Source organism: Phacochoerus africanus, chromosome 4 (assembly GCF_016906955.1).
Source record: "Phacochoerus africanus isolate WHEZ1 chromosome 4, ROS_Pafr_v1, whole genome shotgun sequence".
Lineage (NCBI taxonomy): Eukaryota > Metazoa > Chordata > Mammalia > Artiodactyla > Suidae > Phacochoerus > Phacochoerus africanus.
The window spans coordinates 81,915,350-82,059,528 of NC_062547.1; the positions used below are offsets into that span (position 1 = coordinate 81,915,350).

A 144,179-nucleotide genomic window follows, 5' to 3' on the forward strand; every position below is an offset into this window, starting at 1 on the left:
TCAGTTTAGAGGCTGCTGTAATCATTTAAGTAAGAGAGGTTTGAGAGAAGCATCATTTAATTAAGAGCGCAGAATTCTTTGAACTACTGACTCTGGAAAATTAAAAACCCATGGCCCTTACCTCTGAGCACTTTGAGGAGGCTGGAATTTAGTTATCCATAATGGCTGCTGAAAAATTGCAACAGTTTTCCTCTCCAACATACAGAAAATCATCTTGGCACCTAGGCGGCCAACACCCAGCCAAGCCAGGATTTCCTCTGCACTTTAGGTCTTTTGGCTCCTGGATTTTGGTCTCAATGTTCTCTATTATGTGGCAATAATATTACATGCCATTGTTTGTTTCAGTGTTTTAAAAGGCCAATCACCATGTTAATGAAACTCAGTCTTGGCTCCAGAATTAAATCTACCTTCTGTTTCTCCACCCTTCTGGGAAGTCCACATGGACCCTGATAATGGCTAACTTACAGACGATTGACTTTTATCAGGCCCCTTTAAAGCCTTTGACATATATTAATCCTATGAGGTGTGCCTCATCTCTACTTTACACATAAAGAAAAAAGACATCAAGAGACTTGCCCAAGGTTGCACCCTGTCAGAGGTAGGCTTCAAACCCTGGCTGTTTGACCTGGGTCTGTAGGCGCCAACTCTGTACCTGGCTGCCTCCCAGGTACAGATTTTCCCACTCTGCTTCCTCCCAGACCTGTATAAGCCTGGACAAATAATTTAATCTCTGAGAGCTTCAGTTTCCTCTTCTGTTAAGTCGAGATAAAAATAGCTACTAAGGAATGTTGCTGGGGATGTGTGGGACATGAGGTAACATATGAAGGTGTCTAAATGGTGCTGGCTCCTTTCCTGGTCTTCCTCATCTGGACCACTGGTTCCACATCTGCCCAGCTGCTTGGTGCGCTGTCGAATTCTTCCTTTCCTTCAGTATCCCATCCATCAGCAAATCATTTAAGCTCTTCCACCAAAATATATCTTAAATTAGTCTACTTCTTTCCCTCTCCTCTACATCCCATCTTGTATACATCATCCTCATCTTCAGCTGACTACTACAACAGCTTCTTAACTGGTGTCCCTGGTTTCCATTCTTGCTCCCCAAAGTGATTTTTAAAACATATATCCCATGTGGAGTTAGTAGATGCAAACTGCTGTATTTAGAATGGATAAGCAATGAGGTCCTACTGTATAGTGCAGGGAATTATATCCAATCTCTTGTGATAGAATATGATGGAGGATAATATGAGGAAAAGAATGTGTATATATATATGTGTATGTATATGGTATATATGTATGAGTGTGTATGTATGTGTGCGTGTGTATATATATGTCTGGGTCACTTTGCTGTACAGAAGAAATGTACATAACACTGTAAATCAACTATAATTTAAGGAATTAAAGGAATACCCCATACAGAAAAGAATGCAAATCGTGAAAACAAGTTTGATTAATTACCACAAAGTGATCACACCTGTGCAGCCAGTGCCCAGAGAATGAAACGGAATACTGCATGTCCCCTTCATGACACCCGAGTTATTATCACCTTACTCTTCCTCAAAGAGTTATTATCACCTTATTCTTCCACAGTTCTTACCTCTGACACTAAATTAGTGTTGCTGACTTATGGAACCATACAGAATGTATTTTTTTTTGTCTTTTGTTGTTGTTGTTATTGTTGTTGTTGCTATTTCTTGGGCCGCTCCCACGGCATATGGAGGTTCCCAGGCTAGGGGTTGAATCGGAGCTGTAGCCACCGGCCTACGGCCTACGCCAGAGCCACAGCAACTCGGGATCCGAGCCGCGTCTGCAACCTACACCACAGCTCAGGGCAACGCCGGATCGTTAACCCACTGAGCAAGGGCAGGGACCGAACCCGCACCCTCATGGTTCCTAGTCGGATTCGTTAACCACTGCGCCACGACAGGAACTCCCAGAATGTATTTTTTGTTTGGCCTCATTTCCTCAGTATTGTGTTTGTGAGATTCATTCATGCTGCCTTTGTCAGCAATGGGTTGCTTTTCATCGCTCTATTATTCTACTCTATGACTGTATCTCAATTTGTTTTTTTTTTGTTCGTTTGTTTGTTTGTTTGTTTTTGTCTTTTTGCCATTTTTTTGGGCCGCTCCCGCGGCATATGGAGGTTCCCAGGCTAGGGGTCGAATTGGAGCTGTAGCCACCAGCCTATGCCAGAGCCACAGCAATGTGGGATCCGAGCTGCGTCTGCAACCTACACCACAGCTCACGGCAACGCGGGATTGTTAACCCACTGAGCAAGGCCAGGGATTGAACCCGCAACCTCATGGTTCCTAGTCGGGTTCATTAACCACTGCGCCACGACAGGAACTCCTCAATTTGTTGATGAATTTTTGCCTTCAAACTTTGTATAAATCTTTTGTGCATATATATATATATGTAAGGGTTTTTGTATATAAAATCTTTTGTATTTTATATATATATGTGTGTGTGTGTGTATATATATATATATATATATATATATATATATATGTAAGGGTTTTTATTGTCCCATGAATGAAACAAATGCGTGAGGTGTACATATACTCAACTGTAGTAGTAGATATTTCCAAACAGTTCTCCAAAGCAGGGATACCAGTTTATACTCTTAGAAGCTGTGTATGAGAGTTCTCATTGCTCCATATCCTCACCAATACTTGGCATTGTAATCTGTTTTTACTTTTAGCCATTCTATGCATGTAGTTCTTTTAATTGGAATTTACCTGATGGCTAGTGAAGTACTTATCTACATGTTTAATAATTATTTAGAAAACTTCTTTTGTGAAGTGCTTGCTCATGTCTTTGCCAATTTTTATACTGTCATATCTGTTGTTTTCTTATTGATGTACTGGAATCCTTTATATATTCTAGATAGGAATCCTTTGAGACTAGATATATTGTTACTATCTTCTCCTAGTCTTTGGTTTTCTCTTTTGCTCTGTTGATGGTGTCTTTTGAAAAACAAAAGTTGCTAAATTTATTGTAGTTCAGTTTATCAATTTTTCCTGTACAAGTGCTTTTTGTCTTCTGTTTAAGAAATTTTTATCTATTCAAGGTCATGAAAACATTCTCCTTGTTGTCGTTTAGAATCTTTTTTTTTTTTTTGTCTTTTGTTGTTGTTATTGTTGTTGTTATTGTTGTTGTTGTTGCTATTTCTTGGGCCGCTCCCCGCGGCATATGGAGGTTCCCAGGCTAGGGGTTGAATCGGAGCTGTAGCCACCGGCCTACACCAGAGCCACAGCAACGCGGGATCCGAGCCGCGTCTGCAACCTACACCACAGCTCAGGGCAACGCCGGATCGTTAACCCACTGAGCAAGGGCAGGGACCGAACCCGCAACCTCATGGTTCCTAGTCAGATTCGTCAACCACTGCGCCACGACGGGAACTCCTAGAATCTTTATTATTTTACCTTTTTCTTCAAATTTACAATTCACATAGAATTGATTTTAATATGTGATGTGAAGTAGGGGTTAAGATTAATTTTATTTGACCATATGGCTACCCTATTGATACAGCACCATTTATTGAAAGAAAGACCAATTTCCCTTGCACTGTTCTGCATGCTCTCTTTGTTATAAATCAAGTATTCATATTTGTTTGGGCCCTATGTGGCTTTTAAAAATATGAAACAGGAGTTCCTGTCCTAACTCAGCAGAAACAAATCTGACGCGTATCCGTGAGGACCCAGTTTTGATCCCTGGCCTTGCTCAGTGGGTTAAGGATCCAGCATTGCCATGAGCTGGGCGTAGGTCGAAGACACAGCTTGGATCCCACATTGCTGTGGCTGTGGTGTAGGTTGGCTGCTACAGATCCGATTTGACCCCTAGCCTGCTAACCTCCATATGCTTCAGGTTGGCTCTAAGAAGACAAAAACATAAAAAATAAATAAAAATAAATAAAAATATGAAACAGATAAAGTTATTAGCCTCCTACCCCTCTAATAAATCTTCCTACTGAACTCAGAATAAAACACTAAGTTCCTCTCAAGGCCTTTAAAATTTCTCATGGTCTGTCCCAGCTATCTTTCAGATCCTATTGCTCCACCTCTCACCTTCTTGCTTCCTCCACACCAGCCACACAGTGTCTTTTCATTCCTCATGTGCACCTCTCATTCACAGCTCAGGGTCTCAGCTCTTTTCATTGTTGCTTACTTCTCAGCATTCAGGCCTTTGTACGAATGTCTTCTCTGGGAAGTTGTATCTGTCTACATTCTCCGAAATAGCCCCTTCTCATCATAAGTTACACTCTATTTGATTACCTTGTTTCATTTTTGAAAACACTTCTTACTCTTTGAGACATTTATTTGTTTTTAGTTTCTCTCATCAGAATGTAATCTCCATGAGAACAAGTCAGCTGTGTTTCTCTCTGAACCCACAGCGCTGGGAAAAGTGGCTCAATGAATGTTGGTTGACTCAATGAGAATGATACCTTCTCTGCTCTATTTTCCAGGCCATCCAGTTCTTACGTCTGTGTGGTGCAGAGCATCTCACAAGTTGTGGCACAGTGTGACACACTGACTAGGTAGGTTGAAAAATTCCACCATTATCAATTTCACACATGACTTGTTTTCCTGTTTTTATTGATGTTAAGATCCTAGCTGTCATTATTCCAACAAATCAATTTGTACTAATTGTTGAGGGAGAAAAGAAGGAAAAATGTTATTTCTTGAACACTTATTATACCTTACTCAATTCAAAACAGCCATTTGAAGGGAAATGTTATCACCCCCAGTTTACAGGTAAAGAAACAGCAACTCAGAGAAGCAAGAATGGTAAGTGCTCATAAAACAGTACAATCAGGTTGCATAAAAATTACTATGGAATTTATGGGCTATGGAAGTTCCAAGGCTAGGGGTCGAATGAAGCCAGTTCAAGTCCATATCAAGATATTCCACATGATTGGAGTTCCCATCATGGCTCAGTGGTTAGCGAATCCAACTAGGAACCATAAGGTTGAAGGTTCAATCCCTGGCCTCACTCAGTGGGTTAAGGATCCGGCGTTGCCGTGAGCTGTGGTGTGGGTTGCAGACAGGGCTCGGATCCCACATTGCTGTGGCTCTGGTGTAGGCCGGTGGCTACAGCTCCAATTGGACCCCTAGCCTGGGAACCTCCATATGCCGAGGGTGCGGCCCTAGAAAAGATGAAAAGACAAAAAAAAAAATATATATTCCACATGATTCATGGCACATGCAAGTAAGGAATTTAGCAGAAGCTTTAAATATTGGTTTTGGGGGAGTTCCTGTAGTGGCTCAGTGGTTAACGAACCCGACTAGTATTCATGAGGATGCAGGTTCAACCCCTGGCCTCACTCAGTGGGTTAAGGGTCCCATATTTCATGAGCTGTGGTGTAGGTTGCAGACGTGGCTTGGATCCCGCACTGCTGTGGCTGTGGTGTAGGCCGGCGGCTATAGTTCTGATTAGACTCCTAGCCTGGGAACCTCCATATGCTGCTGGTGTGGGCCTAGAAAGACAAAAAACAAATATATATATATATTGCTTTTGGGGAATAGAACTTATATTCTAGGCTTGGTCTAACCCCTCACCAAATTTGTGACATTGGGCAAGCCACATGAAACCAAATTTCCTCATACATAAGGTGAGAATAAAATCAAATCTGTTTTGTTTTGTTTTTTAAGATTATTGAGAGGATTAAATGGTAATATGCCTGTCAAGTGCCTGCATATAAAAAGAGCTCGGGGAGTTCCCATTGTGGCTCTGTGGAAATGAATCTAATATCCATGAAGACGCAGGTTCCATCCTTGGCCTTGGTGGGTTAAGATCCACATTGTCATGAGCTATGGTGCAGGGCACAGATGTGGCTCAGATCTGGTGTTGCTGTGGCTATGGTGTAGGCCATCAGCTACAGCTTCAGTTCGAACCCTGAGAACCTCCATATGCTGCAGGTGTGGCCCTAAAATAAAAGTAAATAAAAATTTTTAAAAAGACAAAATAAATAAATAAGAAAAAAGAGCTCAGTAAATGCTGTCTGCTTTTTTTTTTTTTTTTTTTTGCATTTTAGGGCTATGGAAGTTCCCAGGCTAGGGGTCGAATAGGAGCTACAGATGCCATCCTACACCACAGCCACAGCAACACAGGATCTGAGCTGCATCTGTGGCCTATACCATAGCTCCTGGCAATGCCAGATCCTTAGCCCACTGAGTGAGGCCAGGGATGGAATCCACATCCTCATGGATACCAGTTAATATTCGTTTCTGCTGCACCACAAAGGGAACTCCATGGCTGCTATTATTATTGTTGTTGTTTTGAATAGTAATTCAGTTGCTCTTTTAAGATGTTGCTGAGAAGTCACAATAGGAGATGAGATGCTTCACAGTAACTCATGTAGAACTTTATAGAATTGTACACAAAATCCTTCAAATTTTGACAGTGATCTTTTTCTGATGGGAAAGAACATTCTGAGCATGTCTCCACTTCTTTGTACAGAAAAATAGGCTCAGAGAGATCTTGACTTGTCCAAGGTCATAGAGTTTGGCTCCCAACCCAAACCCATTTGACTTTCAAGCTTTGGTACAATTCAAGTCACAAAGATCCCCTCCCCTGGCTTCTGAAATCACAGTCCCTCCCTTGGCCATTGTGTCTGCCACAAGGATAGAGAAAATCCAGAGATAATCCCTAAACCTCATTTGAGCTAATAATCACATCCATTTATCTCTCCACCAAGCTGCTTATTGTAGCAGTAGACAAGCAGTCCAGCTGATCAGGGTCAGCAACTTCTCTGGCACTGCCTGGTTGGGGGTAGAGAGGGTTCTAATGACTAGGTGGGAGGCATAGTCCTAACAGAGAGAATAGCAGATAAGCAGAGCCTGGCTCATTGTCTATGGGTGGCATCCAGGGACTAAGGACACCATTATTCGTATCTCTCTGGGGCAACTGAGAGGCAAGTCCTTTGTGAGTGTTTATCCAGTCTCATGGACCAGAGATGATGGGCTCTCCAAGCTTCAGTTTCCCTAACTGCAAAATGGAAGCAAAGATGCCTGTGTGGCAGGGTTCTTGTGAAAACTCAATGATATGTATAAACAGGTACTTGGTCCCTGATACAGGAGACAGAATTAGGTGGTACCATTAGAAATTATATTATAAAAGAATATTAATTAACATGGGGAAAAGTTCAAAATGAGTGCATAGAGTAAATGTTTTGTTAGGTATAAACTATATATAACATTTTTGTTGTATACAAATATGTATATATATATATAATACATATAATCTCTTTCTCTAGTAATATAGATATATAGACATATAGATATTTTAAATGCTGAAAAAAACATATGCTAAGATGGTACGAGTGTTCATTTTTTTCTTTACATCCCTTTATACTTTTCAGGGTGTGTGTGTGTGTGTGTGTGTGTGTACACACGTGTGTGTTGGAAGTGCAGGGAGAATGTTGGGGGAAGATAATGGTCTCTCTGATGGAGCTGAATTAACATAATGATAAAGACTCATTTCTGAGACTTGTATTGAGCTGTTGGTGAGAGGACTTTAGTAGTCTTTGGAGATACTGGCAGATATCCTATGACAAGAGAGGAGCCAGCTTTAGGATGAATCTACTGTTGTAGTGAGGAGAGCTAGAATGAAATTGGATTCTTGGTGCCATCGCTTGAGAGTCTGAGTCAAGCCTGACCTGAGCTAGGCCAACCTCTGCCCTTTTCAGTTTATATGAGGCAACACCTTTCCTTTATTGTTTAAACCAATTGGAGTTGGGTGTTCTGATACTTTCAACATAAAGAATAATGTGAGAAAAAGAATATATATATATGACTGGGTCACTTTGCTGTACAGTAGAAGCTGACAGAACACTGTAAATCAACTATAATGGAAAAATCAAAATCCAAAAAAAAAAAAAAGAAAAAGAATTCTAACCCCTATATAGTGGGTTCTGAGCCCCTGAAGTTTGATGAAAGAAGGTTGGACTAGATTTGGAATTTTCTTTTTTTCTTTTTTTTAACAATCGCATAAGGAAGCATTTATTTGAGGTTTAACATGAAATCACACAGGAGTTCCTGTCGTGGCTCAGTAGTTAACGAATCTGACTAGGAACCATGAGGTTGTGGGTTCAATCCCTGGCCTTGCTCAGTGGGTTAAGAATCTGGCGTTGCCGTGATCTGTGGTATATAGGTTGCAGATGCGGCTCAGATCCTGCGTTGCTGTGGCTGTGATGTACGCCTGGGGATACAGCTCTGATTAGACACCTAGCCTGGGAACCTCCATATGAGTGGCCCTAGAAAAGACAAAAAAAAATAATAGTAATAACATGAAATCATACAAATAAAATTTATATAAACACAAATCCACACTGAGTCATAACACAGATAGCAAAAGACAAAGTAAAAACCAAGGAAACTAATTGGCGGCTATATACAGTTGGACACAGTTGTGTCTTGTACACTAGAAAGTCTTTTACAAAATAATCATGGAAGACCAATCTTTAGCGTTGTTCTGCAAAATGGGTTACTCTAGCAATCTCCTCCACAGGACAGCGTTTTCTGGTGTATGCCTTGGGCTCTGCCCGAAAACGTGCGACCCCCAGAGATAGACGTGGTCAGGGTGGCACACGGCCTGCAATGAAGTTCTCGCTGTTTTCTCCAATGTCCCCCTTTAGTATGGCTGGTAATTATTTTGGTGATTGCCACCCCCTCGAGATGCCTTGCTGGAATTTTCTAATGTGAAGTCCCATCCACAAGCTTCCTGCCCCAAGACCCAGCCCCAAGGCAGTGTGAAGTTTGTCAACCTCAGTTTTCCTTGAGAATGTGTGGTTAACTACTACTGATTTGTCTTGGTGAAAAATCAGGCCAATCTGGCAGAAATGTCAGCATTGTGAACTGGCACTGGGGACTGGCTGGAACAGGTCTGGGTTATTTCCTGGAAGAGGATGGTAAAATCCAAGTATACATCTGCAATGAAGAGGAGAGCCGAGGACAGCACAGAGAAGAGGGTGAAGAAAGATGAAAGACCAGGGAGGTTCAGATAAACGGAAAAGCTGAGTCGGAGGCAGGGTACTGAGGTAGCGCAGGGCATGGTGGGGCTGTGGTGTCCCTGATGCCCTTTCTCAGTGGATGTGAAGCAGGGCTGGACATATGCTGTAGGATGGGCAGGCTGGCCTTGGGAGGGTATCCTGGAAGATTGGGAAACATCCTCTCCTTCTGGTGCTAAGGAAGAAGGAAGTCTGGCAGCCAAAGGATACAACAATAGCATGACATGGTCAAGGCACATCGAAGAGGATCTTTTCTTTCTTTCTTTCTTTTTTTTTTTTTTCCATGTCTTTTTAGGACCACACACATGACATATGGAGGTTCCCAGACTAGGGGTTGAACCAGAACCACAGCTGCCGGCCCACACCACCGCCACAGCAATGCCAGATCTGAGCTGCATCTGTGACCTACACCACAGCTCATGGCAACGCACTGAGCAAGGCCAGGAATTGAACCCATGTCGTCATGGATATTAGTCAGGTTCGTCACTGAATGGAAACTCCCAAGAAGATCCTGATTTTCTAAGAATAATTGGGGACCAGGAGAAAAATATCCCACTCCATAAAAATGACTTCAGGTAGGGAACCATTTTTGTAATATATGCAGGCTAACAGATTTGATTTGGACTTTGCCAAGAGTTTAAAAATAATAAAATTAATGATAGTGTGTAATTAACAAAGGTGGTAATTGAAACCCCGTGTTGATTTTAAGAACAGGCGAGAATTGCATCAAGTACTGAAGTTTATTTTTTTCAGTAAAATTGGACAGTTCATTACAACATTCTTTATTTTTCATTTGATTTTTGTAGCACATTTATCAAGAGACTCATTTCTGAACAAATATTCATGGATTAAAAAAATTTTCCCAAGAGTGTCTCAATACTTGATATCAAAATCATTCTCTTTTGAAGTGCCTTTGCATCCATTTGCACGGTGATCCAGTTACTTTTGCTTCACAACACACCACTTCAAGACAGTGGTTTGATAAGAAATGATCATCTACTTAGGTCACTAATCTGCAATCTGGGCAGGCTTTGTGGGGAAGGCTGGTCTCGTCTCCATGTGGCATCAATGGGGGACACTTGACTGGAGCTGGTGATGTCACCCTCGAGACAGCTAATTCACATGGCTGGCAAGTTGGTGTCGATGGTCATTTGGGGGCTCAGTTGGGATTGAGAACTGAGGGATATCTTTCCTCTTGACTTTGCCACAGGCTGGTCAGCCTTCCTCTTGTCTGGATTCCAAAAGTGAGCATCTCAAGAGAACTAGGCAGAAGCTGCATGGCTGTTTCTTTTCTTTTCTTTCTTTCTTTCTTTTTTTTTTTTTAAGATTTTCATTTTTTCTATTATGGTTGAGAGCAGTGACCACACCTATCTATCTCAGAACACAGAAAAAGGATTAGGACAGAGGCTGGACACTTTCAGGGGATCAGGCAAACAGAGGAGCCTTGGGCTCTCAGAAACCCTATCTGAGTGCAAAGAGCCCTATTCTAGGTATAGGATTGTTGTAGAAGAGGATACACGGGAGCAGTGGCTCATAGGAACACAAGTAGGATTTATTATGTGCCTGTGAGGATGACAGGGATGACAGTGATGTTAATAGTGATGACTGATAATGATGATGATGTTGATAAGGATGGCAAATAACCCCATTTGTTGAAATTTAACAGACTTCCTATACATATTTATCGATATCTATTATTTTGACATGTCCAGTATAATAGCATCCTGATTTTTCTATTGGATACCTCTTTCTTCATAATCAGTCCTTGTTAACTGTGTGGGGTTGAGCCAACCTGGAACTGGGGTTTCAAACACAGACACATCTACTTAAGCTTGGCCAATGGGAATATGGTACCTCCCTGGCCACAGTGATTGGTTGAGGAGTAGACATTTAACCTAAAGTATGCCAAGCAAAGCCCAATTAAAGCCAATCTTAAGACTACTGGTAGTAGTCACTTATGACGGAGCATGATGATGTGAGAAAAAAAAAAGTATACATGTATGTGTAACTGGGTCACCATGCTGTACAACAGAAAATTGACAGAACACTGTAAACCAGCTATAATGGAAAAAAATTAAAATCACTATATATATGTATATAAAAGACTACTGGTAAAGAAACACTATCTTTTTGCTGGTGAAAATAAGCCTAGGGTTGCTTTAAGGGAAAGTTTGTCTGAAAATAAAGGTTGTTTTGGAGGACAGTAGAAGAGAGAGAGAGAGATGGAGAGACAGAGAGACAAAGACACAGAGAAACTGAGAGGGAGAGGCAGACAGAGACATGGAAAGATTTCTGATGATGTCATTTGAGAACCTAGTTTCTCAGGTTAGATGGACTCTTAAACTTTTCAATTACACCTTGAACCAATATATACCATCTCATTTTTTCCCTCTTAAGCCAGAATTCAATGAATGTCTGTCATTTCCGATCAAAAGAGTTCTAATGGCATCTCTCTTACTCAGTACTTACAATAGCTCTATGAGGCAGACATTTATTATGCCTCTTTCACAGATAAGGAAACTGAAGCTTAGTGCCTGCCTCATTCTGCAGAGCTGGTAGAGAGCTGAATTTGCTGAAAATCAGGGCTTTTTCTGGCTCCAGGTTGAGTGAGATGCACATTCCATGCCCTGGACGAATTCCACATTCCTTCCCAGCACAGATTCCAGTTCTCTGTCCTCACTGTCTCAGAGTTGGACAGGTGCCGGGTCGGGGGCTGCAGGTAGTGGACCAGCTGCTGCCTGGGTCAGGAGCCCAGCATGTTCTCAAGGACACAGATGGGCTGGCAGCCTTGTGCATGGGCAGGGAGCCTGAGGCGGGGGTGGACACTGGTTCCTGGAGAAAAAGCTCATTCAAGACTCACTGATGCCCAGCACTGGGCTCTAAGCCCCCAGGGTGTAGGTTTGGCACAACTCCTCTCACTGTGCCCAGGGCCCAGCGTGCAGTGTCTGTTTAACTCTGCTCTTGAGAGCTCTTACGCAATTGGGGGGAACCCCCCTTGGTGATCACAACCGTCTGCTTAGATGTGTGCATGTGTAGTGGGGAGAAAGATGGCAAACACTGGAAGCTCATCCTAAATTGCCAGCACCCAGGGGAGCCCAGGAAAATCTTGTTGAACTGAGATGAAAAATGTCTTAAACTCCTTGGAGTCACTAGACCCACCACTCTGAAGCTGGTGGGGGGTGAAAACCAAGGCTAGTAGGTTACTCTCTAGTTGAGTTGCCACAAGTCTATATGCTCTGCCAGTCAAGTTGCTGTGGAGCAGGAATCAGTTGTACTTGTTACCTCAAAATAACTCATTTTTATGGAGAGCATCCAAAGCATTCAACTTAGCTTTCCTGGGAACAACCACTTTCTCTTTTCTGCACTCATATTTTATGAGTTCACATCATATTTAACTGCATAACTTACAATAAGGAGTTCAATACAAGTATAGGAAAGAAAGCTCTATTTCTATTCGAAGAACTAAGTCGAATGTGTTGGACACACTCCATCAAGGTCAGTTGCTAAAAAAGAAATCTGTCCAATTATGTGTGGATGAGAGACCTGTAAAGTAGTAGGAAAATATGCATAAAAATCCAGAAGGATTCTGCATTCAGGATGCTTTTTCTTATTTCATTTTGAGGGTGCCTAAAATGTAAATGGTAAATGTTAGACATATTATGGCTTCAGTTTTGTGGGGTTTTGGTGTTTTTTGTTTTGTTTTGTTTTTGGCCACAGCCACTGCATATAGAAGTTCCCAGGCTAGGGGTTGAATTGGAGCTGCAGCTGCCGGCCTACATCACGGCCACAACAACGTGGGATCCGAGTCACCTCTGTGACCTACACCACAGCTCACGGTAATGCCAGATCCTTAACCCACTGAGCGAGGCCAGGGGTGGAACCGGCGTCCTCATGGATACTAGTCAGTTTCATTACCGCTGAGCCACAATAGGAACTCCATGGCTACAGTTTATGGAGAAAAGAGAGGCAGATTTCCATCAACGGACCTATTCTTCAAGGTCTCCATCTAAATACTGTTCAGATACAGGCACATGTATATGCTAAGTTAGAATAAGATATTTAGGCAGAACTATGGTCTGAATATTTGAGTCCCCTTCAAATTCATATGTTGAAATACTAGTGTCCAATGTGATGGTATCAAAGGTGGGGCCTTTGGGCAGTGAGTAGGTCATGGGGATGGAGCCCTCAGAATGGGCTTAATGTTATAAAAGAGACCCCAGAGAGCTCCCCAGCCCCCTCCACCATGTGAGGACACAGCCAGAAGGTGCTGCTATGATCCAGGAAGGGAGCCTTCACTGAAACGTGACCATGCTGACACCATGATCTTGAACTTCCAGCCTCCAGATCTGTGAGAAATAAATTTCTGTTCTTATGGGCTCTCCAGTGGGAGGTATTTGATTATACCAACCTGAGTGAATTAAGACAGGCAGCATACATTTCATTTAAATTATTTCCTGTTTTAATGGACTTTTTGGATTAACCACTCAACTCTGATTAACCAGCCCCAAATCTGTGAATTCAGTTGTAATCACCATACGCAATGCGGAGTGGTGACACTTTTTTGTTCAGGTCGCTGAGAAGTTGGGAGGCCAGCTTATAGATCTAGAGGTAGGAGGATATATCTACAGAGACACAGAGATAGGAAAGTGGAAATAAAGACATAGGCGTAGGGAGATACATTCGCCGCCACCATCCTTCCACATCCAGCTTATGAGAATGCTCTGTGAAGTGTTTCCTGCTCCCTCCCTGGGCCTTAAAAGCATTCACTCTGTCATTTGTCCTCTGCTTCACTTTCTTTTTAAAAAAATTTTTTTAATTAAAAAAAAGTTAAAATATAGGTTTTGTTTTTTATTGTTAATTTTTTGTTTTCTTTGTGCTGTTATTTTGTTTTTACTTTTTGGCTATGCCTGCAGCATGCAGAAGTTCCTGGGCCAGGGATCAGAACTGCACCACAGCAGTGACTTGAGCTGCAGCGGTGACAACGCCTGATCCTTAACCCATTGGGCCACCATGGAACTCGCATGCTCTGCTTCATTTTGCATATTGTACGGTAACTGTTTCTTTTGTGTTTTAGACATTCAGAGATAAACTTGATGAAGTAGAAGGAACCCAGAATTTGAGAACAGAGAGATTTGTTTTTGAATTTATTTTTATTTTTTTGTCTTTTTAGGGCCACACCCATGGCAAATGGAGGTTCCTAGGCTAAGGGTGAATTGGAGCTGTAGCCACTGGCCTATGCCACAGCCACAGCAATACCAGATCCAAGCCACATCTGCGACCTACACCACAGCTCACAGCAATGCCAGATCCTTAACCCACTGAGCGAGACCAGGGATCGAACCTGTGTCCTCATGTATGCTAGTCAGATTTGTTTCCTCTGAGCCATGACAAGGAACTCCTGCTTTTGAATTTCAATTCTAACCTTTCTTGGCTGTGTGACCTGAGGTAATTAATACTCATGACCTCTCTGAACTGGAGCTGTGACCTCCAATAGTAGCACATACAAGGCGCCAAATAAATAAAAGGCAGTTGTTATCATTTTGATTTATTACCGGACATTCTCTCTTTTTTTATTTTGGAATTTTTAGGGCCACACTCTTGGCATATGGAGGTTCCCATTCGATCCCAAGCTAGGGGTCGAATCAGAGCTATAGGTGCCAGTCTACCTCACAGCCGCAGCAATGCAGGATCCAACCCATGTCTGCGATCTACACCACAGCTCATGGTAATGCTAGATCCTTAACCCACTGAACAAGGCCAGGGATTGAACCTGTGTCCTCATGGATACCAGTCAGATTCGTTTCCCCTGAACCCTGATGAGAACTCCACAGGAGTTTTGCACATTTCTGTTGAAGCATCACTCTCTCTGGCGATCCTCAAGGGCAGCACAGTGTACGATTCGCCTTTGCATTCTCAGTGCCCCTTGAGCAGAGTAAGATGCTCTGAGTCCCCTTGTACATCTTTGATGTTAATCATTTTTGAATCATCATCAGAGGGCTTAGGCTGCTTCCTTGAAAGTTTCAAAAGGGATGAAGGGAAGGAGAGAGGAATCAGAGCTGGGAGAAGGAAAGGGGAAAGGAAGATAAAGGCAGGACCCGGGGGCTTGGGCTGGCCTGTCCCAGCCCCCTCATGGTCTCATTAGCTCCCCGTGTCCAGGTAGAAGGACCCTGCTGTGGCAGGTGCCTGGGATGCCGGGGTAGGCTGATGGAGACGAAGCTGTTCTGTCAGCCAGAATGTCAGGTTCCGCCAGTCATTCAGGTCCCTCTGGCTGGGCATGAAGCTGGTGCCAGGAGCCCCAGGGGAGGCAACAACAGATGCACTGATGGGGGCAGGGGAGGGAATGATGGCATTTTCTGAGCCCTCGCTGTGTCTTTGGCACAGTACTGGGCACTTTTACACCTATCCTCATTTCCCGCTCGTGGCTACCCTGAGAAATAAGGCAGTAATCATACCGCCAAATTAAATCTGAAAAACTGAAGCCCAGAGAGGTTAGGTAAACCAACCAAGGTCACACAGCTAGAGAGAGGGTTTGAAACCAGAATCAGCCTGAAGCTGTGGACTAGGGTTTTGTTTTTTTTTTTTAAACAAACAGTCTTCCAGTCTATTTCACTTGGGCAGAGCTGACCAAGAACACAGGCTCCTGTGAATAAATGACCTTAGGATTCTTGTCATGGATCAGGTACCGACAGAGTCAGGAGCCTGCTGCAGAGGTCACGGCCCTGCCAGTACCTGGCTTTGTGACCTGGTCGAGCCATTTCATCCCCTTGAGCCTGACTTCCATCACTTGCAAAAAGGGACAATGATCCATATCCTGACTACCAAGGATGCATGTTGGGAAGATGGGAAATATTAGTAACAGTTATGGAGTGCATGTCCTGTGTCAGGCACTGTGACAAGCCCCTGTATGTATTATCCCATTTAAACCTCACACAACTCAGGTATAGAGGTGATCGTTAGCCCCAATTAAAAACATGGAAAATGAGGTTTTGAAATGTTATATAACCTTCTCTCTGATCACAAGAGTTGGAGCCAGGCTTGTGTTGCAGACCTCCTGCTGCAGAGCTTGAATACTCACCCTCTCTAAAATGTATATAAAAAAGGTTTTAGAATGTAAACGAAGAATAGAAATCTATTGCTGATTCAGGCTAAAATGTAGCAGGTCTTCTGCTTGTGCCTTCACCTCCAGCATTTCACCTACTCCTTAGCTGCCCCCAGCAGCCAGCATTCTGTGGCCCAGAGAGGCAAGTTCACCTGTCCAAGGTCACACAGCTAGAACTGGCAGAGCTGGGATGCAAATCAGGTGTGCCTGATCCCAGAACTCTAGAGATTGTAGATGATGACATTGGTTGACCAGGTCTTAGGGTGACTAGAATCCAGAAGAAGAATCCAAGGTGACGCTGTCACCTTCTGAGTGCCTGAGATGAGGTCACGTCCTCAGCAGTATTCCTGCGCTTCCACCGGGAGACATCCCTGTTGATGCTGCTGTTTTGTTTTCCTTTTAATATTTTCACTCATGTTTCAGCTCGGCTTTTCTGTCCCGAGGCGCTTTAATCACCAAGGGCCCTGTTCCAAACGTGCCATGCATAAATAATGCAGGAAATAAATAATGCCTGCTGCTCCCCCAACAGAGCTGAGCCTGGGGCCAGGTGTGGTGGGGGACATGGGGTGCTGGGAAGTGGCAGGGATTTCCTGGGGTTTGAGCCCTGCTTTGCCTCCGTCCTGCTGCATGACCTCTGACAGGCCCCTTAAGCTCTCTGTGTTTCAATTTCCTAATTTGCCAAATGAGGAGGAAAGGTTCTTGGCCGTCCTTACAGAGATGGCTAAATCAAACAGTTCTGCCGAAATGGTTGTGGAAAAGGGAGCAGGTGAGCCAGGCATTTTAGAGAGTAATGGTGATGGCTGTTCACTACCTGTGCAGTTTAATTATATGACCCCTCATCTCCCGCTCGTACCTTCCAGTGGGGAAGCACTAGGGGTCCTGGTTTACGGAGGCTCAGAGGGGAAGGGTCCAGCACAATACTCCAGAGCTGGGATCATGGGCCACGCCTGTGTCTCTAGAGCTGGAGCTGGGAGCAGGTGCCTAAGGCTGTTCTTCACAAGCCCAGCAGTTCCCTGGGGAGGAGATTTTTCCTTTGAGCAGAAACCCAAAGACCTGCAAAGCTCCTGCCTGCTTAAGAGATAAACAAGGTTTCGTCAGTTTGGAGTGGAAGGGGCCTGGTGCCTCTCTGGGCCCCACAGGTACAAACCAGATGTCCTCAGAGTGCAGAGGTGGGGGTGGGGGTGGTCCCAGAGGGAAGCATCTGAAGCCACACCCACTGTGCCAAGAGCAAGGGCCCCCCAGGGCCTGGGGGTCGGAGGCAGGCATGGGATAGGAGAGGCCCTGGGGGAGTATCCCTGTGGCAGTGTTGGACCTTGGAGTCATCCAGCCACATTTCCCTGTTATCAGACTTGCAGACTCTGGAGGCTGGTGGGATCAAATCCTGGCCTTGCCACTTCCCAACTGTGACCTTGAGCAAGTGACCTAACCCTTCCGAGCTTCTCTTTTCTCATGAAAACCTCTCTTGCCTTACGGGCTAGAGAGCCGGTGGAGGCTTGGAGCCATGCCTGACAAGTAGCGAGCATTCAAGGAATTTCAGTGGTTATTAATGTTTGCAAAAGTGGAGTCTGAACGTCCTGCCATCATACATGGATGCATCTGTCCACCCACCCATCTGTCTTTCCCTCTATTGGCAAGTGCATCCATCCATTCTTCATTCTTTCATCCATTTTTCCAGTGAGCTTTCCCTGAGCCTTGCCCATGTTCTAGTTCTTATCAGTGCTGACCACTGGGGTTCCGAGATTAGAAACAAAATCAAACAGAATGAAAGCACTCAGCCCCTGTGCCCCCTGGGAGCTCATATTAGAGTTGTGGGAATGGAGATGGGTATCAGATCAGGGCCCTGTGAAGAACAATATGAGGACAGCAGAAGTGGGCACAGTGAAAGGAGCATTTACTGCATGGGGGCCAGGTTGAGGCACTAACAAGAGATGGGGTAGCAAGAGGGAAGCCGTGACTACCCTCAGAGGATAGAGGACAAGAGGAAGGAGTCTTGCCAGAGCTGTGGTATTAGGAAGAGAACTCCAGGCAGGGCCATGGGAGTGGCCAGCAGGGAGGAAGCGGGAAACTCAACACCCACTTCACTCCTTCCCCCCTCCCACTCCGTCATTGCTGGTGCCTCACATTTGCTGAGCCAACCAGATTCAGAGGGTAGAGGAGCCCAGCTGAGGGCCAGGTGGAGAGCAGTGGAGGGGGAGGGGCAGTCAAGGTGGATTATCCACCAGGCAGGTATGGTGTGTGTATCTTGCATGGTGGGACCATTCTGTGGGATCCCAGCACAGGGCCCTTTTAAATGCTGATGGGAGGTGATGAGAGCTATCTGGAGGAAGGAATCTAGGGATGAGTAAGAGCTTTCCAGGCAGAGGAGAGGCAGACAGCATTCCTGACAGAGAGCTGCCTGAGCATGGGGGTTTGGGTGCAAAGCATGGAGAATGGAGGGCCTGGTGGAGAGTGTCAGCATGGGGGTGCATGTGCAAGAGGAGGGTGAGAAACAGAGGCTCCCTGGGGGCTGGGGGTGCTTGCTGGTGGTCCTAGAAAAGGGAGGGAAGGGGCTAGGATTAGCTCCAAGTCCCAAGGGCTACCCATGTCCCTTCCCCCCTCTAGAACTGCCTTTCCCAGCTAGAGCAATTTTTGAAAAATTAATTTTTAATGACACACGTGAGCCTTGAATATATTCTCCTTGTCAAAAATGAAAGCACTACGGATTCATCACTCCTACTGCACTGTCTGCCCCACAGCTGGGGTTTGCTGTGTGACTTCCAGTCTTTGTCTAGTAGCTTTCAACTAGGGCAATCATTTGGCAACGTCTAAAAACATTTTTGATTGTCACAACTGCATGTCGGTGCTACCGGCATCTAGTGGGTAAAGGCCAGGGATGCTGCTAAACATCCTGCAATGACAGGACAGCCTTACATGATGCAGAATTATCTAGCACAAAATGTCAGCAGCGCTGAGTTTGAGAAATTCAAGTCTAGGCTAGGAGTTCTCAACTTCTTTCATTATTGCCCTTTTAAAGAATCTCTCTCTTGGAGTTCCTGTTGTGGCTCAGTGGTTAATGAATCCGACTGGGAACCATGAGGTTGTGGGTTCGGTCCCTGGCCTTGGTCAGTGAGTTAAGGATCTGGCGGCATTGCTGTGAGCTGTGGTGTAGGTTGCAGATGCGGCTCGGATCCCACATTGCTGTGGCTCTAAGGTAGGCCAGTGGCTGTAGTTCCGATTAGACCCCTAGCCTGGGAACCTCCATATGCCATGGGAGCAGCCCTAGAAAAGGCAAAAAGACAAAAAAAAAAAAAAAAAGAATCTCTCTCTTGTTTTTTCCCAAACTTTTAAAAGTTTTTTGCCAAAGGCACAGCATGAGGAAGTTCCCAGGCCAGGGATCAGAACTGTACCACAACAGTGAACCGAGTCACAGGAGTGACCACACCAGGTCCTCAACTGCTAAGCCACCAGGGAACTCTGAAACATTTTTGGTTTTTGATACTTAACACATCTCCCCTCCCCATGAAATATTTTAATACTGTAGATATATTGTTTGTCTGCTATGTACTCTAGGTATAGCTGTGCTTTATACACAAGAAGAGTAAGACTTCTTAGCCTCCCCGAAATTAAGTATCGACCCCCTGGTTGTAATATTGCCATCACAAAGAATGCAGTGTGAGAGCATTTAGATAGCCACACTGTGTGTGTGCCTTTTAATATAGTACCATGCTATACAGAGTTCTGCAACCCAGCTTTTCAGGTCAGGGATAAGTTTTTTCTCTTTCCTTTTGGTTTTACACAATATTCTATTTTATGGAGCTGACATTATAGACAACCATTTTGCTTCTTAAGAAGATGTAGGCTGTTTCCATTTTTATTCTCCTGAATACAATATTTTCCATGCGGCAAACAATTACTTTTTAATTAAACTGTTTATTTTGAGGTAATTGTAGCTTGACATACACTTGTCAGGAATAATACAGAGAGAGCCTATGTGCCCTTTATCCAGTTTCCCCCATGGTAACATCTTGAAAAATTATAGTGAAATACAAAACCAGGATATTAGCATTCATACAGTAGAGATACAGAACCATTCTATCATCACAAGATGATTGATATATATACTATATTATTATATTATGATGTATGTTTGTATTATATATAAATTACATACTCTCAGAACTTCTCAAATATATATATACACACAAAAATACATATTTACATATATGGGTATGTATATATAAACATATATATGTACACACACACACACGCTCACACACTTCTTTTTGCAATATTTTCTTCTAGTGTTTAGCTTGTCTTTTCATCCTATTAACAGGATCTTTCACAGAGAAATATTTTTTTTTATTTTAATGAGATCCATTCAGTTTATAAATTTTTCCTTTTATGGATTCAACATTTGGCATCAAATTTAAGAAGTCTTTTCCTGGCTCTAGACCCTGAAGATTTTCTTCTATTATTTTTCCAGAAAGTTTTATAATTTTAACGTTTAAATCCATAATTCATTTTGAGTTAATTTTTATTTAAGATGTGAGGTTTAGGTTGAGTTTTGTTCCCCCTAGGGATGTCCAATTGCTTCTGTATCATTTGCTGAAATCCACCGAATTCCTTTTGAACTTCTATCAAAAGTCAGTTGAGTGTATCTACTTGGGTCTATTTCTGGGTTCTTTATTCTGCTCCATTGATCTATGTGTCTCTACCTCCACTAATACGATACAATCCTGATTACTATAATTACATAATAAGTCTTCAAATCAGGTAAAATGATTTCTTCCACCTTATTCTTCTTTTAAAAAATTGCATTAGTTATTTCAGTTCCTTTGCCTTTCCACATAAATTTTAGAATAATCGAAATTATATCCACAAAAAACTGCTTGACTTTTGATAGCAATTTTGTTAAACCTGTATATTAATTTGGGGAAACAATAACCTATTATGCTGAGTCTTCCAATCCATGGACAGAATAAATATTTCCATTTGTTTAGATCTTCTTTGATTTCTTTCATCAGCATTTTATATTTTTCAGTATGTAAATCTCATACACGTCTTTTTAGATTTGTACATATTCTCTCTTTTCTTGAGTGATTCTAAACATTATTGTGTTTTTAATTTTGGCATTCACATGTGTATGGCTAGTATATAAAAATGTAATTGATATTTGTATGTGTGTTTATCTTATATCCTGCAGCCTTACTGAACTTGCTTAGGTTTTGTTTTGGGTTTTTTGTTTGTTTGGTTTGTTGGTTTAAATTCCTTGGAATTTTTTACATGTAAAATCGTAATCATGTCATCTGCTAATACTGACAGATGACATGATTATGATTTTATTTATTACTTTCTAGCCTGGATGCCTTTTATTTCCTTATCTTGCCTTATTCCACTGGCTAAAGCTTGCAGCACTGTGTTGAGTAAGGAGAATGACAAGATCAGACAGTCTTGCCTTGTTTTTAATCTTACAGGGAGAACACACACTGGGCTTTCACCATTTAGTAGAATGTTAGCTGTTGAGTTTGTGTAGATGCTTTTATCAAGTTGAGGAAGTTTCCTCCATTCCTATTTTTCTGGGAGTTCTGAGCATGAATGACTGTTGAATTTCGTCAAATACTTTTTTTTTTTTGGCATCAATTGATGCATCCTGCAATATTTCTTCTTTAGGCTGTTAATAAGAGTCTCATTAATTGTTTTTAAAATATTGACCAGTATTTGGTTATAGTGTATAATTTGTTTCACATACTGCCAATTCTATTTGCTAATATTTTGTTAAGTTTTTTTGTGTGTCTATATGCATGAGGGATATTGGTAAGTAGTTTCTTTTTTTTCTTTTTGTATGTCTTTATCTGATTTTGTTATAAGGGTAATAGTAGTTTTGTAAAAAGAGTTAAGAAGTTTTTCCTCCGGAGTTCCCGCCTTGGTGTGGTGGAAACGAATCTGACTAGGAACCATGAGGTTGTGGGTTTGAGCACCGGCATCGTTTAGTGGGTTAAGGATCCAGCGTTGCCATGAGCTGTGGTGTGGGTCTCAGACATGGCTTGGATCTGGCATTGCTGTGGTTCTGGCATAGGCAGGCAGTAACAGTTCCGATTAGACCCCTAGCCTGGGAACCTCCATAGGCCACAGATGTGGCCCTAAAGAGACAAAAAGACAAAAAGACAAAAAAAAAAAAGTCTTTCCTCCTTTTCCGTTTTTTGGAAGAGATTGTGGAGAATTGATATTCATTCTTCTTTAAATGTTTAGCAGGAGATTGTCCAGTGATCCAGGCCTGGAGATTCTATTTTTGGAAGTTCTAAAAATAAATTAAGAATTTAATGTCCTTAATAGTTTTAGAGCTATTCAGGGGATCACTTAATATTTGGTGAGTTGGGGGAGGTGTGTGTTTTTCAAGGAATTGATCCATTTTATCAAAGTTGTCAATTAATGTGTGTAGAATTGTTGGAGTATTTTATCCCTTTGATGTCTGCAGGGTCTGTAGTAATATTCCTGGCTTCATTCATCATTGTCTCTTCTTCCTTTCCTTGATTGTGCCAGAGGTTTGTCAATTCTATTGATCTTTTCAGGGAACAAGCTCTTTCTATCATTGACTTTTCTCCATTGTTTTGTTATTTTTTGATTTCGTTTATTTATCCTCTTCTCTTTATTATTTCCTTTTCTCTGCGTATTTGAGTTTATTACTCTCCTTTTTCTAAGTTCTTGAGGTGGGAACTTTGAGTATTGATTTGAGACTTTTCTTCTTTCCTAAGGTATGCATTAGTGCTAGAAATTTCTCTCTTAGCACTGCCTATGTTATGTCATAAATTTTGATATACCCTATTTCCACTTTCACTCAGCTCAATGTAGTTTTTTTTTTAAAAAAATTTTAAGTTATAGTTGATTTACAATGTTGTGCCAATTTTTGCTATACAGCTTAGTGACTCACCCAGTCCTATATATGTATATACACATACATCCTTTTTTTCATATTATCTTCCATCATGTTCTATCCCAAGAGGTTGGATATAGTTCCCTGTGCTGTACAGTAGGATTTCATTGCTTATACATTCTAAATGTAATAGTTTGCATCTACTAACCCTAAACTCCCAATCCATCCCACTCCTTCCCCTTCCCCCTTGGCAACCAGAAGTCTGCTCTCTCTGAGTCTGTTTCTATTTTATATGTAGGTTCATTTGTCTTTTTTGCTATCCCTTGATTAATGAATTACTTGGAAGCATGTTGTTTGGTTTCCAAATACTTGGAGATTTTTCTATTATCTTTCTCTTATTGATTTCTTGTTTTACCTCATTGTGTTTGAAGAGCATATTCTGCGTGACTTCAATTGTTTTAAACCAGTTGAGATTGTTTTTGTTTGTTTGCTTTCTTTTGGTTTTTAATGGCCCCAGATATGGTCTACCTTAGTATATGTCCTATGCGCACTTGAAAAGAATGTGTATTTTGCTGTTGTTGAGTAGAGTGGTTCTATAAATGTCAATTAGATACTGTTTGTTGTTGTTAAGCTCTTTAATATCCTTGCTGATTTTCTCCCTAATTGTTATGTCTAATGATTTTCTCAATTATTGAGAGAGTGTGTTAAAGCCTCCAAATGAATATGCGGATTTGTATTTTTTTTTCCTTTTAGTTCTATCAGGTTTTGCTTCCTATATTTTGCAGCTCTGTTTTTTGGTGCGTATGCATTTAAAATTGCTGTATTCTTGGTGGACTGACTCTTTTATCATTACATAATATCCTTCTCTGTCTCTGGTGATTTTCTTTGTTCTGAAGCCACTTCAGCTGATATATTACTATCACTACTCCTGATTAATTTAGAAAACTCAGGAGGAGAAGGAATTGTACTGTTTTTACCCACATTTTTGCTTACCAATATTCTTTCTTTCTGATTTTTCAAGATTTATTCTTTTGTCATTTTCTATCTATGTAGAGAATTTCCATTAGCCATTTTTTAGGGTAGTTTTGCTGGTAATAATTTCTCTTAGTTTTCTTTTATCTGAGGATGTTGATTTTTCTTACATTCCTGAAGAATATTTTTGATGCATACAATTCTTTCCTTTCAGCACTTGAAAACTATTGTGCTACTTCTTTCTGGCATTCATGTTTTATGATGAGAAATATGCTGTCATTAAAATCATTTTTCCTCTATAGGTAAAGTGATATCTGAGGTTTCATTGCTGGGTCTTTGGGGTTTGCTCAGCTTCTTGAATCTGTGGGTTTATGTCTCTTCCAACTTTGGGAAACTTTAAGCCACTCATTTCTTCTAGTACCTTTTCAGCCCTGCCCTCTTTTTCTTCTTTTTCTGGGGCTCTGATGATATGAATGTTGAGTCTTTTTTATAGTCCCCTATGTCCCCAAGTTTCTGTTAAATTTTTTTCCAATCTATTTTCTCTCTGTTGTTCAGGAGGGCTAATTTCTATTGTTCTATTTTTGGGTTCTCTGTTCTCCAATTCTATTGCTGAACCCATTTGCTGAGTTTTAAATTTTCAGTTATTATATATTTCAGTTCTGAAATTTCCATTCATTTCTTTTTTATGCTTATCTGCCCCTTTGCTGAGACTATCTCTTCCTCTGCCCAACTTTCAATTTTTTTTGATTTGCTTCAGTCATATTCCTGATTGCTTGTTAAAGCATCTTTAGGGTGGCTGCTTGAAGATCCTTGTCATATAGCCCTAATATCTATGCCATATTAGTGTTAGCATCTCTTAATGCTTTTTATGACTCAATTTGAGATCATCCTAGTTCTTGGTATGATAAATGATTTGATTGAGGCCTAGACATTTTGGGAATTATTAGGCTCTGTATCTTACTTAAGCCTTCCAGTTTAGCTAGCTTCTTTTGAAACTTCTCTGGCAAGGGAAGTTGAATGCTATTCTGTTTTTGCCAGATAGGGACGGAAGTCCAGACTCTCCATCTGGCTCCCCTTGACACCCAAGGTGGTATGAACTCCTCATTACTGCTGGCTGGGTGAGGGAGTTCTAGTTCCCCATGTGACCCCCACTGACACCTATCTGGTAAAGAAGGAAGGGTGTGCCCTGTTACTGTTCCTCAGGTGGCCTCCATGACACCATGAATGGAGGGGGTTGCTCATTTCTTCTCCCTGCTTGGTTTTCTTTGACATCAGCTGGGGTTGATGGGATGGGGGCTTGGGGTGCCTCTTTATAGCCTGCTAAGGATGGAATTCTAGGCTCCCCACTTAGTCTTTTCTGGTATGGGTGAGGGTGAGACTCTGGTAGAGTAGAGTGTTTATTATCCAGAAGTTATCTGTTTTTCTAGGTTGCCCTTTCCCCAGTCTTTTGGCTAGAGAAAGCAGGCTTTTGTTGGGTCTTTTCTGTCTATGCCTGTTGGCATTTCTTGGTTTCTGGCTTTTTTGGCTCTAAGTCTGGGATGTATGAGGCAAAAACAAAACCAATGAAAGCAGAAAAACAAAACACCACGAGTTCCCGTCATGGCGCAGTGGTTAACGAATCCGATTAGGAACCATGAGGTTGAAGGTTCGATCTCTGGCCTTGCTCGGTGGGTTGAGGATCTGGCATTGCTGTGAGCTGTGGTGTAGGTTGCAGATGCAGCTCGGATCCGCATTGCTGTGGCTCTGCCGTAGGCCTGCAGCTATAGCTCCAATTCGACCCCTGGCCTGGGAACCTCCATATGTCTCGGGAGCGGCTCAAGATAAGGCAAAAAAAGACAAAAAAACAACAACAACAGAAAAACAAAACACCAAACCAAACAAAAATCCCAAGGGAATTCACCACCGTATTGTTGCTTGGATTCTGAAGTCCCTAGCCAGTTTACCTTCTTTTACCTTTCAGAGTCTTTTAATGTCTCTTTTATATATAGCATCCAGGGTTTTTAGTTGTAGTTAACAAAGGAATAGGGAAAGTGTATCTACTCCATCTTCTTGGAAGTGTGAGTCCTCTTCTGTTGATTTATTTCTTAACATTCCTCGTTATGCAGTCATAAGGATTTTTTTTTTTTTTTTTATGGCTGCACCTGTGGCATATGGAAGTTCCTGGGCTAGAAGTTGAATTGGAGCTGCAGCTGCCGGCCTACACCACAGCCCCAGCAATACCAGAACTGAGCCGCATCTATAACCTACACCACAGTGTATGGCAACGCTGGATCCTTAACCTACTGAATGAGGCCGGGGATCAAGGACATCCTCATGGACACCATGTCTGGTTCTTAACCTGCTGAACCACAATGGGAACTCCTGGATTTTTTAAGGGTAGCTACTGAAGGAGTTCCTGTCGTGGCTCAGTGGTTAATGAATCCAACTAGGAACCATGAGGTTGCAGGTTCGATCCCTGGCCTTGCTGAGTGGGTTAAAGATCCAGCGTTGCGTTGCCGTGAGCTCTGGTGTAGGTTGCAGACACGGCTCGGATCCCACGTTGCTGTAGCTCTGGTGTAGGCTGGCAGCTACAGCTCCAATTAGACCCCTAGCCTGGGAACCTCCATATGCCATGGGAGCGGCCCAAGGAAATGGCAAAAAGACAAAAAAATAAAAGGGTAGCTACTGAAAAGTGGAATTGCTTGGTCAGGGGATGTATTTGTTTTAAGTTTTGAATTATCCTCCCAGATGCTATGCTCATTCACACTCCCCCTGGCAGAGTATGTGGGTAACCCTTTCCCCCTTCCTCTTGCAATAACGCATCATTAACTTTAGACATTTTACCAACGTGCGTGAAAAAAATAACATCTCATTACTGTACTCTGCAATTTCTTTGATTCCTAGAGTGGGCATGTATCCTTTTCATAGACTTATTGACTGACTACATGGATTTTTACATTATAATAAAGGAGAGAGACAAAAAGCAAGCAAGCAAAGTAACCAGCTAATTTCAGAGAGTGATAAGTTTTATGAAGAAAATAAAACAAGGTAGTGGATAAGAGTCTGGGGTGGGGGGAGGAGAGGAGTCAAGAAATTCAGGCCTCATTAAGGAAAAATATATGACCGTGAGAGGTTGTAACACACAGCAGGCTTTATTGGGTGGAACTTCAATAGGGTTTCATGAGGCGGGGGAAGTCTCTCATAGGAGGAGCCTGCCCAGAGCCTCATGGCAAAGGGGTCACATACAGAAGGGATTCCTGGGGGAGGGGGGACATAGATGAGGGTTACAAGTCTAGGTGGTGTCACTCAGCATCACAGTGGGGAGCCCCTGGGTCAGAGACCTCTGAACAGCCATAGTAGCTTGGGGTCTTATAACCACCAGTTCTGCCTTATCAATGGCCAGCAGATGTGGGGTGTAGTTTTATGGAGTGTGAAAAGCAGGCAGGTCTTAAATAGCTAAAAACCTGCTTGCTAGTTTTCAAAAATAAGGAAATGGCAGTTCCTACTGTGGCTCATCAGGTTAAGAACCAGAATAGTATCCATGAGGATGTGGGTCAATCCATTGAGCTGACCTTGCTCAATGGATTAAGGATCTGGCATTGCCACAAGCCACAGTGTAGGATCCCACATTTCTATGGCTGTGGCATAGGCTGGTGGCTGTGGTATAGGCTGGCAGCTGTTGCTCTGATTCGACCTCTAGCCTGGGAACTTCCATGTGCCACAGGTGCGGCCCTAAAAAGAAAATAGATAAATAAATAAATAATAAAAAAAGTAATGAAATGCCTAAAAATGTGAGTTTGATGGGCTTTCAAGCTAGCAGATCTCAGCCCTCCATGAAGAAACAACCTAGGTGGCTAATATTCAGCGACTATCTTTGGCTCACTTACACAATGAAGTTCGGTTAGGATGAGAGGATTGCTTTAAGTGGGGCAGTCAGGGGAAGCCTCTCTGAAGAGGGACCTTTGAGCTGACACCTGAGGAATGAGAAGGAGGCAGCTCTGAGGAGATACAGAAGCCTTGTAAGTAGGAAAAGGCTTAGCATGTGTGTTTAAGAGACAGAACGAGGCCAGAGGGGCTGGAGCTGAATGAACAAAGATGGGTCCATGATCAATGAGATGAGGTGGGTGCTAGGAGATGCTGGTATGCCAATATGAGAAGTGGATTTCTATTTTAAGCCTAGTACAAAGCCATTGGAGGATTTTGATTAATATTTTAAGTATGTTCTATATTTGGACAAACTCAGGCTGTCATGTGGAGGGAGGAGAGGGGGGCCGGGAAAGTTGGGAGGCCAGTGAGGAGGCTCTAGATAGAGAAGATGGCAGCTTTTGCATTGGGAGGCGGCGTGGGGATGGAGCGAAGTGGGTGGATGGCAGGAGCTAGGGGAAACCAGCAGCTTTGCTGATAGATGGGATGTGGAGATGTGAGGAATGGAGATAATTAAGGATGATTCAGGGTGGGGGCTGGGATGCCATTTCCTGAGACAGAGCAGTCCAGAAGAGAAGCGAGACTAGAGGACATCAGGAGTTGTCACAGTGTGAGTTTCATCTTCCTTGCCATATGGGGGCTGGAGGGCAAGATGGTTCTTAGCCGGGCTGTTGGCTCTCCAGATGACCTATCCTTGTGTGTGGATTTAACTGGGGGGGTCTCCTCACTGTGTGCAGAAGACTCCAGAGGACTCTGTGGAGCCAACCCAGAAAATGAGATACCAGATTTTAAACTGTCATTTAATCAAGGAACAGAAATAAGTTCTGAATTAGCCTCTGCAGCCGGTGTATTGATTACATACAGTTCCATTTAAATGGCTTCTTCCTAAAGGCAGGGTGGTGGGGGGCGGGTGGGATGGTGGAGAGAGAAGGTAGTGGAAAGTGTCTCGCACTGTGCAGGGCATCCCCTCATCCCCCTCCTCCCAGCAAGCCCATTGTGTCCATTCGTCACCCTCATCTTACAGGTGAGGAAGCTAGGTCTTGGGAGGGGGAAAGACTTGACCAGGGTCTCACAGCCCTGAAAGCAGCAAAACCAGACCAGAATATTGCTCTTTGGTCTCCAGAGCCTCTTGCTTTATTTTGCCATCACTGTTGTGTGCCCACTATGTCTACACTCCTCCATTTTCTTTAAATTGGCTTAAATTAAAATCCAAACACCCCAACCTGGTTGACAGACCAGAAGGTCAATGTCAGGCTTCAGGGGAGCAGCTTTCTCCCCTGGTTTAAGGTAAAACCACATGTTCTTTGCCAAAGTTTCCAAAGGGTCCCCTCTGTCACCGGGCATCAGTGGTGCCCATTGGTCACCACGGAAATAGTTCCAGTCCCGGCTCCAGCAGAACTAGTGGTTCTGTTGTTTCTATGCTGCCCTTGAGATTCAGGAGCTTTGTCAAGGTGGGACCCCATCCAGGCTGGGGAAGCCTCTTCTATTCCCCTCTTGCCAACTTCAATAATATTCCCCCTGCCCTTCACTGAAGACCCAAGCAACCTTACCTTCCTGCCCTGCCTCAGCCTGCTTGCAAGTCAGGAAGCACAAAGTCACCAGTGTGTTTGAGATGCAGGAAGAGAAAAATCACAATAAGAGAAAAGCGCAAATGATTATCTCCATCAATTATCCTGGAACACTTCTTTTCAACTCCCTTGGGCTGGACCTGTCCCAGGTTGCGGGTGGAATGTGTTAAAACATGTCAGAGCAGCTCACATTGATAGGAAGCCATGGGGCTTATTTTTATTTTTTACCGTTTTATTATGGACATTTCAAATTTATACAGAAGCAGAAAAACAGTATAATAAACCCCTTATGTATTCATCACCCCGTTTTCAACATCTCCTGGCCGTTCTTCTTTACTATTGAACTCTACCCATGATCTCTCTTCCATATGATCTTGAGGCAAATCCTTTACCCATAAATATTTCAGTTTATGTCCTTAAGGTAGTAATTACATGTATATCTACTTATCCTGAAGTATAGTTGATTTACAATATTATATTAGTTTTAATTATATAAAATAAATGAGCAACAGAGTTATTTTATTTTTTAATTAAAGACTAGTTGATTTACAACATTGTGCCGATTTCCACCATACAGCAAAATGACCTGGTCATACATGTACATACTTTCTTTTTCTCATATTATCCTCCATTATGTTCTATCCCAAGAATTGGATATAGTTCTCTGTACTATGTAGTAGGATGTCATTGCTTATCCATTCTAAATGTCATAGCCTGCATATACCAACACCAAACTCCCAGTCCATCCCAGTCCCTCCCCCCATCAAATTACCAATGACATTCTTCACTGAACCAGAACAAAATATTTTAAAATTTGTATGGAAACACAAAAGACCATGAATAGCCAAAGCAGTATTGAAAAAGAAAAACAGGAGTTCCCGTCGTGGCGCAGTGGTTAACGAATCCGACTAGGAACCATGAGGTTGCGGGTTCGGTCCCTGCCCTTGCTCAGTGGGTTAACGATCCGGCGTTGCTGTGAGCTGTGGTGTAGGTTGCAGACTCGGCTCGGATCCCGCGTTGCTGTGGCTCTGGCGTAGGCCGGTGGCTACAGCTCCGATTCAACCCCTAGCCTGGGAACCTCCATATGCCGTGGGAGCGGCCCAAGAAATAGCAACAACAACAGCAACAATAACAACAACAAAAGACAAAAAAAAAAAAAAGAAAAAAAGAAAAACAGAACTGGAGGAATCAGGCTTCCTGGCTTTATTTATTTATTTTTTTCAAATTATTTCAATTTGGCCTTTTATTTTATTATTATTATTATTTTTTTTTTTTATTTTCCCACTGTACAGCAAGGGGGTCAGGTTATCCTTACATGTATACATTACAATTACATTTTTCCCCCAGCCTTTCTTCTGTTGCAACATGAGTATCTAGACAAAGTTCTCAATGCTATTCAGCAGGATCTCCTTGTAAATCTATTCTAAGTTGTGTCTGATAAGCCCAAGCTCCCGACCCCTCCCACTCTCTCCCCCTCCCATCAGGCAGCCATTAAGTCTCTTCTCCAAGTCCATGATTTTCTTTTCTAAGGAGATGTTCATTTGTGCTGGATATTAGATTCCAGTTATAAGTGATATCATATGGTATTTGTCTTTGTCTTTCTGGCTCATTTCACTCAGTATGAGATTCTCTAGTTCCATCCATGTTGCTGCAAATGGCATAATGTCATTCTTTTTTATGGCTGAGTAGTATTCCATTGTGTATATATACCACCTCTTCCGAATCCAATCATCTGTCGATGGACATTTGGGTTGTTTTCATGTCTTGGCTATTGTGAATAGTGCTGCAATGAACATGCGGGTGCACGTGTCTCTTTTAAGTAGAGTTTTGTCCGGATAGATGCCCAAGAGTGGGATTGCGGGGTCATATGGGAGTTCTATGTATAGATTTCTAAGGTATCTCCAAACTGTTCTCCATAGTGGCTGTACCAGTTTACATTCCCACCAACAGTGTAGGAGGTTTCCCTTTTCTCCACACCCCCTCCAGCACTTGTTATTTGTGGATTTATTAATGATGGCCATTCTGACTGGTGTGAGGTGATATCTCATGGTAGTTTTGATTTGCATTTCTCTTTTTTTTTTGTTGTTGTTGTTGTTGTTGCTATTTCTTGGGCCGCTCCCGCGGCATATGGAGGTTCCCAGGCTAGGGGTTGAATCGGAGCTGTAGCCACTGGCCTACGCCAGAGCCACAGCAACGCGGGATCCGAGCCGAGTCTGCAACCTACACCACAGCTCACAGCAATGCCGGATCGTTAACCCACTGAGCAAGGGCAGGGACCGAACCCGCAACCTCATGGTTCCTAGTCGGATTCGTTAACCACTGCCCCACGACGGGAACTCCTGCATTTCTCTTATAACCAGCGATGTTGAGCATTTTTTCATGTGCTTGTTGGCCATCTGTATATCTTCTTTGGAGAAATGTCTATTCAGGTCTTTTGCCCATTTTTCCATTGATTGATTGGCTTTTTTGCTGTTGGGTTGTATTAGTTGTTTATATATTCTAGAGATTAAGCCCTTGTCGGTTGCATCATTTGAAACTATTTTCTCCCATTCTGTAAGTTGTCTTTTTGTTTTCTTTTTGGTTTCCTTTGCTGTGCAAAAGCTTTTCAGTTTGATTAGGTCCCATGGGTTTATTTTTGCTCTAATTTCGATTGCTTTGGGAGATTGACCTGAGAAAATATTCATGATGTTGATGTCAGAGAGTGTTTTGCCTGTTTTCTTCTAGGAGTTTGATGGTGTCCTGTTGTATATTTAAGTCTTTCAGCCATTTTGAGTTTATTTTTGTGCATGGTGTGAGAGTGTGTTCTAGTTTCATTGCTTTGCATGCAGCTGTCCAGGTTTCCCAGCAATGCTTGCTGAATAGACTTTCTTTTTCCCATTTTATGTTCTTGCCTCCCTTGTCAAAGATTAATTGACCATAGGTGTCAGGGTTTATTTCCGGATTCTCTATTCTGTTCCATTGGTCTGTCTGTCTGTTTTGATACCAGTACCACACTGTTTTGATGACTGTGGCTTTGTAGTACTTCTTGAAGTCTGAGAGAGTTCTGCCTCCTGCTTGGTTTTTGTTTCTCAGGATTGCTTTGGCGATTCTGGGTCTTTTGTGGTTCCATATAAATGTTTGGATTGTTTGTTCTAGTTCTGTGAAAAATGTCCTGGGTAATTGGATAGGGATTGCATTGAATCTGTAGATTGCTTTGGGTAGTATGGCCATTTTTACAATATTGATTTTCCCAATCCAGGAACATGGAATATCTTTCCATTTCTTTACATCTTCTTTGATTTCTTTGATTACAGTTTTATAGTTCTCGGCATATAGGTCCTTTACCTCCTTGGTCAGGTGTATTCCGAGGTATTTGATTTTGTGAGGTGCAATTTTAAAAGGTATTATATCTTTGTATTCCTTTTCTAATATTTCATTGCTGGTATACAGAAATGCAACTGACTTCTGAATGTTAATCTTATATCCTGCTACTTTGCTGAATTTATGAATCAGTTCAAGTAGTTTTGGGGTTGAGTCCTTAGGGTTTTCTATGTATAGTATCATGTCATCTGCATACAGTGACAACTTTATCTCTTCTCTTCCTATATGGATGCCTTTTATTTCTTTGGTTTGTCTAATTGCTGTGGCTAGGACTTCCAAAACTATGTTGAAGAGCAGTGGTGAGAGTGGGCATCCCTGTCTTGTTCCAGATTTGAGTGAGAAGGCTTTCAGTTTTTCCCCATTGAGTATGCTTCCTGGCTTTAGACTATACTATAAAGCTACAGTAATCAAAACAGTATGATACTGGCATGAAAACAGAAATACAGATCAGTGGTCTGGATAGAAAACCCAGAAATAAACCCAGGCACATATGGTCAACTAATCTATGACAAAGAAGGCAGGAACAGGAGTTCCCATTGTGGCGCAGTGGTTAACAAATCCAACTAGGAACCATGAGGTTGCAGGTTTGGTCCCTGCCCTTGCTCAGTGGGTTAAGGATCTGGCATTGCTGTGAGCTGTGGTGTAGGTTGCAGACGCAGCTTGGATCCCGCATTGCTGTGGCTCTGGTGTAGGCCAGTGGCTAACGCTCCGATTCAACCCCTAGCCTGGGAACCTCCATATGCTGCGGGAGCAGCCCAAGAAATAGCAAAAAGATGGAAAAAAAAAAAAAAGAAGGCAGGAACATTCAGTGGAGGAAAGACATTCTATTCAGTTCTATTTTTAAAGTAAGGAAAACTTCCCAGCTGAAAGCCTTTGCTTATTTGAAAATGGAAGACCAGGATCTTCAGTGAGGGATGAGAGATTCTAAGCTCTTCCTGATGCTTCCACAGTGCAGGTCAATCAAGTCCTGTCCCCTCACTGCTTCCCTTTCCTCATCAGCAAAATGCAAAGGAGAGTCCCCACTTTACAGATGAGAAAACTGAGCCCCAGAAAAAGAACAGGATTTTTCCAAGGTTACCAGATTTGATAGTACTTGGGCTAGTTGGAAACAAGCAGGTCATTTAAGTGGGCTAATATTTTAGGTTCCTTCAAATCAGTATTTTCAAAATATTTGGTCAGCATTTATTTAGAGGCAAAGCTGGGTGCTACACAGAGAAGGGTGGAGAAAGGGAACTCTGGTGGCTGCCCCAGTCTGCCCTTCACTCTAGCAATTCCATTTCCCAACTTGCATAACCCACCCAGTAGGACCAAAATCCTACAGTTACCGTGCCTACACTCTTTTGAAGGCAGTTTAGCAACCATCTGCTATTCAATTTGCCCTGGGGGTCTCACTCTTACCCCAGCTTCTTCAGTGACTCCTCCCAATCCCATAGGGCACCCTCACTGAGATGAGTAGGGGTGATGCCAGTGACAGAAAACCCAACTCAATTATCTCAGCAAAAGCGGAAATGTGTTGGTCCATGCAAGTCCAATAGGTTCTCCTTCAGGATTGGTTGGATACAGGGGAAATCTGACCTCTTCCCCTTTCTGGCCTTGCTTTCACTGATGTTGTCTCCCTTCTCAGGCAGGCTCTGCCCTCTAGTACAAGATGATGGCCCGTGTCTTGCCCACATCATCTCCTTTCATCAGCCCAGCAGAAGGGAGAGGGAGGGAGAGGTCTCCTTCCTGGCTGTCATTGGCTCACTTTGGGTCATGTGCCTATGCCTGAGACAGTCACTGCGGCCCAGAATTGAGATATTTATTGGATTAGACTTGAGTTATATAGGTGGTGGGCCAGCATCTCTCAAACCCCAGCAGAGTGAGACTAGAGGAGTTTTTTGTTTCCAGAGGAGAATCAGTAGGCTGTTACTGAGGAAGAGGGTTGGATGCTAAGCAGCAAGTATCAGATTTCCACTCTCCAGTTATATTTCTAGGGATATTAAATGTCTCCTAGTTGAGTCCTGGGCAACCACCGGCTGCTTTTTCCCTTATTGCAGCATCGGCTGTGTCAGAGCTATAATCAGAGGTTGGGACTCTCAGCTCATGCTCTTCATGCTTCCAGTATCTGTCGGTGTGATCAACAGGCAAAATGCCCTGTGCATCCCTAAGCAGGGCCACCTAGAGCAGACCTGCCTCTCATCTTGTCCAAAAGCAACTCTTTGCCTCTTAGTCTGAGGAACAGGGAGCTGTTTCCTATTGGAACTGCCATCAGTTTTCTATGACCTTGAGCAGGCAGTTCACATCTCTGAGCCTCAGTTGTATATTTGAGAACACTGTCAAATGGAGCTAATGGTGATGCTCAACTCCCAGAGCTGTGAGAGGCCAAAATGAGCTTGTGATTTGTAAAGGAATGTAAGAATGGAAAGAATGATACTAACCATTACTCTTGCTACCTGCTTCTTCCTCCTGGGATTTTTTTTTTTTTGGTCTCAGCCTATCCTCTTCTCTTCCATTCCACCCGGGGGAGCAGCACTTGCTCGTGGCTTTGATTGAGATGAGTTTTGATGGCTTGGAAGCTTTCAGAGCCGCCCACTCTTCCTCCTCCCATCCTGCTGAGCTGACAATTTCGCATGACATCAATTCCTCTGACAGCCGTGTAAACAGATGGTGGTCCCCGCTGCCCGGGGTGCTGGGGAGCGATACCATGGTAACCTGCTAAACTGTGACAGGTGCCAGGACGGTGGGAAATCCAGGACCTTCAGACCCACATGCACATGGTACCAGTAGCAGGCCCTGGGTTGTGGGTTTGTCTCAGTCACAGGGAACCAGGGCTGGCCAGTGTGGTAGCTAGGTCGTGGGTTCAAGTATGGACCCTGCCCCTTCCTAGTCATATGACCATAGCTGAATTGCTCTCTCTTTTCTGGCCCAAGGGGGATAATTAACCTTACCCCTGAGTAACAAGAGTATGAACCTGAACATGCCTAACTCTGGGATGGGTACATTGCTGGTGCCCAACAAATGTTTGTTGAATGGATAAAAAAAAGGATGAAAGAGACCCAGAGTGTCAACTCCCTAGAAGCTGGTTGGTTTGAGAAAGAGAGCCCCTGGTAGGTTCTGGTTGGAAGAAGGCAAAGTACATGAATATCCAAGATCTGAGAGTACAGGAGCCTAAGACAGATTCTAAGAGCTACTGCAGCTCCTTCCCTGAATAGCTGGGACTCAATGCTTTGCAGATGGTGCAATGCTTTCCAAGTACCTCCTGAACAGGGAGGTGAGTTAGCACTCCCGGATGGCCAACTGGTGAGTGGGACTGGGAGGGTCTGGGTTTATGGATTCTTACCTTTTTCTAACTCTGCCTAATTACCTCAGTTTCCCAAATTGTCCTCTTCTCCCCATTGGGCTTGGAGCTCTGCTTTAAACCATGGACTATTCCAAGCTCAGAGAGGAGCAGTAACTTGACTAGGGCTACACAGCTAGCCATACAAACCAGGGAAGCCTGGGCAGCCTCCCTTGTTCTGCAGCCAAGCTTTGTTTGGAAGGGTCCTCCTCAGGCTCCCAACAGCCCTATAAACCCTGCTTGTTCATATGGCTGCCCCAGACCATCCCGATTTCCCCCTCTTTCTCATTGTTCTCTTCTTATTCTGCATTTCTCACAGCTGGATTTGCCCCCTGCCTGAACAGTTAAGCATCAAAATGAAGCAGAGCCCGAGCTCGCAGTCAGGCTTGCTCTGCCACTGACTAGCTAGCTGTGGCCTTGGGCAAGTGACTTCAACTTTGGAAGTCAGTTCCTTCACATATCAAAGGAGAAAGATGATTTTAATGGATGAATTAAGTTACGTAACATCTACATGGGAGAGTGTCTGGCACGTAGCAAACTTACAATAAATAGTAGTGATTTTCAATGTTAGGAAGACAAGTTCTCCCCTATGGAAAGGTTGCCTTCTGCCAATGGGGCTGACATCAAGTAGGATGCAGAGTGACTAACGCAGAGATGCGGGAGACAGTAGGACGTGGGTCAAGCGGTGTGACCTTAGACAAGATATTTGCCCTCTCTGAGCTTCTGCACATGGATCCAATGACCCCTCCCTGCAGAGTTGTTAGGAGTGAATGGGCACCCAGAGTGGACCCAGGCAGGGCAAGTGCTCAGCACATGCTAATACAAGGTCGGTTGTGATATGTTCTCCTGGAAAAAAGGTTGTTTTGAGTGAGTGCTCAGATCACCCAAGGCTGGGATTCCTCCTAGTGCATTCCTGGAAGGTGGCGGCATGGCCTCTACTTGCATACCTCTAGTGACAGGACATTCATTCCTGTCTAGTTGGACAGCTCTGTTAGAAGCTTATCTATGGAATTCAAATTTGCCTCTCTGTGGGCTTCCTCTCTGGGGTCTTTAGTTCTGCCCTGGGGGCCACCAAGACTAGCTTTCCCTCCACTCTCTTGGAGTGTGGCAGCCTTCTCCTCTGAGGCAATGAGAACCAGAATGGAGGAAGTAGCCCAAGCAGATGCCCCATGGCATCCCCTTTTCTCCCCTCCCCTCCCCCACGCCCCACTCCAAAAGCTTTCTGACCTTCTTGGCCAAGCTGGAAGAGTTGAGAACTGGCAGGCAAGTATGAGAGATTGCCTTTGGGCAGGCTGCATTGGCCATCTGTCCTGGCTGAATCCCAGGCCAGACCCATGGTGGAGACCAGAACACAGCAGGGCCCAGAGTGGAGACCAGAGTGTGTGGTGCCATCTCATGGGCCCAGGTGTGAGTCTAGCTCCCTCAGCTACTCCTGGGTTGGTAATTCCTGCCTCATAGGGTTCTTCTAAGAATTAAATGGTTGGAGATATTTTAATGTCTAACATGGTTTTGGGAATTCACTAATAATCATTTTTTTGGAACCCCTAATCAGTGAATGGGTTAATCTCCTCCAGAGAGAAGCTTCAAATGAACCAAGCTTTTAAACATTCATTACTCTCTCAGCTTTAAGGTTTTTTTTTTTTTTTTTCAAAAAAAAAAAAAATTTTATGCTGCTTTTAAATTTCGTCAGCTTGGGGCAAGCTGGCTGCCTTAATAACAGCACCAAGAAAATGTTGATAAAGTCCTGCCAATAACAGCTACTCCTTCAGCAGGGAGGCAGCATCCAAACAGTTTCTGGAGCCTTTGAGTCTTCTCTTTAGGCCTTAGAGTGAGATCAGACACCTCCAGCCCCTCTTCCACGGCGGTGTTATCTACCCCCAAGTCCTATGGCGCCCACCTTCCCGGCAGGAGACAGAGCGATTGAAAGGAAGGCAAGCAAAAACCCCAAAGACAGGAGGAAGTAGGTTAGAAACCCACCCTGCTTGTGTTCCAGGTGTTGGTAAAACAGTTTTTTCAAGTTTCATGGTTTTGGTAACACAGATACAATGTGCACACGAGCCCACTATTCACTTCAGCTCGGGATCCAAGCCACATCTGCTACAGCTTGTGGCAATGCCAGATCCTTAACTCACTGAGACCAGGGATCGAACCAGCATCCCCATGGATACTAGCTGGGTTCTTAACCTGCTGAGCCACAGCAGAACTCTTGTCTATTCATTTTCTTTGCCGTGAAGTCTGGCATTTCGATTGGTGACCCTGATGGCCAGCTGGGCCATTCTCTCCACGATGGCTTTGCGGTTCTTGGAAGAGATGTTGTGAGCAATCTCAGCACAGTAAGGTTTGTTGCACATCAGCAGCACTTCAAACTCCTTTACATTGTGTACCAGAAACTTCCGGCAGCCACTGGGCAGCATGTTTTGTTTTCTTGTTGCTCCCATAACCAATATTGGGCATCAAGATCTGGCCCTTGAACTATGCACTCTGTTGTCAGTGCCTCTGGGTTTCCCCCATTTCTACTTAATTTTGACATATTGGTCTGACTGGGGCCGGATGAACTTCTTGGTCCTCTTTTTGATGATCTTGGGCTTCAAGAGGGGTCTGAGAGTGGCCATGATGCCAGGCAGGAGATGGCTGCACCTCCGTGGGCAGCTGGTGTTGGTAAAACTTGAGGTTTAGACTCTTTACTTTCTCCAATTTTGTTTTCATTCCATCACACATTTATTATACCCACTGACAGGCATCATGGAAACAGGGAAGCACACAGATGGGAGAGCGAAGGATTTTCACTTCTTCCTTTTCATCCTGGTCCTGAACAAGTTATGGAATCCTGGACTTGGAAGAAAACTGAGGTGTTCCCCGGGCTGGCTGCCTAGGAGAGGGATACTATGGTTGGCATGTTTGTATCTCCCTCAAATGCAAATGTCTAAATCCTAATCCCCAAGGTGATAGCAGTGGGAGATTAGGAGCCTTTGGGAAGTGATTAGATCACGAGGGTGATGCTTTCAGGATTGGGATGAGTGCACTAGTAAGAGAGGTTCCAGAGAGCTCCCGAGCCCCTTCTGCCATGTGAGGACACTATGAGAAGCCCATGACCTGGAAAAGGGCCCTTGCTTGACCATGTTGGCACCTTGATCTCAGACTTTCAGCCTCAAGAACTGTGAGCAATCAATAAGCTGCTCAGTCTGTGTTACTTTGTTATAGCAGCTTCAGTGGACTAAGATCACTACAAGAAGGGTCTCTGGAAGGATGTGGGTATCCAGCCCCCCTCCTCACGCCCACCCCACACACTTCCCTGGTGGTAGAATGCATTACCTTGCAAAAGGGCACAGGAGAGGGGAAGGACCTCTGAAGCAAGAGCAAAGAAGTATGAATTCTAGTCCTGCCTGCACTGCTGAGTGGCTACAAGATTTGGACAAGGCACTTCTCCCTCTTTGGGTCTCAATTTACTCATGTGTCAAATCAAGGGATTGGACCAGCGGACAATAATAATAACCTAGAGGGCATCACTGCTTGGGTGCTTTGTGTGCACGAGATTCTGAGTTAAGGGCATGACATAAATCATCCATTTTCACTCTCCCAACAGCTCTTAAGGTTGTTTTTTTTTTTTTTAAAGAATCTGAGTGTCAATAAAAATCATATTAAATCTTATCTCTTTGTGTATCTGAAAATTATTCCAGCCACACTGTTATATATTTGCAGACATGAGCCTCTTGATAAAGAACAAGGAATTTCCAATTAGAAACATATCAGGGAGGATTAGGTGCTACTGTATGTAACAGAAATCCCAAAGTCACCGGAGCTTAAACACATGGGGTTTATTTTACTGTATCAAATAGGCAGGAAGGTAGAGTGTAGGGCTGATATGGAAGCTTCAGAAATTCATCAGGGACCCAGGTTCCTTCCATCTTTGTGCTCTGCTGCACAAGACTTCCATCCTCAAGGATAGCACGTGATCCAAGAAGACTCCTGGACCTCCCACTCTCACAGCCCCACTGGAGGCAGGAGGAAGAGGAAGAGAGGAAGGGCAGAAAGGAGTGTGCTTTGGCTGAATCAGCTTCTTTGAGGCAGTCTTCCTGGAATGCCTGCAATTCACTTTAGTTTGCACATCCTTGGACAGAACTTAGTTATGTGGTTGCACTTACCTGCACAAGAAGAGTGGGAAACATAGCCTTTTAACTGGACACATTGCTACCCTGAATAAATCTGGGTTCTGTTTGTAAGGCAGAAGAGGAAGGAACACTGGCTGGCAAATGGGAGACTCTGTTACAGATGCCTATGTACAAAGATTGTCTGTATAATCACAGACCAGAATGGTATAAATGGACCATTTGGCAGATGTACTAACATAGTGATTTGAACCTGGAATATAAAACGCCAATGTGTGGTTGTGTGAGAAACCCCAGCTCTAACTGGTTTAAACAAGAAGGACACTTATGAGGCCACATATTTTACTTCTAAGGGGAAGGTTAGCTTCGGGGTCGGTGGACTGGGCAATTCAGCAATATTGCCAAGCCTGGGGTCTGTCCACCCATCTGTTCTGCTGTTGGCTTCATCAGAAGCAGCTGGCTACACTGGTTCCAGGAATCACATCCAGAACCAATAATATCCAGGCAAAGATAAGAGAACATTATTTCCAGTGACTCTCTCCTGGGAGCTACGAAATGTTCACACAAGTCTCTTGTGCTTCAGTGCCAGCGTTGGATTATAATCTACCTCTGGACAAATCATTGACAAGGGTAATTAGGCTATGTCTGGAGCTGGGATCAGCTTTCCTGAAGCTCGTGATTACCTGGGGGATAGTAAATACCTGAACAAAATTGAGGTTCTGTTTACAGGAGCCAGAGGAAGAGGCACGCTGGTAGGCAGCCAGCAGTGTTCACTGCAGTTTAGAGACAAGTACATCATCTCTATTTTGTGGCAATGGGATAATGGCTCTGAGAGGTGAGGCAATTCTGGTTGTGCAACTAACGAGCATCACAGAGAGAGCCTGAACCAGGGAGGGTCATCCCAGATTTTTTTTTTAATGATTTTGATTTTTTTCCATCTTAGCTGGTTTACAGTGTTCTGTCAATTTTCTACTGTACAGCAAGGTGACCCAGTCACACCTACATATATTCATTCTTTTTTCTCACTCATCCCATATTTAACCTGCTTAGCATCACGTTCTGCAACCAGAGAAGAGAGGCTCTCAGAAGTCCCTCCCCCCTTTTTTTTTTTTGCTCTTTTAGGGCTGCACTCACAGCATATGGAAGTTTCCAGGCTAGGAGTTGAATCGGAGCTGCAGCTGCTTGCCTATGCTGCAGCCACAACAAAGTGGGATCTGAACCTCCTCTGCAACCTACACCACAGCTCATGGCAATGCCAGATCCTTAACCCACTGAGTGAGGCCAAGGATCGAACCCCTATCCTCATGGATACTAGCTGGATCTGTTTCAGCTGTGTCACAATGGGGACTCCTCTCAGAAGTCATCTCTATCCATGCTTTCCAAACCTCAACCATTTGTCCCCCACCTTTGTAATGTTTTTCTCGTATTTACTTGTACCTACACAATGATTTGCTCAATATTTTGATTTAAATAATACCCCCTTTCTAATTATTGTTCAAATAAACTCACCAGTTTTATATCAACAACTGCATTTTAAAAGGAAACAAACACACTGGCATAAATAGAAAATTAGTATTGCTTGCCAGAAATAGAAGGCAAATCATAAAAAGAAATACAATGAAAACAACACTCGTATCTATTCTAGAGATGCCTTACCTGATAGAGGTACTGAGCTCAAGGTCTGCTCTGTTTCTGTTTGAAGAATGGCCGGGAGTGAGGAAAGCGTTGAAGACTTACCAGCAACAAACAGAAGCTTTCTACTTGATGAAATAAAGACTTAAAGAGAATGGAAAACAGTAGTGCTTTCTTATGATGCAATTCAATGCCATGGAGGACTCCTCCACTTACTTGTGAAGTCATCCCACATGACAGTCTTTGAGAAACCTTAACTTAGATTGAAGCCTGATGGGTTAGTGACTGCCTCATTACACAAGAGATGCAACATCTCAGGGGTGTACAGCCACAGCCCTCATTCTCAGAGCTCTGTGGTTTAGCTGGTGCTCAGCCCATCCAGGCAGGAATTGATTAGGTGACTCTTCTTTCTAGTGGGGAACAGGGCTGGCAAACTTTTTCTGTAACAAGTAACAATTGAGACTCTATGGACCACACAGTCTTTGTTGCATTGACAAACTTTGTTTCTGCTGTAGTGGTGTGAAAGCAGCCCTGAATACAATGTAAAAGAAATGTGCCTTTCAGATGTGTGTATTAATAAAGCTTTATTTATGAACACTGACATTTGAATCTCACATAATTTTTGTATGTTACAAAATAGTGTTTTTCTTTTGATTTTTTTCCCCAACCATTTAAAAATGTAAAAGCATTCCTAGCTCTAGGGCCAAATAAAAAAAGTGACAGACTAGATTTGACCTGAAGTCTGTAGTTTGCTTGCCGCTGGTTTGAAACAAAAACTATCACTGCCTCTGCCAGGTTGACTTTCTGGGTGTGTGAACTGTGCAAATGCACAGGGCCATGAATATAGCAATCATTGATCTTGAATGATTATTGATACTTTTTGAATAAGAGACCCTGCCTTTTCATTTTGCAATGGAACCTGAAAATTTGTAGCCTGTTGTGGCTCTGCTCACAAGATGTGTGGAGGCATGGAGAATTATCCTCCAACAGTGGCCTGATTGGTTCGCACTCTTCCTGGTGATGTCAGAACTGCAAGAAGCTAAGTGGAAATGCCTAGGTCTGTTAGTGTCTAGGCCTGGAACAGGCTCCTGGTCACTTTTATCCACTTGTTTTGGCCAAAGCAAATCATATGGCCAAGCCCAAAGTCAAAGAAAGGGGAAATACACTATGTTCTTTTTTTTTTTTTTTTTTGTCTTTTTAGGGCTGTGCCCTCGTCGTAAAGAGGTTCCCAGGCTAGGCGTAGATTTGGAGCTGCAGCTGCCAGCCTACACCACAGCTGTGGCAATGCCAGGTATTAGATGCATCTGCAACCCACACCATAGCTCATGGCAATGTTGGATCCTTAACCCACTGAGTGAGGTTGGGGAGCAAACCTGAGTCCTCATTACCACTGAGCCATGATGGGAACTCCCTACGCCCTATTCTTTAAATGAGAGAGACTCATCACATGACAAAGGGCTTGGATGTAGGAAAAACTGAAGAATTGGGGCCAATAATACCATCTACCACCAACCCTAGACAAGTATGAATCATTCTGGCTGTTTGCAAACATCCAGTATAAAGAACTCATTACCCCGTCTTCTTGTCTATAAGTTGTATTTGTTCCCTGTTCCATCAGCCCAGGCAGAGGCAAGGACAAAAGATTGGTGTGTGTCCTGGGGTTGATTTCAGGGAGCAGTCATGCACAAATAGACTTTCTTCCCAGTCTATGGGAGCAGGGAGACAAACAGCTCAGGACTGATTTAGTTTGTGCAGAAACAAGGGACGGGAACTAGCTGGCATTTCAAATGTACAAGCCAGCATGCCAATCTCCTCCCACAAGCCTCAGCAAGCTCTCTTTCCTGGAAGAGTCCGCTTGGGAATCTTAGTACTTTGGATAGCACCTTCATGCTGAAAAACTGGAGAAGAAAAATGTCTGGCTCACATTCTACTTTGGGAATTCTTTCTAGGTTTTAAACACATTTGAATAAATAGAGTGAGTCCATAAATATATATATATCTGATTGTACCGCTGTCTTGCTTAAAGTCCTTTCCTGCTTCCCACAGCCCATGCTTGGCTTCACATCATGGCTCTCTATGACCTGGCCACCATCCGCCTACACAAAACTGCATTTCCTTCTATAACCTGCTGAGTGGGAGCATCTGGACACACCGACCATCTTCCACCTATAGGTCTTTGCACCCACTGTCACCACCCTAGAGGTCACCAGTGTGATAAACCATCTCAAATACCCTTAGACAAAAAAGGAAAAATGATTGGCTTGTGTAGTTGAATATCTCATGGTGCAGGGAGCTTCAGTCATGCTGAGAAGCTTAAATCATGCATGTAAAACTATGTTTTCCTCTATGTTGGCTTCATTTCGTAGGCAGGCACTCCCCTCACAGTGATCAGCAGCAACTCTGGGGGAGGGGGCGAGCGAGGGAAACAAAATTCTCTTTTCTAGACATTCCAGCAAAAGTCACAGGGCTGATTTTCATTGGCTGATTAGGATCATGTGTCCATTATTAAGCCAATGACTATGGGAGCTAGTATGTACTAACTGGCCAGTTGCAGAGCCTGTGTCAGTTCACACCTTCCCTGATTTCTGCATGCCCCTGGCTTTCCGCCCACATGGCCCTCAATTCCTGCCTCTGTGCTTGTCCCCTCAGATCAGCTACTGGTGTGCACACCTTGCATACCCTCCATCTCCACCAAAAAACCCCATCACACTTGTGATTTTATGAGTTTAATAGCTTGAGCAAGATCTGAGGGTTAAGAAAGAATCATATGGCTCATAGCAGAGCTTTCTGCTGTTAGGCTGGCTCCCCACTTGCCTCCTGCCCCTTTCCAAGAACACCTTTCTCCCAGTGTGGTGCTCCCCTTGACTCCCCCTCCTGCCCCTGCAAGGCACAGCCCTGCCAGTCCAGTCTGCACTTACCTATCATGCCTTCCTCCTTTCTTGATGGCCCCTCCTCTGAATTTTGATAAATAATTTACAGTGACAGTCCTAATAGTCTATTGAGTCTCTCTCCTCTCTGCAGGACCTAAGCTCCCTGAGGGCAGGGCCGAGTCCAGGTCATCTCTGTGCCTCCAATGCTTAAGACTGGGCATGGTACTGAATAGGCACTCCATGGAGGCTGAATTCCACAACCCCTTTCAGCCAAAGGCTGCATTAAAAAAAAAAAAATCAGAAAGAATTTCTTTGGCTCTGCAGGAAGCACGGGGAGTGTGGGTGAGTGATGATTTCAGCAGAAATGCCATGGGACGCATTGGGTTTTCAATTATTTATGGGACTAAGGAGACGTGTTCCCAGAGCACCGCGATACATTCTGAGGATGTCAGGGCAGAATGTGAGTGACTTTGTTCCTTAGAGTTCCTGCAACTCTACTCTGCAGATGCCAGGGAGGGGGACTGTTAGTGCTTTTCCTTTCTTTTTGCAGCAACAAAGAGCTACAAAGAGCTCAGTTCTGCTCCTGCCTGGCTACTGTTTCTCGTGTACTGGCAAGGGTGGTAAAATGAGAGTAGGACAGCCTCTGGAGACAGAGGGAGCTGCTCTGCCCTGGGTCACTCTGTGCTTCCCCCCTGCTTTGGACTGTCGTGTTCTCATCTGGGCAACAGAGACCAGCGTGTCTTCCCTTACAGAGGGCTGGGGCATTCAGGAAAGCTCAAAGCCCAGCACTGGCTGCAACCATAAATGTCCATTCGATGGTAGCCCTGTGCCCTGTCCTGGCTAAGCTGGGTCCAGCTTGAACGTGTGTGGCTCTGAGTTCTTTGAGTCTCCCACAGGTGCAGAGTTTCTGGATGGAAATTTGAAAACAATTTACAAAAGATTTGCCTTTCATTTACACCAGTGGATAGAGGTTGTATAATGATCTTCAAGGGCTTTCTTCTTGTTTATGGAGGGAAATGTCAAAGGGTTTTCAGGCCAGACTGTTAGTGCTTTTCTCAAGAGCAGAGAGAATTTGCCAGCTCCAAGGACAGGAGCTACATTGGTCCAGAAGGTCGTATGGGACATGCATAGGCTCTACACTCAGACACCTTTGAGCCTTCACCTTGTCCTTTGGAAATCCTGGAAGGGATTGGGGATAGTGGCGGCCTCTGGAGCCCTGTCGCCATTGGTGCTGGCCCTGATTTTTATCATGGACTTGGGAGACTTTCTAGGATGTTCCTATGATGCCCAACAGAGACTGGGATCATAGAGGCATCCTCAATTCTCATATGCCATAGCTTCTTAGTAAGTTATTGTTGAAGGCTCTGTTTAATGTGGAAATAGCCTTGGACTGGACTAGAGTGGAACTGGGTACGAATTATATGTGTGCTTGTCTATGTGTCCATTCCCTCTGAACATCGATTTCTTTTTACACAATTTTTAAGTAATTACAGTTGATTTACCCTGTTGTGCCAATTTCTGCTGTACAGCAAAGTGACCCACTCATACATACATACATACATGCATATATATATATATACACACATTCTTTTTCTTATATTATCTTCCATTACGTTCTATCCTAAGAGCCTGAATACAGTTCCCTGTGCTGTACAGTAAGCCCTCATTGCTTATCTGTTCTAAATGTAATAGTTTGCACATACCAACCGCAAACTCCCCATCCATCTCACTCCTTCTCCCCTTCCCCTTGGCAACTACAAGTCTGTTTTCTATGAACATCAATTCCTTCATTTGTGAAAGAGGGTAGAAAACCACCAACAGTGCTGTGTGTTTGAGGACAGAAAGCAATCACAGCTGGAGAAGCACCTAACACATGGTTAGGTCTCAAACCATGATGGTTTTGCCTTCTGAGTACCCTCCTGCCTTCTTCAGAAGTACAGACATCTCCATTTTTCCCCTTATGCTTCCCTAAATAAATGATTTTCTCCTTAAGTACTGCCTTCTAGATAAATAAAACTCTCGTATTTAATTTGATTGTTTTCCTGTTTGTTTAATTACTACCATTAAGATGTTAGTGCTTTCTTGTATTTTCATCATGGCAAATGTGATATTTTAGCTCCACTTTGGGTTACTGGATTTGTCAAGTTTCTGCTGTTGCTAGTATCTGAAATTTGAGTCAATGTGGCTTAAGGAAAAGGGGAGATTAACTTGGTGTCTGTAATGAAATATTTTAGAGGATTGTTTTAGCCGAAGACAAGGCTGCACCCAATCAGACAATGGCCCAGGATGCAGGGTCTGTTTCTTGGCTCCGTTCCCCTGTGTTGCCCTCATTCTTGGGGAGACCAGCATTTTGTTTCCATCCTCTTCTCGCAATAGAACCGCTGGAAAGAGTTTTCCTTTCCCGTGAAGAGTCACCAAGAATCTTGGGTCTTGGATCCAAAGCTGGCAGCTGGAGAACTGTGACATGCTGGCCAACCCTGCTAGGTCCTGTGCCTGCAGCTGGGGATGGGGACATGCAAGTCTCATGGGCCACGAGAGGCATGAGATGGGTCCCAGAGGGAAATCAGGTCAGGGCTCTGCTAGTCAAGGCAGCAGGGAGCAGCAGTAACGATTATTTTCACTACTATTTTACAAATGAAGAAATAATCTGTGCCTTTTAGCAGCTAATTCAACCACCCCTGATAAGCTTATTTCCTCCAAAAGGTGGAACCTCGGTAACAACTAGTTAACTTATAAAGCCCCTTTTTGGGGGACCAGCTTGCCTGTGTTGACCTCGGGGTCTGTCCAGGGCTCTCTGTGGGGCTGGTGACAGAGGTGCTCTGATGGGGCTGGGTACGGGGTTCTTAGCCTTGTCAAGGGGGGCGGGGTCCTTGACGATCTCGTGCAAAACCTCCGTTCTGCATCTTCATTTCCTTATCTGTGAAATGAAAGCCAATCCCTTCATCCTCCCAGAGGTGTTTGAAGGATTCGTTGAAGTGAGGAGCTCTTCACAAGCGTTCTGTGATGTGAACGCAGGGTGGACTCTGAACTGATGTGACCTTAGGCGAGTGGCAGAAGCTCCTTGAACTCTGCCCGTAGCAGGAGAAAATGATGATCCTGTGTCCAGGCTCAGGCAGGCATGAGCCGCTCAGTAAGCATTTGGAGATGGAGAGGAGAAAGAACTTTGTAAGCCGTAAATATCTACTGGGTGTCAGGTGTTTTCAGTGACACGCTCTCACAGTCACTAAGCTACATAGATGAGGAAATTGAGGCTCAGAGAGGCAAACTCACTCCTCTGAGATCACAGAGCTGAGGGGCAGAGCTAGGCTGCGAGCCTATGTCTTTACCACTGTGGCAGTCACTTCCCATGTACAGCCCTCACCTGTCGGACCTGGCGGAGAGCTCACCTCTCATGCAATACCTCGGGGACTCCCCAGCTGGGTAGGGCCTCTTCTCTGTCCCCCCACCTCCCATCTAGGTCCGCCTTCACAGCTCTTACTCCCTGGAGTTGTAACTGTCTATTTGTGTGTCTGTCTTCTCTCACTGGCCTGGGGGATCAGGCTTGATGTGCCTGAGAGCCCCTGGTCCCCCATGTACCACTAGGAGTGGAGATGAAGTAGTAAAAAGAGAGCTTCCGGTATCATGCCCAGATCTCCCTATTGGACCTTGAGCAGAGGTCCTGAACCTTGCCGAGCCTCAGCTTTTTCTTCTGTGAAATGGGAATAACAGGACCTTCTCAGCCGCATTGTCATCAGGATAGAAGGAGTATAACAGTAGTAACTCACATCATTTGAGGGCTTACTCATTCTATTTATTTCTTCCAACAATCTTTGAAGGCAGGCACTAGAATCATGCATATTTTATAGATGAGAAACAGATTGAGAGAGAAGAACTGATTTGCCCAGAGTTGCACAGCTGGACTCTACAGCATCCAATGGTGGGAATTCGATAAGGGGATCTATAATAATGACAAACATTCACAGAATAACTGAAACCACAGGCCCCTTGGTCCTTGCTAAATACCAAGCTCACCCAGGGACAGTTACTGGGGCTATGACTGGCTTGGGAGGAGAGTGTGGCTCCATCCACCAGAGTTGGGGTGGCTTCTGGAAGTAGGCTGGTTTGGGGCAGAATAGCTTCCCCCCGAGAAGCCACTGAACTCACGAAATCTGATGTTCTGATCTGGAGAAATTGCTGTACCCCCCACCTCCATCCCAAATTTTCATTGCATCTTCCTCTTAGCTACATCCTATTCCTTCCATGGGAAGAGCTGCAGCAGCCATGCACATTCTTTCAGGAGCAGCCTCTGACATTGCTGGAGCATCTGTAGCCTATGCTCCCGCCAAGGAAGGAAGGGTGGAGAGAAGCACAGCATGGGGTGGCTCAGCATTGAACAGGCTGCATTTAAACTCTGGCTCTGATATCCACCAACTGGGGTGACCTTGGTCTGGTCACATTTCCTCTCTGAAGGCAGGAGCAATCACCACTTTGTTTCAAAGGAAATAAAGTGTCAGTAAAAGCCCCTAGCACATGATACGTGCTCAGAAATGCTTTCTCCTTCTTCCTCCCACTCCCCTTTCTTCCTGAGACATTTACTGAGAGCCTGCCTGGAACCAGATGTAACAGAGGGAGGATAGGTTCTTTGGAATCCCCAAAGAGCTATAGCGTTTGGAGTTGGATACAAGGATCAGGGCTAATTCCAATATGAGGTCCCCTCTCCCATGCTCAGTTTCCTGATCTGGACATAATCATAGATCTCTTGCCAGGAAATGCACTGTCCTGGACTCCCTCAGCATGGAGCCCCCAGGTGAGCGACTATTTGACTCCTGGATGAGGATCTCTTAAGATTCAAGGAGGAATTCCCATCGTGGCTCAGTGGTAACGAATCTGACTAGTAGCCATGAGGATGCTGGCTTGATCCCTGGCCTTATTCAGTGGGTTAAAGATCTGGCATTGCTGTGAGCTGAGGTGTAGGTCACAGATGTGGCTCGGATCCCATGTCACTGTGGCTGTGGTGTAGGCTGGCAGCTGTAGCTCTGATTTCACCCCTAGCCTGGGAACCTCCATATGCCTTAGGTGTGGCCCTATAAAGACCAAAAAAAAAAAAAGATTCAAGGAAAGAAAGAGGTCTGTGGGTGGGGACTCTCCTTCTTGGCCTGGCTAAGGTTATGACTTAGCTGGGTGAGATTGGGAACCCTGGGGGTGCTGGGCCCTCATTTCCTGCTGTCAGAGCCAGGTGACATTCAGGGACTCATCAGGGAAGAGCTGGAGATATTTAGAGTAGGAGGGAGGGGACCATGGAAATATGGGGGGAGGCAGTAGTGGTGGAAAACTCAAGAGACTGTCCCAGTGCACAGCCAGTGAGGGCTGGGGCTGGGGCCAGCACTGGAAAGTGGAGGGGCATCAGGGAGAGGTGGCCAGTCAGGCTTTCCCTGAGGGCTGGAAGAAAAGTAAGTTTATGGAGCAGACTTGGACCCACTGTACAGCAAGAGGATGATTTTCCAGAGAAGTAGTAATCTCCCTGTTGTTGGAGGCATTCAAGTAGATATCCATAACTGTCAGGCAGAGACGTGGAGGGGCTAAGACATCAGGAACATCAAGGACCCTTCTTGATTCTCTGTTTAAAAGATGCCAGATGATCCTCTGTTGACTGACCTCGGCCTTGCAGAGAAGACCCCAGAGGGAGAAGCTTTGAGTTGGCTTAACAAGGACAAGGCACAGCAATCTTGGCAAAGTGTCAACAATGCTTCCCTTTCCCCTTCTCAAGGATGGCAGCTGTTGGCTCTCCTGCAGCTTAGCATCTGGTTCTCACAGATTCATGGAAGGTCATATTCTAGGAGGTAAGAGTAGCCAGAGAGCAGGTGGGCAGCTCCTTACCTAAGGGTGAAAGGACAGAGAAGGCCAAGGGGGCTCTGAGAAGGCACTTGGGTGAGGTGGCCCCCTGCAGAGATCAGGATCCTATGGGAAGTGTTCTAAGCAGGACCAGGTGAGCTGACAGTGTGGAGCATCAAGGGCAGCTTCCCTGGAAAGTTGCATGAAACGGTTTTGAAGGATGGGGAAGATTGAGGAAAAGGGGAGAGACTTTGCCTACAGCCCCCCGAGAGACCAGTGCTGGAGGCTGCATTTGTCAATATCCACTTGGTTGCCACCGCAAGAAATGAGATTAAAGCCAAATGGGATTTTGCTGTTGTTATTGTTCACGTAATTGAGAAGTTCATTGTTGGCTTCAGGCAGAGCTAGATGCAGATTCTCAGACAATGTTACGGTCTCCTTTATGACTCAAGCCTTCTTTCTCTATGTGTATTGTCTCAGAGGAGTTGGCCAAAGATGACAAGAAGCAGCCGATTATTCCCCAGTCACTCCAGAATAACTTACAAGTAAGGTCTCAGGTCCTGGCTTGGGTCACTCCCACCCCTGAACCAGGCATGGAAGGCTCTGGTTGGCATCAGCTGGCTCATGTGCCAACCTCTGGGTTAAGAATGTGCAAAAGTATTTTCATAAGGAAAGCTGAGGTTCGGTTACCAGATGAGGGAGCGTGGATGTAGGCAGGGCATGAATACATGTCTGTGGCGGGCTGGAGGTACTGATCCTGCAGACCAGCTTCTGAAACCTTTCCTTCTGACTCCTGCACACTCCTGGCTTCCTTGTCACTGCGCTTTGGCCCCCTGCACAGATGTTCCTTTTCTTGTCTGAGCATCCTCTTGGTGACCATGATGCCCCCCAGAGATGTCCACATCCTAATCCTTGGAACGTGTGATCTTCTATAGCACAAGGGACTATCTGGATGTGATTAAGTGAAGGATCTCGACATGAGAAGATCTCTTGGAATACCTGGGTGGGCTTTCTATAATCACCTAGTCAGGTAAGGGTGCTAATAAGGAAGGAAGGGAGCAGGAGAGGCCAAGGAGGGGATCTGAGGGCAGAAGCAGAGATGGGAGGGATGCAGCTGGAGGCTGAGGGTCACGAGCCAAGGGATGCAGGCTGCCTCTAGAAGCTGGAAAGGTGGGGAAACAGATTCTGCCCTGGAGCCTCCTTGAGGCCCATTTTGGACTTCCGACCCCCCAGAATGGTCAGTTAATGCACTTGTATTGTTTTAAGCCATTAAGCTCATGGGAATTTGTTACAGCAGCCACGGGGAATCAATATACCCCTTAGGACCTGGCATCCGACCTGAATCTCTTACTCCACACTGATTTCCTTCCATCCATCACCCAAAAGCAGAATCATCTCCCAGGAGCTCACCCAGAAAGGAAAGTTAGGATTCAGGTCTGTTCCTCTTGACCAGCCCCACCCCACACAGCAGGCTGAACCATGCTCTGGACTGTCCCTGTCATCCTCCTTTGGGACAACTGCCACCCTCCTGGCAGGACTCAGCTTAAATGTCATCTCCCCTGAGGGGTCTTCCCTGTGTTCCTTCAACATGCTATCAGCCCCCCTTCCCTGCACACTCCCCACCAGCTCAGATCACAGTGGGGTGTCATTGCACATTTTTATAGCCTCTAATGATCTTGAGCTCATTGAGGCCTTTGATGGCATCTGATTCATCAGTGTGTCACTGGTTCCCCTCACAGAGTCTGCACGTAGTAGGTGCTAAGTAAATATTTACTGAATGAGTGAATGACAGTAGATGCACCGCTAGGGATGTGGGGTAGGTCAGAGAGATGCCCCCCAAAAAATGAGGCTGGACTTGACTGCTGCCCACTTCCGGCAAAATCCACTCTCACCGTGGTTCTTACCTCCCCTGTAGTTAGATGGGACCATGGGCTGAGTTTTGAATTTTGGCCAATGAAATGCAGGCAGAAGCAATAGTCTCCCTTTGGGAGCTGAGGCTTTTAAGGAGCAGGTGTGGCCCTCCTCATTTTCTTTCCTTCCTAAAAATGGAAAGAGGAGTTCCCTTGTGGCTCAGCAGTTAACGAATCCGACTAGGAACCGTGAGGTTGTGGGTTCAATCCCTGGCCTCTCTCAGCGGGTTAAGGATCCGGCATTGCTGTGAGCTGTGGTGTGGGTCACAGACACGGCTCAGATCCAGTGTTGCTGTGGCTGTGGCATAGGCAGGCAGCTGTAGCTCCATTTGGACCCCTGGCCTGGGAAACTCCATGTGCTGCGGGCGTGGCCCTAAGAAGCAAAAAACAAACAAAAAACTAACTTGAAAGAGATGGAGACAAGGCTCTTGTTTTCAAGGGGATATTGTTTATAAGTGGAGCCCGCTCCCCCATAGTGATGAAGAGGAAACTCCTACTGACCAGGAATCCAGTTTCAGGGCTGGAATGTGAAGAAGAAACCAAATTCGGATGTGTAGAGCCCTTTTTTATTTGGATCTGTGTTTCAGTGGCTTGTATTACTCTAATTAATACATGAATGGGTACCTGGAAGTGAGGGTGTTGCCATAACAACAAGCCTGAAATCTATGGCCTGGCCTGGGGTTGGGCAGCGGGTGGGGAGGATGGAGAGATCACAGGCAGGAAGGCTGGGGACTTGTGTCCTGCAGAAGAGAACAAGATGAACTGATTTTTTTTTTTTTTTTTGCCACACCTTTGGCATGCAGAATTTTCTGAACCCGGTATTGAACCACACTACAGCAGTGACAATGCTGGATCCTTGACTTTTAGGCCACCAGGGAACTCCATGATGAACCGATGATATCACTGAGGCCCAGAGAAGCCAGGGGTCTGCCTGAGGTTGCACAGCAAATGGCAGGCAAGCTGCAATGAATTCCCAGGACTGTCTGTCCCAAGTTCCCACCCATCTCTCTCTCTTCCCATCCACTCCATCCTCCATGAGTCTTGCCAGCTCTCAGGTACTCTGAAGGAGGAATCTTGCTTCCTGCCTGCAAATCTCCAACTTGCCATGCTCCACGCTGCAGGGATGGACCCAGGGACATAAGAGGGAGTTCCAGGGGCCCGGACTCATTGTATTGGACTGTGCCATGGACTTTTGCTATTCTTTAGCCTCGCTACTCCTTTCTCCGGGGGATTTGCCTCTCCTGAGCTCTGTGTGGGGTCGTCCTGGGGCTGCCCAGCAAGATGCAGGCCAGGCTAGGCCAGGGGGTGGTCTTACCTCAGGGTGAGATGCCAAAGGCCCCTCATCCCGGTGGGGGCAGCCTGGCAGAGAGTAGAAGCCTTCTCCCCAGCTGCGCCCCTGCCCCAGAGCTCCTCTGGCATGGACTTGGGCTGAGCTCCATGCCCCCAGCACTCCCTTCATTTTTGTGAGCTACCTGACATCTTTCCAATAGACTCAGTTCCCTCAAGTCAGGGTTTAGGGCTTCCAGCCAAGCACTCTTGATGATGCAGATAGAAACTCTAGCGGAGAGCGGGAGAAAAAGTATTTCCCAGAGCCTTCCTCGGAGCAATGCAGGACACATTGGTGGAGCACCTGACTGTGTGCTGGCTCCTGTGCTGGCCGCTGGGGCTCCAGAGAGGCATCAGTCTCTTTTGCAGCCTGGGAAGCTCACTGTCCATGGGCAAGGGCAGGAGACAGTGGAGGGACAGGCACCCATGTCAGTGCTTGGCTGCGTCTCCTGCGTAATCAACTCCCAACTGCTAATTCAATTGGCACCCCGAAGGGTTTGCTTCTGTTTCTTCTCATTTCCCGTAAAAAAAATCAATAAACTGTTCATGATGTCTTTAATAGAGACTAAATCAGAGCTTTTTATAACCATATTATGGGGTTGGCATTTTCAACATTTTTTTCCCCTAAAGCTAAAGTTGGGTTAATGTGGCATCATTTGGGAGTCAGACAGCAGACTGAATCTATTGGTTAATGATGAATTAACCAATCATCAATCTGCGTTTGGCAGTTTATCATTTCTGGAGACTCCTGAGGGCATAGCAACAACCTTGCCGTTTAGAAGACCGAGGCTCAGGGAAAGGAAGGAATTTGCATAAATTCACACAGCCTGGATGGAAATGGCAGAGCTGGGGTTTGATCCTGGACCTGTCTGATGCTGTAGTCCTGGTTTTCTTGTTGAACAGTGCAGAGGAGTAGCTGGAACTCAGAGCCGCAGGGTGGTGGGGCTGGGCGGGCAGAGATGCTTCTGCAGGGAAGAAGCCTTAGGGAAGGGCAGTTACGGGTCCTGCTGGATGAACATCTGTGTTCCCGCACTGCCCCCTGGTGGCCTTCCCATGCCTGGTCTCCAGGGTCTGGGAGTATGGAGCTTGGGAATTTCAGGCTGGTTGCAGCTGTGGGTGGGTTCCAGGAGAACTTTCTGAAGGGGTCAGCCTGACTTTTGGATATGTTTAAGCCTTCTGGAACAGGTAACAGATGTTCATGGATTTACTTATTTTTGGGAAACCTGTTCTTCCATTAATTTATTCAACAGGTCTCCAGAGACACCTGTATGCCCCAGGCCAAAATGCAGATGATGGCACAGCCCTTGCCCTTGTGGGGGAAGGGTACCCCAGCCTAGTGGGAGGATAGGACTCTCAGAGCGATACCATGATACAACGCTATATGGGCATGGCGAAGCCATGCCCAGAGCATCCTGGGAGCCTAAACTGGGCAGGAATGGGGAGTGGAAGGAGGGGCCAGGGAAAGGCTGGTCAAGGAAGGTAGCAGGTGGGGTGAGCATTGTAGGGGAGCTGGGGTCGCATGGGTACAGAAGGGAGAGGCAAGTCAGCTGTGAGACTAATGGTCCAGAGCTTCGGTGGATTCTCCACTTTCCAGGGCTCTGGAATCCATGTTGCATTTATTTTGCGTTCTTTTCATTCAAGAGACCCACCCCAAATTGAGGAAGCTTTCAGGGTCCCCACCAAACCTAGAGGAGCCATGGTGGCAGCAGTGGCGGGGAGGGGGGAACACAGAGGATAAAGTGATGGGGCAGAGAGCCACAGGTCAGCCCAGTCAGGAAGTATGGATTCTGGAGTTCCTGTTGTGGCTCAGCAGGTTAAGAACACGACTAGAATCCACGAGGATGCAGGTTTGATGCCTGGCCTCTCTCAGTGGCTTAAGGATCTTGCATTGCTGTGGCTGTGGTGTAGGCAGGCAGCTGCAGTTCCAATTTGACCCCTAGCCTGGGAACTTCCATATGCTATGGGTGCAGCTATAAAAAGACAAAATAAACAAACAAACAAAAACCAGTGTGGATTCTGTTGTAAGGGCAATGAGGCCCCATTAACAGATTTGAATAGGAGAGTGGCCAGGCTACTCCTGAGTTGGAAAGTTCTCTTCAGAACTGGGAACTCTCCCAGTGCCTACCCCTGCCTCCCTCAGGCCCAGACAAGAGGGACCCCTGCCATGGTTCCCATGTGTTGAGAGACCCTGTCCTGCCCTCCAGTTGTGCTACCCCCCATGGGTGAGGAGTCGGGGCCCAGGAGGATGAGCCCCCCTGGAGCCCACTGCCAACCCCTCTGTCAGATCACCCCTGGAGAACTGCACCTGAGTCCAGGATCTGTGCAGGCCTTGGCCCAGCTCCAACCTCCCAAGGGTGTTGATGGTGTATGTAGGGCTTGGCCCAAGGATGGCTACCTTAAGGGTGTGAGCAGGAGTTGGAGGCGGCCCAGTGGAGGGCGGCAGGCAGTTGGAGCGGCTGTCAGGTAGGGGAGGATGGCCACCTCTGTGGCCTCTGTTCGTTGACCTTCATCCTCTCCACAATGATGTGTGAGCTCCTGCACTGTACCCTGCACGGAACTCATGCAGGGCCAGGCCAGGCTGGCCTTCCTGGGTCAGATGTGCCCTGCAGACCTGGGTGTTCCTGGTGGAAAGTGCCAAGAATGGGTCCTGAAGGTGAGTTGTGGCAGCCAGGCCGGGAATGTACACAGCAGGAGGGATATTCTGAGAGAAGCCAGGCAGGGGACAAGCTCCGGGCCAGACAGGGGAGGCAGAGTGCTGGAGCTGACCGTGCCTGGTGTAGATATCCATGGGGGAGGGAAGAGTAAGGGGGAGGGCAAGACGCAGATGCCAGCACAGAGCGCCCTCTGCTCATATTTGGTGCCTGTGTGTGTAGCACAAGAGCAGGTCAAGTGGCTTAAGAGTCTAGGGCTGGGACCAAAACCCAAGGGGAGAGGGCACTCGGAGGGCTGGGGAGCCTTCCCTGGGGGTGCCCTATCTCTGGCAATCTGATTTCTGGGACACAGGCCAGACCTCCCGATTCCTCAAGAATGGGATTCCCACCACGTCTGCAGCCCCCAGGAGGCCGAGGGAGTCTCCCCAAAGGCGGGGAGGAGGCGCTTTCACTGGCCCAGCCTGATAATTAGATCCTTCAATTGCAATTACTTTTGCAATTAGCTCAGCTGGTAATTGGAACTGGAGGTGGTAATTTCTGCCCTTCATGGAAGCTCCCTTGGAATGGGGCTTTGCTCATCTGTCCGGGGTACAGGGTGGGTCTCTGGGAGCTCTGGGCTCTGTGGTGGGAGCCTTGTACACTCAGCCCAGGGCTGGGCTCTAAGTGAAGCATCTAGCATCTGCTGGAGCTCCCGGGGTGGGACATTTTGGGCCCAGCAATGGGGTGCTTTGCATTCTCCCCTTGAGTATGGACTGGCCCACTAACTTGCTTCCAACCAATAGTCAAAAGTGATGTGTGACACTTCTGTGATAGGTGACAAAACGTTGACTTGCTGGCAGACTCTCTTTCTTGCCTCTGGCTTGCATGCTTTGATGAAATCACCTGCCAGGTAGGGGAGGCCCATGAGGCAAGGAAATGATCCATGGCTTGGGAGGGACAGGGCACAGCCCACTACCACGGAGTGAGCCTAGTCGGGCCTTCGGATGAGACCGTAGCCCCTGGGCTGACACACCTTAATCATAACCTCCTGAGACTGAAGCAGAAATCTCAGCCTGGCAGGTCCAGGATTCCTGACCCTAGAGACTAATAAGTGAGCTAATAAGTGCCTGCTATTTTAAGGTGCTCAGTTTGGGAATAATTTATTATAGAGCATTAGGTAACAAGGACACAGACAAACTATTAAAATTCAATACTTTCTATCCTTTGACCTTGACAAAGTATACCTAAAGACTCCCTGTGGAATTCCCCTTCATGGCTCAGGGGAAATGAATCCTACTAGGAACCATGAGGTTGCAGGTTTGATCCCTGGCCTCAATCAGTGGGTTAAGGATCCGGCATTGCCCTGAGCTGTGGTGTAGTTTGCAGATGTGGCCCGAATCCAGCATTGCTGTGGCTCTGGCATAGGCTGGCCGCTGTAGCTCTGATTTGACCCAATAGCCTGGGAACCTCCAAGTGCTGCGGATGCGGCCCTAAAAAGCAAAAAACAAAACAAAACAAAACAAAAAAAAAACCCCAAAAAAACCCTTCCCTGGAAGGTGAATTTTTGGACTCTTTGGAGTTTTGCACCAGAACAGGGTGGGAGGGGAGAGCTGGACTTTATTGTGAGGCCACCTTCCTTCTCTTCCCACCCAGGCTCCACTCCCTCCACCCCAGGTCTTGTTTGTACTCAAGCGTTAAAACTCCATACATATCCCCCTGCAAGTAGTCGCCCTGGGACCCCTCTGTAGAAGGGGCCTGGTCTGCCCTCTGGATGTTGGATCTGGCCGGAAGCCTGCACAGGCCCATCATTTGGCTGAGGAAATCCAGGGGTCAAATTCCCCCAGGCGTGCTTTACAAGGGGAGGGGACACGTCCTCTTGACCCCAGAGACTCCTGACCCCAGGGAGCTGCAGCTGGAGGGCCAAGGGAGGATTTTACAAGGCACAGGAATCACAGCAGGGGCCTCCCCTTGCCTGGAGTCCAGGGTGGTCTTGGAAGAGCCCCTTGTCCCACCTTCTCCAATGGGTCATGTGCCCCAGGGACTTAAAGCCATCCCGGAGAGACAGGAAGAGGTAGAGGGCATGAAAAAATACCAGTCAGGGGTGAGGGCTGGTGTCACACATCTGCTCCCTCCTCCCTGATTCAATACTCATTGGAGGGGTCCACTCTGTGCCAACTCTTGCCAGACCAAGGGTTTGAAGGACATGGCCCCTGTTTTCCTAGTGAATCAGGGAAGACATAGGTCGAAGCGGACCCAGCTCTTCTTCCCAAGGCTGCAGACAGGTCCTCAAAAAGCCGTGCTCAGCAGAGGTTTTGGTTCTCCAGACCCTCATTCAATTAGGATTCACTGAGTACCCATTCTGTGCCAGGAGCTGGGTATTAAGCAGGAAAGGATTTGTTCGCATAGGGGTTATTAGAAAGCTCACAGATTCGTGGCAGAACAGGCTGGCAGGAGCTGTGGCTGTGGCCGCCCACCGCTTTCTGCACAGAGCTTCTTTTTAAATGAAAGGTGCTTCCTGCCTTTGATGGGGAAAGTCTTAGTCACATGCCTGCACCTGAGGGGCGAAGAAGGCTGGCAAAGGCAGCTGTTTGCATTCTCCCTTGGGCAGGAGGAATTCACAATAAGGGAAGCCACCTGAAAAGGGAGCAGGTACCCACAGGTTTGGGCAACCATGATTGACAGCTGCCTGCCAGGGCAAGAAATAGACTGAATAGACGGAAGAACAAGTTTAGTGGGAGTAAACCCAGCAGCCTTAACTCAGCAGTGCACGAAAGTGACGCATTTACATTTTCTCCTAATAGCATGTCACTTTTGTTTTTGGAGACCCCTGGTTGGAAGAAGAAGGATGGATCTGATCTTGCCAAATAAAGGATTTCAATCCTTTCCAATTCTTTCCAAGTCGCGTTCTATTTAAACATTGGGTAAATATTTAAACAACCCCATGAGGGCTCCTATGGCAGTTTCTGCAGTTTATAACCTCCATCTCAGGCTTTCTGGCCCTTCTGGCCCTTCTCACTGCTTTAGTCACCCTCCCCCTGTCTAGCTTCTGCCTGCGTATTATTCCAGAATAAAAATAAGACTGCAAAATCAAAACTAATCAATGTTTATATTTAAACATATTCTGCAAGCAGGAATATTATGCCAGCTGGTGAACTGCAATTGAATTCAATACTAATAAAGTCATTTAAGGTAGGGTCCGAAAACATCTTCTGATAAAGTGCAGAATAAGTCCCCCGAGGTTAGCATTTTTTCATCATTCATCAAACTACAGGATTATCTTAGACCTAGACACCTTGACGACCTTTATTTGGTGACATGTGAAATAGTTATTTATTTTAAAATCGTGGGAGTTTTAAAGTAAATATTTACTGGGTACCAAATAAGTGCCAGGCACTGTGGGGACATTATCTCATTCTGTCGTGACCTGATCCTTACACTAATGGCCACTCCCATTTTACAGTTGGGGCAACTGAGGTGTAAACGAATAAATAACACGCCCTAAAGTTCCATTAGAACTTGATCAGCGGCGCAATTCAGACCTTTTGACTGAGAGAGGAGTGGGGTCCCTCGTGGTAAAAGCCTTGAGACCCACAGCTTGCATATTTGCTTTCTCCTCTTACCTTGGGTCAAAATAGAATTTGACTTTGTCAACAATGAAACAATGTGGGCCTGACCACAGTTTCAGGGAGGTGAGAACAAGAGCCTTCACTCCCGCCCCATGGCTCTAAGATGATCTTGGTGTGGTTCAATTCCTTGTGCTTGAAAAAGGCGGTAATGCTATTTGATAACCGCACTTGCTATCCATGTCAGATCAAAATGGATACTTCTGGATGATCAAAAATTGAAATGAGGATCTTTTTAAAAATAGTTGATGATGTGTGGGCATGAGGATATGAAATCCCTGTTGAGATCTCTTCTTTGCCCCTAAGGGATACCAGCAGTGAATGGATGACCCTCAAGACAGCTCAAAATCAGAACATTCCTGGTATTTCTTAGTGCCAGGTCATCACAGCCTGGGGCAAAGATTCCACGAAGCCAAATAGGTTGGATGGCTGTTGCCCCTAGGTAGTAAAAGGAGGCTCCTATTAGTACGATTTCCCATGAAGTTTGGTGGGTCATGCAGAGGCGAAGTGGATCTTGTTGCCAGGCTGGACGGCTGATGTGTATCATGACCCCAGCCTGCCCCAGACTCTGGCGCATGGCAAGTGACCACAGAGAAATGACACAGTATCCTGGAGATAAAGGAAGTCAGAGGGGGGCAGGAATGGTTCTTACCCTCTCCTGCCAGGTCCTGGGGAGCCCAGATGGGTTTGGCAGGTGGAGCCAGGTTTCCATAGCCCAATATCAATCTCATCTCAGAAATGGGGTGAGTGGGACTGCCTGTCCCTTTAAGAGATGGTCTCCAAGTACATAGCTATTTTTACTTTACTTTACAGTGGGTGAAATCAACACATGCCTTCCTTTCTGTCTTGAGGGATTCCTAACATCAGAAGCTGTGACCATGGAGAATATTCCATCTTAAAATAATTTCTGTATAATCATGAGTTGAGGTGAGCTGCAGTCAACAGGCTATACTTTATATAGATATTTTAAATGTTGTTTCTTGTAGATATTTCAGTAAGCATTTATTGATTCTTTAATTTACATTTTTATTTTCATATTTTGGAGGCTCTGAATTTATTTTCAGGTCCCCAGTATCTTTGTACGTCTTGGAAATTTTTGTCCTCACTGTGTCCAATCAACCGGATGACCCTGCCAGCAGCATTGCAGTGGCTGTGGTTAGAAACCCAACATTCTGTCAAAGTACAACGTTTAAAAGATTAAAAACATGACTCAAGAATTCCCGTTGTGGCTCAGTGGGTTAAGAACCTGACCTAGTATCCATGAGGATGCGGTTTCAATCCCCGGCCTCATTCAGTGGGTTAAGGATGGCTTAAGTGGGTTAAGCTGTAAGGTAGGGATGCAGCTGTGGTGTAGGTCACGGATGTGGCTCAGGTCCTATGTTGCTATGGCTGTGGCATAGACCTGCATCTGCAGCTCCAATTCAACCCCTAGCCTGGGAAATTCCATATGCTGCAGGTGCGGCCCTAAAAAGAAAAAAAAAAAAAAGACTCATACAAATGTATAGTCAACACACGACAGATTAATTTAAACCCATTAGTGAGGGGAAAAACAGAAGGTAAAGTTGGATCAAAGAAGTATCTGAGAGATAGCTGTAGATTTAGAAAGGAAGAATCTTGAAATAAGATTGCTAAGTTAAACACAAAATTAATTGGTGTTCCACCAAACAATAAACCAAAACCTTTGGCTTTACCTTTTCTGCTGGGCAGAAATCCTTTGCATTTCTCCTGAGCCAGAAGAAAATTATTTGCAACTTATCACTCTTATACAAGTTAATGTGTGACTTGCAGAATCTGGTCCCTAATCAATTGTAAATAGTAAATCAAACGAAGGGACATTCCTCTAGAGAATCAGATAATCCTGGCCAGGCCTGCTAAGTATACTCCTATGTGACCCTCAGAGGACATGCTGGTACCCTTTAGCCTTATTCCCAAGTTTTGAATAAAATCTCCAATAGAAAAGGGCTTTTCTGAGCAAATCTACCAGGATCAATGCTGGCCCTATCTGCTTGGGTACCCAGGCAGGTAAATAGTTTGGCATCCCTTCAAATCTAGGTCTTTCAATCTCTGTTTCACATTTATGCATCTGGGTCAGGGGAAAATTTATTTTGCTGTTCATAAGAACTATGAACAGAAATTTGCCTACTCCTTCCTGTCCCAGCAGAGTCAGTTCTGAAAATATGCTGCAAACATTTCCCATTTTGTGTGTGTGTGTGTGTGTGTGTGTGTACGGTTCCTTTCCTAGGTTGCCTTTGGGAAGTATCCAAATCAAATAACTTAGTGGGAGGTATAGTAAAGAGTTTTAATTTTAGGTAATAAGTTGTTTTTTTTTTATTGGTAAGCGCATGATTTTTATTGGTAAGCTGAAAAAATGACCACTGGGGTTTTGAATTTCAGCAGATATCACTGTAGACTCCAAGTGCTCTCTCACTGCAGGTGTATATGGCAAAATATCCAGAATTGACCAATCCATGGAGAACAGAAAGGCAATGAGTATTGTCAGAGCTAGGGGAGTGTCTGCCAGTGGGCATGGGGTTTCTTTTGGGGTGATGAAAACATTCTGGAATTAGTGGTGATGGTTGCACAACTTTGTGAATATACTAAAAATTACTGAATTGCATACTTTTTTTTTGGTCTTTTTTTTTGCTATTTCTTTGAGCTGCTCCCGCGGCATAAGGAGGTTCCCAGGCTAGGAGTCGAATCGGAGCTGTAGCCACCGGCCTACGCCAGAGCCACAGCAACGCGGGATCCGAGCCGCGTCTGCAACCTACACCACAGCTCATGGCAACGCCGGATCGTTAACCCACTGAGCAAGGGCAGGGACCGAACCCACAACCTCATGGTTCCTAGAGCAAGGGCAGGGACCGAATCCACAGCCTCATGGTTCCTAGTTGGATTCGTTAACCACTGCGCCACGACGGGAACTCCTGAATTGCATACTTTAAAATGCATGTGAATTATATCTCAATGAATGTATGTGAATCATTTTGTGGTATGTGAATTATATCATTTAAGAAAGTAAAAACCCAAAGAAAGGTCAGCACAGCAAGAGATTTTTTTTTTTAATCCAAAAGAGGGTGCCATTAATTTTGTTGCAAGTGTAGGGTCACTGCACATTTTGCCAGCTAAGAGAAAAAATGGCCCGGATATCTGAGTGGACACATTTGTGGCTTATTTCCACGATGTTTCAGAGCTCCCTACCCTGCCTGGCTGACTCAAACTATAATTCAGCTTGAGCTGAGCCTATCTTTAGTGACCTATTTCGGAGGACACAGTCTCCAAGAACAGAGACCACCCCCCCCATCTCCTCTTCTCACATGTAATATGAGTCTAAACTTTTTCAGGCTGTTTGAAACACCTGCTTAGATTCACCCAGTGCTTTAGCATTTGGTGCTGTGTGAGGCCTGATCTTCAACTTGGAAATTTCTATTACATTGTGTCTGGCATTGTGGGGCAGGCATTTTCTGGAGGGTGTAACCAGGAAGAAAATCTACCTGAAATAATTATGTCTCTGTGTATCCATTGGATGCTCTTACTCATTATATCTCTTAACGCTATCAAGTAGATTTTATGAACCCTGTGTAACCGAAATGACATCTGAGGCTCCCAGCCCCTTGTGATCTGGACAAGGTTGGTTTGATCCCACTCATTCATTCCCATCTAGGAGGTCCACAGCCTTCCCCAAGACTCTGGTAACTTCCCAAAGGGCTCAAGTTCTCAGATTCTCATGGTCTTCCCCTGCCTCTGGGTACCTACCTCCTCTAGGGCCCCTTCTGTCCTGAACCCAGATGTGAAACTCCACCCTCTTCTTAGATTTCCCCCAAAAGCCCCTCATCTGACATATGCATGAGGACAGTGGACTTTTCTGGAGATCTTTTTGTAGGAGGAGAGGTGGCGAAGGGTTTGCATCGCATCACAAAAATAACATGAACACTAGGCACTCCCTTTTCCTCGAAGTGTCATTTTGGGAATGTGCATGGTCCCTGTCTTGGTGGCTCTCGTCTCGTTCCTCTTTTCCCATCCCTCCTCCTCACCATCTGCCACTCCAGACTGTGCCTCAGGAACTCCAAATTCTTCTTCCATCATTATGCAGATAAATTCATTTTCAGACTCATCCAGGTGCACAACAGAAAAAAAAAGGGGGACCCAGTTAACAATGAAGGGGCCTTTTCTTTAAAAGGCCATTTAGGTTAGAATAGCGTAAAGGAAAATGTATGCAGCAGCATTTCATGGATGGGAAAATGAGTGTCAGAGAGGACTGTACCTGTCACTCTCAATGTCCTATTGGGCTCAGCCCACTAGGTCAGATATACCCCAAGGCCCTGGGAAAAAGACTTGGAGTAAACTCAGAATTCTCTTCATCCCTACATCTCTATGAGATGTTAGGTGTCCAGGTTAGCTCTGGTTTGGTCTCCCATCCTGGACTGAGCTCCCAGGGTGGTGAGGGAGTTCCCCAACTTTGGGGGAGGGGTAGCTTGCCAGGGCTTGGCATTTCAAAAGCTCAGAATTGACAGAGTAAGAAGGCGTAGCCATTCAGAGTGGGGTGGGTACATCTCATGGCTGGAACCTACTTCCACATGGGAGCACCAAGGGAACATGGCCTAGATCTGGCAAGGCTGTGAATGCCAAGCCAGGGGACCTGGTCTGTATCTATGAGTGATAGAAGCCATGCAGGTGTTTGAGCACAAGAGTGCTTAGAATGACTTGCCTTTTAGTAGTAGCCACTGTGGACATTTATTGAGCGTGGACTAATATCTAAGTTCTTTTATTGCATTGTTCTAAGTACCTTGCAAGTATGATTTCATTGACTCCCCCAACAACCCTGGGAGATGCTGTAATTATCCCCATCTTATGGATGGAGAAACTAGTGTGCAAGGAGGTAGAAAAAGCACAAGTGGATGGTGGGGAGCCAGGCCCCCCTAGTGTTGGTGGTGGGACCTAGAATGAGCCGCACCTCTCAGGAGTACTATTCAACAACACATATGCTCCAGATTCAGAGTTACACATACGCATACTAGACACACACACTCCAACAACAACAACACAACTTGCAGATGTGCATAAAGAAACACTGTTTCAGATGATCAGCATATTATTATTATTTTAATTGAAGTATAGCTGATTTTATAATGTGTTTGTTTCAGGTGTACAGCAAAGTGATTCAAATGAGCTTATTTACAAATCAGAAACAGACTCACAGACATAGAAAACAAATGGTTACCAAAGGGGAAAGTGGGGAGATAGATAAATTAGGAGGATGGAATTAACAGACACACACTATATAAACTAGATAAACAACAAGGACCTATTGTATTGTGCAAGGAAGTATATTCAGTATCTTATAATAACCTATAATGGAAAAGCATTTTTTTTTTGTCTTTTTGCTATTTCTTGGGCCGCTCCCGCGGCATATGGAGGTTCCCAGGCTAGGGGTCGAATCGGAGCTGTAGCCACTGGCCTACACCAGAGCCACAGCAACGCGGGATCCGAGCCGCATCTGCAACCTACACCACAGCTCACAGCAACGCCGGATCATTAACCCACTGAGCAAGGGCAGGGACCGAACCCGCAACCTCATGGTTCCTAGTCGGATTCGTTAACCACTGCGCCACGACGGGAACTCCTGGAAAAGCATTTTTAATTAATTAATTAATTTATTTATTTATTACAGCCAGAGGTGCAGCATATGGAAGTTCCCAGGGGCAAGGGGTCAAATTGGAGCTGCAACTGCCAGCCTACACCACAGCCACAGCAACACTGGATCCGAGCTGCAGCTTTAGGAAATGCCAGATCCTTAACCCACTGAACGAAGCCAGGGATCGAACCTGCATCCTCATGGGCACTGTGTCAAGTTCTTAACCTGTTGAGCCACAACAGGAACACCAGCATATTATTATCTAAAAAGCCAAAAATTAGGGAGTCCCTGTCGTGGTGCAACAGAAACGATAAACGAATCCGACTAGGAACCATGAGATTGCGTGTTTGATCCCTGGCCTTGCTCAGCAGGTTAAGGATCCAGCATTGCCGTGAGCTGTGGTGTAGGTCTCAGATGCGGCTCGGATCTGGCATTGCTGTGTCTGTGGTGTAGGCTGGCAGCTGTAGCTTCTATTTCACACCTAGCCTGGGGATTTCCATATGCTGCAGGTGTGGCCCTAAAAAGCAAATAAATAAATAAATAAAATAAAAATAAATAAAATAAAAAGCCGAAAAGTAGAAACGATTCAGATGGCCCCAGCTAGGGGAACAGCTAAATGGAATGTGGTTGAACCTTGAAGACAAATTATTAAATTCGGTTCCTGAGGTTCATCGGAACTGTTATGTTGAAAACCAAACAACACTGAGCCAAACACCATCCAGCACACTTGGTAGCAGTGATTGCCTTGCGAATCCCTAGAGGAAAAGGATGGGGGTGGTCCAAGGAACTCTGGCTTTCTCTGTAAGGTCACAATTCTGAAAAGAGGTGATTTCTGATGATCACTTAATCCTTAAAAGTGAATTTCATCATATGAATGATAAAATGGATTTTGGAGACAAGCAGGTCTGGGTTGGAATTCCAGTGGTATCACCTCCCTAGATTTTTCACTTTGGGCATCCTTGTCCCTCTTCAGACCCCAGGTGGTGGGGATGCTGTCCTTTACCTATACCCAGTGGAAAAACTGGACCAGTGCCAGTAGAGGGGCTGACGTAAAGTCTGGGTGCATGGAAGGGCTTGTGTATGTCAGCTGAAAGTGAAGGACAGGTTTATCTGGGAGTCACACAGCCCAGATGGCAGGTCCCTCTAGAGCCCTATTTCCTTGGGAATCCTGCCAGGCCCACCAGGGACATGAAAGCCCTGACAAAGCTCCAGGGAGTGAAGAGCGTGATCCAGCCAAGCCTGTGCCTTGTCTCACGTGGTGGCATCTCAGGGCATGAGAACAGGTTATTCTGTGTGACCCTGAGTGGGAAGGTTGGGGTCCTGGTGCCAACATCTGCAACGACCTCCAAAATAACAAAATCATGAGCCCCATAGGACTGCTGGCGGGGCGAAGGGGGCTTTTCTCAGTGGGCTCTTGGTAACCTTTGATGGCTCTTGAGTTATCCCTGGAATGCTTGGAATTTTGGTGAGGCTTGGGAATTGTGGTGGGAGAAGGGTGTCCTTGGCTGTCATTTCCTGCTTGAGTGACATGGAAAAAGCCCCCCAAAATGGAGAGTGAAGACAATAAACTCTCCCCACAAAGGTCCAGATGGATTCTGATCAGCCAAGCATGTGAACTGCAGCTGCCTAGCTGAGATGGGTGCCCAGCCCCCGATCCGGGCACCTGAGCACTTCCTACCACCCAGCAAGCTTCTAACCTGAGTTTAAACGCATCCCAATGTGCCCTGGGAACCTTCTCCTTACAAGTTCACGGCTGCCTTGGCCCACATCCTTACCTATGGCCCTCGTGTCCCATTCCTTCCCTGATTGCCTGGTAATGTTTCAGTATAAGCCCATCTCTCTTGGGGGCTGGGGTGGGCAGGGAAGGTCTGTTTCCGCTGGGTCCCCAGCCCACAGCCTGAAGTCTGCTGTAGAGTCTGGAGTGGCTCCTAATAAGATGTGGTTGTCAACCCTCCCCTGCAATGGAGCTGCTGCGCTCGCTCTGCTTCCACCCTCTGCCCCCTCAGTGGATGTCCCCAAGCTGGTCTCTGAATGATCTTTTCATAGCACAGACCTCGTCATTTCAGTGCCCTCTTGATGCCGTGCTCGCTGTGCTCCACGCAGACTCCCCCGCAGTGGCCCCTTCTAGCCCCCTGACTCGGGGGCCCTCTTCCCCCCCCCCCCTTGGCCTTTTGAGCAACTATGGTTTTGCTTCTCCCCTGCTTCCCAGCGGTGGGATCTAAAGCTGTTGGCATGGGATTCTGGAAATTGTGTTTCCAAGGCTTCCAGCCCCGGCTGGTGGCCTCTATAAAGTGCCCTTATATTCACCACATGCACGGTTATCATACAGGGGACACTTTCCTGGCCTTTTTATAGCATCTTCAGAGAACTGCTTGACATCATCTAATGACTCCATCAGTCCGCTACTTTCATCTTCCCCAAGGATCCCTTGACACGCTTTGTATTCTCTGTCCTGAAATACATGAGAAACCATTTCAGGCGGATCAGCTCCCTTAAGCTTTGATTGTGATGACTCACGATCTCTCCTCTGCCTCCTGTGGAAATTCACCAAGGTGTGTCTTGGTCCTTCTGCCTCTTCCTTCCACCCCAGGGGACACTGCTCACTGCTGACGCTGTGGTTATCAAACAATGATCTTGACCCTGGTCAGCTCCCTCCCTCTGTTTTCCCAAACCAAAGGGGGACTGTGGGTTTCATTTCTTGCACATAATCCACGATTTTTTTCCATTGGCCTGATTTTTTAAAGTTGTACCTAATGCACCCTCTCTCACGTGCGTTAAGTTGTCCATTTTTAAAGATTTCTTCGAGTTCCTATTGTGGCTCTACAGGTTAAGGACCCGGCATTGTCTCCGTGAGGATGTGGGTTTGATCCCTGGCCTCGCTCAGCGGGTTAAGGATCCGCGTTGCTGCAAGCTGCGGCATAGGTTACAGATGTGCTTGAATCCAGTGTAGGCCTGCAGCTAAAGCCCCAATTCGACCTCTAGCCTGGGAACTTCTATAGGCCACGGGTGAGGCCATTAAAAAAAAAAAGATTCCTTTTTCTCCCACCTAACAAAAGCATCTCTGAATCTGAAAATTTCAGAAATATTCCATTCCACACACACTGAGTGCTACCATGTACTTGGGTCACCAGGTGAGCAGGATAAAGGTCTGATCCTTCCTACCAGCACGTCCCTCATTTCTAATAATGTTTCAAGATGAGACGTCATTTTCAGGAAACTCTTTAACTTTTTTTTTTTTTTTTTTTGCTCTTTCTTGGGCCACTCCCACGGCATATGGAGGTTCCCAGGCTAGGGGTTGAATCCGAGCTGCAGCCACTGGCCTACGCCAGAGCCACAGCAATGCGGGATCCGAGCCGCGTCTGCAACCTACACCACAGCTCACGGCAACGCCGGATCATTAACCCACTGAGCAAGGGCAGGGACCGAACCTGCAACCTCATGGTTCCTAGTCAGATTCGTTAACCACTGCGCCACGACAGGAACTCCTCTTTTACTTTTCAAGGCAACTTTCTAGTTGGCCTTTACCCCAACGATTTTATCATGATTCTTTTTCTAAATCAAGACATACCGTATGATGAAATTTGGGGAGTATTTCCTCATCAGGAAGTTAAAAAATAAAACCACAAGGCAGCATCTGTCTTGATAGCTTTATTGGAACATGACGGTAACACAAAACATGGATTTGGGGTCCCACTCCAGATGCTTCTCCTCCAGGCAGCATGCGCCCCACTTCTGCAGCCAACAGGGGGCGCCAGGAGGGTGGGGGCAGCTCAGAGACCTGCAGTGGCAGAGGGCACATGGGCACCTGGACCTCAGACCTCACCAGCTGAGTCTGTGATCAATCAGACAGACAGACAGACAGACCAGTTTTATGCTCCATTTACTTGGCCATGACCCAGAGACTCAGACTCCTGGGAAAACTTCCAAGGAGGGGATTCTGGGATGTCCAGAAGGAATCCAGCCAAAAGACTGAGCATCTCTGGGGGCCATTGGGGCAAATCATGCCTTTAGGTATATTAGCAAATAAGCTACTTAAAGCACCTACTGTGTAGGCCAGTCTTCAACAAGGTTGGACACCAGTGGTCAACAAAACAGGCAGGACTCGACCTCCTGAGTGGGGGAGATGAACAGGGATCAGGGAACCACTCAGATGACTGTAAATGACAACCATGCCTGTGGCTTCCAAGGACAGTTCTGGAGGGTGGGGGTGGGAAGCCTGGACTAATAGGGTCAGGAAGTAATATTTCATCTGAGATCCTGTGGCTGAAAAGGCAAGAGAAGCTTCCCAAGTCATGGGAACAGTGCTGTGTGTCGTCTGGTAGCTGCAAGGAGCAGTGAGATGAACAAGCTCGAAGGAGAATTCCGGTGGAGTTGGGTGAAGAGATGGAGGGGAGCGTGAGGAGGAGGAGGTTGGAGGGGCCGGTCAGGGCTGACCCTGTGGGGTGGGCAGACTTCCTGTAAGATGGATTCTCCATGGTTTTGTGGTTCACACAGCTCCACTGTGGCTGCAGGGTGGAGAGTGGACTGGAGGGAGGCAAGTGGGGAATACGGGCACCTGTCATGAAGCCATTTCAATTGTCCTGATGGAGGGGATGGCAGTGGGATTGAGGGATGACAGGGCAGGTGGATAGAACCAAGTAAAGGGTGGTACACAGAGGAGTCAGGATTTGAGAGGATGGACTCTGAGGAGCTGGGAGAAGGTTGGTACCAAGATTGACCTCGGAAGCAATGGCAGAGCTTCTGTCTAAGAGGACCCTGGAAGAGGAGCAGGTGCGGGAAGAAGGGCAAGGTGCAGCTGTGGACAGGCAGCTGTGAAAGTTGGTCGAAAGCTCACAGAAGGAGCCTGGGATCCAGATGCAAAGCTGTGAGTAATCTCATTAGAGATAAGACTCCTGGTAACTTCTGATGAGACAGAGTGGACGAGGCCTCAGAGGGCTGGAAATTGCAGCCAGAGGAGAAGGCTCAGGACAGAGCCTTGGGGAGTGGCCACATCTGATGGCTGGGGAGAGGATGGCGAGCAGGAAGAGGGCTTGAAAGGTACCAGTGGACTGGGAGGGGAACGCCAGAAAGGAGCCTTGGAACCCAGGGAAGGGTGGATTCAGGAAGGGGCAGCAGCAGCGAGGAGAGCCCACGGACACCCTCATCTTTCTGGGGCTGTCACCTCCTCCACCTCCTTGGGTCTCTTCGACAAGCCTGTAAATAGGAAAGGGGAGCTTTCCCTCCACTGGACCGAGGAGTAAAGGGCCGCTCATAGGCATCCACTGCCACGCCCAGATCACACATCCATCCAGCAGGGGGCGCTGCAGGGCCAATTCACCTTTTCACACCTGTTGCGTCCCTCCCTGCCTCCAGCTGCCTCTCCTCATGGCCCCAAACACTTTCCCCAGCAAGTCTGCTCCACGCCACTCCTTCTTTATGGAAAGCACCAGAGAGGGTGAGTACTGCAGCATGAAGGGACCCCCCCACCCCCACCAGCCAGGCTCTGGGTCTGAGCCTCGCTAGCAGGAGGGTTGGCTGAGTCAAGGACATACCGTGGCCTCTCTAGAGAGGCAGTGTAGTGTCAAGAGCCTGGGCTGGAGGCCTGGATTTACACCCATCCTCCCGTTTGTCCATTCATCTGTTCCCTTCTTCCTTCAACAACTACTTCTCAAGTGCCTCCCACATTCCAGGCACACTTTCTAGATGAGGGGCCCCGGGCCGGCCTGGTTCTTCTCGAAGCCTCAGTCTCCAGCGCTGTGAAGGGAGGTAGGTGGTCCCTGCCGCACATTGTAAGGATTACATGAGCTCCTGTGAGTGAAGTACCTGGCGCATAGTAGGTCTTCATCAAAGGCTAATGTCCTTCCTTGTCCTTTCCTTCCCTCTCCCCTCTCTCCCTTCATTCTGCCGAACCCACAAGGGAGGGAGACGTGATCGCTTCGTGGCAACACTTTCTGCCAGGCTCAGAAGGCACGCGTGTTTCCACACATTCGCGTCCGTGTACACACCTGAGCTTGCATCCCTGAAAGTCCTCGGGTCTCTGCTCATGACTCAGGGCCAGCACCAGCGTGAGCTTTGAACCCATGAGATTCAGCGCAGCTGCAGGCACCCAGGGGAGTCAGGGCACAGACCAGGCTGCCCCACCCTAGGCGGGAGGACCCCAGGCTCAGGCTAGGTGGTTTGAGGGAGGGGGTGCTGCTGGACCCTTAGTGGCTCCAGGAGTCAAATCTTGGTGACCAAGAGCCAATATCTTCAGCGTCCAGAGGCTGGGTCTAGACAGCCTCGGAGGGCAGTGTCCTCACCGCTTCCTGGGGTGGTGTCTTTGGGGGCTCCTCGGCCAGCGGCTCCCCTGGCTGTTCCTCGGAGGGGCCTCCCACGTGTCTCTGGAGGAACCTAAGTGCCCAAAGGCTCTTGCAGCAGCTCAGAAGGTTGTTGGAGCACACGGTGCAGGACAGCGCTGGCTTCCTGGGGAGACACAAGCACAGGTTAGGGCTGAAGGGACCCCTGAGCAAGGCCCCTGGGGCCAGACCCAACCTCTGGCCTTTGCTTCTGTTAATCTTGGCCCTGGGAAGGGTGGGGTGGATTTTGGGGTTGGGGGGGACCTCCCACATGCAACAGGGACTTCTCGCCCCATCCAGGAGACTCACTTTCAAATCCCAACTGAGCTTCTAACATGCTGTGTATCCTCAGCCAAGTTACTTCATCCCTCTGAACCTTGAATGGAGGTAAAAATAACCACCTTTCCAGTTCTTGAAAGGATTAAGTGTCATAAAATAGGTGTAAAAGTATCCCATGCATTGCCTGGCTCATAGGAGGAGCCCAATTAATGTCTGCTCTTCCTGTGTGTTAAGGACATGCTTCCTGAGCACTGACATCATGTTTTGCATGAGTTGGGGGAAGGTTGGGAGAAGAAGACACAAAAATTTATTCAGCCTGCATTAAAATCAATTGTGAATATGTCTGTCTCTCTATTAGAATGCATGGTCCCTGAAGGCCAGGTTCTTGCCTTTCAGACCTACTATGTGGCTGGCACACTGTAGGTCCTCAGATGATATCTGTTGAGTCAATCTGATCGAAGCTCCCTGAAGGTGAGTTAGCCAAACACTTGGGAGGAAATTTTTTTTTTTTTTTTTTGTCTTTCTGCCATTTCTTGGGCCGCTCCTGCGGCATATGGGAGGTTCCCAGGCTAGGGGTCTAATCGGAGCTGTAGCTGCCAGCCTACGCCAGAGCCACAGCAACGTGGGATCCGAGCCGCATCTGCGACCTGCACCACAGCTCACGGCAACGCCGGATCGTTAACCCACTGAGCAAGGGCAGGGATCGAACCCGCAACCTCATGGTTCCTAGTCAGATTCGTTAACCACTGCGCCACGACGGGAACTCCCAGAAATTTTTTAATAAAATGTTTGATGTATGTTTTCAGAAAGATGAGGATTTCCTCCACTTCTGGGCCTACAAAATTCCTTTGCCCTGTTGCCTGCTAAGAAGTGGATGGCTGACCTGATTATTCCTTCTGCAACATTCAGTGAATAAGAATTCCTTTATGGAATATAAAAAAGAATGTGTGTGTACATATAACTGAATCACTTTGCCGTGCAGCAGAAACTAACACAGTCTTGTAAATCAGCTACACTTTGGTAAAGAAAGAATTCCTTTATCGCTTTTATTGCAAGACCCCTGAGGTCAGAGGGAAAGGCTCAGTGTCACGTGCCTGTGTTTTCAGCATCCAACATGCAGGTCTCTCTCTTTATCACAGAGATCGGGGCAGGCTCAGAGTTTTAATCAGACAATGGGATCTGGCCAAATTTGGATGGCATTATTTTGTGTCATTGCATTTATGTTCACAAGTACTTTCAATTTCCCACGAGTGACCCTGCATTTCCATTTATGGCGATGATATAAAGTTTTCTTATAAATATATTTCAACGAAAACCGTCAGGTGGGATAGAGATGCGGGTGCATATAATGCAGGTGAGAGGTTGACTATGGGCTGCACGGGGGAAGGGTACTTGCAAGTGACTATGGCTTTGATAGGGACAGAGTAAGAGTTTCACAGCTGAGAATCCACCAGGGGAAGAGAGAGAGAGACTTCCAGAGATTGCCATGAGCTAGACACCAACCGGAAAGTGCCCAGGACATCTGGCAGCTAAGCAACAGCCAGAACGTTTTGAAACTAAAGTGACTTCGGCCATTCCCACAGAAAAGGGGATCCAAGACCTGCCTTTGGCCTTGAGAAGTCTGTAAGATAATGGACCCTGGAAAAACTACATCCTTACATGGAGCCAAGACAGAAATATAGGGGAAAGAAACTAAGTGAAAGGGGATATTATACCAAAACCTGAGATGAATTACCGTATTTTCATATATGTCACCACCTTTTGGCTAATACACATATATGATTTACATAGCACCATGGCAGTCCCAGGAGTTCCCATTGTGGCTCAGTGGTTAACGAACCCAACTAGGAACAATGAGGTTTCGGGTTCCATCCCTGGCCTTGCTCAATGGGTTAAGGATCCGGCGTTGCCGGTGAGCTGTGGTGTAGGTGGCAGACGAGGCTCGGATCCCATGTTGCTGTGGCTGTGGTGTAGGCCAGCAGCTGCAGCTCCGATTAGACCCCTAGCCAGGGAACCTCCATATGCCATGGGTGCAGCCCTCAAAAGACAATAAATAAATAAATAAATAAATAGCACCCTGGCAGTCCCGTTAGACCATATAGGGTTACAGGAGGAAGTAACGATGTAAGCCTTGATGTCCACCCAAGAATGAGGAAGAAGGTGGCCTTCTTCCCTCCCCACTTTCTCTTTGGTTATAAAAATGTTGCCCTCTTTGTTCTTGGAGCTGCTCTCCTGGCCTGTGTCTCTCACAAGCTTCCTATGCTAATAACCTTACTCTTGGCCTGTCTCTGCCTCTCGCTGAATTCTTTCTGCCCCGAGACAAAAGAACCTGAGCTTCAGTAAGTCCTGAGACCAGGCGAACAGTTTCAATGAAAAGACAGTGGGTTTGAGTCCCCTCCCAAGTCAGGAATAGTGGGTTCAAGTCCCAATCTGAGGTGCAGCTGGGTTCGAGTCTCATCCCATCCAGAGGGGTGGGGTTTCAGTTTGGGGAGTGTCCTGGTGAGTTCCTGGCCAGGCCAGCTCCCTCTTGGCCCCAGTGCAGGAGAGGCTGAGCAAGGAGAAGTCTGCTTGGGGTCTCTGCAGCTCCAGGTCAGGACAAAATCTGGTTTCAGCTCTGTCTGAAGCCACAGGAGCTACCTAGTTTCTTGCTTCCCTGCCTGCGGTGGAGTGGTAGCATTCCTGGTCCAGTTTCAAGCTGGGAGCCGCTCCTCCCTTGGACCTGAGACCCACTGTGGGTCCTCTGGATGTCCCGGGAAGCTTGTGCCTGGCCTCAGCTCTAGCCATCATCTGGGAAGGCATTCTGGCCCCCAGAGGAATCAAGTTCACGTCTCCCTTCCTCATGGAGAGAGTGAGGAGCATCATGCTTCCCCTTAGAGTCCATCAGACAGGAGCTGTAGATTTAGATGCCTGACTTTGTGAACAAGGACACAGCCAACAGCTACGGCCAACACCCAAGCCTCCTTCAGTGCGTGGCACATTCCGGCTTAGCCAATGCAGGAGTCCTGGCTTGGCCGACGCTCCCCCTGTGGCTTTGGCCAGTCCCACCCTCCCCAGAATACCTGCCCTCACCTGGACCTCAAGGTCACATCCTTGGCACTTCAGAGGCTCTGGCCCTTCTCTGTGCCAACAGGGTACATATTTGACCAAGCAGGCGGGTATCTACCCTTGGATTAACACTCCAGACGGAGCCTGAACTCTGATAAATCAGTGAAATTATCGAAGACCAGCTAGCCCTAAGCTAGGAAATAACCACTTCTTCTAAAAGGCTTGCAATATTAATACAAAATCACTTAAAATATCATTGTGGAACTATCACATGTTCATAGTAAACAATTCAGAACGCAGAGACTAACAAAAAGAAGAAAAGAAACATCTCAAATAGCTCCTCTATTCGGACGTATCTTTTTGCCACATGGTTGATTCCATCATTAGATATTTTTAAATGAAATACCTCAAAGAGACTACATAAAAAACACGTATGCATGGGTTAACGAACCCAACTAGCATCCATAAGGATGCGGGATCGATGTCTGGCCTTGCTCAGTGGCTTAAGAATCCGGTGTTTCAGTGAGCTGTGGTATAGGTCGCAGATGCAGCTCGGATCCTGCATTGCTGTGGCTGTGGCGTAGGCCAGTAGCTACAGCCCCGATTCAACCCCTAGCCTGGGAACTTCCATATGCCGTGGGTGCGGCCCTACAAAGCAAAAAAACAAAAGCCAAAAAAACCCAAAACTACATAGGCATGGCTTTAAAATGCTAAAGAATATTAAAATGGATACCAGTGCAACCACCTCTCAGAAAGAGAATTAACTAGCAACCAACTTGTTTTAGCAAATAGGTATATATCCCTCAACAATGTATTGTTATTCTGTCTGCCTTACTCATATAAATGTGCTCAGGTTTTAGGATGTTGTCTGTAGCTACCTTTTTTCAGGTGGTATCTAACATTGTATTTTGGAGATTAACACGTGTTGATGCGGCCCCATAGTTCATTTTCACTGTCAGAAAATATTCCATTACGGGAAGACGCTCCCGTTTATTTATCCAGTAGCCTGTTGTGGGACATCTGCATTGTCCCTCATTTCTATCATCTCCCTTCTCATACTTGCTGCTGAATCTACAATCTGCTGGCCTCATCAAAAGAAAAGGGGAGAGTTGCATTTTTTTCTTTCCTGCGAAAGAGTTTCGGCAGGACTGGGCGGATCTGTTCCTTGAGTGTTTGGTAGAATTTCTCGGCAAAACCAAGTACTCCCAGAGTTTCATTCATTTCATTTATTTTTAATCGTTATAGGACCATTCAGATTTTCTATTTCTTCCCAAATCAGTTTTGCAAGTTCCCTTTTGCAAGGAATTTGCTTACTGCCTCTGAGTTTTCCCTCGTTTGGGGCATAAATTGATCACAGTGTTCTTAGTATCTCTCTTATAATCACTCAGAAGCTGTAAGCATATCTCTTTCATTCTTAATATTGCTTGTTTAGGGTGTTAAGGATTAATTTATCTTTGTAGTTCTGTCAATTTTACTTCGTCAATTTTACTTTTTGAAGCTAGTTTTATTTTGTCCATACAAGTTTAAGAGTTCTTATCCTTCTAGTGAATTGACTCTTTTTTCAAAAGATGGTGACCATCTTTATCTTTAGTAATACTTTTTGCTTATAATTCGTTTTGTCCGATTTTAATATAACCACCCAGATTTCATTTGGCTAGTATTTGCCTAGTATATCTTATTTTTCCTTCCTTATACTCTCAACATTTTTATTTCCTTAAGTCTATCTCTTGTAAAAGTATTTGTTTGGATTTTAAAATATCAAGTATGATGATCTTTTTTTTTTTTTTATAAAAATGGCTTACTTTGGAGTTCCCATCATGGCTCAGCAGTAATGAACTGGACTAGTATCCATGGGGATGTGGGTTCGATCCCTGGCCCCGCTCAGTGGGTTGAGATCCATCATTGCCGTGAGCTGTGGTGTAGGTCACAGATGTGGCTCAGATCCCACACTGCTGTGGCTGTGGCATAGGTCGGTGGCTACAGCTCCTATTCAAGCTAGACTGGGAACCTCCATATACTGTGGGTATGGCCCTAAAAAGATGGGGAAAAAAAAGAAAAAAGAAAAAGGCCTACCTAGCTTATTCCACTTACATGTACTATGATTATTGATGTATTTTGACTAATTTCTTCCATGTGATTCTGTTTTATATTTGTTCTAGCTTTTCTAAAATTTCCCTTTGTCTTTGTTGTTTTAAACTGCCTGTTTTTCTCCTTCTCCTTCCTCCTTACCATATGGAATTTCTATCCTCTTATAAAAAATTTGTACCATGTTTATTTCACTTAATAATCTCTAGTGGGAGTTCCCGTTGTGGCGCAGCAGAAACAAATCCAACTAGGAACCATGAGGTTGCGGGTTTGATCCCTGGCCTCACTCAGTGGGTTAAGGACCTGCCATTGCTGTAGGTCGCAGAAGCGGCTCTGATCTGGCGTTGCTGTGGCTGTGGTGTAGGCTGGCAGCAAGAGTTCCGATTAGACCCCTAGCCTGGGAACCTCCATATGTCTCGGGTGTGGCCGTAAAAGGACAAAAGACAAAAAAAAAAAAAAAAAAATCCTGTGGTCTGGAGCCCTTCCTCCCTTACTTACTTGCCATCCATCCCAAGTGTAAGTTGGGATAAGAGATTAGTGAATCTCGATTCCCACAATGTGCAGACTCTATTACATTACACACATCTAGAGATTCTAATAGATTTCCTATCCCTTGACTCCATTCCTGGCCCCATGGCCCATCTTTGTCCTGAGCCTTGACACTTGAAGATAGGAGATGTTAATGGGGCTCTAGAAGAGCACATGACACTGTGGCTGTTACCTAGGATGTGCTTCTTGCAGCATCTCATTTTCATCTTCCCATCACCAATTCCCTTTCTCTTGATGATGGGACCTTGATTCTTCCTTGAGATCCAAAGGTCCCCACTCTGTCCTTGTGGGGTGAGGTGATGCAATGGGATCGTCAGTGGCTCTGCAGCACCAGGACGTGGGTTCGATTCCCGGCCCAGCACCGTGTGTTAAAGGATCGAACCCGCGTCCTGGTGCTGCAGAGCCACTGATGATCCCATTTTACCACAGTGAGAAGTCTGATAATGACAAATTTATCATGATGTATAAGTGCTTGAATCCAGCATGGAGATACTCTTGATATCTTCATTTCTCTAAGCCAATTCCATACCTCCACCAAGCCCAGCATCTTTTAACTGGGTTTCTGCTATTGGCAGTTAACACTGTCCTAATATCATCCCTAAATAAATGTTCACTAAATCTCCATCTTTGCACACGAGGGTGCTATAATATGTCTAGCCACCAGGGGTCAGGACTCAATACAATGCTACTCTGTAAGAGAAGCCTTGCTCAGGCCCTCTCTGAACCTCGGTTTTCTCATCTGTGAAACGTGTTAATAATAGCAAGCTCACGAGACTACTGTAAGGACTACAGATAATGAAGGTCAGTGTCCTTTTCCATCCCTCTACTGCTTATAGTACAAATTGTCCCATAGAACTGCAACATGCACACATTAATCTATTTCTTATATCTGCACCTTTATCTTTGCTGTGCAACATCTACTTCTGTCTCAAGGCTCTGTTCAGGCATCACCTCCTCAGCGAAGCTGAGGTCTCCCAGGATTACTGATTCCCGCCTGGCTCCTAGAGCCCCTCTACTCAGGCACTCACCTCCCTGGGTTAACCATCGGTTTACCCATCTGTCTCCCAGACCAAAGGCAAGCACTGGAGCTTTCATCGCAACCCCCACTGTGCAAGTTTACAGCAGGTTTCTATCGTGTGTGCAAACTAACGAATGAAAAACCCAATAAATCTCAGTTTAGACAGTGATTCTCCTGTCTTCTGACTTCCCAAGTTCACAGATCAGCAGCATCAGAAGCACTTTCCCTGGCCGTGGGGCAGCCCTTACCCCCCTGTGGCGTGCCTCATGCTGGCTTTATATGTAACTTCCCACAGATACTAGCCTGGAAGAGCCCTGTGGGCAGGGGCCGTGGGACAGACAGGGAGGGGTGGTTACTGTTTCAGCTTCTGAGCACCAGCCCTGCATTAGGATGATTGGGACAAAATGTGAGATTTGGGACCTGGAGTCCTGCGTTCAAGTTTGAGGCTTCCTCACCCCGGTGCTGTCGGGGCTCAGACAACCCCACCTCCTTGCTGAAGCCCATCTCTATCTCCGCGTCTGTAAAATGGGCATGAACCCAGGGGAAGGGCTGTGGAAGCCAGGAAAGGAGATGGGAGACATGAAATGTTTAGTAATTCTGGAAGATTCTCCTTCTCTCCCTCCTCCTTTGTTCCCCATAATGGATACAGCCATTAGCTGCTCTGCCCCAAGGGTCACCAAGAACTGAGGCTGGAGGGACCAGGTGTTGAAGGTGGGACTGACCTCTGAACCCAGACCCTTGTTTATTGTGCACTCAATCATCTGGGAGAACCGCCACACCCAGATGGGCAGTGTCACCTACACCCTGGGAACTTGATCACAGGAAAGTCCCCTCTCCTTCTTGAGGAAAGGGAAGTGGAAGAGACCAGAAGGGAGAAGTGGCTCTCTAGTGGCCTGGGAGCTAGCCACAACACATCACGTCCCTGTCCCCTTGCTTTAAGCTTTGGCTCAAATCAAGGCTGTCCCTCTTCTCCAAGTGGAGCTGATTTCTGGTTGTCTTAACATAAGCCACAAGTGGAAATTTCAAGAGGCCAAGTTACTCAGTGTCCACTCATAGGCGTGTTAGCTTCATATAACTTTGTTTGGGGAGTTCCCTGGTGGTGCAGCTAGTTAAAGATCCAGCGTTGGCACTGCTGTGTCGAGGGTTGCTGCTGTGGTGAGGTTTCGATCCCTGGCCAGGGAACCCCCGTGTGCCCAAGGGTGAGCCAAAAACAAAACAAAACAAAACAAAACCAAAAACTTGGTTTTTACCACAAACCAGTATTACCCAGTATTTGCCTGAAATGACCAAACTTCAGCCCTCAGCTCATGAAAGAAGTGATTTTTTTTTCAGGTCCTTCTCATAATTTTCTGGACGTACACACAGAGGGTTTGCCTCCACCAGCATCTGCTTTGTGGATGGAGGGCAGGGGGCAGGATGATGGGCTTCCGGTTGTACGTCCAGAGATGGAACTGTCATTCTGTCTTTCAAGCCTCAAGAGCAGGCTGGGCAAAGGCTTCCTGCAGGAGCTCTGCAAAAAAGTGTTCGTTTTCATGCCAAATGAGGTGAGATTCACCCAAGCAAGGCACCCGCAGACCTGCCCGGGACTTTTTGAGATAATAGGTAACAGTCACAAACCCTTATCCCTTTTAGTTTTTTTTGTTGCGTTTATAGGGCCGCACCCACGGCATATGGAGGTTCCCAGGCTAGGGGTAGAATCAGAGCTGTAGCCACTGGCCTACACCACAGCCACAGTAATGCTAGATCCGAGCCTCATCTGTGACCCACACCACAGCTCACAGCAATGCCGGATCTTAACCTGAATGAGGCCAGGGATCGAACCCTCAACCTCATGGTTCCTAGTTGGATTCGTTCCCGCTGCGCCACGGGAAGTCTCCTCCTCCCTTTTAACATTCTCCCCATGACAAGGGAGACAGATGGTGAGGATCAGGGTACTTTAGGCCCCTAAAAAAGATCTTGATTAAGGACCTCCCAGGATACCCACCCCTGAACACTGGGAACCTGGGACCAGACCAGGAGCTTAAAGAAAGGGTTAACTATGACTTGAGTATCCCGGTGGGGCCTGGCACATGGCTGGCATCTGTGAATTATACTGGTGAATGAGTAGTAAGTAATTGACAAGCGAGCACTGGGCACCCATGAGCTGGGTCCCCAGAGGGGTGTCTGGCATCCTTTTTCTAGTGAGTGGTGCTCTAAGGCAAGTGCAGGTGTCCCATTTCATAGACCTGGAAACCAAGGCCCTGGGCAGGTAAATCACCCCCTCGCCCATCATGTGATTGCAAAGCTCAGGTGTAAACTCACAGCTGTCAATGCTCAAATGTGGTAGGTTCCTTCCTGAGGACCAGAATAAATCAGTAACAACAGAAGGGGGACTGACTGGGAGCTAAAATGAGAGCGGCAGAGATGGGCAGGGCGGGGCTATGGGTCTCAGGGAGCTCAAGGGTGTGAGTGGGGGTGCCTGAGTGTGTATGTGTGTGAGCGCCCAAGAGTGGGTGTGTCAGTGCCTGAGTGTGCATGGGGGGGGGGTGCCTCTAAGTGTACGTGGACAGGATGGTATGTGCAGAACTATTTCTGGCCCCAGGGATGGGAGATTGGGGAAGGCTCCATGGAGCGGGCCTCATTGGAGTTGGGTCTGAGGCAACGAGTAGAAATTGAACAGGGGTGTTTGGAAGGAGACAAGTTTTTTGAGGCCAAGGGAGCAGCACAAGCTGTGGGTTGTGCTCTGAGAATAGTCAGGTTCAGCTGGAGGAGGAGCCTGGGGCTGCAGCAAGAGCAGAGCGCCGAAAGGGATTTAGTAGGCAGAATGGGCCGATCTTGCTAGAGGGGTCTACCTACAATTGGGCAGGTGCTGGAGCCCTGCCAAAGGCTCTGGAACTGAGAAGTGTTAGGAATTGACCAAGGGATGGTCTCAGCTTGTGGCCTGACTGGCCCTTTTCCAAGAATTTATGATTACCCAGGTCAGGGTGATGGTGCCTGCCCACGGCTGGGTGCCCTTGGGGGAGTGGGGGCTGGGAGTGTGCCCCTCTGAGGAGGAGCATGCACCCACCCCTGGGAGAGCCGAGGCTGCAGGGCGTGGGTCTGACTGTTTTCAGGGGTCCTCTTTAAGGCCCCTAGTCAACAGTCACATCCAGCTTCTACTGTGTGTTTGGCGCGCCATCTGGCCACCGCCACACCCCTGCTTTACAGGTGAGGGGACTAGCTCTTCAAGGAGTTAAGTGAAGCACCTGCCCAAGGTCACACAGCCAGGGGGTGGAGGGACAGGGCTCTGTGCCACCACTGCTCGGTCCAAAGCCTGTGCTCTGAGCCCTAAGAGCAACCAAATGACAGCCACCATCCACTGAGCCCCTCCTACAGGCCAGAACTGGCTCTAGGCATTTTGTAAGTATTAGCTCAGGTAATTCACACATCAGCCCCAAGAGGTAGGTACTGTTAGTCCTGCTATTTGATGAAGGAGGAAACTAAGGCGCAGAGAGGTTAGGAAACTGCCCAAGGTCACCCAGTCAGTAAGGGGCACTGAGAAGATTACAGCACATTGGGCTTGCTGCTTGAAGGAGTTGTGAAGGCGTGGAGAGCCCTACTTCCACTCAACCCTTCCTCTAACTCCACGTCACCCACCTTTTTTTTTTCTTTCTTTTTTTGGCTTTTTAGGGCTGCACCTGTTGCATATGGAATTTCCCAGGCTAGGGGTTGAATCGGAGCTATAGCTGCTGGCCTACGCCACACCCACAGCAACCCGGGGTCTGAGCTGCATCTGTAACCTATATCATAGCTCACGGCAATGCCAGATCCCCAACCCACTGATCAAGGCCAGGGATCGAACCTGCATCCTCATGGATGCTAGTCAGATTGGTTTCCACTGCGCCACGAGAGGAACTCCCACCCACTTTTTGCTGACGAATGAGATGGCAGAATAATAAAACAATGAGAGTGATCGGGGCCAGGCACTTAATACTGAACTTTCACAAAGTCCATGTGATAGAGTTAGGATAGAGTCATTGGTTTTAGGATAGAGTTACCAGCTATCAGTCTTATCTCCAACAGATAAGGACATCACAGCCCAAAGAGCTTTAGTCCCTTTGCCCAAGAGACTCACAGGAAACAAGTGGTGGAGCCTTGAAAGAGCCCAGGTTGGCCCCAAACTGCAAGACTGGAGACTCCCCGCCCACCCCCTATCCGTGCCTGTGAACTCTGGGTCCTGATCAGAACTCCCCAGTCATGGGGAAGACCTCAGGTCACGCTCCGCCTCTCTCCAACCCTCCAGGAACCTTTGTTTGAGACTGGCTGGCTTGCCCGATCCTCTCTCTAAAACTCTGGAATGCTTTTTAAAGCTGAAGGATGCCCCAAAGCCCACTCACACCCGTGGGGGTGCTCAGGGGAAAAGAACCCACGTACCCAAGGCAACTCTCCAAGGCATTTGCTATCCCTCACTCCATCCCACCCCTGTAAGACACACACCCATTTCACGGATGGGAAACTGAGGCTCAGAGAAGCTGTGCCATTTGTTCAGGGTCATCCAGGCAAGCCAGGCGCTGCATCCTGGGCTCAGTCCCTGGGATCACCATGCTGGTCCTTCTGATTTGAGACTTATGTGCTCTTTTGTCTCTGAATATCTCAGGCTCCGGATGTGGGCTCACCTCTGAGGGTCCCTCCTCAGCCCCTTCAAAGACTCTTCTCCCCTCTTCCCTGTCCCCTGGGTCCACCCTTAAATTCCAGAGACTTCTCCTGGCTGACTATACCCTCTGCCCTAGTCAGCCCCTCTCAGAAGACTTTCGCCCTCTCCCCCGTGTGGCTTCTGGGAAGTGATGCCTTTAGCTGTGGCTAGCGGCACGGGATTCCGTAAGCCTGTCTCTCAGAAACAATTAAGAGAAGTGTAACCAAAGGTCAAAAATATCCCTCCCCTTTCAGCCGTGATTCTGGTTCTAGAAATTCAGTTTCTAGAGAAATAATCAGAAGGAAACACAATGTTCTCTGCATGGAGATGTTCGTCACAGGGTTGCTGATATCAGCAAAAATAATGTGGAGACAAGGGCAAAATACAACAGGGGTACATTGCAGCCTATCTCGAGCCTCCTCGTGCAACCCCTCCCCCACCAGTGAGCTACTGGTGTTCACTGGGGCTCCCCACAGGTCAGATCACAGGCCTGTATGTCTCGTCTAGTCTCTCCTTTAACCCTGACAACAGCCTTGGGAAGTGGGTACCAGCAACATTCCCAGTTTACAGATGAAGAACCAGAGGCATGGCGCGGTCAGGTGCCCAAGGACCATCTGTGCCCAGGCAACCCCACATCTACCCAGCTCAGCTATTTCCAGAGCAGTGGTGGGTACCAGTTACTGTCACCAGTAGTGGGTTGTTGAATGGGGGCCCAGTGTCGGGTGTGGAGTGCCGCTCAGGTGTGGCAGGATAAGACACTATTTTGAGATCTCTAGGCGTTGCCATGGGTTCTTACCCTTGCTTGTCCTCATTGCCAGTGCTGTCCCCGACTGCTCAGGCAGTAACTGCAGGTGATGTCTTAAGCATCACCCACAGCAGAAACAATGGTGAGAGAGTCCAAGGGCATTTGGTTTTCCAGAACCAGAGGAAGGTGGAAACACCAGGGGGCTGAGGCAGCCGGCAGCCCTATGTGACCTGTTGCAAGAACAAAGGATTCCCACACCAAGGAGTTCGCAACAACCAGCCACACACCCTCCCCTCTCAGTATAAAAGAAGCCTGAATTCTAACTTGGGTAAGATGGTTCTTTGGGACAGTAGTCTACCATCTTCTCAGTTTTCTGACTTGCTGAAAAAGTCATTATTGCTTGTGCCAACAATCTGTCTCTTGATTTATTGGCTTGTCATGAGGTGAGCAGTCTGAACCTGGACTCAGTAACAGGAGAAGGAGTGAGTGAAGGAATTAGTAGGACACGGCAGCCCCTAAGACAGAGAGCTGCTTAGAATTTCCGTGTGGGGATCCTCCTGTCGCCGTGGTATCAGGACCACATCTGCCCAGGAGGGACAGACAGGGAGGAGAGAGCGTGACTTCAGGGCTTGGGGGAGAGAGCAGCAGGAATGGAGTTCCTCTCTGATGTTCAATTTTCATGTTCCAGGAGTTCCCGTCATGGCTCAGTGGTTAACAAATCTGACTAGGGACCATGAGGTTGCAGGCCTTGCTCAGTAGGTTAAGGATCTGGCGTTGCCATGAGCTGTGGTGTAGGTTGCGAGACACGGCTCAGATCCCGCATTGCTGTGACTGTGGTGTAGGCCCACAGCTACGGCTCTGATTAGACCCCTAGCCTGAGAACCTCCATATGCCGAGCGAGCAGCCCTAGAAATGGCAAAAAGACAAAAAAAAAAAAAAAAAAGAAAAGAAAAGAAAAATTCATGTTCCATTTCAATGATAATGAAGCATTTATACATATTCGATGTCTCCCAAATCAGTGTGGAAAGGGGAATTCCTCTGGCCACCAGGGACCACCCTGCCACCCATGTAGAGTGTCTGCCCCCAGAGGTGACAATGCATGTGTGCATTCCTACAATGAGGAAGGCCTGGGTTTCGTCCACGAGCCCCTGAACCCCAAAGCTTATAGCCCTCCTTGCAAGATGCAGCCTTTCGCATGATTAGATGTGGACAAGCAGAGCCACCTGTCACTTTCTGGCAGTTGGGACAAACTCCTCCCCACCTCCCCGCCCATCTCTGGGCAGGGAAGGAATGGTCCTTACATGCCAGGAGAGCCTCAGCGGCTGTGTGCACCCTAAAATGCCCAGTGGGTCTCAGGTACACCCCATGTCCTGTCCTCCAACACCACCACAAACAACTACCATGGGTTTAAAGAACACAGCAGCACACCCCAGAGAGCCCTGTGACTCATGGCTGTTTCTTTAGGAGCAATGGCAGCTTCTAGAAGCCTTAACTCTCTTTGATCAAGGAGGAAACCAGGGCTCAGAGAGGCACGGGATCTTCCCAAGGCCACACAGCCAGTCAGGGATAGGGGCAGTGAGAAACCCAGGTCCCCCATCTGCCAGGCTGGGGCGCTCCCAGGAACCCTGTCCTGCACCCAGCCTGCCCCTGCACCAGCCAGGGACCCTGCACTCCAAGCTCAGGCCACAACAAGGACATGTTTTACTGCATCTGCCTCCACACTCAGAACGATTCATTAGTATGGAACAAGTTCCTCCCTGCCCTTGCCAGAAGAGTCCTGACACAAACACAGTTGGAGGGGTGGCATAATTTCTCTCTTTGTTGAGCATTTATATATGATTAGTGTTGGAACGGTCCCTGGAGACAGATCCAAGTCCCCCATTTTTAGATAAGGACAGAAGGCTCAGGGTCAGGGTCCAAATGTGAGTGATTCAGTGGCACAGTTGAGACACAAATCCACCAAGCATGCCCTGGATTTTTCAGCTGTTTGTTTATACACAGAGGCCACAGCAGGAGGGTTGGGGGGGGGCAGAAGGAGGAGGGAAGGAATGAAGGAAGTGGGGGAGGGAGGAAGGGAGGGAGAGAGGTAGAAGGAAGGAAGGAAAGAAGGAGAAAGAAAAACTACCACTTACAAGCATCTATCTGGGTACTTTGTATAAATTGGTGCTAAGCCTCATCCCAGTCCTTACAGTGAGGTATTTCTAGCCCCATTTTGCAGATGAGTAAGCTGAGGCTCAGAGAGGGCAAGCACCTGCCCAAAGTCACAGAGTCAATTCCAGGGCTGGGGCTGGAATTGGCATCCTTTTCTTTCCCCCACACCAGGGGTTGGTAGACCATAGCCTGTGGTCTACCACCTGTTTTGTTGAAATGGTTGGGGAAAAAAATGAATAGAAGAATAACACTTTGTGCCTGGCGAAAATGATATGGAATTCACAATTTGGCGCCCACAAATCAAGGTTGATGGGAAGACAGCCATTCTCATTAATTTATGTATTGTCTCTGCCTGCACTCACTTAGACTGGCAGGATGGAGTAGAGGTGACAGAGAAGTTGGGGGCTGCATATTTGCTTTCTGGCCCTTTGCAGGAGAGGCTTGCTCTGCCCCGCCCTCCACCACGCCCACACTGTCTCCATGGGTCTGGAAGGTCTGCAGGGCCTCCCTGTAGTTGTGCAGGCTCTTCTCTGCATGCAACCATCAGGGCTGAAACCCAGACTTCCATCTGCTTGCCAAGCCATGTGCCCCGGGGGCTGGGACCGCTGGAGAAAGGACTTGTTCCTGATTTGTGCACCTAGAGTGGTCACCTTTCTTTCTTCTTCTTCTTTTTTTTTTTTTTAATAGGGACGAAGCTACTAGCGTCGGCCCCAAAGCCGGGGCTCCCTTTCCCTCCCATCACAGCCCCTGGAAGGCAGCCCCACGGCAGTCGTCAGCTCTGTGTCCCAAGGAGCCAGAGAGAAGGTGGGGGAAGGGTGGGGAGCAGAGTCTGGGCAAAGCCAGAGGGAGGGAGGGAGGGAGTGAGAGAGGATGACCTGGGTGGCGGTGGGGCGCCGGTGGCTTCAAAGGGACAATCAGCAGGAGGGTAAATGAGGGGTTCTCTACCTTTCAAGTGACTCCTGGGGGGGCCGCGATTTATTCTCCTTGACTTTTGAGGCTGTAAAAGGCTTCCCACCTCCTCTCCCTCTGCTCTCCTTCCCCTGACCTCCTCTCCGGGGCTGGGGGTGGGGTCTCACTCCCCAAACTCTCTGAAGAGACAGAAGATGAAAAGGATTAATTCCTTGCTGTAGCCCATCTGCTCTGCCCACGGCCGCTGCGCAGAAGTACGCGCCCGGGTCACCCGCCTCCGCAGGCCTGAGAACGGGCTTTCCAGAGGCCACGCTGGTGGGAGGTAGGGACGTGGGCCACCTGGGGGTCCATGGCGTAGCCTCACGTCTAGAGCTCCCAGGCCAGGGCTTAGCCACCACCAAGAGCTGCCCTGAAGCCCAAGCACGTGGCGAAGGAGAAATGGGATCATGGATGGAAGGGATGGAGGGAAGGGAGAGGGAAAAAAACCACAGAACAGAATGGAAGAAAAGGCAGAAAAGAAAGAAAGAACTTCGACGATGTCAGGCTAAGTGGAAAAGCCGGGCACAGGAAACCACGGATTATCTGAAATATCCAGAGCAGGCACATCCACAGCAATGGAAAAGCAGATGGGTGGTTGTCTGGGGAATGCAAGGATGGGGAGGTGATAACTGAAGGCAACAGGGTTTCTTTGGGCGTGATGAACACGTTCTAAAGTTGAATGTGGTGATGGCTACACAACTGAGTGGGCTAAAAACCAGGAAATGGAACACCTGAAACGAGTGAAACGTCCAGTACGTGGCGTCTATTGCAATAACACTGTTATATAAAAAATGAAAGAAAATGATAGAAAAGAGACAAAATGTGAAGAAAGAAAAAGAGGAAGAGGTGGGGGCCAAAGAAGGAAAATTCATGTCTGTTACGTCTGAAGAAGCACCTGCCACCTGCCAAGAACTGTGCTAAAGGCCTCCACAGGCACTTAGGGCCTTGCTCCATTTTATTGTCACAAGTCTGCAAAGGAGGTCTGATAATTGCCATAGTATTATAGGTGAGGAAACTGAGCTCAGACTGTCCCGACTCGTTTAGCATCACCCAGCCTCTAACTGGTGAGGGGCCAGGACTCACTGGGCTCCCTAACTTTCACGCTGAGGCAGGAAGAAACCTCAGAAACTTTGTGGTGTGACCCCCCAAGGGCAGAGGTGACAAAGCAGCAGCCAGGAGGATTCCAGTGTTGGGGGCACCTAGGCCCCTTGGTCAGGGGTGGGGTGGGGGTTGGGAGGGCTTGGGGGTGGCGGGGCAGGGGTGTGTGTGGCCAGCTGCTCTGGGCGGCTCTGCAAAAGAGCACCAGTAAGAGCTCATTATGAAATACTGGAATCAATGTGCCAAAAAGTTAAGTCTATTCAACGATCCAAATGATTCAAGTAAACTAGTTTGGGCTTCAGAAGGGATAAATCATGCAGAACTTTCTGAGCAACAGTTCCTTTTTTTTTTTTTTTCTCTTTTTTAGGGCCGCACCCAGGGCATATGGAGGTTCCCAGGCTAGGGGTACAATGGGAGCCACAGCCACAGGAATGCAGGATCCTAGCCGTGTCTGCAACTTACATCACAGCTCACAGCAACGCTGGAGCCTTAACCCCCTAAACGAAGCCAGGGATTGGACCCGTAAGCTCATGGTTCCTACTCGGATTCGATTCCACTGTGCCATGACGGGAACTCAACAGCTCTTTCTTAAGAAGCCTATGTACCTCAGTCATTAAATTTTTTACTCCCTCTGCCATTGGAAACTGGACTTGGAGCAGAAGAGAAAGCCAGCCTCCCTCCCCTGGGGCCCCCCATCCTTGGCCAAACAAGGACACGGCCTGCAGATGTCAGGAAGATTGTCGGAACTCTCTGGATTCCTACAGCATCTCAAGGATCCTGTCACGTTTCCTGGGGCTGGGGAGAGGGTGGGGCTCTTTCCACCCGCCCTGATGCTGTGATTCAGAGCAGGTGGGTGGGTGGATTCCCCTGCGAGGCCCGCTGCTGACACCACTATTTGAAGGGAGGCCATGGTGTGACGTCAAAGTGAGAAAAGGGGAAGCAGCAATTTCTGAGCTCCCACTGGGCCCCGGAACTTCCCTCCTTGAGACTTGGTTCCCTGATCTCTAGAGCAGGGGTGGTATGAGTCAATTCTTGGGGCTCTTGGGGACCTAGAATGAGATATTCATTTATCAATTAATTCTTCATTCACTTGTGCAGTCAACAGATGTTACTGGACCTCCGGTACCAGGCACAGTGCTAGGTATTAAGGACACAGTGGTGACCAACACCTAGATGTGGGCTTACAGTCGAGGGGAGCAGACCGTGCACAGAGGGGTAAGAAGGAGGGGGTGCGGGGTGGGACAAGGCTTGGGGACAGGATCCAGGGGCCCAGAGGAGGAGTTAGGGAGTATAGGTGGGGCAGGGCCAGCCCTGTTGGTCCTGATGAGAACTCTGTGTTGGATGCCAAGAGCAGGGGCAGAGGGAAGTCCATTCTCATCTGGCAAAGCCCATTCCCTTTTGTGCGGCTGCAGGAGGAAGGAGGGCAGGTAGGAGAGGCCCAGCAAGGGGACTGTGAGGGGTGGGGGCACCCGTGGGTCCTTGCCTGTCTTTGGACCTCTTCTCCCCAGGGCTTTGTGAACTGGAGACTGGCACTTGTCATCTGCCTCTGCAGGGATTGAATCGGGAGCCACTGCAGCTGCAGACCCCCAGCACCCCCTGAAAGGAGCTCAGAGTGGGGAGCAAGAGTGAGGCACTCTGTGCACTGGGAAAACTGGCAGGACAGGTCTTCAGATGGGTAGATGTTGCCAGGAAAAGATTGGATGAGCCCAATTCTTGCCCTTTCTCATATCTAGAAAAGCACTAAAACCCTCCATGGTGACATCTGCTCCTTGTGATGAGTAGTAACCTTCACGAGACCAGCAGTGACCTTCTCTCAAATGTGGGCATGGCTGTGTAGGGCTCCCCCTTCACCCAAATCACATCTATACTGGCACTCTCCTCCTACCTCTTTGGAGCCGTATTTCAGAGCTCTCTGAAAGGCTGCCTCCCAGGCTATAGTCCTCACTTTGCCCCAAATAACTCTCAGCTTTTAGGTTGTGCCTTTTTTTTTTTTTTTTTTTTGACGGCTTCCTTGAGCTCTGATTCCAACCTGCAGGCCTTGGGGGGTAGCAGAGCGGCAGGCCTGGGGTCTCTGCAGAAAAGAAGGTATCACGCCCTAAGAGACTCTTCCTCCAGGTGCCCAGGAGTCTTAGCTCCCTGCCTTGGGCAAGTTGAGGGTATAGAAAAGCCCTGGGCAGGGGTCCAGAGATACAGGGGTCTACTCCCAGCCCCTCCCCAGCTCTCTCTGGGCCTCAAGAGAGGTCACTTGCCTCCCTGGGTCTTAGTTTCCCCATCTGCTGTCTATGGGACTAGCACTGAGTCTGGGTTAAATTCAAGTCTAGGCAGCATCTTAGCATGGAAAGAGCCTGGTTTGGGGGTCAGACAGGCTAGGGCTGGACTCCTAGCTCTGCCTCAGGTAAGGCCACCCTGTGGTCCAGTGTGGGCTAGTTTGCTCCCAGAAGCCTGCTACTGGCTGGGGACCCACATTTTGAAAATCACTGAGCTGAAATAACATCGCTCTGCAAAGATGGCCTTTGCTCAGCTCAGTGCTTCCCCCTCAACAGTGGAGCAAATTCTTGGTGAATGTTTGTGAATGAGCGGACTCGGAGTGGTTGGTCTTGTGGGGGCAGAACGGGCTGGAGGCTGGGTGTGGGCCTGGGGATGGTGTCAGGAGGGGACAGGGACCAATGGTGGAGGACCTCTAAGGCCAGGCCAGGGAGCTGGGACTTGTGGTCACTGAACCTGGCCCCCAGAAGCCACGTCCCACGGCTGGAACCTGAGAATGTAACCTCAGATGGCAAAAAGGACTTCGTGGATGTGATTAAGTGAGGCAGTTTGGGATGGGGAGGGTATCCTGGATTATTCTGGCGGACCCTGGACATCATCACAAGGACCCTTATTATAAGAGGGCTATTTGGTGACAAAAGAGGGGAAGGAAAGGTGACCGTGGAGGCAGGAGGTTGGGGTGATGGGAGGAAGGGGCCATGAGCCAAGTTATGTGAGTGACCCCCAGATGGTGGCCGAGGCAAGGAAGTGGATTCCCCTCTGAAGCCTTCAGAAGGAACCAGCCCTGCTAATACTTCGATCTCAGACTCTTGATCGAAAACTCTTGTTTTCCATCACCAAGTTCATGGTCATTTGTTGAAGCAGCCCTACCCTGGGAACTAATGCAGGCTCATTTCTAGTGGAGGTTACTGAGCAGAGTCAGGGGAGCGGACGGGGTGAAGCTGGGGGTTTGGGATCAGCAAAGGGGAGAGGTGATGAGGGGCAGCGTGAAGGTGGCCGATCAGGGTCAGGAAAGGGGAGACAGAGCATCCTGCCGGGGAGGCTACTGATTGGCCTCAGGGAAGAGAGGACCACTCGGCTCAGCCAGCCGCTCGCTCCTGAAATCTCACCTTCGCTGGCTGTTCCTGACCCCCCCACCTCCACCTCTGCCATCACCAACTAAGGGCAGGTAGGATCAGTCCCTTGGAATTCTCAGCTCAGGCAGGCACCTCCAGCCCCTTGGTAGTGATAAGGGCTCTCGGTCAGGTCAGTGCTGGTTTCTGACCCCAGATGGGGAGCAGGAAGGACACTCTATCGTCATAATGGAAGCCACCTCATGGAGGGCCACACAAGTCCCCGATCGCCCTGGCAGCTTCCATGAGAAAATTAACCTCTGGCTGTTCCTGGTTTCCTGAACCCCCATTTCCCCAAAGTACGAGGCCCTCCAGCTGGTTCCCCCTCCTCCTCTGTTGGACCCTTCTGCTCTGCAGCTGCTATCTGACCCAGGCAAGCACAGCCTCCCAGCTGGCCTTGGTGGCCAGCGTGGCTGTGATGATCAGAAGAGGAGGTGGACGCTGGTTGCAACCCAGAGGACGTCAGTAATGGGGGCTGCGCTTTCTGTTTCTGCTCAGACCTTGGCTTGGGCTGCGTTGCTAGCTTGTGTCCCTTTAACAACTTAACTTCTCAGAGCCTCAGTTTCCCCATCTGTAAAATGGAAACTATACAAGCATCTCCTTCACAGGGTTGTGCAGATGATGAGACAAGGCCATGGGTCTAAAGGGTCCAGCACCACCCTGGAGGAATGGGCCTTTCCATCTGCATTTTAGGTTCAGCTCCGAGGTCTGCTCCCAGGGATGGGCTCTCTGGGTCATGCACTGACTCCTGTGGGTTCCCTGCATACTGGTTTCAATCCTTGGCACCTGCTGGATGGAACCACTATTAGTCTGTCACCATAAGCCATCACAGGTGACAAGGGTGGTGGCCTGCAGTGGGGAGCTTGGTTTATTTCCCTTTGTACGCTAGCACCTGGCACAGATGGGTTTAAGACTGGGATAAGAAGGATGAATACATAGAAACAGTGGCCAACATAAAACTGGCTGTTCAATGAGGCGTGGGTGTTCAGTGAGGGTTAGCGGTTGCTGGCAAACACCTACTGGGTGTCTCCCTAAGGATTCAAGGTAAAGGCAGCCTGTTAACCAGGTCACACAAGTAAGAGCAGTAGGAAGTGGTATGATGCTCGACTAAATTGCACCCATTGCCTTCTCTAGAATCCACACCCCATGCTTTGTCCTTTGTTTGCTCTGTGAACTAAATTAGCTTTATATTGGAGGCCACTTCCTGAGTGAGGCAGGAAGGACAGAGTCAACTGATCTATCAGGGCCAGACTGGAAGCATCCTGATCTGCATTTTGGAGAGATGCCTTTAGATGGCTTGGGGGATGGATTTGAGAGGGAGTCTGGGAGGAAGCAGGATGCAGGAGCAATGAGGCTTGCTCTAAAGGATAGCAATGGATGGGTGGAGGGCCTGGGACCCAAGTCTCTACACTGGCCACTGCAAGGACCAGAGAGACACGAGGCCCAGGGGTCCAACTGGACAGTTTTGCTCCCCCCCAACCACCACAACACTCCACAGGGACCAGCATCCAGAGGGTGTGGGTGTGCACTGTCCCCCCAAGATTTTCTCAAGTCCGATGCTCAATGCTCAAGAGCAGATGAGTATCCGCTGGGGGTGGTAGAGCCTATCCACACCCCTGAACTCACGTGTGCTTCAGAGGACGAGGGGGTGCCCAGGGCAGGCTGCTTGAGGACAGACCCTACACTCTATGAAATGAGCAAACCAAGGCCCAAGAGGGGAAGAGACTCGCTCAAGCCACAAAATGAGGAAGGCAGAGCTGAGACCGGGACTGTGTAGCTGACTTTCCATACCTGTTCATCACAATAGATGCCCCAAATGTCATTTCTACAAACCTGGCCCTCAGCACAGTTCCAGGCATGTGGTGGAAAGTTGACAAATGTTTGTGAATGAATGAATGAATGGATGGATGAATGGGTCAGGCACATAGACCAGCATTCTGGGGGACAAAGGCATGGTCTGTGGAAAGAGAAATGAAGTGACATTTATTGAGCACTTGTATGTGGTCTACCAGCATCCTGTTACCAACTCCTTTCAACAGTGAGGGCTCGCTCAGACCTATAAATTTTCTCTCCATGTGAGAGCTTTCTTGGGCCACTTATGTCTTTGGCGATAATTCCCCTTAATCTCTTGCATTAGCTTTGTCACCAGTGAATTGATCTCAGTTTCACTCTGGTTCTGTTATCTTTTCAGCCTGGATACCATTTGGGGGTGGGATCCTGGGACATCCTCTCTCTTGCATCTCCTGCATCCTGGGCATCCAATGATCTCTGAGCCTAATATATATATATATATATTTTATAGCCTCCTAGATTTTGCTCTCTTCTCTTCTCTTCTCTCATGGACCAGTGCCACACCTCCCTTCACTGATGTCCCCATCTCATCTTTCTGGTCCATGTCTTAGGGGGCAACCAGAGCCCTCTTTCCAAAGCACAGAGCTGTCTGGGTTACCCCCATCCTTGTTCTAATCCTTCTTTCTCCTCCTAAGACCCATAGGACAATGGCCGAGCCTGGCTTTCAAGGCTCTGCCTTCCCAACCCGGCCAGCCCTCTTTCTCCTCCCACTTGAGCACCTCCAAAGGAAGAGCTGATGGGTAACAGGTGCTCATTGTCTTGGGCCCAGAGCAGGGTTGCTGATTTAACCTGCACGAGGCAGCATTAGTGTGTGGCTCCTTGAGGGCTGTCCTGGAGGCTTTTAGCGAACACTTAATGACCACTAACTAAGTGGCAGTGTTGGGCCTCAAACTTAAGACTCCCGACTGCTAGAACAAGATAACTAGAAAAAAAAGGGCCCCCGCCAGTTTTGGAGTCGGGGCACTCTATCCAGATCCCAGCTATGTGGCTTTGGCCAAATTCTCTGAGTTTTGACTTGTTCTTTTAAAACAGAGGTACAAAGGCCTACCTCAGGGGGCGTTTGGGAGGCCGGAACAACACGTGATCTGCAAAGTGCTCATGAAGCGTTCCCAGCACCAAACATCCAAACCAGCACCCCATGAACAGCTGTGACCATGGGCCCCCTCCCCATGCCCCATCCCGCACACAAACCACAGGGCAGTTACCTGTCTGTGGCTCCCTGGGCGGCGGCGACCTCGGCGCCACTCCACACCTGGAGCCTCAGGGGCCTCTCTTCCTGCCACCTGGTTTCTCGGCTTTGATTCCTCATCAGCTGAGAGCTGTTGGACCTCAGAGGAGTTCTGTGGGCATTGTGGCTGGTGGGGCTGCAGCGGAAGAGCTGCTGGTATGCCGTGCGGAAGTCTCTGTTGAGAGCGGCGTACAGGATGGGGTTCAGTGCCGAGTTGGCATAGCCCAGCCATAGGACGACGGCTTCGACGGTCTCGTCGACGGCTTCATCCCCTTTCAGCCCACGGTAAACAAACACAGAGAAGTAGGGGAACCAGCAGATGATGAAGGCCCCCATCACGGCGGCCAGAGTCACTGTGGCTTTGTGCTCCCTGATGGTGGCTGCCCGCCAGGAGCTGATGTTATGGATCCTCTTGGCCTGATCCCGGGCAATCTTGAAGATGCGGTAGTAGGTGATGCACATGACCAGCAGAGGCAGGTAGAAGGTGACCAGTCCGTCCACCAGGCCGTACACCAAGTTGACCTGGACTTTGCACTTGGAGATGGTGTGATTGGCCCCGCTGGGATCCATCCTGCTGCTGTTCCATTCCAGGTGGATAGACAAGAAGGACAGGGTGATGGAAATGACCCAAATTAAGACCAGGGAGATGGCGACCCGGGCAGGAGTGATCAGCACAGGGTAGCGCAGGGGGTCCGTGACCGCACAGTACCGGTCGAGGCTGATCATGAAGAGGTTGAGGATGGAGGCCGTGCAAAGCATGACATCCAGGCTGGTATAGATATCGCAGAAGACCTTGCCGAAGCTCCACCTGCAAGACAGCTGGTAGAAGGCCGAGAAGGGCAGCACCAGGAGGCCGAGGAGCAGGTCAGTGACGGCCAAGGATACGATGAAGCAGTTGGTCAGACTGCGGAGCCGGCGGTTCAAGCCCACCGCCAGGCAGACCACCACATTGCCGGCGATGGTGATGAAGATGAGGAGGATGAGGATCAAGCTGACAGTGACCTTGAACGCAAGAGGGTCCAGACAAGAGGAAGAGGCTGTGCTGTTGGATGCCATCCTGGGACCCTATGGCTCCTTCCTTTGCCCAAGGCCCCTCGTTGATTCTCTTCCTGCTCCCCAGTGTGTCAGTGAGGTCAACCTCTGGGCTCCAGGCTCCCGGGCAGAGCCAAAGAAGTGTCCAAATCTGGGGAGTCTGCAGTGATCATCCCGGTGCTGTTTTCCTAGAAATAAATAAAGCCGTTTCCTAGGAGGTGTCAGGCATGAGTTTGAATAAAAATGAGGGACAGCGAGTCCTCGAAGTGAGGTTCCTGGTTCAAACCCCTTCTTCAAACAGCCTCCTGCAGAGCCGGTTTCCTCCCAGGGCGGGGCAGATTTCTACTCTCCAGTTTGGGCATGGAGACTGAGGCACTGGGGCAGGAGTCTGGAGGTGGCTTTGGTTTTCTGTGGGAGGCATCAGGTGGAAACATGGCTGCAGCCTTCTCCATAGCAGGTGGCTGCTCCCATCCACGACGTGATGGGGGTCAATTACTACGGCCTCTCCATCTGGGGTCCACGGGAGAGCATGGGCTGAAAAGGCAAAGAGCGAGTGTTGACCCTGTTGAAACCAGACCAAGAGGGTGACCCGATTCAAGATGGACCCTTCTAGGAGTTCCCGTCGTGGCTCAGTGGTTAGTGAACCCAACTAGCATCCATGAGGACTCGGGTTCAATCCCTGGCCTCACTCAGCGGGTTTAGCATCCGGCATTGCCGTGAGCTGTGGTGTAGCTCACAGACACGGCTCGGATCCTGCATTGCTGTGTCTATGGCATAGGCCGGCACCTACAGCTCTGATTGGACCCCTAGCCTGGGAACCTCCATATGCTGTGGGTACGGCCCTAAAAAGACAAAAAGACAAAAAAAAAAGAAAAAAGACCCTTCTAGACCTTGACTCCCACCTTCCGATGCCAGGAAGCATGGGGCCAGTCTTGTACCTCCCCTCAGAAGGGACTGAGGCCATCAGGATGCATAGTTGGGGGAGGAATCGGGGCAGGATGCAAGGGGGCTGGACCACCAGGTCACCACGTGAGATACCATGGGAGGGGGCGGGGCTAGGGTTGTTTATACTGGGGAAAGAAAGATCTAGACACAGACTCTAAGCTCCATGAGGACAGGGGCTGCCTCTCTTGGCTCACTGCTGGTTCTCAGTGCCTGGTTCCACGGGCAGGCATTAAGCATCTGATGAAGAGACAATGAAAAGAATGAAAAAATAAGCAAACGTAAAACACGGACTCTTGACAAAGTGCCGAGAACAGTGCTCTACAGTCTTGTTTTACAAAATCCCATCAAACTCAAAACCAGGAGCCCGGCAAGCTTTTTCAGGAAAGGGCCAGGTAGCAACTATTTTCCGCTCTGCCTCCCGCACGGTCTCTGTTATAATTACTCAACTCCAGGCGACATGCACGTGACTGAAAGTGGCTGTGCTCCCAGAAGACTTTACTAAGGACACTGAAATGTGAATTCCACCTCATTTTCACGTGTTGCCAAATAGTATTCTTCTTGTGATTTTTCTCCCCCCCCCCTCAAACTCTTTAAAGCCATTTCTGGGCTAAAAACGTAAAAGCTATTCTTAAGCTGCACAAAACCAGGGAGAGGACCAGATTTAGTCTGCTGTGGTAGTATGCCAACTTCAGCCCCACCCCACACCTGCTTGAAACATCTCTCTAAACCTCACTTTCCTGGTCAGCTGGTACAGAACTCACTCAGTCTTTCTCATGCACAACAGTCCGCTGGGTGGTGGCTGTGGTTTATTTATTAGCACCCCATCACGGTATTTCAGTGGCTTCTAGTTCCTTCCCTCCTTCTTCCCTCCCTCCCTCCCTCCCTCTCTTCTTTCCTTCCTCTCTTTTCAGCTCCTGTCCCATTGCAAACATCACTTCAACATAATGGCTGAACACATGATGCTTCTCAGGTGAAATTCCCTCCTAGCACTGATTTTCTGTGATTCCATTTGATACCAAACAAGCTCAGGCCCTGCTTGATTCCTGGACCCTTTCTCTTAAGTGGATCCTGATTTTCCAGAGAGCAGCCAGCAAGTCAGTCTCCTGGGATGTAGGAGTGTGCAGAAAATCAAGTCGACAGCGGAACCCCTCTCAGAAACAAGCTCATCAGTGTGTGACAGAAATTAAGCCTCTCCCAGGCTCTTGCCTAGAGCGGTTTGGCAACCTGAATATAAGAAGCATCACTTAATCATAACCACTGTGTTGGTGCCAGGATCACGGCTCCTGGTCACCTTCTGCCTCTCCAGCTGGCTCAGCCACCTAGCCTAGTGGGCTGGGCCCCTGGGTGTTATTTTTAGAAGATCTTTTCATGACATGAATAGCCTAAACAGCATGGCTCTTGACGCCACACTTAATTAACTTTGGAGGGGGTAGCAGCAAGAGTGATTTTTTTTTTTTTTTGAGAAACCCTATTTCTGATCAAAATTTTCTCTGACTTTCCTTAACAGCCAGGATGAGGTATTTTGAACTGGCATTTTGGTTAATGTTGGGAGGTTTTCAAATCTAAATAAACCAGTCTCTCATATAATTAAAAATGAACTCCTCTCTTTCTCCTCTCCCTCCCTCCCTCTGTTCTTTTCAGCCAATATGCCTTTCAGAATTTACAATGTGCCAAATGCTGTTCCAGGTGCTGGAGGGACAAAGATGAACAGAACAGCAGTGGTTCCCCTTTTCATGGAGTTTCAAAGAAGAACCACTTCTGTCCATTGTGCTTCTGTTTTATAGCCTAGGTCCCAGAAATCTCCAGTGACGTTTTGTGAAATCAGGAACTTTTGTGTGGAGCTCAGTCCATCTTGTAACTTGTGGGTAGAATGAAGAAACTTCCAGGAACCTAGGCTGTGGCAATACAACCAGCATCATGAGAAGACCCATGGAGAAGGACATCAGCAGGTTGGCAAGCAGCAAACAATGGCAGGCAGCCTGAGTGTCCATCAACAAGGGAGTGGTTCAACCAGCGATGGCACACTTGTATTGCAGGGGAGTTCTGAGCAAGGTGCGTTCAGGCATATTAGATGAAATATCATCTCATCCTCACAACCATCCCACAAGTGAGGGGAATCACTGTCTCTATTGAACGGTTGAGGAGAAGTCAAGTGATGCCATGCCCCTGCACAGTGGCCAGAGAGAACTGGATCCCAACTCAGTTCACGTTCCTCCAGCCTGCCTTGAGGCCTGTGCTTGCACCAGTCTGCAGCTTGCCCTTCTAAGTGGATCTCCCCAAACAGCCCTGTAATTGTCCCCCAACTTGGCCATTCGGGCAACTGGGACTTCATCCAAATGCAGGGCGCCTTCTCCCTCCCGCCTTCACCTTTGCTGTCTCCTTCACCTGGAGTCCCGCCCTTCCCTGTTTTTCCCTCAGTCTCTCCCGTTCCAAACACAAGTTTCCCTGTGATCCAAAAGGAGAGCATGCCTTTGAAACCTTTCCAAAGCCAAAATGGCATCAAGCAAAGAAGAGGTTATCTTAGGACATATTGTGCTAAAAATAAATCAAGATAGAGCACAGATGCTCAGACAAGGTTCAGAGCAATGGAGGCTGGATGCCGAGATGCTGAGTGTGGTTCCTGGGGAAGAAGCTTGGCGGTGCCATCCTAGCCTTGGGTGCAGGCTGCCTCTGTAACGGCTTGCCGAAAAACAAACTGGAACGCTGTTTTCGCTTTTCAGCTTTTTTCGTAAAAGTGAAAATTCTCTTTGGATTTCTTTCGGTTAGCAAAAAACAGGTACTGATGTAGGTTGTGAAAGAGAAGTAGGGTAAAGGAAACTTTCGAAAATTGGCTTGCCTGTGGGTCCATCTCCCTGAAGACTTCCTGAGTGCCTGCAGGCAGGGGCGCCCACCACCGCGCTTTGGACTGAATCACACTGTTGACACCTTGCGTTGTTAGTGTGGTTCTGTGTCTGTTCTCCAGTAGGGCCTGCATCTGGACCACCTCCCTCCACTTTGCATCCATCCATCCATCCATCCATCCATCCAGTAAATACTTCCCGTTGCCTATATAAGGGAGAGGTCCATGGTACACAGAATGAGTGTGTGCATGTAAGTGTGTATGTGTGCGTATGCGGCTTCCCAACTTTGGAAACCTAAAGGCCCTTAGCTTGGCATTTGATGGGTCTAGTTAGTACATCTGAATGGATATGTGAGAATGGGCCAATTTCCCCCAGCATTTTATAGTGAAACATTTCAATCACACACAAAATGTTGAGAAAACACTACAGTGTACATTAGATCTTGTCCCACTGTCCATGTAGATGAAATAATTGTCTGGTCGACCTCTCCCTCCCTCCCTCTCTCTCTGTATATGTGTACATGTGAAAATTATGTGGAATCATTAAAATAGGCTTCAGCCACTTCCTCTCCCCTTTCCACAGACTGACCACAGATGTTGCAGTTGTACGAGTCACACTGCTTCTGCTTCCACCATCTCATCTTTGCTTGAAGATCTTCTGCAAAGGTACTTTCTGGAGAATTTGCTCATGGGTGGCTGTGTCCCTCACTGATGCCCTGGGCCGGCTTCTGACCATTACTGATGGTTACCATCTAGCAAATGTGGCCGTAGGAAAAAGCAGGGTCCAGCTCAGAGTCTGACTCATCACATCAGGTGCCTCTGGGAGGCCACCCTGGCCAATTAGCTCTTGAGAGCAGCCACGGCTGAGTGTGTTAAGTGCCATCAGTGTGCTCACAGTCATGTGTTAAGTCCACTGTGCTGGGCTCTGGGTGGGGATACCTGCTTTGATCACCTCCTATTACCAGCCTTGGTTGTCTTTAAGTGTAGCTAGATCTTCGCTGTGGCATTCAAGGTTCTTCTGTCTTTTCTCTCCAGACCTAGCTTCTGCCTGCTTAGTGCCCTTTAGTTAGACAACACTTTGAGAAACAGCTCTGGTGGCTTTTAATTCCTCCTACTTTGGAAAGTCCTAGGCCCATTCTGACTCTGTGCCTTTGCACAGGCTGTTCCTGCTGCCTGGAATGCCCCTCCTCCCTTCCAGGCCTGCTGAGCTCTTGCTCTTCCTTAAAGACCTAGCTTCCTCTATCACCTCCTCCAGGAAGTCCTCCGGAGGTCCTTACTCCATTCTCTCTCACTCCACCTCCCATTCATACTCACTTCTGACAGAGCCTTGTGATTTCTGGGGGGTGCACAGTGGGTAGAATTCTGCGTTTTCAGGGCCCTAGGAAAATTCTCCTCTGAGCGTGGTCCTTGGTGATTTCCCCATCAGAAGGTGTCTGCCCAGGATCTGAGTTGTGGTGGGTAGAACCTGGGATTCCATTTCCTGTCTCAAGCCTCCCCTGTGGCAGCAAAGAAAATGGAGGCTTGAGGGGTTGTGGGTCAGCCCACCAGCAGAGGTACAGCCCAGGGACAACCCCATCTGCCTGATACCCTAACTCCCTTCTCACTGCTCCTCACCCACAAAATCCCAGAAGAGAGGCCACGGGTGGTGTGTTCTGCCTACCAACAGAGGGACAAGGCTATCTAGAAGAGCCACCCATCTAGAGGCTGGGGTCTCCTCTCATCAAATTTGATCAAACCAAGTCAACACTTTTTTTTTTTGCCCTTTTCCTTTGGAAATGAAACGAAGCTCCCCTTGTGCGGTTTGCGTACCTAAGTCCCAGGCACAGTCACTCAGGGAGCCAGCAATTTGGAGGAATCAGTTGGGGGAGTCAGTGCTCGGGGTTTTGTACTTGGCCTGGAGGAGGAATCTGATTTTCCAGGCAATCAATTACAATAGGAAAAGAAAAGCATATTTGGCAGGCAACCACTGTGTGCTAGGCACCTTCTAGGGAAGACAGTTTGAGCCTGTGGAGTGGGTAGTAAGGATCCTTATTCTGCAAAAATTGACCCTCAGAGAAGTGAAGGAGCCGCGGGGGCTGAAAGGCAAGGACTTTAACTTTGGATGAATCTGGGTTTTAATCCCAAAGCTGTCATTTAATAGCTTTGTGACCTTGGGCACGTGACTGCGGCCTCTCCGAGCCTTGGTATTCGCCTTTGTAAAATAGGGATACTAGTATGTCATTCTTCACTTTGCAGAGGTGAAAATGCAGAGAGTAAAGGCCTATAAAAAACTTAGTGCCGGAGTTCCCGTCATCGTGGCACAGCTGAAACGAATTGACTAGGAACCATGAGGTTGTGGGTTCAATCCCTGGCCTCGCTCAGTGGGCTAAGGATCTGACGTTGCCTGTGAGCTGTGGTGTAGGTCGCAGACACGGCTCAGATCTGGTGTTGCTGTGGCTCTGGTGTAGGCTGGCGGCTACAGCTCCGATTCGACCCCTAGCCTGGGAACCTCCACATGCCTCGGGTGCAGCCCTAAAAAGCAAAAAAAGCAAACAAACAAACAACTACAAAAACCACTTAGTGCCTGGCACATGGCAGATGACAGTATATATAATAATAGTACAGGGTTATTATTTCATAATAACAAAAAATTTATTTTTTACTATTGTCTAAAGCCAGACAGCCAGGAAATAGCATTCATGTATGCTTCAGATATCTACTGAGCGCTTTCCCGGGGCAGACACTGTGCTGTTATAGACACAGCAGACACATCTTGGACAGCATGGTGGGTGGCAGCGGGACATGAAGTAACTTATGGCAGAGCTGCTGATTTAATTGCAGTGTGTTAACAGTTATATAAAGGGGTTAACAGTTATATAGAGAGCCACAGGAATATATAGTGGGGGGACCTGACCTGGTCTGGGGGATACTGAGTTGAGATCTGTATAGAAAGAAAAAAGCTAACTCACTGACAATGCGGAACAAGCAGATTCCGGAGAGAGGGAAGAAACAGATTCTAGACAGAGGGAACAGCCTCTATAAAAACTTGAAAGCAGGAGTTCCCGCTATGGTGCAACAGGATCACCCGTGTCTTGGGAGTGCTGGGATGCAGGTTCGATCCCTGGCCTGGCACAGTGGGTTAAGGATCTGACGTTGCCACAGCTGTGGCTTAGGTTGCGACTGCAGCTCAGATCTTATCCCTGGCCCGAGAACTCCACATGCCACGAGTTGGCCAAAACTGAAACAAACAAACAAAAACTTGGAGGCAGAAAGATGGCGGATTTTAACCAAAAAGCTTTGGGAAACCTCGGGGGGCATGTGAGCGGAAGGAAGGGTGACAGAACTGGAAGGTTCTGGGCCCAGCTGTCCGGTTGGGACAACAGGGGTGGGGGCGTGGCAGCTGGGGTTAGGCCTAGCTGGGCCCTGCAGACTGTGTGTGTCCAGTTATCACTGCGGGTAATAAGATGCTGATGTCCCGGGGTCCCCGGGCAGGCAGTTTCTCATCTTTAGGGGCCGTAATTTCTCAGAACATCCCCCCACCTCTGTAATTGGCCATCTCAAGTGTTCTGGGTACCTGGTGCTGAGAGCCTCAGAGAGCGGTCTCAGCATTAGCCATCAGCCCCTCAGGAGCCCTGCCCCTGTCAGGAGTTCCAAAGGGGCCCAAGAAGTGGGAGTCACCTTGCGCGGTGACTCATTCTTTAAGGAGGGAGGATGAAGCTCTGCAAGACCCAGAGTGGCTGCAGCATATGGGGTGCTGAGCAGTGTAACTGAGGCACAGATGGCAGGAACTGAAATGATCTCTGGCCTTCCCAGGGGCCCTTTCTTCCCACTGACAGAGGCCACCAGCCCAAGGTGCAGCTCCACTGCAGAAAGGCTGACAGCCATTTGGGGCTCCTTCCTCCTTTCACCCAGAAGCCTAACTAGGGGGCAGGGGCCAGGAAACTAACCGAAAGGACAAGGCAGGTCACGCCCCTGGAAGTACAGACGCAGCCCAGCAATGAGCAGCACGTGCCATGGTGGGGCCGGGTGGCAGGGGGGCAGCGAGAGGCTGTGGGCACTGGGAGGAATGAAATTTGATGCTGTGGGTGGTGGCAAGTGACAGCTGCGTGTGTGTGTGTGTGTTTGTGTGTGGGTGTGCAGAAGGCAACATTTTATCAGGCCTGGAAACCCCCATGCATGTTAAAAACACTCAGACTCCTGAGCCAGCAGTAGCACTTCTCAGAATTCATCACATGACCTGGAAATGGTGTAAAAGTGCCTGTGACAGTATGCAAGGCAGTCATCAAAAGGACTATTGCACTCGCTTGTTGTATTTTTTGGATTCCACATACAAGTGATTTCATACAGTGTTTGTCTTTCTCAATCTAGCTTATTTCACTTGGCATAATGCCAAGTCAACCCATGCTGTTGCAAATGGCAAATTTTCATTCTTTTTTGTGGCTGAGTAGTATTCCATTGTATATATGCATCACATCATCTTGATCCATTCCTCTATTGATGGACATTTAGGCTGTTTCCATCTCTTGGCTATTGTGAATAGTGCTTCTATGAACATTGGGGTGTATATATCTTTTCAAATCAGTGGGTTTGTCTGTTTGTTTTGTTTTTTGTTTGTTTTTTCATTTTTGGCGGCCCTGGGGCATACAAAGTTCCCAGGTCAGGGATCAGATCTAAGCTGCAGGGATGGAACCTGAATCCTCACAGATGCAACGTAGGGTTCTTAACCAGCTTAGTCACAAAGGGAACTCCAAGGGAGGTCTTTTCTTTTTCTCTTTTCTTTTTTTTTTTTTTTTTTTCTTTTGAGGGCTGCACCTGGGGCATATGGAAGTTCCCAGGCTAGGGGTCAAATCGGAGCTACAGCTGCCAGCCTACACCACAGCCACAGCAACATCAGATCTAGCCACATCTGTGACCTACACCACAGCTCATGGCAACTGCAGATCCCCGACCCACTGAGCAAGGCCAGGGATCAAACCCGCAACCTCATGGATACTAGTCGGATTTGTTTCCACTGCGCCACGATGGGAACTCTGAAGGGAGACATTTTCTTATGATGAGTGTCATGACTTGGGCATCACAGTGAGGGAAGGTGACCTGAACCAGAAGCCAAGACACTGACCCCTTCCATTTGCTGAGCAGCTACAGATAACTTAATATCTCTGTGAGGCAGAAATTATTATTTCCATTCGACAGATGGTGAAACTCAAGTCAGAGAGGTTAAGTCACTTGTCCAAGGACACACAGCTGGTAAAGAGGCAGGCAGGGCTTTGAACCAGGCCTGACTCCATAGTCTCTGAGTGTCCACAGCCAACCACTCCAGCCCAAAACATGCACCGAGTCCAGCTCATTCACTGACTATTTTTTTTTTCTTATCAGTGAGAGACACCACACCATTTTCCTGGCCTCTGCTAATGGTTGATGTGGGAACGTGAAGCCACATCTGGTGACAACAAATTCCCTTGGTGATATATTGCTTGTCTAAGAAAGTCTTTATTTCTCCTTCATTTTTTTTTTTAATTTGGGTGAAAGGCGCATGGCATAAAATCCAAATGGACAATTCAATAGCCTTCAGCACAGTCACAGAATTGTGCAGCCACCATCTCTGTCTGGTTTGAAAACATTTTCACTACCCCAAAAGGAAATTCCACACCCATTAAGCAATCACTTCTTCTCCTTGGTCCTTGGCAACCATCAACTTGCTTTCTGGCTTCATAGATTTGCCTTTTCTGGACATTGTGTATAAATGAAGGCTGAGGGAAGGTCCCGGAGTCTCTTTTCTAGCCTCTGCCTCCCTGTCATCCACCAGGGGCTCAGGCTACCTATTTAGGCATCATCCTAGATGTCCGCTTTCCTTCATCCCCGACATCCAACCCATCAGCAAACCCAGTGGATCCTGCCTCTAAAATACTTACCTCATGACACGGCTACTTTCCTTGGTTGCTGCCATCTTGGTCCTAGTCCAAGCTGACGCCATCTCTTGCCTAGACTTTTGTGATTGCTCCCGACCCACCTCACTGCACTCCCTTTAACCTCCAGCACCAACCTCCTGTTTCTGTCACACCCACACTCTCCTGTTACACCCTCCCCTCGGCTCCCAAGGCCCCATGGGGTCTGCGCCCCACCCCTCTGACCTCTTACTTTACCCTCAGACCTCAGTGGGTACCTGGCCACACTGGCCCTGCTCCAGTGTCTTGAACGTGCCACACCCTCCTCCTTGGGTCTGTGATCTGCTGCTGATGTGGACGTTGGCATCTTGGAGTTAATCTCCGCTGTGTGAAGGGAGCCCTCCTTGAAGCCGAAGCAGCTCTCTTAGCTCTCCATCCTCTCCCCTCATGTGGCTTTCTGCAGAGCACATTTTTTTTTTCCTTGGCATTTGTCTTGCTTCCCTATCTGTCCATTATATCTCCCTCCCCATGGGAATATAAGCACCGTGGGGACCAGGATCTATTCGGCCTTGCTCCCTGACAGGCACTTTGTAAGGGTTCAATTAAACTTAATTGGCTTTAGCAGATGCATACTGAAACAACCATCCTAACCATATAATATCCCATTTCAGGGTGCTTTGAAAGTGCGGGCAATGCTCTAAGTATTTTACACGCTTTATCCCATTTAATTCCTCTGTTGCAACCCTCTTATATGGACATCATTATTCATCTCCATTGTACCAATGAGAAAGTTGAGGTTTACGGTGTTTGTGACTCGGCCAAAGCCCACAGCCAAGTCAGGTTGGCAAGTGTGGGAAAGGCCCAGGGAGGAACTTTTCAGGGTAGGACTGGGTCAAATGAAAATTCTACCTTGGTTCTTTTGGGAAAGGTGAGACCCTGGCTTGCCAATGTTTGCAGAGTGGGGTTGGGGGAGCTCAAATCTCAGCAAACCCAGAGCCAAACCTGCTCAGAGGGCAGGGGGAGGGTGGAAAGGGCACGGGGCTGGGGATGCGGACCTTGAATTTGCGTCCCTGGTGTGATTCTTTCCTCAGCAGAAAACTGGGGAGATGGGCTAAGAATGTTTCAAAGGTTTCTTCTGGCAACTTTGTGTGTGTGTGTGTGTGTGTGTGTGTGTGTGTGTGTGTGTGTGTGTGTCTGGAGAGGGTGAGAGAGAATCATGAGCCCCCAAAATAATAAACTAGGAGGGCTCTGGGTAGAAACAAAGCTCAGTGGTCCTCTGATGTTCACAAACCCCTTTCCACAGCTTCCCAGAGAGGCAGTCATCCCTGACTGCCTTGCATACTTGCAACAATGGGGGGCTTCCTACCTTCCAAATTATTTGCCCATCGGTCACGAGCATTTAAAACCTTTATAGGTCCCTTCACTCTCCTTCTTTTGGAGGCCTACCCCTCTAGATAATAAATGCATTGTAATATATGCACACTCCATAGAAAACAGAATTTGTATTTAGCTGTTTGGTATAATGAGCTGCCACTGACTAGCTGTCATAGACTGCCAATTAAACAATTATTACTTGCAATTTTGGGGTGGGGGGATGTTGGGTATTTTAGATCTGGCATTTGTGTCTCCGTGCATGTGTGTGTGAGTTTGCAGACATTTTTCGTAGGCTCCTGAAAAGTTCTGAAGCGCCAGAGAACAAATCTAAGACCTTTTTCCAAGCAGCCCCAGAGAACTGAGTTTCTGCCTCTCCGTGATACAGAAGATCTCAGGCCTTCCACCTGGACACCTTACCATCATCATCCCCATCCCAGGCATCATCATAGCTACTACCGCCCTCACCATAATCACTGCCATTATCATCATCATCATCATCATCATCATCATCATTATCATCGGCGCCATTGCCATCATCACCACCATCAGCATCGGTCGCGGCGGCTACCACACCAGTCGGGCACCAGAACCTCCTGGCCAACACTGCATCTTCCTTCCCTTCTCTTCTTCTTTCCCCTAGCCTCACTCCAGAAAGGTGTTGTTGCCCTTCCAGCAGGGTACAGCTTGCTTGTACAAGGCAAAAGTCCTGCAGCCAGCTGGGTCACCTTAAAGATATCAACGGCAAACAGCTAAGGCTTGCCAGGAACATTCACACACACTGGTTATCTTATGTAATCCTCTCTGCCCTACCCCACTTTCCACAGCCCCTCTACATACCCATGACCTCATCTTGAGTCCTGCAGGAGAATCAGTGGAGCCTTCAAGGTGGTCATGGTTATTCCACTTTGCAAAGGCGGCGCAGAGAAGTCAAATGCCTGGCACTTTATCCTGGTTTTGCAAAGGCACACAGAGAAGCTGGACGAAAGTGGGAAAAACCCTCTCAGTTTCCAGTCCCCAACAGTGTACCCTGTCTTAAGCCTCCCGTGCTTCCCAAACCTCACACACTCATGTGCCACCTCCATGACTTTTGCCAAACCCACAAAATACCCAATTCTATTTTGTACTTAATATTTTTCTTTATTTTTATTTTTTTTTTGTCTTTTGGTTGTTGTTGTTGCTATTTCTTGGGCCGCTCCCGTGGCATATGGAGGTTCCCAGGCTAGGGGTCAAATCGGAGCTGTAGCCACCAGCCTATGCCAGAGCCACAGCAACGCAGGATCCGAGCCACGTCTGCAACCTACACCACAGCTCACGGCAACGCCGGATCATTAACCCACCGAGCAAGGGCAGGGACCGAACCCGCAACCTCATGGTTCCTAGTCGGATTCGTTAACCACTGCGCCGCGACGGGAACTCCTTAATATTTTTCTTTAAAGTGATGGCACTGCAAAAGGAATTGTTTCATCATCACAGTAACCACCTGGATTACTTTCCCTCAAAGGTTACCCTGAAAATAAAGGCAGTGGAAACACAACCGGGGAGTTCCCTGGTAGCCCAGTGGTTAAGGATTCAGTGATGTCACTGCTGTGGCTTGGGGTTCAATCTCTGGCCGGGGAACTTCTGTATGCCACAGGCATGGCCAAAAAAAATTCTTTTTAATTAAAAAAATATATGGTACAATCCCTGTGGAAAACAGTATGGAGGTTCCTCAGAAGGCTGAATATGGAATTTCCATATGATCCAGCAATCCCACTACTGAGCATATATCTGGACAAAACTACAATTCAAAAAGATACATGCACCCCTATGTTCATAGCAGCCCTATTCACAATAGCCAAGACATGGAAACAACCTAAATGTCTGTTGACAGATGAATGAATTATGAAGATGTGGCACATATACACAATAGAATACTACTCAGCCATAAAAGAGAATGAAATAATGTCATCTGCAGCAACATGGATGCAACTAGAGATTCTCATGCTAAGTGAAGTAAATCAGAAAGAGAAAGACAAATACCAGATGATATCTCTTATATGAGGGATCTAATATATGGCAGAGATGAACCCATCTACAAAACAGAAACAGACTCATAGACATGGAGAACAGACTTGTGGTTGCCAAGGAGAAGCGGGGAGAGAATGGCATGGACTGGGAGTTTGGGGTTAATAGATGCAAACTCTTATATTTAGAATACATAGGCAAAGAGGTCCTACTGTATAGCCAGGGAACTATATCCAATCTCTTGGGATAGACCATGATGGAATATGAAAAAAAGAATATGTATGTATATATATATGTATATATATATATAGAGAGAGAGAGAGATACACACACACACACACACATATGACTGCATCACTTTGCTGTACAGCAGAAACTGGGACGACACTGGAAACCAACTATACTTAAAACACATACACACACAACAAATGTTCTTAAACTCCAAGCAGCTACTGCTGCCTAACCCTCTCCTAGTTAAAAAGGCTGTGCTGTAAAGGTGTTAGAGATCCTTTCTTTGACCTAAAGAGGAAAGTCTGAAGGAGAACCAAAACCAAATCCATTCACTATATGACAGCATGGTTGTTTGATCTTTGAACCACCCAAGTCCGCCTCAGGACCCCTAGGGCTGCCTGCCCCACACTAAGTCAACACCACGTAGCAGAAAGGAGCCAGGACCCTGTCGAAGGCTCCATTTTCCCACCTGTAAATGGGAATAAAATCGCAACGTGCAGTGCTGGGAAGATGAAACGTGTCAATAGTCCTCATATTATCTGACTGTTGTGAGGGGTTAACTGGGCAAATGTCACTCACAAAGGGCTCCGTGGATGTGAGTGCTCTATGGGATGCACCATGCTGGACCCAGAAGCATCCTTCCTCCAACTGCCCACTGGCCTCCTTGTCCCTTCTCTTCCCAAGACGCCATCCTCGTCTCCTCCTGTGGCTACGCTCTCCCAGCCCCCAGCCCTGGGGGACCAACTCATACCTCTCGGCTTCTGGTCTAGATGCCAGGCTTTCTAAACATGCTCACCCAACTCAAGTCCAAATACATGCAAAACTGTAGGTTTCATTCTGCCCCTGTGCCACAGCCACAGTAACACCAGATCCAAGCCGCGTCTGCAACCTACACCACAGCTCACGGCAATGCCGGATCCTTAACCCACTGAGTAAGGCCAGAGGTTGAACCTGCAACCTCATGGTTACTAATCAGTGGTTTTCTTTGGATGGCGATAACTATAATTTGTTACTGTCTTCTCCCACATGTCCTTCTTCAAAGTTTTCAACCTTGAGAATTAATTCTACAGGGACTGAAAAATAAAGATGCAGAAGTGTGTGTAATACGTTCTCAATATGTCAAAGGCTAAGAATATGTATTTGTTTGTATATGAAGAGTATAGGTTGTGCATAAAGAAAATCTGAAAGGATCCATCACAGCAAAATAACAAAACTGACCTCCTCTTCTGAGTAGGGGACAAGGCAGAAGGGGCCAGGGTGGAGGGGGCCACTTCTTCTGCAACTTTGCATATTGTACTTCTGAACTACCTCAGTGGTTTATCCAATCAAAAAGTGAAAAGGGGAGTTCCCATTGTGGCTCAGAGGGTTAAGAACCCAACTAGTATCCACAAGGATGCAGGTTTGATCCCTGGCCCCACTCAGTGGGTTAAGGATCTGGCATTGCTCTGGCTGTGGTGTAGGTCGGCAGCTACAGATCAGATGTGACTCCTAGCCTGGGAACCTCCATGTGTTTTGGGTTTGGTGCCCCCCACCCAAAAAAAAGTGAAAAAAAAACTGTAACTATATAATAAACCTTTAGAAAAAGGGAGTATTTCCCCAAATGGGGACACTGGTTAAAGGTAACTACTTAAGGAGTTCCTGTCATGGCGCAGAGGAAACGAATCCAACTAGGAACCATGAGGTTGTGGGTTCAATCCCTGCCCTTGCTCAGTGGGTTAAGGATCCAGCGTTGCCGTGGCTGTGGTGTAGGTCACAGACACGACTTGGATCTGGCATTGCTGTGGCTGTGGCGTAGGCCGGCAGCAACAGCTCTTATTGGACCCCTAGCCTGGGAACCTCCATATGCCTCGGGTATGGCCTTAAAACAGACAAAAAGACAAAAAAAAAAAAATCCTCGCGTGGCTCCTGCAGCCTACAGGACAAAGTCCAAACTCCTTAGCCTGGCATCACAGGCTTTTTATGCTCAGAGCCCTGGGGAATTGGAAACCCTATCGCCTCTTTCCACTGCTCCTGGCACCTCGGGTAAAACCTAGTTATTCTGAATGCCCTGAGCACACCTGGAGGCATTGCAGCTCTGTGTCTCTGCATACCCATTTCTCCACCTAGAATACCCAGCCATGCTTTCTACCCGCTGCTCTCCTGCTCACCTCACACCCAGCTCTGTGGATCCTGCCTGATTTCCCCCAGGGCAGTGGGTTCTCCAGTCTCTGAGGTTTGAGCACAGCTTCAGGGCTGCATCTGTCCTGCCACTTGTTACCTGTCTGCCTGTCCCACTACATCTGAATTCTTTGGCAGGTGTCATATTTATCCATCTCTATGCCTAGTCCTGGGCAGTGTGTCGAAGACACAGAGAGATGGATAAACCAGTCATGCCGCTGCCTGCCCTGACCCATGACCAACTTGGCTCCAGCCACTTTTCTCTCACGGGCCGTGGCACCAAGCTGGCACCCTCCTGTGTTTGTTGAGTGGCCGAATGAGAGACCCAATGGCTCCCCTACTCAGAGAAGGTTTGAAGGTTAGAATCTTATTCTCACAGGAAAAGTGAGTGATTCCAGAGCTGAAAGTGGCCAAGGTGTCCAGTCCTTGTTGGAACTGTTGACAATTCTTCCTGCTGTTCCTAGAGGCTGGGCACTGGGTCAAGGCTGCCACCTGCTCCTGGAGACTGTCCCCACGGGGCTGGCAGTAATCAGCCACGCTGCCGCCTGCTCCAATCCATGACCAACTTGGCTCCAGCCACCTTTCTCTCACTGCCACGGCGCCAGGCCGGCGCCCTCCTGGCAGCGCTGTCACAGGGAAGCCAGCATCAAAGAAGGGTGGAGTTGGAAAGGCCCTGTACGGTCAGCCAGGATGCCCCTGTCTGCCTTTCAGATGGGGCAGCCACTTGCCCAGGGTCACAGAGGAGGGTCAGTTCCTCTGGATCTTAGCAGATAGTAAAAAGAATGATCAGAAGAAACCTGGAGATGTGCTCGGGAAGGGAGGGCAGGGAAGGCCCTGGAGATCAAGAGAACAGCAAAGCCCTTTCTGAGGCTATGCAAAAGATGATCCGGGCAGAGGAAACGACTCTGCAAAGGACTTGCACAGGGACCAGCTTGCAGAGTGAGGGGAGATGCAATAGAAGGCAGGGGCAAAGGCCAGTCGTGTAGGGCTTGCACGCCTCTGTGGGGTCTGCATTTCAATCTAAGTAAGGGAAGGACACAACCAAGCTTTAAAAGCTGCCTCTGATCTGGATAGACAGTGCTGCAAACGAGATATACAAATGGTTGATAAGCACCTGAAAAGATGTTCAGGTTCATTAGCCATCCGCAGAATGCAAATCAAAACCACGATGATCTCACTTCACACCTGCTAGGATGGCTAGAATCCTGAAGTCACATTGTAAGCATTGGTAAGGATGTGGAGAAACCAGAATCCTTAGACACTGCTGATGAGAAGGTAGCATGGTGCGGCTGCTCTGGAAAACACTCTGGGACTAAACCCTCAAATCCTCAAAGGAATAAACACAGAGTTATCATACAACCTAATAATTCTACTCTTAGGTATATATCCCAAAAAAATGAAAATGTATGTCCTGTATACAGATATTCCATGCAACATTATTCATAGTAGCCAAACCCAAATACCCATCACATGATGAATGGAGACACGAAATGTGGTCTCTCCATACAATGGAGCATCATTTTGGCCATAAAAAGGAACGAAGTACTGACACACACACTACGACATGGATGAACCTTGAGGACATACCGTGAAGTGAAAGAAGCCAGACACAAAAGGTCATTCACTATAGGATTCCCTTTGTATGAAATGTCCAGAAGAGGCACATCTACTGAGACAGAAAGTAGATGGTAGGGGACTTGGTGGGAAGGGGGGCAGGCTTGGATAGGGAGTGACCGCCAGTGTGATGAAAATGTTCTGGGATTAGATAGCAGTGATGATTGCATAACTCTGTGAATATACCAAAAGCAATTGACTCGGAAGCTTTAAACGAGTGAATTTTATGGCATGAATCATATCTCTATAAAGCTTTTATGTTTAAAAAAGAGAGAGAGAGAAAGAGAGAGACTATTCTGGTTGGTGGTGGGGGCAGAATGGCAGCCAAGAGGCCGGATGGCCAGCAGTGCAATCACAGGCTCAAAGAATGCACTGAGTAAGCATGCGTGGCAGCTTTGCACGGGCTCATCCCTGCTCAGGAATGTCCTTCTCCTCTGGCCCAGGGTTCCTCAACGCAGCACCACTGCTGTTTTGGACAGGTTAATTCTTCTTCGTGGGGGCTGTCCTGTGCATTGCAGGATGTCTCCCAGCATCCCTGCCCTCTACCCACTAGATGTCAGCACACCCCTCACCCCAGTCGTGACCATCAAAGATATCTCCAGACATCGACACATGTCCCCTGGGCCACCACACTGTGCCCAGTTTCCAAGCACTGTTCTAACCTCTCTTGCTCACCTGGTAGATCCCTGCTTACCCTTCCAGAACCATTTCAGATAGCATCTCTTCTGGGGAACCTTCACCCTGGGTCCTCTGAGGTCCCAGAGTTTCCTAAACAACTCCCCCCCGCCCCCCCCATCAAAGCCCTGAGGACACTGTTTACACAATATCCTCCCTACACCTGGGTAGAAAGGGCACCTTAGGTATCTTTGGGTCCCCGGCAGCCAGCACAAAGCCTGGCACTTGGGAGATCATGGCTGAGCCATTTCTTTACGTGTAAAACCAGAGATGCGTGGCTTTCCCCGGGGGTTTCGGTGATAGAGGTTAAAATGTCAGCCAGTGGAACCTGCTAATCTTTCCTGACTCTGGCTAGGAGCGTGGGCTCTGAATTTAGATGGCCTGGGCTTAACTCCTGTGTGATGCTGAACAAGTGGCTGAAAGTATCTGACACTAAGTCTCTTCTCTGTCAGATGGGGTATGGATAGTACCTGCCCTATAGGACTATCACAAGTGTGAGGGCATAACAAATGTCTGATATTAGTGATATTAACCATTTAATATTCCTTCTTCCTTCTCAGGTGACTGCCAGGCCTCAACACAGAGGTGTCCCTATTACTGACAAGCATCCATATGCCAGCCCTGTCCTGGGCGCTGGCCAAGAGGAGGTGGAAGTGGGTGGGGTCTATTATTATTAGTAGACAGACAGTTCTATGTCCACTAATGATAGTATATGCTCTTTGCATAAAAATCTAGAAAGTTCAGAAGTGATACAGAGGGAATAAATCTCCCACTTAACATTCTTGGACTTATTTCCTTCCAGTCTTTTTTCTAAGCACTTGCCACCAATTTGTGACCATGCCATAGATCTGCACATGCAGAAGCATGTCTCCATCCATTAAACATTTTCAGCAGCCATGTGGCTGTCCCACAATTTACTTAATTGATCCCCTGTTGTCAGCAATTTAGGCGCTCTCTGATTATTGATGAATATCTTTCCATTTGTAAGAGCCTTGGTTCATAATCTTATTATTTCTTTTTTCTTTTTTTGCTGAAAAGCATATCAATTTTTAAAATTATAGTTGATTTACAATGTTGTGTCAATTTCTGCTGTACAGCAAAGTGACCCAGTCGTTCATCTATATATACACATATATATTCTTTTTCTCGTATTATCTTCCATCACAGTCTGTCCCAAGAGATTTGACAGAATATCTTTCCATCTGAAAGAGCCTGGGTTCATATTCTCATCATTTCGTTTGGATGTCCTCCTCTTCTTTTAAAATATTTTTGAAAAAGGAACCTCTCCAGCCTGCCGGGATGCTCATTTTCACAGAGCTGGGACACCGGTTTTCCCATCAATAGACATTTCCTCCCCAAGCAGAGCTAAATCCTTGGGATTGGGACCTAAACCCTGCTTCCCCCTCTCTGGGGCATTAGTGGAGATGGACCACACTGGCCTTGTTTTCTCCTTAGACACATCAGCTGAGAGGGTCAGTTCTGCAGGTCATCAGGGGAGGACGCAGAAGAAAAATTGCCCTTGAAGCCCAGAGAAGCAGCCTAGGCCCAGGTTAACGGTGGTGAGGTGAACTGGACCAAGGTGGTAGAGGAAGGAACAGAAGTTGGGGGCCTGGAGTGAGTCAGCCTGATGTCTGCTTCCTATATGCTGTTGCATAGTGACCTTCTGTCCTTCTGGACCCCGAGAGAAATCACTTGGCCACAGCACCCCTGCCACCCCACTGGAGCCTTCGGACTCACTTTCTCCAGTGATTATGCAGCGGCTCTTCCTGTTACATGTTTAACAAGAAACCAGCCAACAAGAAACCAACTAACCAGGTGCCAGTCCCTGTGCTAGACACCATTCACAGTCATCGTTGGGCGGTGGGTTGGTACTGTCAGAAGCACTCTGGGGTCAAGGAGAACTGGGGCCAATCCCAGTGCAGGCACTTCCCACCAGTGTGTCTCTGCGGAAATCACGGACCCCTTGGTTTTCTTATTTGTACATTGGGATTTGGTGGCATTGGCTTCCCGCCATTATGGTGATGACTACAGCCAATACCATATACATAAGGCATCAAGTCCCAGGCCTGCACACGGCAGGTGCAAGAGAAATGTCCTCATTCTATTCAATTCTCTTCACATTTCAGGGTCAGAGATACCAGTCGAGGTAGTCTATAAATTGCCTTTTATCACCTCCAGTAACAGGAATCTCAAGAATAGGGAAGAATTCATAAATTTCTATAATAAATAAGGAAACTGAGGCTCACAGAGATTCAGCCAAGAGTCTTCACTGGATATAAGCTGTCATTTCACAGATTTCATGTCTGAAAGAACCCTCAGGATTCTGGGCCGGGGAATGGGGCTCCTGGGCCCTGCTTCATGCCCAGCTGGTCCACTGACCATCTCTGGCAAAGGGGACCAGAGAGGACCTGGCACATACCAATGAGTTCCCAGGAGGCAACCAGCGCCAGGACTCTGCCAGGGAGTTAGGGTATGACAGCTGCCCCTGGAGACTACCACGACCACAAATACTTTCCTGCCCGACCTCCTAATCCTCACAACCACCTCGAAGGCAGCCTAAGCACGCCCCTTTTTTATAGGAGAGGAAACTGAGGCTCCCATGCTCAAGGTCAATGGCTCTACTTAAGCGGCTGAACTGGGTTTCCAAGCCGAGGCCACATGCCCGGCTGATCCTGGAAGCTAGCCCTCCAGATGCTCCCGCCCGGCGGTGCGCTGCCAGATCCTCGCTCCCAGGCATGGGGCGGCAGCCCGGGAGGACCAAGCCTCCCTGAAGAGCTAGAGGCCCCCTCCCCGACTCCAGCTCTACAGCCTTTCCTTATGCAGAAAGCTGTTCCTCCCTGAGAAAACGCCAGCGCCCAGACTCGGGGACAAAACAGTGGCTGTTTCTCAGCGAAAGTGGATTTTCCAAATCCACCCCCAAGGGGGCGGAGGGGACACACACCCGCTCTCACGCCAGGGGCACCGCAGCGGACGGATGAGCGCTGCATCCCTTGCTCGCAAGGGCCCCCCAGGGCGTCGCCCCCGCGGGTCCCAGAGGTTAACTTGGTGGGAGAGACTTGCCCAAGGTCAAGCACCGCCCTCGCGCGGCGGGGCGAGGGCTTGAACCCAGGGTCAGGGGCACGACGGCCGTGGGAAACAGAGCGCAGCCGCCAGGGGCGGCCTGGCCAGCTCTAGTCCGGGGATCCCACCCGGAGCCGAGACGCCGCAGGGAGGTGGCCGCTGCGTTACCTGGAGCTGCTGCCGCTGAGGTGGCTCCGCTCGGTTCGCTGAGGTCCTGCGCGCGCGCCGGCTCCGCTCTGGGCAGGGATGGAGCGGGCGGCGCGCTCCGCCCGCGCCCTGCGCCTCGCGCCCACTTCCTCGTCTCCGCCCCCAACTCGCTCCTCCTGGCTCCGGGCCGCTGCTTCTCTTCCTTCCCTCTCCAAGGCTCTTTCGCTCCCTCGCTCCCTCCTCTCTTTCCCCCACTCCGCGCGCGACGCGCACACACTCACATTCTTGGCCTTGGCTTTTCTCCCTCTCCACACTCTCTCCCACACTCTCCCACACTTTCTCTTTTTCTTTCTGCCGGACCTTCTTTCCTCCTCTCTCTGGCTCTGACATGTCCCCCTGCGTCTTTCTTTCTGTCACAACTGCCCCCTCTTTCTCTCACTTTTTCCCTCTCCCTGCCTGTCGCCCACACCCTCCTCTCCCGCCCCCCAACACCATTGCCTGGCTTGGGATCCAGCGTCCAGCTGTTAGCTACTAGCTGAGTGCGAGGGGACTTCCAGAAAAGCCCAGCGGCAGGAGTTCCCATGGTGGCGCAGCGCTAACAAACCTAACTAGTATCCATGAGGGCGCCGGTTCGATCCCTGACCTTGCTCAGTGGGTTAAGGATCCCGCATTGCAGCGGCCATGGTGTAGGCCAGCAGCTACAGCTCCGATTTGACCCCTAGCCTGGGAACCTCCATATGCCCTGGGTGCGACCCTAAAAAGGACAAAAAAAGAAAAGCCCAGGGTGGATTTGTTCTAGTGGAAGGAAGGAATGAACTGAGAGAGAAGAGGCAGGTAAGAGAGTCTGGGGAAAGGGGGCTTTGGAGGGTAAGGAAAGCGAAGCCCACTTCCAGATGAGAAAATGGAGGCTCAGATGGGAGACACTCTCTCTTAAATATCAGATGTCAAGGCTGCTGTGCTAATAGCCCTGCCAACCTCAGCTGCAGGGGGCACCCTGGGAGGGCGGGATGGCCAGGGCATTGTGCTGAGTCTGGGTGGCTAACCCTGGGTAAGAGAGGCAGGTGGTCAGATGGGCTGTCCCTGGGTACCTGGGGAACCTGATACATGGGGGACGGGGTTCTGGGGGTTCCTACAGAAACTTGGGAAAAGAGAGGGAAAGGGAGCTGGTTCCCCTGGGTCTGTTTTAGGCACGTGCTATTGATGACTGACACATCACCCTAAGGCAATCTGTCACTCTGGGTTCACCCTGTGCTCCATATGTACTGAGATGCAGAGACTAAAGTCACAGTTCTCTAGAGCTCCAAGGTCACAGCTTTTGGGGGGAGGCCATGCAACAAGGTCACCAGCATCTTGGGAGGACAACAAGAGCCTCCAGACTTGTCCTGGGGACTCCAGTCTTGTTCACCAGCCATTCACAAAACAACATGGGTCATCTCTAAAAAGTGTGAATCAGATCACACCTCTCTACTCCCCTGCTGAAAACCCTTCCATCACTTCCTGTTGTAGTTAGAATAAAATCCAAGAGCCTTATCATCATCAACATGATCTGGCCACAGCCCACCTCTCTGATCTCATGTCTCACCACTCTCCACCTTCCTCCGTGTGCCTCAGCCTCAGCAGTTTCCTCCTTATGCTGGGAACAGACCAAGCTGGACCACACCACAGGCCATTTACACTGGCTCTTCCCTTTGCCCAGAATACTCTTCCCCCTCATCTTCCCTTGTCTGCTCAGATGTCAGAGAGGCCACGAGGCCTGATCATTCCACCTAAAGCAGTCACCTCCTTGCCACAGTGTTTTTCCTCTCACCCCTACCTTTTGTTTTACTATAGTGAAGACACCTATCATTATCCAGTTATTTTGTTTATACTTTTTTTTTTTTTAAGGGCCGTGTGTGAGATATGGAGGTTCCTAGGTTAGGGGTTGAATCAGAGCTGTTGCCTCCAGCCTATGACAGAGCCACAGCAATGCCAGATCTGAGCCGCATCTGCAACCGACCCCTCAGCTCACAGCTCACCTTAACCCACTGAGGGAGGCCAGGGATCAAACCTGCAACCTCACGGTTCCTAGTCAGATTTGTTTCTGCTGCGCCACGACGGGAACTCCTATACATTTGTTTACATGCTTATTATCTGCTTTTGCTCACCAGAATGGAATGAGTGAAGGAGGAGGAATCTTGTTTGTCTTATTCCCTGTGTTTACCAGAGCTTGGAGCAGTAATAAAGGCTCAAAAAAGTGCTGGCCAAGTGAGTGAATGCATAGATGCTACCATGACAGGGTTTAGAAAAAGGAAAAGTTGGTCAACCCTGCCAAGGGTAATGAAAATGGTCTTCAGAGAGGAATGGTTTTGGAGGCAGATCTTCAAAGGCAAACATTTGACAAGGTGAAGAGCAGCTGAAGGGCCATTGAGGCAGAGGAAGCAGAGTGGAGACAGACACAGGCCATCAAACAGCCTGGGGCATTCAGGGAATGCGGACTCCCAGGCTGGCAGGAATCAGACCGTGGAGGGCTTATAAGGACACAGGCAGGACGTTGGGCTTGATCCTGTGAGCAGGCAGGCTGTAGTAGGTTTTCACGCTGGGTGGCTGGAAGAGCTGGGATGTGTTTCCTGGGGAAGAGAAGGCCCCCAGTGACCTTTGCCTCCCTGCAGGGCTCTGGGGGCAGAGGGAGCAGAGGAGATAGCGGCACTTGGACCAATAATAGAAATAGAATAAGACAGATTTGGTCTCTGTGAAGGATGTTTTGGCTCTGTCAAAGAGAGGAGATGGGTTCCATGTGGATGAGGTTATTGTCCACTCATATTCAGTGTCCCTCCCAGAGAGAGAGAGAGAAAAATTGTCTCTGACCTGTTTGGCCACTGCTGGATTTGTGGATGTGATTGGTGACTTTTTTTTTTTTTCTTTTTATGGCTGAACCTGCAGCATATGGAAGTTTCCAGGCTAGGGGTCAAATCGGAGCCACGTCGTCAACCTATGCCACAGCCACAGCCACACAGTATCCTTAACCCACAGAGCAGGGCCAGGGATGGAACCTAATCCTCACAGAGACAACCTCAGGTCCTTAACCCAGTGAGCCATGACAGGTACTCTGATTTGTGGCACTTCTAGGCAGAGGTTCTGGGCCAGTGAGTCCTTGTCATATCCCTTTCCTGTCTGTCATAAGACTGGTTTTATTCAGGAGATGTCCAGGAAGAGGTGGGTCCCTTACTCTGGGTCCCAGGGTACAGTCTCAGAAGCCCTTCCAGCCCCCTGTGGGCATATAATGTGAGTGAGAGGTAGATTTAAATTAGGCCATTTGTATTTCCAGAGTCACAGGTAGTCAGGGTCCCATGGTCTTCCTTGCTGAGGCAGAAGTCAGTCAAGCTGCTTCCAGCACTTACTATCTGTGACTGATTTTCAGAGATGGCCACAGTATGGCTTTGGCTCCTTTGCAATGCGACAGAACCCCTCCCTGTGAGAGTGGAGTCTATGTCCCTTCCCCTAGTCCAGGCCTGCCTCCTGGCTTGCTTTGATGGGTAGAACACAATAAAAGTGATGCTGTGCCATTTTTGAGGCTAGGGCTTAAAAGGCTTTGAAGCTTCAGCTTTTACTCTCTCGGGGTAATGCCCAGAGACCACCAGGCTGTGAAGACATCTGAAGGGCCACGTGGAGACAGAAGGGCAGCTGGCGCAGCTCTTACAGCTATATCGGCGAGCTCGGGCAAGCCCCACAGGAGAACTACGCAGTCAACCCACAGAACTGAGAGAGAAATGACACATGCTTGTTTTTTTTTTAAGCCAGTGAGCTCTGGAGTGGTTTTTTAACAAATCAATGAATAGCTAAATAAGGGGCCTTGGGAAACCCCTTCTGCATCCCTAAGCCCTTTTAGGAAATGGTCTTAAAAAAATTAAAAACCATTCAGTTTCATTAATCTACATATATTAATTCATGCATAGTCTAAATAAAATCCTTCAGACATTCCCGTTGTGGTTCGGTGGAAAAATATTCTTTAAAAAAATCTTTTAGGAGTTCCCGTCGTGGCACAGTGGTTAATGAATCCGACTAGGAACCATGAGGTTGCGGGTTCGGTCCCTGCCCTTGCTCAGTGGGTTAATGATCCGGCGTTGCCGTGAGCTGTGGTGTAGGTTGCAGGTGCGGCTCGGATCCTGCGTTGCTGTGGCTCTGGCGTAGGCCGGAGGCTACAGCTCCGATTCAACCCCTAGCCTGGGAACCTCCATATGCCGCGGGAGCGGCCCAAGAAATAGCAACAACAACAAAAGACAAAAGACAAAAAAAAAAAAAAAACTTTCAAAAATCCACCGTAGGACACTTAATCCTTGATACAGATTACAAACATTCAGAAACATTATTTTCTTTCTTTCTTTTTTTTCTTTTCTTTTCTTTTTCTTTTTTTTTTTTTTTTTTTTTTTTCCATTTTAAGCCTGCACCTGCAGCATATGGAAGATCCTGGGTTAGGGGTCAAATTGGAGCTGCAGCTGTGGTCTACACCACAGCCATGACAACACCAGATCTGAGACCCATCTATGACCTACTCTGCAGCTTGTGGCAATGCCAGATCCTTAACCCAATGAGCGAGGCCAGGGATGGAACCTGCATTCTGGTGGACATGATGTTGAATTCTCAACCCGCTGAGCCACAACGGGAAATCCCAGAAACAGTCTTGTACTTCTGTTATAATGATCTCAGGATTATGACTTGATGGTTTACAAAACTGAAGTTAATTGTTTAGTAAACATTAATTTTATGACCTTTAACTGAAGAGTCACCCATGCTTTTCTTGGCTATCTGTGAAAATGTCTTTATTTCAACCACGTCAGCTAACCATTAAATAAACATAATGGTAATGTCTGCCTCAAAGAGTTTGGATAAGGCTCCCATGAAAAAAGAAATGGACATTAAATTCGTTCATTCATTCAACACATGATTTTGGACCTACTATGTGTCAGGCCCTGGGTGAACTCTGGGATAGAGCGATGAACAAGATATTCAAGGATCTGACTTGCTAGAAGAAGTAAAAAGACAATGAACAAGCTGGATACTTTTAGCTAAAGAGAATCGCTATGAGAAAAGCAAAGCAGGGTAATGTAACTGAGCGTGACTGGGGGTGGCACTTTGTTTAAGACAGTTGGAGAAAGTTTTTCTGAGCGTGTGACATTTGAGCTGAGCCAGGAATATGAAGATAAGGGGGATAAGAGTCCCATGGAGAAAGAGCAGCAGGTGCCAATGCCCCAAGGTAGGGACAAGCTGGGCCTTGGTAAGGAACACGTAGGGATTCATCACAGCAGAGTCTAGGAGAAAGAGGGTGCATGGTTGGAGATGGTAATACTGGTGCAAGGCCATGTGAGGCTTGAGGATTTCATCCTCAATGAAATGAGCCACTGAAGGGTTTTAAGAGGGAAGTGATAGCCTTCATAGATCATAAAGTGAGGCAATTCGTGGTTGGCCACTTAGCAGCTTGGGTTGATGTTCACAACCCCTTCCAGCTCCAAAGGTTTCCAGTTCTTTACTGAAAATCTGAAGCCTTTTGGACACTGAGCAGGTTGATCGTATAGGAAGTCACCATTGTTACTAATAGGCACCCCCCACCTTGCAAGAGGGCTTTGGGATCTGATGGCCTCAAATTCCTCCTTGCTCTGAATATAGAAGAACCATTTTTCAAAGGAAGCCAGATGAAGCTTCTCATTCTGAGGAAACCCAAACCACTATCTGACCAAAATAAGAAAAGAGAAAAAAAAAAGAAAAAGAAAAAAAGCTTTCTCTTGGATGAGTAATCTCTGCCAAGTCTGACAGCTCAAAATTGAAAAGAAAAAAAGATTACAACAATTAAGATAATGAATGACATGGCAGAGTGATAACATTTAACGATGCGGACTGAGGAAAATTCTAAAGAAACCCACTGGTTTTTGTCATCAGTTATTTCTTGTCTCTGTCCTGAGCTCTGGGATGGCTCCGGGTTTGTAATAGGGCCCCCAAGACGGTGGTTAGAATGTGTGGACAGGTGCAGAATTTCCTGGCCATCATGTGCTCTGAGTCTTGAGAGAGGCGTTGGAGAGGTCTCTGGGCTGGGAGTCCCCAGACAGATGCTACTCCTAGGAGCCCGGACTTGGCTATTTCCCCGGCGCCTTTAAAAGATTGCAAGATGCCTCTGTTCTAGCACACTAGATAGGAAGAAACACAATATGTTGAGTATCTACCATCTTCTGTATATGATGCTATGTTCTTTGTGTAACACATCATCTCCAATAATTCTCGCTTGTGAGGTCAATACTGTGATTTCCCCCACATTGCGGGTGAGGAAACCAAGGCTCAGAAAGTCAGAGTTTTTTCCAATATCCTGCAGCTCGCTGAGGGATTCACTTGGCCATCCCCAAAGTCCCGGCTCTTAACCAATCTTCTCCCCTAGCCCATTCCTCTAGCAAAAGAGACCGTTCCATCAGAGGAGTTCCCACCATGGCTCAGTGGAAATGAATCCAACGAGGAACCATGAGGCTGCCAGTTCGATCCCTGGCCTCACTCAGTGGGTTAAGGATCCAGTGTTGCTGTGAGCTGTGGTGTAGGTTGCAGTTGTGGCTTGGCTCTGGTGTTACTGTGACTGTGGTGTAGGCCAGCAGCTGTAGCTCTCATTGGACCCCTAGCATCAGAACCTCCATATGCTGCGAATGCGGCCTTAAAAAGAAAAAAAAAAAAAGGGAGAGAGACACACACACAAACTGACCATGGGAATCCAGGGTAGGAGAGGATGCATTCAGCCTGGGTGTCCAGCCAGCCAGCCCACTCTGTCGCTTTTGAACTTGTCAGCCTCCATCATGGCATGAGCCAGTTCCTTAAAATAATTCTCTTTCTCTCTCTCCACATTCTCTTGGTTCTGTTCTCTGGGGAACCGGAACTAATGGACAGAATAGGAGCTACTAGCCATGTCCTGAAGCAAGGATGGGAGAAGATATTTAAAGCAGCTGGAGGAAGTGTTAATGGACACAGGCATCCCAGAGCTGGGTACTCCGGTAAGAAGACAATGTCCTGGAACAAAGGAAAAGCCAGGTCTGGGAATGCTGTTGGGCTGATCCCCAGAGAGCCTGGCTGGGTCAGAGCTGGGAAGCAAGGCATTTGGAGCTAAGTCTGGGACCCAGCTTAAGAAGTCTTGGGCAGTTTATCCCTGGACCAAACAAGGGCAGAGAGCATGGCCGTGGTCTACCACAGTGATTTCCCCTGCCTTTGTCCTCCCTTCACCCATCTTAAAGGCTGGAAAGTCAAAGACTTGCTCTGCCTGCCTCCAGTACAGATAGAGATTGTCATTTGACCACTTTGGCCAATGAGACACAGGGGAAATCTTTAGAGCACGGGGATTGCTGGGGGAGGGGGGCGAATTTCCCTCCTGTAACAAGAAAGAGGGACAGAAGCCACATCTCTTCCTGCTGCCCTGCCTGCCTGTTCTGCTACTTCCTTCTCTGGACTGTGGAGCTGAGGCAGCCATGTTGTGACCATGAGGGGGGAAACCAAAAATCCTTGAAAGAAACAGACTCAGGGGAGTTCCTGTGGTGGTACAGTGGAAGCAAATCTGACCAGTATCCATGAGAATGCGGGTTCGATCCCTGGCCTCACTCACTGGGGTTCAATCTCTGGCCTCACTCACTGCGTGGGGGATCCAGCATTGCCATGAGCTGTGGTGTAGGTCACAGATTCAGCTCCGATCCTGCATTGCTGTGGCTGTGTTGTAGGCTGGCAGCTACAGCTCTGATTCAACCCCAGCCTAGGATATTCCATATGCTGAATGTGAGGCCCTAAAAAGTTAAAAAAAAAAAAAAGAAGAAAGAAAAAAAAAGAAAAGAAACAGACTCAGAACCCACGTGCTGGAGGGTCTCCTGGAACAGCTCCAGAAAGACTTTTCACTTGTGCAATAATGAAACACCCCCTGTGAGTCAGGGTTTTTATGATTTACAGCTGAACACATCTGGCTTCAGGGAGGAAACACAAGCATGTGCAGAAAATATGATGCCATCCTCAATGTGCTGTTCTTTGAGAATATGGTGACTCCGTGTTCCTCTGTGGAGCCACTCTGACTTTCTCCTCTCCATCTGCTCCCCTGCCAAGCTTAGGTATTACTTACTCTGGACGTTCAGCCTCAAGTTCCCAGCCTGGATCCCATGGCTCTCCTTCGAGCCTTTTTTGCTTGACGAACCTTTGCTTTTATAACCCATGCCACATGGTTTTCTAATGGCCTCTTCCTAGCAGGGGGTGCTCTGTGGGGGCAGGCAGAAAGGGAGCCTGGAGGGAGCCAGTGACATTTGTCTCTCTTTTGGACTTCTGCTTCTGTCTCATTTGCCCAGACCTGCCATGTGGCTACCCCTGCCTACAAGGAGACTTGCCAAGTGACACGGTCACACTTCCAGCCTCTATGTGCATGGCAGGCCAAGAAGAGGGCTGGGAATGGGAGTGTTGGATTGGCCATGAAGCATCATCTCCCACAAATGACGAAATATTTTATTAAGTTCTTTGATTTTTTTTTTTGTTTGTTTTTTTTGCTTTTTAGGACCACACCCAAGCCATTTGGAATTTCCCTGGCTAGCGGGTCAAGTTGGAGCTGCAGCTGCTGGCCTACACCACAGCCACAGCAACGCGGGATCCGAACTGAGTCTTCGACCTACACTACAGCTCGTGGCAATGCCAGGTCCTTAACCACTGAGCCACAGCAGGAACTCTGAGTTCTTTGATCTTTTAACCGAATAGTATTATTGTATCTTCTAAATGGAAATACTTTCATCATTACATTTTGAGTCTCAAGGCAATAAAGTTTGTTGAAAAATTCAAACCATATGGGTTAAGTGAATTTCCCGAAATCTTATTCCCTCCAGGGAGACACTTATAAATAGTTTGATCTATATCTCATTCCAGAGCCTTAGCTATTCATAAAAATATTTTTAGACATTTATTTGTAAAAGTGGGATCATATCACATTTATTATTTTGACACCTAGTTTTTTTTTTTAAACACAAATGTAGCATGGACATTTCTCAATATTTATGTAGATAGATCAAAGGTACCTTCTTCTGAACATGGCTTCTGTATCTATGGCTACAAAACAAATTACCACAAACCTAGTGGCTCAAAACAACACACATTTGTTATCTCACAGTTTATATGAGTCAAGAGTCTGGGTGCAGCTTAGCTGGGTCCTCCTTTCAGAGTCTCTTTCGAGACTGTAACCAAGGTATCAGCTAGATTGGATTTTTTTTTTTTTGGCTTGTTTTTAGAGTATAGTTGATTTACAGCATTGTGCCAATTTCTGCCGTACAGCATAGTGACCCAGTCATACATATATATATACATTCTTTTTCTCATACTCTCTTCTGTCATGGTCTATCCCAAGAGATTGGATATAGTTCCCTGTGCTGTACAGTAGGACCTTGTTGCTTATCCATTCTAAATATAATAGTTTGCATCTACCAACCCCAAACTCCTGTGAAGGCTTAAGTGGGGAAGGATTGGCTTTCAAGTTTACTTATAGAGTTGTTAACTGGATTCAGTCCCCTTGAGGTTGATGGCCTGAGTTCCTCGATGACTGTTGGCCAGAAGCTACGCTCCATTGCTTGCCATTTGGTGGCCCCCAACTCAGCCGGTTGCTTCATCAAAGCCACAAGGCAGAGAATCTGCTAACAAAACAGAAGTTGAGATCTTCAGTAAGACAATCACAGAGTCATATCCACTCAAGGTTGAGGTGTTCTATTGGTTAAAAGCAAGTTTTGGGTCCCACCAGGTATATGTCCCGTCACACATTAAACAATAGCGTGATTATCAGGAGCTAGAGATCCATTAGGTTATGGTACCTCATTTATTTAATGATTCTCCTACAAGTGAACACCTAGTTTGTTTCTAGCTTTTCTCACCAATACCATCAATATCATCACCCTTGAACTTGCATCTTCTTGACGTGATCCAAGTTATCCTTGGGAAAATTCTCCAAGGTGGAATCTCTAGATCTAAGAACAAATAGATTCCTGGATAAGTGTTCTTTCAAAGGTTGGCCAAATGTATACTTTCAGTGGCAGCCATGTGTGAATATTGACTCTGCCCCTCCCCCCCAACACTGAGCATTTAACAATCTGTTAAATATTTTTCAATATGATAGGTGAAAATGGATCACTCTGTGTTCTAGTTGGCTATTTTTTGTTTCTCTGTATGGTTGAGTCTATTTTCTTATGTCATCAGCCTCTTGTTTTGATCAGGATTTTTTGGTTACCAGGAAAAAAAGCTATTTGAACTAGTCTAAGTTAAAAAAAAAAAAAAAAAAGCTTTTTTTTTTTTTTTTTTTTGGTAAGAACACGGAGCAGCTTCACAAGCAAATCCCCATCTTGCCTCGTGGGGAGCTGAATGCCACTTCTCCCCACTCCCTACAGCCACTTCCTTCACTGCTCACCCTCTGGGGACCAGGAGGGGTCTCTGCTTCTCTCCTCCCATCGTTTCCACTATCTTCTCCTTCTTTATTCTCCACTCAGAGGAGAAAGCTTCCTTGTTGCTTTCTTTTAGTTTCCAAAGAAAACATATTCATTATGACAATTTTAATTAACGTAGATGTGCCTGAAGGCTGATAGTATCCCACCCCCGTCCCTTCTCTCAGAGGAGTGGACACTAACAATTTGATGTGTATTCTTCTAGGTTTGGGGTTTTTTGTTTGTTTGTTTGTTTTGCTTCTTTTCTCTGTGAATGATGATGATAGCTCCCAGTTACTGAGCATTTAGTGTGTTCCTAGCACTGTTCCAAGATAATGCAGTTGGTTGTTTTTTTTTTTTCTTTTTTGGTCTTTTTAGGGCTGCAGCGGCAGCATATGGAGGTTCCCAGGATAGGGATCTAATCAGAGCTGTAGCCACTGGCCTACACCACAACCACAGCAATGAGGGATCCGAGCCACGTCTATGACCTACACCACAGCTCACTGGCAACGCCGGATCCTTAACCCACTGAGTGAGGCCAGGGATTGAACCTGCAACCTCATGGTTCCTAGTCGGATTCGTTAACCACTGAGCCACAATGGGAACTCCGATAATACAGGTTTTAATACTCAGAGGACAACCTCTTGAAGATGATACCACTATTCCTCATTTGACAGATAAGGAAACTGAGATTAAGTAATTTTCCCAAAGCTGTATGACTAATAATATCAGAGCCAGGATTCCAACCCAGGCAGTGTGAATCCTAAACACACACACACCATAAATTAAATGTTTTTTAATATAGTTTTAAAGTATAGTTTAAACTATCACAGTTAATTTCCTGCACTTTTGTCATGTGTATGTAGATTGAGCCTCATTAATTCCCAATGACTTTCTGTTATATGGAAGGGGACGTGTGTGGAGCAAGCAACCAGCCCAACACTCTCTGATTCTCTCTGCTTCCAGAGTTGCCTGCTCCTGTCCTTTGCCCGTTTTTCTATTAGGGGTTTTTCTCTTCCTATGGACTTCCAAGAGCTCCTTGAATCTCAAGCATTGTCTATCACGTATGTTGTGAATAAATCTTCTATTTTGTTCTTTGTCTCCGTGCACTGTGCTATGAAGAAGTTTCAAATCACAGTGGGGTTACATCTGTCCATCTTTTATCATTACAGACCCTCATGTCACCCTGGGAAACACCTTTTTCAAGTCAAAATTATAAACCTTTTTTCCTCTTTATTTTCTCTAATTATTTCCCTGGCTTTGGTCCTACATTTAAATATCTGATCCACTTCCCTTTATTTTCTCTATTGCTTTTATGATTTTTGCCTTACATTTAAATATCTAGTCCAGGAGTTCCCTTGTGGCTCAGTGAGTTAAGGACTGGTATTGTCACTGCAGCAGCTTGGGTCACTGCTATGGTGCAGGTTTTTGGCTTGGGAACTTCTTCATGTTGTGGGCAGAGCCAAAAAAAAAAAAAAAGTCTAATCCATTTAAAATTTGTTTTTAAAATCAAGTTAATCATCTCTCAATTATTCCAGCACAGTTGATTGATTAAGCCACCCTTTCCTACTGATCTGAGATGTCTTGACATCCTAACACATCACTGTCTGTAGGGCCTCCAAACAGGGACATTGGCATTGGACAGGCTTGGATTTGGGGCCCTGCTCTGCTACTTGCTGGCTGTGTGACCTTGAGCAGGTCGAGATCTCGGGACTTATGTCTCCTCCTGGGTAAAGAGAGGATCATCAGTTTCCTGATTAACAGGACTGCTGGGAGATGCAATGATGCAGCACATTCAGAGCCGTCAATACACATCTTCCAGATTAAATATCTGACCCCCTGCTTTCAAGAGCCTCTGTCTGGACCCTCACTGTTCCTGTCTGCTTCTGCCCCAGAGCCACACCATTTGCATGCACCTAGTTCTAGGGCATGTTTTAGTATCCACTAGACGGTCAGCTTCTTAAGGACAGAGATGGTCTGTATCTTCAAGCACCTGGTATGTAAGAGGTGCCCAATAAATATCCACTGGAAGAAGAAATGCATAGCCTGAGCTCCCCTTCTTCTTCCATTTCTTGAACATTTTCTTGGCTACCCTTAAGTAGTCTTTTCTTCAAAATTAATTTTAATTAATTTGCCAAGATCTTCTTTCAAGCACTATTGGGATTTTTACTGGCATTTGAACAAATTAATGGTGTAATTTGAGGAGCATCAACGTTAAAACCTCAAGAACATGAGTTGTGCTCCCTTATCCCAGCTTTCCTTCTTGGTTGAGCTTTGCTAAACTGCACTGGCCTTGCCTGCTTGCCTGTAAGTTCATTCCAGGGTATTTCTACCATTTTTCTCACTCTTTTGAAGCCACCTCTTGTCTATTACAATGACTGAGCACCTAGGCTCTCAGATCGGGTTTCCTCCTGCTGGCGTCAGTGGTTCAGACCCCTGGCTCTGGCGTCCAGCAGATCTGGATGCAAATCCACTTAGTAAGTGTGTGACCTTGAAAAATCACCCAACCACCCCGAGTCTTGGTTTCCTGGTCTGTGGCAGAGAAGAGGTAGTGTCTGCTCCACGGGCTCATTGTAAACATGAAGATATTGTAGGTAAAGCTTTTAGGGGGCTGCTTGGTACTGTGTAAATATGCAACAGATGTTCACTATTATGATTTCTTAATAGTATTAATGACATAAATATTTTATAACTCCAAGCAATGTGCTCTCATGCTAGGAGTTTTATTATTACTATATACAAAAAAATACTTCTAACCTCTCCTCAACCCCATCTCCTTGGTAGCTGGGAGACCTATCTGTTTACTAAGCATGTACTCAGTGTAATGACCTTTCAGATGCGTGAAGGTCATACTGATCTTGGGTGTGGAGACTCTGGAAAAAGTGAATGTGCTTTGCCTAAGACTACATGGAAATTGGAGCTGGAGGACAGGAAATCTTGGGAGGGCTGAGGAGGGTAGAGGCATAAGATTATGGGGACTGAGAGACCAGGGGATGGGAGAGGAGGACAGAGCAGAAGTGTCCAATGTCAAGAGGATTTGGAGGGAAATCCCACCCCTTCCCATCTCCTCCACTCCTATTCACCCTTGTGGCTACCATGTGTATTTTCTTCCAAAACCACCAAGCAATTCTGATGCTGATAGAGATGGAGTAGGATAGTTGCATGGGTGGTTATGGGGGTCCCACTGGGGGACCACGGATGGAGAGGGGCCACTGAGGAGATTTAGGAGATCACCATGGGTTGGTGATCATTCGGGAGGGCCATCAGAATGAGGCAGGCTTGGGAGTGCCCGTTGTGGCACAGCGGAAACAAATCCTACTAGTATCCATGAGGATGCAGGTTCAATCCCTGGCCTCGTTCAGCGGGTCAGGGATCTGGCGTTGCTGTGAGCTGTGGTGTAGGTTGCAGATGGGGCTCAGATCTGGCATTGCTGTGGCTGTGGAGTAGGCCAGCAGCTGTAGCTCTGATTGACCCCTAGCCCGGGAACTTCCGTATGCCATGGGTGCAGCCATAAAAAGAAGAAGAAGAAGAAGAAGAAAAAAAAAAAAAAGGCAGGCTTGCTTGACTAGTGGAGGCATGAGATAGGCCTCAGGTCATTGGGTGGGGAACAGGGTGAGGCCTGCATTCAGCCGATCTAGGGCAGGAGTGGGAGGACTGCCCTTCTGTTAATTTGAATAAGCACCTCGACAGTCCTAGTTTGACCTTATAGGGTCAAATACTCTCTTACTGGATACCAAGGAGGAGCAACTACTGGGAGAAAGAGGGAGGGGCGGTCTTTTCCACCCCCATTGCCCTCCCTTGGATTATAAAACTGTAGCCCACATAATTCTTGGGAAAAAGCCTCCTTGCCTGCCCACTTGAATCTCTCACAAGCATCTCATCTTAATAAATCTATTTCTTGCCTATCACTTTGTCTCTCACTGAATTCCTTCTGCGCTGAGGCACAAAGAACCTGAACCTCAGTAAGTCCAGACACCAGGTGAGTGATGCGAATTTAAAAACCATTGGTGAGAGGAGTTCCTGTCGTGGCTCAGTGGTTAGCGAATCCGACTAGAAACCATGAAGTTGCAGGTTCGATCCCTGGCCTTGCTCAGTGGGTTAAGGATCCGGCATTGCCAGTGAGCTGGGGTGTAGATCCCACATTGCTGTGGGATCCCACATTGCTCAGATCCCACATTGCTGTGGCTCTGGCGTAGGCCGGTGGCTACAGCTCCAATTCGACCCCTAGCCTGGGAACCTCCATATGCCACTGGAGCAGCCCTAGAAATGGCAAAAAGACAAAAATAAATAAATAAATAAATAAATAAAAACCATTGGTACAAGTCCCAGTCTGAGTTCTGGATAGGTTCAAGTCATAAGTGTTGTCAGTTTCAATACCAGCTGGAGGTGCTATAATTCAACTCAGTTCTCACCCTATCTACCTGGAGATGGCACCAGGTCCTATATCAGTCCTACAAGACTGTCCCCCTGCCCCACCTCAGATGCCAATCACAAGTGCAGAGTCTCACCTCTGCTTCCAACGGACCACCCCTCCTTGGGTTTGATTAAATTCCTAGAGTGGCTCAGAGCTCAGAAGAAACATTTTGCTTTCTAGACCACCAGTTAACAGCCAAGATGGAAGAGATGTGTAGGGAAAGGGGGCGGAGTTTCCACATCCTCTCCAAATGCACCAGTTCAACCAACCCAGAAGCTCTACAAACTCCATCCTTTATAAAACCCTCATTACATAGGCAAGATTGATTAAATCTTTGGCCCTAGGAGGTTGATTCAACCTCTGATTTATCTTCCTTTCCCGGATGTGGGCAGGACTGAAAGTTCCAACCTTTAATCACGTGGTTTGTTCCCCTGGCAACCAGCCCCCCCCCACCTTAGGGGCTTTCCACTAGTCACCTTATTAACATAAATTCAGGTATGGTTGAAAGAGGTTTGTTACAAATATCAAGACACTTTTTTTTCTTTTTTTTTTTAGGGCCCCACGTGCAGCATGTGGGGGTTCCCAGGCTAGGGGTTCAGTAGGCACCACAGCAATGCCAGATCCTTAACCCACTGAGCAAGGCCAGGGATCGAACCCACAACCTCATGCTTCCTAGTCAGATTCGTTAACCGTTGAGCCACAACGGGAACTCCAACACACTTTTATTGCTTTTAATGCTTAGGAAATTCCAAGGGTTTTAAAGTTCTGTGCCAGAAATGGGGATAAAGACCATATTATTTATAATATATATATATAGAGAGAGACCATATCTATGTATGTGTGTATATATATGTATGTGTATATATAATATATATTTTTTCTTATTATAAATCACAATATCATAATGGCCAAGCAAGGAAGTTTTGAACCTCCCCTCCCTGACCTAGACATCTGTCTAGGTCTTTCCATGGGGCCCCATCTCCAGACAGCAACTGGATCTACCTCTAAGCTGCACCTGCCTGCAATAAATCCATGGAGGCTGCAGGTCCCTTGCAGGCCTCCCAGACTCCCTGGCCCTGCAGAGACCTGAGCCCACCAGGAAACCATGCAGCTCCCCGCCCCGCCCCCCACCACTTGCAGGGTCAGGGGCAGCGGAGTGGAAAACTGGTTCACCGATGCTGGGCCTGGTGTGGCCTGGCCACAGTGTCCCTGCCCCCAACTCCAGGCAGTGACATTCATAAACTATGTGACTTAGCTGGTTAGAGCCAGTGCCAAGATTTGAACTAAGCTCCTCTCAGCTCCCTAACCCACACTCTCAATCCCTAAGATGCCTGCCTTTTTAGGAACGAATTGCTGGGAGGGTCCTCAGAGACTACTTTGCTCAGAGGTTGCAAATTGAGGAGCCAAGAGTTTTGTCTAGCCTGTCTTACCTGTCTGGCACACTGGAGCTGATATTTACAAATTAGATGACTTTCTGCTAAAAATTCAGATTTTTGTTCCCTCCTGAAAAGTCAGGCACTGGGCTAATTCTTACCAGGGGCCTTCGATGGGAACTGAGTAATCTCTCTCTTTCCACAGGGCATGAGTTGTCTCTGCATCCCCACCCCTTTATTTTATTTTATTTCATTACTTCATTTCATTTCATTTTTTATGGAATTTCCCAAGCCACGGATCTATGCCACAGCTGCAGCAACACCAGATCTTTAACCCACGGCACCACAGCTGGAACTCCCCCACATCTTCTTTGATCTTAGCCGACTGCCCCCTCACTCATCTATGTCACTTTCCATCCCTGCAGGCACTGGACCCTGTGACTTTTGCTGCAAATATCCAACCTACATCCGTGAGACAGGTACTCCCCGACATAAAACGCTTCCCCGCCATGCTTCTTGCCCCAGATGTTCCTCCCCAGAGAAATGCCTACGCATTCTTTGGGGTTTGGCTGTCACATCTTGATGAAGCGTCCTTCCATCAGCACCTCTTATTGCCCCTCAAGCATTATGACAATGACGATGAGCTATTTTCTTGTCCCATCTCCGGATGAAGGGCTTCCTGAGAACTGGGAGAGCATCTTTGATCTCAGCATCCACAGCGCCCAACGCCACGTGTGGCCCAGAAGCTACACTGCTCTAATCAGCATTTATTGCTCTCTGTCTCCCTTCCTCCAGGCAGGAAAACTGAAGATCAGAAAGCACATGTGACTTGTCCCAGAGCACATAACACAGACCATCCACAGCTTGGAAAGAGCCCTCGGCAACCACGTGTTCCCACTGTCTTGTTTTCTAGAATGGCATGCTGCAGGCGGGCGGGGAGCAGCAGCTGGCTCAAAGCCCCACAATTGGTTTCCTAACTTTTATTTATTTATTTATTTATTTATTTATTTATTTGTCTTTTTAGAGCTGCACCCATGGCATATGGAGGTTCCCAAGTTAGGGGTCAAATCAGACCTGTAGCTGCTGGTCTACACCACAGCTCACAGCAATGCCAGAGCCTTAACCCACTGAGCGAGGTCAGGAATCGAACCCATGTCCTCATGGATGCTAGTTGGGTTTGTTAACTGCTGAGCTATGATGGAAACTCTGGTTTTGTAACTTCTCATCTGTGGTTCATAATCTCTTTTTCTACATTTGAATTCTAGCTCATGTCTTGCCTAGAACAGAGAGGTATGAGATCCCCTGTCTGATTCTATCCCACCCGTCTCAGCTCCAAAGAGCTCCGTCTTCCCTTCCAAACTCAGCACAGAGGAGCCTTCTTTCCCTAGGGAACCAGCACCTACGAAGCTGTTAGCGACATTGCTCTTAAGTTCTGTGTGCTGGCAGAGGCCGGGAGTTTCTCTGGATTTCTGGGATGTCTAAAAACATAGCTAGGCAGGCAAAGACGGTGGGGACCGCTGGCATTTTGCAATTCTGTGAGTTGAAAGACAGAATGCTCTCTGTCTTAACAATTTCAGAGGTGCTGACGGGAATGAGGAGGAAAAAAAATCTCAGTCCCAGGGCTGGGTGTCACCTCTGGTCCAACCACATTGCTGTCCTTATTAGTAGAACACTTATTCTGGTCCCAGGACCTTAGCATTGCTGGGCTCCCCTCTTTGAAAGCTATTCATAGACCCTGAGAGGTCCCAGCTCGTGGGCAGCTGGCCAAGGCCTGCACTGCTCTTTCCCTTCCTTTACAGGCTGCAGCTTCCTTCCAGGGTCAGTGCCATCGACTCCGGGTCGCAACCTGCACTATTCCTCTTGTTCTCTTCCCTTAGGTGATGGACAGTCTCCCAGTCCCCATCTGCTTCAGTTCGCCATTCACCCAGCTGTTATCAGACTGTTGGTCGGGAGCAGGGTGGGGGTCTCTGGCCCTGTACGGAGCTTCATGGTCCTGGGGGGAGGACAGAAAACAAGCCAAGAGTTACCATAAAGCAAATACATGATACAAATAAATAAAATAAAACAAAATGGTTACAGTGTGTGATGAGATATTATGTTAACAGAACAGATCTTGGGGACTATTGAACACACGGAAGCCACAGAGACGTTGCCATCCAAACGACACGCGCTGTGGTGTGGCCATTGAGGGTGCTGAGAGCCTTCATGACAGCTGTGGATGGATGGTGCTGAAGATGCGCTGTTGCCAAAAGCCCCCATCCAAGATCACTAGGAGCACACCTGTAATCAAAAGGTAGGTGTATTTGTCTTGCTGCAGCAAGGGAGAATGCACGCAGAGGAGGCACAAGGTGGGGATGGGGGTGTGGAGGACGGCAATGGGGGTTGAGAAGATATCTTAGAGGTTTTGGTTTTGACTTGGATGATTCCAAAGTGGGATTAGGGAAGCAGGTTCTGGATTAGATATTGTCAGGGAGCAAGGGCAGGTCATCATTGGGGATCTTAAAGCATTTTATCTTGGAGGCAGTAAAAAAGCAGGAATCATTCACATTTTGTCAAAGGAGGGGGAATGTTCGATTTTTTTCTGTGGCTCTAAATGGCTTTTTCTCTGCTGTGTTTGAAACACAGATACACTGTGGCCCAGTGTGAGCCCCACACCGTGGGGATTGAGTTTGTATTCTGTTAGCATGGAGTATCATTTATTTTCAGATTGGAACATCACGGTCTGGCTGACAGCGAGCCATTTTTTACTTTCTCATTGATGAAGGGAAAAAAACCTGATTTCTAAATTTGGAAAAGTACACACATACACAAGTATATATATAAGTATGATGTGTTTGTATGACAGGAATTAAATAAATGATTTATTAATAGTGCTTTATTTTTTTGTAGCTGACAGGCCTTGGTGGTATTTTTAAGGTCTGGAGATTTCACATAAAAATAAATTCTTTTACTGAAAAAAAAACAAAAAATGAGAAGATTTGGCAACTATGAGTTTCAACTGATTTCTTTTCTAAAACAAATTATACAAGGGTCTTTTGGAAAGGAAGGGACTAGAACCCCTAAGCCTACTCTCTGATATTTATTTATTTATTTATTTTTTTGCCATTTCTAGGGCCTCTCCCGAGGCATATGGAGGTTCCCAGGCTAGGGGTCGAATTGGAATTGTAGCCACCGGCCTACGCCAGAGCCACAGCAACGCGGGATCCGAGCCACATCTGCAACCTACACCACAGCTCACGGCAACGCCGGATCGTTAACCCACTGAGCGAGGTCAGGGATCGAACCACAGCCTCATGGTTCCTAGTCGGATTCATTAACTACTGAGCCACGACGGGAACTCCCTGATATTTAAAATTAGGAAATTTCATTGGGATGTTCCTGACCTGAATCTGCTAGTCATCCTCCAAAGAAAGATTCATCAGTAAGGAAAAGGGAGTCTGGGCTCATGGGAGGAGCTGAGTTCACATGGCTGAAAGCCCCCCTGGACCCAACTACCCTGGCTTGGGATGGTGCTTCAGAAAGAGCTGAGTATAGGATGTTCCACAAGAGAGCTGAAATTAAGTCCAAGCAAGGAGCACATCTGCAGCACCAACAAGGAGGGTCAGATCTGCCAGGGTGAGTTGCTACCTTAGATAGGTGTCCACAGGACTGTGCAAGACCTCTTTTTCAACAGCGACACCTTGTGGCAATAACAGAAGCAGCAGCATTGATGAATGATCATACTTTCACTTCTCTCTGGTGCTTAGAAGCAGGACTGCATTCCACCTTTGGACTAAGAAAGACTTCAGAGTTGTTGGACAATTCAAAGAGAGAGAGAAGGCCTCTAAGGCCAAGCTGGTATTCATGTGCATAGTGGGAAAATAAAAGAGAGAGGTTTTAAGCTGGTGGAGTGAGTAGTACTAGGCTTAACAGTAGAAAAGGATGCATAAATCCAGGCGGCCTCCAGTAAGCAGACCCCATGAGGCCACTAGGTGGATAGCTGGGGCCTCAGATCTTGCAGCCTTCTCTCCTGCCCCAGCAAGTGGACAGCCCAACTAAGTTCTGTGACAAGTGCCCATCTGACTTTTCTCTGGTGTGGTCAGTCTTGGCCTCTTTCCCAAATGAAGGCCCTACATGACCAGGTCCCACCTATATCTCTGACTTCATCTCATAGCACTTGCCCTCTTCCTCACTCTGCTGCAGCCACACTGGGGGTTTCATGAACATGCTATGCTCATGCTACCTCAGGGCCTTTGCACTTGCTGCTTTCTTGGCCTGAGCTCTCTATATGGCTAAACATTTCTCATCATTTAGGCTCTCCCTGACCTCTATATCTAAATGAGTATCCCCTCTCCCCTCCCATCACTTCATATTCCATTACCTGTTTTCTTTTCTTTCTTTCTTTTTTTTTCCCCCTCACTTTTTAGGGCTACAAGTGTGGCTTATGGAAGTTCCCAGGCTAGGCCTGTGCCACATCCACAGCAATGCAGGATCCGAGCCAAGTCTGCATCATGGCAATGCTGGATCCTTAACCCACTGAGTGAGGCCAGGAATCAAACCTGCATCCTTATGGATACTATTCAGGCTCAGTACCAAGGAAATCCATGTTTTATTTTCTTCATAAGGATACCGCTCTCCAAAATGGTCCTATTTACTCATTTATTTGCTCATTTATTGTTTATCATTTTTCACTGAAACCCAAGTTCTATGTTTGTTTACCTTATTCATTGACGAAGTGCCAGTATGTGGAACAGTATCTGGCACATAGTAGGAGCTCCATAACTATTTGTTGAATGAATGGCGATTGCTTTAAGGCTCTCACTGAAGGCCAGTTCGCAGCTGCCCTGACCCTGACTGACCTGTGGTGGGTGGCATGGCAGCTGTGCTACATGAAACCCTGAACCTGGAGTTCACTCCACCTCTGCCATTTTTTATCTTTGAGCCTCCGTCTTCTCTTCTTTGAAAGGCGCATGATGGACCCACTCTTAGGGGCAGGATAAGCCTTTTTTTTTTTTTTTTGGGGGGGGGGGGGGGGCTGTGCCTGGGGCATGCAGAAGTTCCCGGACCAGAGATCAAACCCGCACCACAGTAGCAACCCAGGCCACAGCAATGACAATGCCAGATCCTTAACCTGCTGGGCCACAAGAGCATACCAGGGTAAGTCCATTGTTGGTGTGCTTGTGAAATCTGGAGGGAGTAGAGAACTTGAATTCATAGCTTCCGGAAGCAGACAGAGCAAAAGTCAAAAAAGGACATTTTTTAAAAAAACCTCCAAGGGCACAGAATCTGACTTGGCCCCAGCTTTCTGGAAGCCTGAGTCTGGCCTAGTGCCAAAGGATACCTTGGGGAATGGTGAGAGGGCCCAGCATTTGAGGTTTCCCCAGAGGAGAAGTGGGGAAGGTGCCAAGGGTGAGCAGAGCCAGCTTGCTGAGCGAGGCTGGGAGTCGGCATCAGGAGTTCCCAGGGGCAGGACCCCCCAGAAGGTGAGGCAGGTAGGCTGTGGAAGTACAATACTTAAATAGGGCCCATGGTCTCCCAAATTTCAGTTCCTGTCTGTTCCGGGGAGCCTGGCGTATCTGCCCTGGGCAGAACTAACTGCTTCTTCTCCAGTGCCACCACTGAAGATGGCCCACACCTCTGTGAATGCCATCATCTGGTTGCATTGATATTATTTATTGATATGTTATTATTGATATTGTTTGCTTCTATTCTAAACTCTTGGGATGAAGGAACTGGGAGTTTTTAACTCATGTCCACAGGCAGCCATGACAGGAACTCTGGGTATTCCTTAAATAATGAATAAACAAATGAAGGAAGGAAGGAGCTGGTCCTGGCTACTCCTTTAGTTACATCTCCTGTTCCAGCCTGGGCTTTATATTACAGTAACACCGAGCCCCTTCCAGCTCCTGACAATGAACTTGTGCACCTCTTTGCCTTGGCACATGCCATTTCCTGCCCTTTTTCTTGGCTTCCTTACTCTTATTTATCCATCATGTCTCAGCCCTTTCCTGGTCTTTTCTTGCCATCTCCAGTGTCTAGTTTCCTCCTGTCCATTCTCCCATAGCCTCTTTTTCACTCTTTGGGAATTAATGACACCCTGGACCATGAACTCATTCTCTTGACACCACAATTTGCATTCCACTGTCCCACTCAGTTGCAACTGCACGGAGGAAATTTTACCAGAAAATAGGAAGTGATGGTGCTAAGTCAGATGGTTTTTGAACTTTGACTGCCAAGATAAAGGTCTGTGACATTTGACATGAGCACTGCCTCTGGCTTGGATTTGAGGGCTGGAAAGTTAGGATCTCTGATCCCCGAGTGGAGGGTGGCACAGGGTGTGGTTTTTTTTGTTTTGTTTTATTTTTTGTTTTTTTGTCTTTTTGCCATTTCTTGGGCCGCACTCGCGGCATATGGAGGTTCCCAGGCTAGGGGTCCAATCGGAGCTGTAGCCGCCAGCCTACACCAGAGCCATAGCAATGCAGGATCTGAGCCACGTCTGCAACCTACACCACAGCTCATTGGCAACGCCAGATCCTTAATCCACTGAGCAAGGCCAGGGATCGAACCTGCAACCTCATGATTCCTAGTCGGATTCGTTAACCACTGAACCACGACGGGAACTCTGTAACGTGGTTATTTTTACAGGGCTTATCTCAGTCCAGTTGGACAGCTCCCATGTCCAGACCACTAGGACCTGTCCTACCCTGCCAGCCAGCAGGCAAGGGGGCTGCATTGTGAAACAGCACGAAGGGGACCCACCTCTCTTGTCAAGACCAAAGGGCTCACCAAGCCAAACAGAGCTCTTGGGGGAATCAGGTAACTGATTCATGATTACCTGGCTGGAGTCTTTACCTACAGAAGCTTTCTCAATGGTCCCCATCTCCTGGTGCATCAAAGAGTCCATGGAGAGATGGTTGGCTTTTGCCAAATAGCACATAGACCTGCCCCAGCAACCCTTGCATGTGTGTGGGAGCCATGGAATGACTGTGGATCACTAGCGTGTGAGTGGAGGTGATATGAGTCACCTCTGGGCCAAAGCAGCTGAGAGTCAGTGTACCTCCTCCATCCCTTCTGTTCCCTCTGCCCTGGTGAATCTGGAGACCATGTACTCTAGATGTATTTCTAGGAAAGAACAGGACCATGAGTGAGGGTGTGAGTGAGAAAGAACCTCATTATGGTCAGGAGGTATTTGTTACTACAGCAAATCCTACCTACATCCTGACTAATGGAGGATGCTTTTTCTCTTTTCCAGATGAGGAAATGTAACCTTCTGGACTTGAAGTGACTCGCTCAAGGTCATCCAGCCAAGACATGGCAAAGCTGGGTATGTGCCACTGGCAATTGAATTTATGTCTTTTTAGGACTCATTTCAAGCCATAACTCCAGGCTTCTCTTAGAGGCTAGGCAAGCTCAGAGTTTGAAGTTGGGATGCGTTAAGAAAGCACAGCAGATACAGAGGTGGAGGAGTGGGAGGTACAAACTGTTGGGTGCAAGAGAGGCTACAAGGATATATTATACAACATGGGGAATATAGCCAATACTTTGTAATAACTGTAAATAGATTATAACCTTTAAAAATCATTTTAAAAATTAAATATAAATTTAAAAAAGAATTTAAGTTAAAAAAAAAAAATAGAAAGCACAGCCAGAGTTCTTGAGCAGTGGCCAGGTGAGATGGGGAATCTGGGCAGATCCAGGAGATGATATAAGCAAGTGAGGGGGTCTCAGCTTTAGCCCAGGAAGTGGGGTTCAGGCCTGAAGCTCAAGATCCAGGTCAGAAGATTTATGAACGGTCTGTGGGTACTGAAAGGTGAGCGGAAGGAGTTTACATATGGTTGAAGGATAAGCTCAGCCCCTTCCAAGGTCATTTCCAGAGGCAAGATAAGTGAGGTTGATAAAGATAAGTGCAGAGCTGGAAATTCAATCAAGGCTTTGGGGAGGGAGAAAAGAGGGGTTTCTCAAGGGAGGGGGGTGTAATAAAGAATATATCGAGCTTTCATCCCATTGCAGAACTCTAAAAGCCTTTGGAATTTCCTGAATGATAGGAGTATCTTTGCAGTGCTAATGAGGAGACTTACAGTGGGACCCTAGGTGGCTTTAGGATGGGGGTTGGTCATCAGAAAGACCAATCATGTGATTAGAGAATTGGAACTTCGAGCCGGCCTGACTTCTAGGGAGGGGAGGGGGTTGGAGATTGAGTTCAATTAACTGGCCAATGATTTATTCAATTATGCCTACCTAATGAAATGACAATGAAAACTCTGACACTGTGGTGTGGTGGAGCATCCTGGTTGGGGAACACATCAATGCACCAGGAGGGTGATGCATCTGGAGTCCACAAACTGAGGGCACAGATGCTCTGCATACCTCTCTTCAGACCTCATCATATGTGTCTCTTCACTTGGCTCGTGCTGATCTGCATCCTTTAAAATAAAACTGTAATTATAAGTATAGCACTTTCAGTGAGTTCTGTGAGTCATGCTAGAGAATTATCAAGCCTGTGGGAGCCATGGGAACCTGGAAATTTATAGCTAGCTAGTCATAAGTGTGGGTGGCTCCTGAGACTTGTGGCTGGCATCTCAAGTGGAGGCAGCCTTGGGGAGGAGCGCTCAGACCTATGGGGTAGGATGGTAGCTCCAGGACACCAAGAAGAAGGTATCTGATGTGTCGGTACCCACCCAGAGATGCTAGGACACACTCCTTTTGGTGGGCCTTCTTTGCCTTGCTGATGGAAATGATTTATGCTCAGCTGAGGAACCCCAGACACTGGAGCCATCCAATCACTCTCTCCCTGTTTTTTGTTTTTTGTTTTTTTTAAATAAAATGATCCTCACCATCATCATTTTCATCCCATCACCTTCTCTATCACCATTACGTCACCATCACTACCATCCTATCATTCTATCACCATCGCCATCACCATCATCATCATCACTATCCTTAGCACCACTGCCATCATCACCATCATCATTAACACCACCATTATCACTCTTACTAACATTGCATAGTTACCATGTGCCAGTCTCGGCTGAATGCTTTCCAAACATCCCATGACAGCCCCATGACAGAGAAATTATAATCGCCTCCATTTTATCGAAGAAGAACCTGGGGACAAGGAGAGGGAAATGATTTATCTGACAAAGGCCAGGGAGGGTCCAGCCCGCATTTAACATGCAGATGGCTTCACGGCAAAGCCTGAACTCATAGGTCCTTCCATGTAGAGGCTGTCTTGCCTCCTTGTCCAATTCCAGGCTGTAATGGACTAAAATGCTGTGCCCCTACCTCAACCCCGCATTCATATGTTGAAGCCCTAACCAAGAATATGGCTATATTTGGAGGTGGGGCCCCTAAGGAAGTAATTAAGGTTGAATGTTGAAGTCATAAAGGTGGGGATCTGATCTGATAAAATTGGTTTCCTTGTAAGAAGAGATGCCGGGAGCTTCTCTCTCTAACCTCTCCTTCACTTCTGCACAAAAAAAGAGATCATGTGAGCACACGGTGAGAGAGTGCCAGTGTGCAAGCGAGCATGCAGTGAGAGAGTACCGGGGCCAAGAAGGCCTCATCAGAACTTGGCCATGCTGGCTGTTTGATCGTGGGTGTCTAGCCTCCAGAACTATGAGAAAATGAATTGTTTGTGGTTTAAGACACCCAGTCCCTGGTATTTTCTTATTGCACCTCAAGCCAACAAAATTATAGGTCTACCCGGCAAAGAAAAGGGGACAAGAAAGAAAGTTCCATTTATTGAGCACCTGCTGTGTGCAAAATGCTGGCCCATCCTTCAGGCACACAGGCACAGGGCCTAGGGCCTACAATACTTTTAGTAACCCCTGAAAATAGTTTAGTATTCTAAAATTATAAGAAAAATAATTTTTTTTCACATAAAAAGACATTTTTGGGGCCCACAAAATTCTATTGTGGTGGAAGAAACCCACAAAGGCAGAAGTTCCCGGGGCTCATGAAAGAAAAATGTAGCACTGCGTGTGCCTGGCCTGGGTGTACTGGCCCAGGTGCTTTGTCTCAGAGGTGGGCAAACCATGGTCCATGGACCGAATCAGCTGCTGCCTGTTTTTGTACATACATATTGTCTATGGCTACTTGTAAACTACAAAACAGTTGAGAAGTTGCGATAGAGACCAAATACAAAGCTGAGAACAATTATTATCTGGCCCTTTGCAGAAAAAACTGGCCAGCTTTATGTCCATCAGCTGAGTTAATCCATGCCCCCAAGGCTTGGAATTTTATTTTATTTATTTATTTATTTATTTTTTGCAGGGCCACACCTTTGGCATAAGGAGGTTCCCAGGCTAGGGGTCTAATCAGAGCTACAACTGCCAGCCCGTACCACAGCCACAGCAATGCTGTGGATTGCATCTGCAACCTACACCACAGCTCACATCAACACCAGATCCTTAACTCACTGAGCAAGGCCAGGAATTGAACCCACAACCTCATTGTTCCTGGTCAGATTCAGTTCTGCTGCACCACGATGGGAACTCCAAAAAGCCCATGTTCTTTCTACTACTACAACAGCCACCAGCTAGGTGTTTGATCTGTTTCCTTCCTGCAGTTTCCCTCTGTTCCCCCTTCATGTACCAAATGAATCTGCAACGTTTAAGCAAAACTTGTTACCACAGTTAGTTTCAATTCAATCAGTGTTTTCAGTGCCAAGCCTTTGCTTTATATTGGTGCCACCAATATAAAGATGCACATGACATATTCTTTGGGGGATAGTGTGTGACAGTGACTACAGCATGAGTGCGAGTAAGCTGGAACAACCCTGAGCGAGCGATATCCCTGCTCTGAGCCTCTGTTTGGCAGTGTAATTGTTAGGCGTGGGGCTCTGCCCCTACACGGTTGCTGGGGATGTAAATTGGTGCAGCCACTATGGAGAACAGTATGTCCTAATACATCACTGTCTGTAGGGCCTGCAAACAGAGAACAGTATGGAGGTTCCTTAAAAAAACTAAAAATAGAACTACCATATGATCTTGCAATCCTACTCCTGGGCATTGATATGGAGAAAACTCAAATTCAAAAACATACACGCACCCCAATGTTCATAGCAGCACTGTTTACAATAGCCAAGATTTGGAAGCAAC

At 47.2% G+C, this 144,179-nt stretch overlaps 1 protein-coding gene and 1 pseudogene across 5 annotated transcripts; both read right to left on the minus strand.

Annotated features, from left to right (window-relative positions):
- Positions 1–38,282: 38,282 nt before the first annotated feature.
- Positions 38,283–38,684, minus strand: LOC125124316 (60S ribosomal protein L32-like; annotated as a pseudogene).
- A 30,561-nt stretch (positions 38,685–69,245) lies between these two features.
- On the minus strand, positions 69,246–117,067 carry HRH2 (histamine receptor H2). Of its 5 annotated transcripts, none has more exons than XM_047778074.1 (4): positions 116,915–117,016; positions 107,843–107,980; positions 94,929–96,517; positions 69,246–72,053 (listed from the first exon to the last, which is right to left on the minus strand). In XM_047778074.1, exons 3-4 carry the CDS (start codon positions 96,005–96,007, stop codon positions 71,861–71,863), a joined length of 1,272 nt encoding a protein of 423 aa, XP_047634030.1. In that variant the 5' UTR covers positions 96,008–96,517; positions 107,843–107,980; positions 116,915–117,016; the 3' UTR covers positions 69,246–71,860. The 5 variants fall into 5 exon arrangements, 4 of the variants coding, with proteins under 4 accessions (XP_047634030.1, XP_047634029.1, XP_047634032.1 ...); XR_007134501.1 differs by lacking the exon at positions 107,843–107,980 and adding an exon at positions 87,395–87,537 and having other exon boundaries at positions 71,922–72,053; positions 116,915–117,067; XM_047778073.1 differs by lacking the exon at positions 107,843–107,980 and having other exon boundaries at positions 116,915–117,067.
- Between the last annotated feature and the right edge of the window lie 27,112 nt (positions 117,068–144,179).

What these genes read in the sequence shown, in the direction of transcription:
- HRH2 (XM_047778073.1), bottom strand. Translation starts at nt 96,007, where the DNA reads ATGGCATCCAACAGCACAGCCTCTTCCTCTTGTCTGGACCCTCTTGCG. An exon ending in GCCCAGGGAGCCACAGACAG is followed by an intron (nt 72,054 to 94,928) that starts GTAACTGCCCTG and finishes GTGTCTCCCCAG; the next exon opens with GAAGCCAGCGCTGTCCTGCA.